At 34.0% G+C, this 144179-nt stretch overlaps 2 protein-coding genes across 4 annotated transcripts; both read left to right on the top strand.

Moving 5' to 3' along the window:
- The first annotated feature begins 42194 nt into the window (after window positions 1-42194).
- Window positions 42195-68276, top strand: LOC121419102 (inositol-trisphosphate 3-kinase B-like). Its single transcript, XM_041613413.1, has 8 exons — window positions 42195-42592; window positions 44969-45068; window positions 56774-56914; window positions 57750-57822; window positions 58746-58800; window positions 62899-63048; window positions 64624-64797; window positions 66758-68276. The coding sequence occupies exons 1-8, from the start codon at window positions 42449-42451 to the stop codon at window positions 66971-66973; spliced, it is 1053 nt and encodes a 350-aa protein (XP_041469347.1). The 5' UTR covers window positions 42195-42448; the 3' UTR covers window positions 66974-68276.
- An 8571-nt stretch (window positions 68277-76847) lies between these two features.
- On the top strand, window positions 76848-104700 carry LOC121419103 (G-protein coupled receptor GRL101-like). Of its 3 annotated transcripts, none has more exons than XM_041613414.1 (5): window positions 76848-77162; window positions 77980-79410; window positions 83926-84143; window positions 86493-86728; window positions 100449-104700. In XM_041613414.1, the coding sequence occupies exons 2-5, from the start codon at window positions 78471-78473 to the stop codon at window positions 100687-100689; spliced, it is 1635 nt and encodes a 544-aa protein (XP_041469348.1). In that variant the 5' UTR covers window positions 76848-77162; window positions 77980-78470; the 3' UTR covers window positions 100690-104700. The 3 variants fall into 3 exon arrangements, with proteins under 3 accessions (XP_041469348.1, XP_041469350.1, XP_041469349.1); XM_041613415.1 differs by having other exon boundaries at window positions 76851-76931; XM_041613416.1 differs by lacking the exon at window positions 100449-104700 and having other exon boundaries at window positions 86493-87358.
- Window positions 104701-144179: the final 39479 nt, after the last annotated feature.

The following is a 144179-nucleotide window of genomic DNA, read 5'->3' on the forward strand; positions in this document are numbered from 1 at the left end:
TTTTTTAAATCATGTCAGTGAGCGGAAATTAAAAGCAATGAGGGAATTGTAATTTTTTGGATATTTTAAAAAAATTACTCTTGAATTATGATAAAGAGTTATTAATTTGATACTTTGTCATGTTGGTGGATTGCCTTATGCCTTTGCTGACACTTTTTAGTTATTTTATGGTTCATATGAGATTAGGTTTTAGATTTCAACAGTATTCCCATTCAGAAATTTTGTAAGAATTTGTGTTATTTATGTTTGCTCATTCATGTATAACTTGATGATATTTTTCACATTTTCTCACAGAAGTTTGTCAATGAGTTTTAGAGTTTTGATCAAAGTATTGATAATTAATGGTCATTGAAAAATGGTGTATTACTTGCTAGAAAGATATGAGTCATCAGATCTTATAATTGGATTAGTTTTTGTCCCCCTCACTCTCTTTCTCTCTGTAGAATAATGATAAATTGAACAAACTCAAGAAATTTCGAAATGACGAAAAAATAGACACAAAAATATTCATTTTAATTTGGAAATTCGAACAAGCCAGAATACTCTGTCTTAGCATGTTCATTTGATCTGGCAAACTTGTATGAAATGTTATGCTGCCCTCTGCTGACATGGTCTGTAACACTCTCTCTCACACACACTGCTATATGAGTAGGAATGCACAGTATCAAGGAAGGTGAGAAGTCAGAAAAATGGAGGAAAGAGAGAAAAAGAGAACAAAAGAAATAAAGAACGCGAGGATGGGGAGGGGGCATGGGGCTCAAACTTCTCACATCAATTAGCAGGTTTGAAGAGAAAAACAGTTTCAACAAAGCTCTACATAGTACATGCCCTCATGATACAAGTGCACAGTCATTTATTATACAACACCCTACATGTATACCTTGAAAATTATTCCCTGGGAAAGGGACTTAGAAATGGAGGTTGAACGTGCACTGTACACTGCAGTGATATCTTTGAAAGTGTTTTTTTTTTAATAATTGTAGCTTTTCATTCAAAGAAACTTGTAAATAACAAGGTACATGTACATGTACCGTATGTTTTAATAGCATTCTAATTGAGATAATTTGTAAAATTAAAACTCCATAATAAAAACTTAGCAACTTAAAAAAAACTCCAACATGTTCACAATTTATTACATTAAGCATTAACCACTATGTACAACCAGTCATAAAATTATTTTACAATCAATCACTAATAAATTATCAAAATTGGTTTTTAAATGGGCTCTAAGAGCCTCCTTAACCCTGCCACACTCATCTGTACACCCTCGTCATGAAGACAGTGAGATGTGGCCATCAAGGTAACTTCAAGGTAATAAAAAAGCCCCTGTTTCACTATTCTGATTCAGCTACGATTTGACAAACCTTCAGATCGGAGAAGGATAAGGGAAAATAAGCCACTATCGGGAGTGGCAACACCATGGAAGTCTACATGTGGGACTACAATATTTACCGAGTGTAAATTCAAATCAGAGTCAGGAAAGAGATGAATGTTCTTCATTTTTCTGATAGTTTTCAACTAAAACTAATTTCAAGGAATTATGGAAAATAGATGGCCATTTCATGGATTTAAAGATGTAAAATGTGAAATTTTAGCAATTTTTTTGTACAGTATTTTTTATTTTTTATTGTTTTAAGCAGGAGTGCGATATTTTGTAAACGTGTTGACCTAGGACTAGTTTCACCACAGATTAATTAATAGCTACACAGCTATTGCGTATACGATGTTAAGAAAAATCTACAATTAATCATACATGGCTATTGTATTGAATTGATTTGAGCTCCTCTAGGAGAGCGATTCTGAGGAGCTCAATTGAGCTCCTCAAAAAAATGAGAGCGATTTATTAAGCTCCACGAAATTATAAACGTGAAGGACTTACATGTATGTGAGTGCATGCACGATGGTACAAGTTTTGCTCCTTTTCAGCTCCCATACTGTAAGCATCTCAAGGTTTCCATGGTGAAGAAGAATAGTGTAGTAGGTTTCACGGTACACCATCCTTCTTTGGCAAGTTTTGATCCTGAAAAGGACCACCCAATCTCGACGTTTTGACAAGAGTGTTCTTGTCGTCTTCATGAGAATGAAGACGACAAGAAAACACTTGTCGAAACATCGATATTGGGTGGTATTTTTCAGGACCAACACATGCCCAAGAAAGAAACCAACTACACTACTCCCATAAGCACATGTGTACAACAAGCTGAGAAGATGTTCACGAGAGACATATGGGCCCGTATTCTGAAGTCAGGTTTAACTTAGACCATGGTCTAACTCAGTGCTAAAATTATGGGAAGCCAAAAGTGTCAAAATTCTTATTGAGTTGTATGTTTCTTATGTTTTTTGTGCTCTTTCCTGATTCATCGATGGTGAAGACAATCATCTATTTATACTACCTAGACAATTATGAATGATTTGAGAGCCAAATGAGTTGAAATATGATATATCTACCGGTAGTGATTTATGTAACAATTGGCCGTCCATACTTAAACCACAACTTTAAACCTGAGTTTAAGTTAAACCCGACTTCAGAATACAGGCCATAGTATGTAAAAGCGAATAAGAGATGTAGCAGTTGTGCATCCTGTGTGATCACATTACATGGAAACATTGACTTAAAGAGAAATTCCAGTAGTTGCAGTAAACACTGATTTCATGAGAAAGTCTGTAAAACAAGGCTTAATTGTCAGTATATCATCGAGGATCTAGATCTGGTACAGTTACATTAACTGAACTTTGTGAAATCTGGAAATCTATGCTGAAAATTTTTCACACCGAAGATCCCCAACACAGATAAGCGCACGTGGGACAATGTATAATTATTGCTTAGAGCGTCAGGCCCGACGCTTCACCCGAATCCTGAGCTTATTTGCTGATTTCTCAGCAATTACACAATTTCTTCCAGAATCCTTTGGCACATGCATTTATTTATACAAACAGACACTTGTGGTCATTTCATTGGATTCTGTACGAACTCATTTTTATATCGGTACCAAAACTAGCATTTACCTTTAATTGCATCTTTTAGTGAGTTTTAAATTGGCTTGCTGCATGTATGTCAATCAGCTTTACAAGATGAGAAAGGAATCAACTCTGAATCTACCCCCCTCCCCCCAAAAAAATGATCATGAACTTATACCAAGCCAAAAACAGATGATATGAAGTTGTTTGAATCAGTTGAAATTCTAACTGCAAGGATGCAATATCCTCATCTCCTTTCACTTCCTTTTTTGGCCACAATGACCTTTGCATCAGAGAGAAATATCTGATATTAGTGTTGCTAGCTCTAATTTGCCTTCCGCATCTCCTCCTCGATGTTTGATTTTTGAATTGGTTATATATGAATTCTGGAACATGTCATTAGAGAAGTCTGTATTTTTGTTGTTGACCTAAATCTGATGTTTCATAAGCAGAATTTATAGCTGTAGACATTATTATGATCATGATGGGGATGAGAAATGTGACATTTAGGCGAATGGTGACAATATCTCTTATAAATGATAAGTAGAAGTTCATGGTTCCCTGTGGCAAATTAATTTTCCGCTTATACTGGTATCCAGATTAGTTGATGCCTGAATTTTAGTTTTTATTAAATGGATGACACTTTTCCTTTCAAAAATATTTTAAAGGAATTGTCACATCTGAGAAAAGAATGTTCATAGTTGCCTTTATTTTCATCAGTTGACACCACTATCATCTTTTATCACCATTATGTTCATTATCATCATTGTCGCTGTCATCATCGTCATCATCATTATCAATACTACCACCATTACCATTATCACTATTTATCACCACCATTGCCACCACTAGATCATTATCATCTTGATCTTTGTCACCATCATCACCACCATCAACAATATAGTCACCCATACTATTGTTATCGTTGTCATTCATATCATCACTTTTATCACCATAATTACCTTCACCATCTTCTTCGTCATAATCTATGTCATCATCTTCATCATCATCATCTTCATCATTGTCATCATCTTCATGACTATAAGCAATATTATCGCCATCATAATTGTGATTTAGGATCATCGCCAACATACTTATACCGCCACTCTAATCATCAGTGGCTGCAACTGCTGTGACTGTTTCCATTGCAACAGACACAACCACTTGTGTTGTAGTAATAATAGGGTAGTAGAGTGTTAGTAGGAGTTGAAATGGTAGCAAGGTAGTTGTAAGGATTCTCAGTGCAACTAGAACTTATAACAACAATAAAATCATGTACAAGATCAACTTACCCCAGCATTTGTGCTAATTTTAGGCCTGCAATACATACATGACTATATTTTGAAGTTGCAACTGTCTTCCCCCAGAATTTATCTGGCTGGCCATACATAGATAACTATATTTGCATTTCTCTCTTCCCCCAGAATTGTGCCAATTTCAGGCTGGCCATACATAGATAAATATATTTGTGGTCACAACTGCCTTTTCTTAGAATTTGTGCTAACTTCAGGCCGGGCATTCATAAAATATTATAATTGCAGAACTTTTTATGTGTCCTCCCCTAGAATTTGTGCTATTTCCAGACCAGCCATACATAGATTACATGTACTATATATGCAGTGTCTTTACTTTGTTTTCTAGAATTAGCTGCTTCTGGAACTGAAGAGTTGATCAGGCATAGATCAGTTATTTCCACGGTGCAATCACATTTAATCATATGAAAGGTTTGTTGTCCAGGGGGGGGGGGACCTCAAAGGTCTGTATTGACTTCACTTCAGAGAAAAGCAAATTGAGATTGAAACTGTAGTTAGAGTACACTTTATGTTTTTAACACACTTCAAATTCATATTGATGCTCTTTCTTGGTAGTGAGCTGTTAACAAATTAAAGTGCTGATTAAGTGTTTTAAGGTGTTTTTTTTTTGGAATTGTTCAGTGGAATGCTACTCTACGAGTGTAATATACCAATAGCAGCTTTATGTACTGCTTTTTACAGTCATTGAAAAAAATTAGCAAACTTATTTGGAAACTAGGCCCATTATAACATTCTGACCAGGTATAAAAAAATATCAGAGCCATTGGCTTGGCCACATTATCTTAAGACATAAGGATAATCTACCCCCCCCCCAAAAAAAAACACTGTCCTGATACCATGTCAAAGGTAAATATATGTACATGTATATCTGTTTTGTTTTTTGTCAGGAGTTCATGTACCCAATGATATTTACAATACACTCCACATAGCAGACATGATTTTTATGACTGTACAGCTGTTGGAGTCAAGTTGGTTGTATTTTTCAGCTTGAAAATACTGATCAATCAACTGACACAAAATAAAGATTCATACTTATGATATATAATGTATACCTATTCTTTTTTTTGGGGGGGGCAAAATTAAGTGACTAAGAGGACAAGTCCACCCCAACAAAAACTTGATTTGAATAAAAAGAGAAAAATTCAGCGAGCATAACACTGAAAATTTCATCAAAATCGGATGTAAAATAAGAAAGATATGGCATTTTAAAGTTTCGCTTCATTTACATCTCGGTCGGTATGCAAATGAGGAACTGATGACATCACTCACTATTTCTTTTGAATTTTATTATATGAAATATGATATATTTTTATTTTCTCGTCATTGTCATGTGAAATGAAGTTTCATTCCTCCCTGAACACGTGGAATTCCATTATTTCAACATTTTGTGCTTCAGGCAAGGAGGTCCTAATCGTCAAATTCATAAAAATTGAAATATTGTATAATTCAAACAATAAAAAACAAGAAATAGTGAGTGAGTGACATCATTGACTCTCTCATTTAGATGTTACTGGCTCGTTCATATAACTATTTTGTTAAAAATAAGCGAAACTTTGAAATGTCATAACTTTCTTATTTTACATCCGATTTTGATGAAATTTCAGCATTGTGCTTGTCTGATTTTTCTCTATTGATTCAAATCAACATTTTTCTGATGTGGACTTGACCTTCAAGTGAAACAAGGTAGCTAGCTAGCATTTGAACTTGTTGGCAAAAAAAAAAAATCTGTTGAAATCCCTTCTGTGGCCAAACCTCAGTGTTCTCTTGAGGTTAATTGATGACAGAGATCTCCCAGGGTGCATGGAGTTTTTTACTATTAGTCCCCAATTTGATGACTTTGCCACAAAATTAACAGTGACTTAATAGTTGTCCGGGGGGGGGGGGGGGGGGTCAAATGTATTGCTGTACACACGCGTGGCCAAATTATTTCCAAACACCCCCTAAACAAGTTTTTCTCTGTGTGCAAAATAACCCCCTAAACAATTTTTTTACTGGCTTTATTTACACATTTTGTCGACAGAATATGACCCCGGGGAAAAAGCTTGGAGAAAAAAACCTACCCTTAACACGTTTGGCTAGTCTTAAAAAAAAGCTTTGGAAAAAACATACCCTCAATACATTTGACCCTGCGATTGACCATTGACCAGTCTTTCAGAACTACTCCTTTTTTAAATTGGTGTTTTTGATACCCTTAACGAGTGCACGCATGGCCCCCATCCAAAACTGAAAAAACACCCCTTTCAACATGATTTTTTGGTGACGCATGTGTACAGCAATATATTTGACTGCCCCCCCTCCATAAATGTACATGTGAAGAAGTACTTCCTGATTTGAATTGTATTGATTGACCCCTGGATATAAGCCCTCTGTTGTCCTGTAACTGTTAAGATAATGATACTTTTCATTCTTACCACTCCCACTCACCTTTAATCTCCTTGATCAATAGACACTCAAACACTAGAATATATAGGCCTCGCTCACAAAAGAGAAGTTTACCCCTTACATCGGGTCGTTTTCTCTGATGTCAGCTTTCCCCATTTTGTTACTTACAAGTCAGTGTCATGGGCTTTTGAATTGGTGTTTCGAACTTTTATCCCTCAGTATTCCGTATTTGGGGAAAATCATCCCTCCTTCCTAGCCAACTTGATAGCCTGGAATAAAAAGTAACCCGCCCTTTCACACAGTATAAAAAATCGTAATCTGAATGAGGATAATTATGAATCTTTAGCACATGTGAAATAAAACTAGAACATGATTAGAATCATGAATGCTAATCACAATCATGATTACAATAGCATTCATTATGATGATGACTCAAGATTCACGTGTGAAAAGGCCCTTAGTAATGAGTCGTCCAGGATCTTGAGAACTTTCTTCTGTCTCCCTTGTCAATACTTGATATAGGATTACACCCCTATTTATGTGGTAATCCTTTTATCCTGATGCATAGGTAATGCTGAGCTCTGTATTTATTTCTTTACAAGTAGGAAGTTTTTTAAAGGATGTCCACCCGAGTTGGATTTCTCATACCCCTTTCATAGTGAGAGCCGAAGTAGAGTTAGTGCGGAGTCCGGGAGGAGTTATTCCACTTTGGACGGCAATACGAAAATTCTGAGATTAGTTCGATCTGGATTCAAAGCGGAGTACTCAACCCACTTCGAGAAGAGGGTTACAAACGGAGTTACTCCGCACCCGAAATGCAGTATGCGCTTATCGCTTTGATCTCCGTAGTTGTAAGTCTAACGAATCGTCAATGTCCCACATTTTTAACCATGTTCTTGCGGCCAGTTCAATCATCATCACAATCGTCAGAAGTAAGAACTGACTCAAAAGTAACATTGTGATATGGAAGCGAACAGATTACGATATCATATAGCCAACGATTATCTAGCCAGTATAATAGAGTATCTAGTACCGGACGCTCGCGCTGCACACATCGCTATCTAGCGCAGCTGCATTTGCAAAACAATTTCGGCGCGAATCGCTCGTTGGGGAATTCGGCCACACGTATGGCGCGAACTCGCTTGGAAACCATGGCAACGACTGCAGATACACCGCCGCGGTGCTTGCCAATATGAAAGGGGGTTTAAAGTTGGTCCGCAGTACAAGCGGATCAACTCAACTTGGAGTTACTCCGGAGTAACTCCACTTCGCCTTCACTATGAAAGGGGTATTAAAGGAAGATAAACACTGGCCAGTGTAGTAAGAATGAATGAAATTAGATCCTAAACATTAACTCTTTAAATGCCAAATTCAAATATTTGGACTGCTTTAATAGTACATATCACATACATAAAGATATCTATTGAATAATCAAATATAAGCTATTAAGACTAGTATTATTTTTTTAGGTTCTTCTAACCAGTTCTGTTGGTACACCCCACTCTAATTAGGCCTATATGGTAAGTTTGAACCCGCGTAGTCTAATTTCACTTTATATACAAACGAACCCCTATAAAACCTGAAAACTTACTAACTTTTGTTTGACCCCCCCATGAAAAAACAACACTTAATGTGGCTAAAGTCCCTGGTAACAACTCTCGTCATAAATAAGACCAAGTTTCAGTGAGAAAAAAAATCAATTGTAGGCCGAAAGGAACCTTTAGCCGATATGATGGAAGCCCATCTGAGAATTAGACCAAGACAACAGCACATAGAGCAAAAGGTTGAGCTACAGGTGGGGAGACAACAAGAGAAAATAAAAGCATGGAGCTACTTGTAGCTCCATGATGAGAGTATGCTCTCCATAGAGAGCATGTGAAATAGAGCAGGTTAGAGATTAGGAGAGAGAGTGAAAGAAATGAATTTATAGAGATCAAACAAATGGGAAAGAAATCAATATCCCTTTGAAGAGTAAACATTGGACCTTGTGTATAAGGTGAAGTATGGATTGCACCCCAAACTCTAGGGTTTGACGTCAGCGTAGACCCCAGGGGGGCAACTCGGTGACCCTTGGTTGCTAACTATATCACAATCCTTTGCTTTATTGCAAGTCGACTTGCAATTTGTCTGTGCTTCTTTAATCTCTTTCTGCTACTGCTGGATTAAGCGCTCATGCTGCTTCGTTTTCCAAAACATTCAGGAGAAGAGATACATGTAGCTTGGAGATGAGCCAGAAGGACATTGTGCCAGATTAAGCATATTATCTTCATGTTCTTGTGTATTAGCTATGGTGAACCCCTAGTGTTCTATTCATAACTTCCAAGACATTAATAAGGAGTCACACTGCTCTCTGATATTATCTGTGTCAATATAAAACCTGGTAGACTGTGAACTATCACTCTATGGACAAGGAATAACAGCTTGATAATAGCACACACTCTTTACGATTTGTGTATAATTCGTGTGTGTCCTCTGTGCATTACAGTACTGGGCATATGGACAAATATATCGCGTGCATTGTGGTCTCGGGGATAAATAACTCTGTTAATATCTGGCCGTGTTGGTAATTACTATGTTTGGTATCAATGCTAGGCAAATCACTGGCTGGCTTATTATGAAGGAGAGATCGGTACGAAAAGGACTGGAAGTTTAGTTTTTCCGATATAGCCTAGGTATGATGTTTTGCTTTTTTACTCATCTAGATGTGGACCGGAGAAATGATTTCATAATCTGCATCAATTTTCAGCTGCATGCCTAACGACTTGCATGCTCGTCGTATTGTTAACACCCCTCATAGTTAGTAGCAAGGTGATGTGATAAGTGCGATATGAACAGTGATCATCGTTATCAAGGTAGACTATGATCGATGAGATAGGCATCTGATTAGCAGCTGCAAACCTGCTGTCCATTTAAACTTTCCACCTGCCTTTTTAAGATGCATGCCTTTATTTTCTTGCCTTGTACTCTTGAGTTGAAATTTTATCAATATCTTTCTCTAAGACGAGACTTGTGCATCCGGATGCAACACCTCACCTTGACTTGCATCTTTTGTATCTGCTTTATGAATCAAATAGTGAAGAAATCATAAAAATCTAAGCTATTGATAACACATCAGCTTAAATGTGTTATAGTGTCAAGCTCTTGAAATTATCTTGTTGGTGTGATAGTGTTAAAAGTCTCCTCTTTTTGTGGTGAGGTTTCCATGACAACGATTCTTGAGGGAGGGACAGCTGCCATTTTGAGAGCCCTGGGATTGTAGATGCGGTTAAGCTGAAGAGGATCCAGAACCGAGAAGTATATATACAAGGACAACACCTCTTGTAAATGTGGATATACCCAGGCATGCTTATGACGCAAGCAACCAGATCAGATAACACTGAGCTGCTGTGAGGTCACAACGACTGGAGCCCTCATCTGTTTATCGTCATTGGTAGCATAGGCCTGATCTACCTTGCCAGCGATTCCCTTTTGCTGGTACTGACTTCACGTTGAACAGCTATCAGGTTACAGTTGAACATCTCTTGAGACTTGCATGTTTGCGAGAGTTAATACTGTCCTTTGCATGTCAGGGACTGTCTGGTGGTCTTCTTTTTTGCTACAAACATTCAGTTTCACTACTGTGGGGAGGAAAAGGCAACCAAGAATACTTGTTAGGAACTGCTGACTTAGACTCTATTGGATACTTCTCGGTATCCTCAGACGTGCCGTTAGCTTCTTTGAGATTTTTCCTTGAACTATCATGAAGGATAACACTAGCAACGGATCTCTCACCATGATGGAAGTGTCCAATAATTCAGATGGGTTGCTAACAGAATCAGACAGTGATGATTCGTTATTGGACGAATGTTCAAGGATCTGTATGTGTGACAAATGTGTTCCTAAACTACCAACGAGAGGACCGGTAAGCATGAAGACCCCCACTCTATTAACAATAAGTTTTGTTTGTTTGTTATGGGTTTTTTGTGCTTGAATTGCTTATAAGGGATGCAACTGACAAACCAAGAACCAAAAATATTAGAATGGCATCTTTAGATGTTGCCTTCTGTAATCTGTTGATCTATGCATAAAGCCTTTATTCACAAGTCATTGTTGTTATCCCAGTTTTTTTTTTTTTTAAATCAAATTTTTTCTATAAAAAAAAATCAAAGGGGTGTCCCTTTGATAATTATATCAATATCATTTAGTACTATTGTGGTAGATCTGTGACTATGATTACTGCACCATCAGTCCATTTATTTCAGTCACCTAGTGAAGTAGAACAGTCATACCAAACTAACAGAGGGGAAGGAAACGTAATTCGAATTGAGGTGGTAGGTATTTAAAAAAAAATCTCCCACTAGCTAATTACTCAAGTGAGATAAAAAAATACAGCAGCTTAGGATTGAAGATATATTCATTGTAGAAATATTTACCAGCTATCAGGTTACAGTTGAACAATGTATGCCTATTTTAAAGATAGAAAGAACCAACTTACTCTGGCAGAAAACAAGCTTGCATAAGCTATCTTCATTCTGATTTAAACTATGTAATTATCAAGTCTGACTGATTTATAGATGGTGTAAGCTCAATATTGAAATCATACCGATTGATAAAAAACAATGTTTGTTTTTTACTCTGAATTTTTTAATCAAAATATTGAGCCTGATATATATTTTTTTACAATTGAAACTACATGTAACTGGTGTTTCGTTTTTTAAATATCTTTCCAAGCTTACTTAATTTCATTGTACACTCTATATTCCAAGGATTTATAATAAATCCAAATCGGCTGTGGATAGTGACCTGCCGAATGTTGGATTTATTCTAAATCTAGGATTAACTTTCAAATCTCAAAAGATTGATTAAATTCAAATGTTTTAGATTTATATTTAAATCTACAAGGGTTAAACCGAAATCTAATACTTGGCTGGTCACTATTCACAGCCGATCTTGATTTATTTTAAATCCTTGGAATTTACCAACAGAGTGCATATTCAACTGCCTTATTCCTGAGTAATTCTAACTTATCTGGGCTGAATTGCCCATTAAAAAACTTTTTTTTTAATTTTTTGTTAATTCCTGCCATTGCCACAATTCATAAAATCTAAATTCTGGAAAGAAAAAATAATATTGTGGAAAGTCCCTTTTGGAACCCTGTATTCCCTTTTCATTCACTCCAGCACTTATTTGCTTTCAACGTAACAATTGGCCATGTGTATAAAATGTTGAATTGATTTTTGATTGGCTGTAGTTTATAATCTGTGATCTCCATCATTGATATTAATTCAGTGAGTTCGCTGTATGCTTGCTCTGAAATTGTCTTCATGAATGTGAAGTTAAAAGAGGAAGTTTCTATAGCCATTTTTAGCCAGGACTGGTTCAGGGGCTTGTTTATGCTTCCACTTTTCAGGCCAGAATCAGTGTTTTCATACATGATATATTTACTTGCCGTCCATGTACATGTATTATACTACACAGTACGCTCTAAATTCCAAGGATTTAAAATAAATCCAGATCAGCTGTGAAAAGTGACCGGCTAAATATTAGATTAAGATTAGGATTCAAAAATAAAGCTAAAAGATATAAATTTAAATCATTTGAGATTTAAAAGCTAATCCTAAAGATTTGAAGTAAATCAAAAATTTGGCTGGTCAGTGGTCACCATTCACAGCCGATCAGGATTTATCTTAAATCCCTGGAATTTAGAGTGTAGCGCAAATTTACTTTTGAAGTGATTTTCAATACATTATTTTGTACATATTTTTTTGTACATAACCATCTTTTAATCAGTTTTGGGTACATTGCACCATATGGTGCATGTAAATTTGTCATATTATGTAGCCTATATTTGAATGGAGAGAAAGAACTACCTGTAACTTATACCTTTATCATACTACATGTGCTCATTTTCACAATATCTGTTCATATACACCTCGGTACACTGCAATATAACAAAACATTGTATAGTATTTTGACGGAGGTGCACAAATAGTGGTCAGCCTAAAACGTTATATCTGCACCTGTAGACAATATACTACATCTATCCAAAGCAGACCATTATTCCTCTCTGTCAGAAAGGAAATTGTTCTGTATCGAAAGAATGATCATTCACGTAAAGTTAGTGGATATAACATTTTATTCATGCTATGAAAAATATTTTTGGCAAAAAATTAGGCAAAATGCAGAGACTCCATCTTCCGCCGAAAGCCCATGTTCTCTCGCTTGAGATTTAATGTCTCCTGCCCAGGTCCTGTGTCTCCCGCTTATGATGTGTTTTCTCCTGCTTAGAATTATCTTTCTACCGCCCAAACACCTTTTAAAATAACTGGAATCAAAATTTCATATCCAAGCCGATATTCAAGTTAAACTTAATAGAGCATCAACGCTCCACGCGATCTCATAGATTTAGCGAGTGCGAGCTAGCATCATTCCTCCTATGGCCTGCGTGTATGATTTGATACCATCTTAAGGCGTACAAAAAAAATCATAACCAAGAAAAAAAAAAGGAAAGAGAGGGGTGAAATACATCTTTTTTTTAATATGATGTCAAAACTATCACAAAATTGGATTTTTGTAATAAAAATGTCTAAATTTGTGCTTGCTCGCTTTGCTTGCAACTTTTTATCAATTTTACGCGATACACCATATCTGTAGTCTCCTCAAACTTTTTGGATCATTACGCTATTGGTGCCTTCATATATTGAAAAATTAGCCTGAGAGAGCGTCTAAAACCCTAGACCTTCCTGGGCCCTTTTAGCGGGCCCTGGACCCCTGCCACAAGGGACTTTGCGCTCGTGATGTGCACGAATCCAGGTGGGAGAATCTCCAGATCAGAAGGTGCTGGGATTGGAGTCTATGAAAATATGAGTTTGTATATTGTGGTAATATTGCACTATTTTTTCCATCTAGGGTTCTACTTGTATTAGCAAAATAAACTTTGTGTAAAAAAGGAGGATGCATAAATTCCAGTAAATTCACAGACTCTCATTTGTGTACACTAAGGATTTTAGTTTGTATGAATTTAGGTTCTGGAATTAGTGAAATTACAAATGAGAGCAATTCTAAATTTTAATTATTACATATGAATATTTGAATGTATATCAGAGCAAAACTAATGAAAATCATATAGGTTGAAAATAGAACTTGTTTAAGCAATCCAGTGGAGGTGGATTCATTGAACATTATTGTTTTAAATTGATGATGCAAAAATTGCACTATTATACAATGAAAGCTGTTGCAATCCCTAAATACCCTGGGGCCGATTGCACGAAAGGGTCTTTCCAAGGACCGTCTTTCGTGTCGCCCATCTTTTATGATACGCTATAAGCGGGGTGTTTCTGAAATTTATGATAAAGAAATAAGATTCGTTAGCTTGCTTTTAAATCAAATTTTATACAATTTCATTATGTATCATATCATTTTATAAATAAACATTTTGTTTATTTTAACAGACGAATAAAATATGTTTTCAGATGATTTATTTAAAATTTGTTTCACATAGCGCATCATAAAAAATGGGCGACACGAAAGACGGTCCTTGCAAAGATCCTTTCGTGCAATCGGCCCCTGGTTGGAATGTTTGAGCATAGGAGGAAAATTTAGCAAGCATAATGGTATGTTCCAGCTAACTCCTATTCTTTGTTATTAAAAGAAGGATGTATTTTGATAAGATCTCATTCTAAACATGCTTTAATTTCACTTGAATATCTGACAATGGTCAGTTGAAAAGTGGTCAATGAGAAGGTTGTTTCCTCATTGAACTTTCCTATCAGTTCTTTACGAGGTCGGAATCTAAATCAGATAGTTTGGTTTTGAATTAACATCAGATATTCAATTGAATGTTTTTGTTCATTTACTGTGTATTATAGAGAAAAGGAAGAAAGGAAACCTTAGATTAATAGGTATGATACCTAGTTGCCAACTGAATTATTGAATTGCAGCATAGGCTTGATAGAGGGACACCCTATATTAGTTAGGGTAAACTTTCAAAACTTTTATTCCAGGGTAAATTGTGTAGTGGGGTCTGTGAATAGTCTACCATACACACACACATACCCAGCCATTTCGGTCATGCATTATTACACACGTTGTTTATTGAAGTTTATGAGCTGCAGTCATAACAATAGAGTAAGTTGAATTGTGTCTGCCTTTTCAACCAAAATGATATCCACATCCATAGTATACTCACAACTCCAACCTCTTAAAACACAGTAGGTCCTAGTACCATTGTGTGGAAAGGAGTCGATTTGCACGTGTAAGTATGTGTTTTCTTTGCTAACTTGTATTGCGTGTTACCTCCTTTTGTTAACGTCACACTGGATGTTTTGTGACATCATCATACTTGCAAGCCTTGGGTTTGTGTATGTTTTTCCTTGGATGATAGAATGAGTTGGCATTGTTGTATTTTTTCTCCCCGATGCACACTTCCTGAATTGAGTTTTGATGGCCTGTTTCCTTCTGTGGTATTATGCTATCAATTATTCCCATTTGGGTTTTACTGCTCATAGGCCTACATCATGTAAGCCTGAAAATAAATGTTTTACCTAACCCAGAGAATCTGTTTTAGGGGCTGCAGAATAGTTGTGAATGTGTGTGTGTTTGGGGGTGGGGGTGGTCATGCAAATACTGAGTAAACCTAATCGAATGGTAATTTTCATGCTTTTGTGCAGTATGTATGTTCATTTAAAACAAGTGAGGGTGGTCAGGACAGAAGCCCCTCCACCCCCTCCATTCCACAGCCCCTCCCCCTTCCACAGTCCTTTTATTGTATATAGAGAGAGAGAACCAGCATTGATCGAATAATGCCCTTTAGCCACTCTATCTCCTTTCATCCTTTTAAGGGAATCCTGTGACCATGGACTGGTCCATGCTCTGACTGCATACTGTTCATGTATTAGGTCACAGATATCATTTTCAGACCATCATGTTTTTATTTCATTCATTACACTGTTTTTAAACTTTGTTATTGTTGTTGTGCTCTTTGTTATGGATAAAGTAATTAGCATAAGTCTGCTAAATGATCTTTTTGGTTGCTTCCTCGCAAGGTATATTGTTATGAAATATGTTTGTACTTCATACATTCATAGTTTTAAAGCATTGCCTGAGATTACTGTAAAGTTATGGTATATCTACATGTACATCAATGTGCATCAAGGAACAAAAATATCTTGTGTAAATGACCTGTGGTATAGCACATTTTTATGTAAAGTTTAGAAAAAAACTGAAGGCAGGATGAGAAATTTTTCATTCTCACCGTGTATGATTAGTCGTTCAGTAAACATTTCAGGGCCTGTCTTGAACGTCTTGAAAACCTTTCTTAATATTTATTTTGAATGCTTTACTTTGCCATTGCTGACTTGGTTATCAATTTGAGTTACTTGATATCTAGAAATTCCCCCTGGTCTGAATGTACTCTGTCTCATACTTCCCTAACCAATTAGATGATTAGGGTATCTGGAAGTATACATGGCTATGTTTTTTCTGAATTACCTTGGCTTGGCAAGGATAGTTTTCCAATCAATATAGATGTCGTCATGTCAAAGTTTCTGCTATTTTTGTAAATTTTCTTTATTCTAGACTTTTGTTATGGATGTACGAGGTGCATGTCATGATCTTCGTGTTTGTGTTTTGTAATTTCAGAGGAATTAGACATGATTAATCAGGAAATGTAACAATTTTTTTTTTATATTGTTTGCCGTGACATATACTGTCGTCTAGCGATACCGTCTGCCTCCTAAGGACTTTCGTTAGACAGCATTCAATTTTATTGAACATGTCCAAAGTTTAAGCATATGTCCTTAAGTCATCTTAAGGACTGTTTTTAAAAAGTCAAATAAACATTCTTACATGTACCCATTTCTATGAGAGTATCATAAAATCTCAGTATGTTTCCACTCTTGACTTGTGCATTATTATTCAGGTATTTTCATGCTGTTGTTTGAAATTCATGCAAATTACAGTAATCCTACTTCGGCAAGAAAAAAAAGATTTTTTTTTACATCAAAGAATCTCTGTAGATTTTGAGTGAGATGTAAAGAATTAAGATGCCATAATTCTTTCTCCACCTTTTTTTGGTTGGCAAATAATTCAACCCTAGCAAACTGTACCATATTATCATTATTATGCTATGCTAAATACAGTGTTGGTATCAAATACTTTGTTTCTTGGCGCATTATGCATTATCTTTTTCTTCGTTGAGATATCTAGTTTGAAGTTTGGACTATAGTTGTGTAGCTATAACTTTCTTGACGAGCAGATTGCTTATTTATTTTTTTAAAGTTGGGAATATCTTGCTTGTGTTTGCCCCCCCCCCTGCCAGGTCGATTTTGGTTCATACACTAATTGCAAAAAGCATGAAATTCTTAATTTGATCAATTCTAATAGTGTTCATAGTTTGTAGATCTCAATTTTCCTCTGTCCTTGGCAAATGCGTGGAATCGATAACCTTGTATCAATGCTGTACTTGGGTATCCAATATCGACAGGTTTGCCTAGAAAAATAAATATTTATCTACCTCTCAAGAAATATGTATTTCCTCCCTCTTGGAGTCTTGATCATATTTTTTCATTGTCGTGGATTCCACAAGCTCCTGTTGAAAATGAAATCCCTTGAGCAAATAGAAAATTCCCTCTTGTGATTTATTTCTGATGGAAGTTTTTTGTTGTTGAAATAATGAAGAATTTACAGAGGATGACAGTTTTTCTGTAAATATTTGCTGCTTGAGATTTCTCACACGCAAAAAAATTCATAAAATAACCCTCTTGTTTCTGACAAGATTTGTTGTATTTTGTTTTTATTGCCTTTTTAAAATTGAAGATTATGATATAAAACATGGAAAGTAATTCAAAACCTGGTAGATAAATAGTTTACCGTTAGAGGTGAGAAAATATTTCAATGCCATCATACCCATGGTTGCTCTTCCTTTCTCTAAAAAATGTATTGAATAGTTGAAATTCTTACTTTCTATGATGAAATAGACCTGAAATTCAATGAATTTTATACATGCATGAGCAGGATTTTCACACTAAATAAATAAACAGATTAGATTATATTATCTGGTTCTATGAAATTTATGTGGGCCTACTGATCATTTATCAGTGAGATATTTAAAAAAACTAATGATTTTATTTCTACCGCCCAATTTCTTTCCATTTTGTTTTCACACAAATCAACAATTCTGATCGTAAACATGTACTTTGTAATGTGAAAGAAATTGAGTATATTTTTGTTGTTGTTGTTTTTATTCTACAATATACTAGTATTTTCAATACTGTTGCCTGATTTATGTTTACTCATACACTGACAAAGCAACACTCTCAGTTCATTTCCTCTCTATAATGATAATACTTTGATTTAAATACTATTCACATTTGTATCATAGCACTTTACCAAAGGTTACATTGAATCAATAATAGATAAATATTGACATAATTATAGACTATACAAAAAATAAATCATGCATTAAAGAGATAGGAATTAAGGTGCTTATTGAAAGTAGGGGTGCTGGTAATTTCATAGACATAACAAATGAATTCTCTCAGTTATAGCCATATTTTAAACTGAAATACAGCATACACTAACGCAAGCTTTTAACACTGACTTGAAATCATCCTTTATGCTCGTCTGCCCCTTTAAACACCTCTATGCATTTACCTAAATGATTGCCAGCGTGACATCAGTTAAAAAACTAATACTCTCCAAAACCGATTTAAAAATTTCGTCTTACTGAATAAGGAACAGTATAAATAGCATGATAATGCATAATGCACAGAACAAAACTGCAATAATTTGAGGTTGTTTACCTTCACGTATAACAGGAAATGCAACCTCACAGATCTTATGATTTGAACAGATTAAGAAAAATCAGACAAATAAACACTGAAAATCTGATCAAAATCGGACAAGGAATTAAAACAGTTATGACATTTTTAAGATTCGCATTCTTCCGGTGAACAGTTCTAGGCACATCTTCATGAATACTCAATGAGCAAACTGGTGATGTCATATCCCCACTTGTTTTTTTGTATTTTATTGTATGAAATTAGGTTTATTCACAATTTTTTCCTTTAAGAAAATTTCCAAAAATGTTGGAATAACAACTGATTATTAGATATTCATTGCTGCAACTTATTACATTAAAAGGAGATATGTCATTCACACATATATGAAAAAATGAAACAATTATGATTTAATGTAATAACATAAGAAAAAGGAAAGTGGGATGTGACATCATCAGCCCATCTAATGAATATTCATGACGTGCATATAACTGTTTTTCACAATATATTGCTAGATTTAAAAATTAAAAAAACTTTGCTATTTGTTATCAGATTTTAAAGATGTTTTCAGCATATTGCTCTGTGAATTTTATGTTGTTTATTTAAATATAGATATTTTCAGCCTGGAGGATCCCTTTAAATTGTGTCTTTGGTTTATAATTTATGCCCTGAAATAGATTAGTTTGAATAAGTTGAGTTAAAATTATTTTCTTTTAAATCGCATAGAGAATTAAGTAATAGTTATTATGTGCTTATATTATTTTTTATAGATTTTTATTTGTGGCACTCTGTTTCAGAGACGTAAATGCCCATACTTGTTTGCAGACATTTTCAGAGCAATGCATGAAATTTTGTTTGGTAGTAAAATGTTAGACAGTAGACACATATTGTACAAAAAAAATATCAGGGGCCTGTCTTATGAAGAATAATGATTTTTATGATGGCATTGATCTTTTTTTTATTGAACTGAAAGTTTCAGTTACTTATTACTGAACTGGGTAAGTGTGAGGACTGTTGAACATCAGTATTTTGACCAATATATGGCACTGTTTTAAATATGAACCAATCTCCTTTTTCGTAAGACGTCTCTCGAAGAGAAAAATGTGTTTTTGAAAATTTCTTTTATTAACAGCAGGGGAGAAGACCATCTTGTTTCATATGTCTCAAAGTCACATTGGTGAATGAGCAAGGACAAGTATGACGTGAATGTCTTGAAAAAAAAATGCATTCAAGATCAAATAACTAAATTGCTGTATTGAATTTATGTAATGTTTCAGAGACTTTGGTGTTTTTGAAGGTCGTGTAACAGGTGATTGTCAGTGGATAGTCAGTGAAGATACATATTGTCTGCCAGAAGAGTCTCCTTGGCTCTTTTATGCTAAGAGGAGCAATGGAGAAATTGTTATTCCCCTTTTTATTGTATGTGAAGAAACAAAGGGTTAGATCCATCAGAAGTGATTAAATCATTGATATAGATTATTTTGCTGAAGACTACATCACCTACATGTACCTGTTCAAGATCGAAATTCACTAGTAATATTTCTCTTGATTATGTACAGAGCTGATATGATCAGAGATTTTCTTTTCCTAAATATCCTTACTTTGAGTTTTTTTTTTTTTCTTTTATTGTGGAGACACAATTTGCATTATTGCAAGAAAGATTGCCTGTAAACCCATTTTTGTGTGTGCATGGCCTGCCCATTAGTGGTGCATTGATCACAATAACTCACTTAGCACCAAACTGAAGTGAGAAAATGATATTCAATAGATCAAATACATTTTCTTGTCTTATCTTAATTTAGAATACATTGCCTATATATTCAGGTGTGTCAATTTCTGTACAAAGTGGTTCTCACCTAAGACAAATTTCACTTGAGAAAGAATTTAAAGTTATATTTTCGAAACACTTTGCTGCTGTCTGGACATTCAGTTATTGTCCATGCATGAAAGTTGTATTGAGATGTATTTATACATATATGTACATGTAACTTGCATTGTTCTTAATGATGGTTTTGCGAAGCTATTTATTTCTTTTTGTTGGCGAAATGTAGTTGGCAAATATTTAATTAATTCCAATAACTTGGAATCATTATAAAATGTGCATGTACTTTTTGCTATTTCAGGCAATCCTATAAGAAATTTTATTTAATTGTCAAGAACTTTTTTTTTCGGAGTATTTATTTGATTAACCTCTAATTTAATAGTTTTTGTGTGTAATACTTAGTGGAAAAAAGGATATGATGCAATATGACCTTTGTAATTTAAATATCATATCAAGGGGATTAGATGTCATAAAACAGAAATACCATGACAAAGTTGGTCCAGGGTCCATAGAATTCATTACACCTAAAGGTTTATTGGCGACGTTGTAATAAATTGAATATAGATTACTTGTAAAATTTTAATGAGATTCTGATGGATCACTAACAACTGAACAAAATTTGTTCATGTTCTTTTCGCCACAAATTAGCCGACCGTGAAAAACTAATTTAATCCTTTTTTTAAATATCATTCTTCTCGTTGATGAACAAAGCCAGATGAAATTAGGTCACTTATTGCGACACAAAAGTTAGAAATTCATCCATTGCTACAGTGTTTTATACTTTTATTACTTCTCATAATTGTTGATCACATTATTCAATCATAGTGACTGCCAGCTTTGTAATTACATTGTCTATTTATTTCAAATTGCTGTAATTTGCTTTCACCAACCATAATGAACAAGGATGTTGACCTTGATCTATCCATCAATGTAGCATGGTGAATATGTGATTAATACATGGCATTATATAAACAATCATTATTATATACAAGCGTTGCAGATGGGTCATTCTGAATAGCTGGTTTCAAACCGCCTCGATCATAAGAATCCCCGTTAAATTACGAGAACTTTTTTAGGCTAAAAATACCCATTGATTATTTCTGCATTCACACATATCCAACATATCCTATAGGGATAAGTTCTTGAAGTTACGAGCATGTGAAGTATGGTCTGATAAGCAGGTAAATAAGGCGCGAGAATCAAAATCACTAGCCCAGCAGCCACCCACCACGCCCAACGACATGCTGGGCTAAAAGTTCTCGTAAATTGCTTTTACATTGCCAAATTACCTGCGACCTTGGAAAAATCCCCGCGAAAGTTCTCGTTATTTCGCCAAGTACCTAATATTTAGCGGTTATTTTCTTTCGGGGAAATTACACATAGTTTTCTTTCACATTACCAAAATACCTGGTATTTTCTGATTGGGGTAAATTTCCCGATCAGAGAATACCTGGAACTGACAAACTTTGAGGCGGTCTGAAACCACCTAATGATTACTTCCAAATCTTATTTTGACTTGGTAATATTCCTTACTTTTTATTGTTTTTTTTCTCTGGTTTCTTTCTTCCATCCATCCTTCCTTCCCTGGTTCTTTCCTTCCTTCTTTGGTTCCTTCCTTCATTCATATTATTGATTAGCGATTGTTATATAAAGCTTTATGATTTCAGAGATTTTAGACAGATACACAAGTTTTACTGTTTCACCTTGACCTCATAAATATTGAAAATGAAGCTCAAATCATTTTTCCAAGGTTATTGAAATAATACATAATATTCTCTTAATAATTCAGCTGATTTGAAATATAAGAAGTTATTTACAACTTATAAATTCAATTACTGAACCTTTTACATTTACCAAGGTCAATTATATGATCTTGGAATGTTGTTATGTTCCAATTTGTTTAATTATTGTTACTGCAATGTGAGATTGATCATGCCGACATATAAATTCCCCTGGAGTGGAACCTTTTTAATGAGTGGTATCTGTATCTGCCTATCCCATTTTGCTTCCTTTCTGAAGAAAGGCCTTCTCGTCAATTTTATCTTTCTTTCTATTTTGTGCTGTTCCCTCTAATGGTTTTTTTTATTAGTTGTTCAATAACGAAATACATTTTTGCCTGCAGAGCAGAGCAAGACTATTAGTGCCTCTTTTCAACGGCGATGGTGTTGTCAACATTGAAATCTTAACCAAGGTTAAGTTTTTGAAATGTCATAACTTAAAAAGTAAATGAACCTAGTTCATGAAACTTGGACATTATGGTATTCAAGTATTACTAAACACCCTGCCTTAGTTTTTGGTCTCATGACAAAGGTCAAAGGTCACTTAGGGTCAACAAACTTTGGCCATGTTGGGGGTATTTGTGGAATTGTCATAACTTACAAATTTTATAAGAGCAACCATGTATCCTGAAAGATCCTGTGAGTGTTTCAGGTAACATGACCACGATCAAAGGTCATTTAAGGTCAATGAACTTTGGCCATGTTAGCAGTATTTGTTGAATTGGCATCATAACTTAAAAAGTTTATGGATCTAGTTCATGAAACATAGGCATTAGGGTAATCAAGTATGAATGATTGTTTTGCACACACATGATCATGGTCATAGGTCTTTTTGGTCAATGGACATTGTATTTTATTATTATGAAAGTTTCCTTTTGTGAATAATTATTCGATTAGCTGTTTTGAAAGTCAGTACTGCTGCTATATCGGATAGCATAATGCAGACGAGACTGCCAGAGGGGCTCCAGTTGTTTTGAAAATTACACTTAAATACACAAATAATATTTATTGCTTACATATGGATACATTTCTCATTTAAAAATCAATTTTAGAAACAGATTAGATTTAGTAAATTTACACTGCATGGGTTTACAGTTGTCAATATGCAGGTCACTGATCATCAAACCAAGAAGAAATATTTAACAAATTTACAGAATTATTTTCATGTAGGCCTTGCTTCTGCCACAAAATTAATCTTGTAGGATTTCATATTTCCTCTATAACAATATTCAAAGAGATTTTCTCATCAGTGGATGCTGAGGTCAAACCCATCTTGAATGCTAGTGAGATTGAGATGTGGGTTTCAGATTAGAATTTATCTTTAAGACTATAAGAGGATGAAGAATGATGACATCACATCTTATAGAGCATTAACAAAAGTTCAGATTTCTGTGCATCTTGCATCTATTCATCTGATTTCTCCAGTTTTTCTCAGCATGAATGAAAAATTGTCTGCATTCAAACATGCATGATCTGACTGGCATCTTACCAGCATCTTCTTGTCACCATGGCAATAGATCATCCTGTGTGTAGTTTTTGTGTGTGTGTGTGTGTTTGATATAGAATCTTTGGTTGGACTCTTTATAGCACACTTTACAGTATTATACATGTGTGTATACTGATGCATTTGATGGTGGTTCATATCTTCAGATTTTAGCATTATATTTGTGATTAATTTTTTTTTTAGTCAAGCCATAAAAGTAAAATCATGGAACTATCACAGAAGAGTGCAAAAATATGCATTTTTTTGTAACTTTGAAGGTTTCCATGGAAAAAAAGAGATAGTTATTTCACGGTACACCATATTTGCCCATGAAAGAATACATGGTGTATTATAGGTGTAATATAGGAGCGCCTTGAGCAACTAACAAGGTGGATATGTGCCCAATATAAATGCCCTATATTATTATTATTACCGAGAAACCGCTACACTCCTAATTTTTCAATAAATTCATTTTCAGTTTATTTGATGATGATAGTTGATAATAGGCCTACCAGACAGTAAACTTTTCTCTTGCTTTTATAGCATGCCTTTGCATGTTTTATATGGAATTTCACATATTTTAGATTTCATGGGTCTCATAATGGAGAAGTTCCTTTTTTTATTTAAAAAAAAAAAACAACCTGTACACAGATTGTGATTGTACATGTTGTCCTACATGCTCCTGAGGAGAAGATCCATGAACTTCACTGAAGTAAATAATGAAATTTCATAAGTTAGAAAATAAATTATGATACTTTTTGATCAGTTTACTCATAATACATACCACTTAGGTTTTGTAGGTATTTGGAACAATTCAGATGCAAGTATCAAATAGATTTTTTTAAAGAGTTAAAATATACTCCATGTTTTCAGGCAGATGGGAGCCATCTCATGATTCTCATCTCTTCAGTTTGAATAGAAAACTATATATAGACATAAATTCTAAATCTTAAAGTAACAAAATATATATTTAAAAAGTTTTACTATTTCTGTTTGCGGTCATAACACTGCTCATGTTTAATACTGTAAATATACCCATAGACCATCATGCAAAATAGAGAATCTTGGTCTGTGAGAGAAAGAAGCCACTACTGTGAATTGACATAAAAGATTGACTAAAGGTAAAATCCCAAGTAAAGAAAATCTCAGTCAAGTTAACAATGAAATTTCCCAGTGAATAGTTGCTTATCCTGGCCAGCTTCATGGTGGGTGATATGTTGTACGATTGCCTCTTATTAACGTCAGTATATCCTAGGATACCCAAAAAAGTTTCACTGGAAGTCAATTGGGTGTGGTTTAAAAAAAAAGTGTATTGCTGTTGTATATTAAAGTCTGGGCTCAATTCGGTAAGAATATTTTAAAACTCTTATAAGACCATATAAGTTAATAGTTGCTATAAAACATTTAATTTCATAGTCATTGAAGTTTTACAGGTGCAGGCGGTTGTTGGTTACAGGTACATGGTGCCTGTACATGTGTAGTCTGGAAGAAAAGTATAGGCAGGGAAGACTTCCCTGGTATAGGTCCCCTGATCAAGGAGGTGCTGGTTAGAACCAAGCCTATATTATGAGCAAAGGCTTCAACTGTTTTCTTTGCTGTTCCAAGTCTTATGTTGTTACACAGTGCAATACTTCTGATTGCATAATGAAATACTTCTTATTTTTTTTCCGCTTTATTTACTTAAACATGGTTTGAAAGTACTCACTTTCAGTTTGTCAATGAATTTCAGCTCGCACTTCACACTTGCATCATGAAAATTCATGAACAGGCCATGTCCACCTTTACTGTCATAAGCAGTAGAGTTGGCAGATATGTCAGACACATTGATTACAGCAAATGGTGAAATGATAGGGCCTCTATATTACAATATGGTTTGCACAGCAACCTATTTGTATGCAAATAATACTTTCCTAGAAAGAACCTGTTCATTATTTTAAAAGTTGCTGACATTATTTTGCTACTTTTTTTTTCTTTTTAGAATTTATGTACCTAGGCCTCCATGTATCTTTAATGGGTTTGGATGTCTAGCTTATATATTCCGTAAAGGCAATTGTGTGATAATGCTTACATGTACATTGATTCATCCTGGTACATTCTAAAGGTCAAAAATACTTGTTTGTGCAGATAAATCATAGTATGAAATTTTGTTTACAGTTATATGCAGGATAACCTTTCCATCAGCTAATTAGCAGATTGATCCTTCTCTATTCCACCTTTGATATTCACACTTATAAAGATAAAGTTAAGTTTCTTTGTAATTCTATCAAGGTCTGTTTTCCTGGTATTCAGCTTTCCTTTTTAATGATTATTTTTTGTAGTATAATCACTATAAATAAAAAAAATCAGAGACAATGCATGCTGGCGTAGAAAAAAAATGGATTAATGTTTGAAATTATACATTCTGGTGTTGAAGTGATATTTTCTTTTTATTATGATCTTTTAAATGTATATGGTGTCAATTTTAACTCATTTTATCCTGATCAAATGTGTGTAGGTACTATACAAATTACAATATGAATTTTTCTTTCAATTATATAGTAAACAAACACTTCAATTATTTAGAATTAATTAATATGTGACTGAATCGATAAAGTAAAGGAAATAATCATTTTCAAGAAGGCTTCATACAGAATACCAATTAAGTTTGGATTTGATTGATTCTCCTGTATTGTCCGGCAATGTTTGTAGATGACTTGTGACAGTGAGTTCTAATGGGCAGCATGAATATAATTGAACAGCTTTCCTTTAATAAGGAAGCATGAAATAAACTACAGCTGCTTTATTTCCTTTGATGTTAGTTATTCTATTCCAAACCCGCCAGGTTCATGGAATCACGAATAAGTGATTTCCTGAATTATTAGATGTTTGTTAATATTTCTTTTTTGTTTGATGTGAACAAATTTTGTTACTCATTTTGATTTATGACTTCAGGTAGCAAGCTACCTTTGTATGTTGTATAATATAAAACTCAATAAGTTTCAACTTCTAAGTGGTGTTCATGAATATTGATGGTTAAAAAAAAATATATATTTGTTGAAATTGATATTTTGGGGAATTTGTATCACATGACACATATACATGTATGGAGATGCTTGTCACATACATGTGCTATTAAAAATTGAAAATTAAGTTATCCTCTGGATTTTTTATTTTCGGTTCTATCAAACCATTTTGAAGTGGAGATGAAACCTCTTTAAATTACTGTGTTTGGACAACTATTATTATAATGCTCATATCATTCAGTTTTGTGACATACATGAAAATAGTAATGCACTGGTATTATCAGTTTCTGAACGTCACACATATTTGTATTTGAGCTATTACTAATCCATTAAGTAGAATATGACGTGTTAAAATGTGATAAACCTGTTTTATTTGATATATACAGCAAAAGTTACATGTACATGAACAATTTCATAACTTGATACTGTGCTGTAGTAGTACCAGTACAATTATGCAACACAATTCTACATTAAACTGATTAAAGGCGGACTATTTAAGTTTTTATAGGGAATATGGACATAAATCACCATTTGGATATAAATCACCCAGGGTAGATTGAGATGGATGACCAGCAGACATTATGCAATTTGAAATTGCCTTCTGTGGTAAACTCCTTATCTCATACATGAAAATAGTAATGCTTTGGTATTACTCATTTCTGAACGTCATACATGTTTGTATTTCAGCTATCACTAATCCATGTCAAATAGAAGCTGGTTGACATGACATTTGCTCCGGTCTTAATATCTCTGAGGGCATAGGGTTCTATTCTATGGAACTTAGAGTTATGATTGTCATATGCCCTTTTTACACAGGATTTTCTTAACCCCGGACTATCGCTAACCCCGTACTATCCTTAACCCCGTACTATTTTTTTTCCTTTTCACACATGCCAAATTGTTATTGCTAATCCCGGATAAGGAATGCTTGCTTTTTACACACGAAACTCGCTAACCCCGGACTAGTGGTTTTTGTCGATCATTCGTAGTACAAGTGCTTCACTCGCAATTTCCTTAACCCCGTACTATTTAAGCTTAGCCCACTTTCGTTTTACACATGCGATCTTAACCCCGTACTATTGCTCTTAGCACCGCAATTGGTGGGATAACCCTGCTTTTTTGCAGGGCCAAATAATCCCGTACTATAGGTGGGGTTAGCCCACTTTGCAAAAACGCTGTGTAAAACGAAAGTGGGCTAAGCTAAACCCCGTACTATAGGTGGGGCTAAATTGCCATTTAGCCCCACCAATAGTACGGGGTTAAGGAAATTTTAGCCTGTCTAAAAAGGGTAATAGAGATTTGGTTTGGAATTATCTAAAAATAAGGATTAGGATTTAATTCGTATTATAGAATAATTTCATGTTTGGCTTAACATGCAGATTTCTTATTAGAGTAATTGTCGCTTGAGCAAATGTCATAGAGCCAGCAGATGATGTATTAAATGCATGTTTGAATAAAATTGTTGCATTTGATATAGGCCTACAGCATATGTTCCTTCGTTTTTATTATGCTTTAGGCCTACCAGTACAACTATGAAACATAAATCTACATTTATGTTAGGCTCCCCATTCAACAGAGGGGAGACCTTTGAAAGACCAAAAAAATGGCTATGTCTTACAGCAGTCTCCAAGATCACTGAAATTTGTTATCTCTGGAATTGCTCAGAAGACCCCTCAAAGAACTCTTAAATACTGCTGAAACACCACCATTCTATCTAGAGTCGCCACAAGAACTGTTACAAAAAATATTAAAGTTAATTAGAAAGTCATTATTCAAACTATTGCAGGATAATGATACTTGGTTTTACCGGTACTGCATATTTACTTGTTACCCCTAAAAAGTAGCCCTTAAATTAAAGAAAAATAGCCCCCAAATTTCTGCAATTGCAAGTTTGGAGAAAATGTCAGCCCCTGAAAAAAAATTATTTCCTATCTTTGTGTGAAAGCATTGTGGTGTTGTGGTTCTGACTCTTGTCTTGTAATCAGAAGGTCATGTGTTCAAATCTCACTGTGTGGCATGAGACTGCATTTGGCAGGACACTAATCTACACTTAAGGAGTTGCTGCACCAGCTCGAGATTCGAGAAACCTCATATTTACCAGTGCAAGAAGAGCGATTCGTGCTTGAGTGAGGCACCATGCCCAATATTTCAAGCATGTGCACTTCAGGATCTTTAGAGTTTCAACAGCATGAGCTTGTGAATAACTTCCAGATTCGCCGAAATCATACGTTCAGTCTTCTAACTTCAGCAAGTTAGTGATGTATTCTTTGTTAAATATGATGCATCTAATCTTAGCCTACGTACTGGTAAATAAAAAGCCCTTAACAGGTCGACTCAAGCGTTTATGTTTCGGAAGACAAAGGCGGAAGTAAGAAGCGAATTGCATTATGGTCTTATGCCATGAATGAATAATCCTGAGTCAAATTTCGAGTGGGTTTGCGCCTGCGAATTAATGGTATAATGAGTTGAATAGCGCGCTATTTTGCAAATAATCCTAAGTTGACATTTCATGATTTTTCCAGCGAACTATTGCGATGATTACGTCTCCATTACAAATAATCTCAAGATTGTTCAGATCGGGATAATTTGCCGAATCAGAAATGGCGTGATTATTTGAAAACTTGGGCTGGCACAGACGGTCCTTTTGTCTCTGACCACCCTGGTATTAAAATGGGTACCCTTTAGGATGTGCTTACCATTATTGTTGGCGTAGGAATTGTTGCTGCAATACTCCCCATGGAGTGGATATTGTGCATATATTGTTTGCAAACAAGTCATATTCCAATGATGAGGGTAAACCCTATACAGGCTTGGATCCAGAGTCGGACATTAGCGGGTTGCTGATTTGTCCAAAAAGTGGACAAGCAAAAAAAAATCAGTCTAAAATTTGAATAAAGGATATATATGCTACATGATGTACCATTATGTTTTCAAAAATGTGCCTTGTGCGCCCACATTTCTGCCACCCTCCTGGATCCTAACTTATGATACTGTCGTTTATCTAAAAATTTCCTAGACATGCCATTTCCATATAAGAACTATATGAATTTAGGGGTAGCATATTATTCCAATTAAATTGGTAATTTGGAATTCAAGCATAGTCTAGTTCCATTATATTTATTTCTTTTAAGTGCATGCATTCCTACTACATAATATTAGATCTTCCCCAGTAAATTTTGGGGCATACTACCAAAGAGGAAAATGCTTTTGCTAGGATCAGTAAACGTCGTTAGAATCTATCCATGAAAAAAAATAGCAATGAAAATAATATGGGTTGAATTTTATCCGCAAGTGTAAGAAGACACCGAGATTTCAGAGTTGCATAAATGTCAATGCTTTTGTGTGACGCAAGTAGAATTTCCTTGAATTTCAAACCGGATGATGGTATCACATACGGGTGATAGTGAACATCATCAACATTATTGGCATAATGTTTTATTTCATGTTTCCAGTTCATTACAATAATGATTCCTGTCAATTGGTAGCTGGCTCAATGCCTATTGACAAGCTCAAGTTCTCTTAATTTCTTGCATTTTCTGATACATCCATATAGAGATAGTAAAATATTAAACTGTCAGTTTGTTAGCAGAGGAATTCATCGTTGTGGTTTTGTATCACTTTGAAATCATGTCCATGGAAAGTTCCTTTTAATAGGAAAACTTTCTCTGTTGATTTATTTAAAGGGAAGTTCACCCTGAAGAAAAGTTTGTTATAAAATTAGCAGAAAAATATTTAAATATATCCATCTAAGATTAAGAAAGTTATTAGAATTTTAAGTTTAGGATTTGTGACGTCAACAAGCAGCTGCTTTCATGTTTTATGTAATATAAAATGCATAAATTTCAATTTTGTTATAGTTTGTGATTAAAACTGTTCTCCCAGAATAAATGACATTTCATTGATTTGTTACCGTACAATATGTAGGAAAGCTGCTTGCATATGACGTCATAAATCAAATTAGTAAAATTCTAATAACTTTTTTATTCTTTGATGGATTTTTCTCAAACCTTTGGCAATATTTTAATCATTTTTCTGCAATTTTCACAATATACTTTTGTCAGGTTGAACTTCCCCTTTAACAACATTTTTTTTAAGGTAGAACTTGTAATAATGATAAATTTAGTTTTTTTTTCCTCCATCCGAGAATTATCTTATCCGATGATATTCAATGCATGAGCATTGTCAGTAATTCATCATTTTTTCCATTTAGATTTAATAATTGTGGTAGTTGTTAACCATTAATATTAATATTTCCATAGAGAATGCATAATGATTATGTATTCTCTTTTTTAGATGAAAAGAAATGGGGTCTGGTTTGAGTAAATATCAATAAAGAAAATACATATTATGGTCAAGGAAAACTTACATAAGGGCTCAGGCTGATTTTGCCCCCGAAATGACCAAAAGAGCCCTGGAAATTGTGGAAAAAAAGGGGGGGGCTCTGGAAAATCCACAATCATTGCAATGTTAAAGCTTATCCAATGATGTAGATAGATTTAGGCAGTAAGTTGTAAAAAGTATCCCCCTAACAAAAAAAATATTGCATGATTCTGGCATCTGAACAAGTTATCATAAATTCACAGGGATAGTGGCGATCAAGAGGGCTTGAAATAATCTTTGTTAGAATGCACCATAAGATATCTTGCATCAGATTGTTCCACTACCTTTCTAGTGGCATATCATGAGCATCAATCCTATACCCATGTCTAACATAAGGGTTCATTTCTCTCTTATCGATGAGGTTCATGATATATACTAACCTGTATTTGCCTATTGCTCTGTCAATATGTGTCTTTTGATAAAAACCCCACTAATGCAATGTATGCAAACTGATTTTTCAACCATTCATTCAGAATGGTTTTGTACTAATAGTGCTCGTATAATTATTGAAGGAGAGACCTATTGACGTCATGTATTGTTTACTCTAGATTTCACATTGTGTACTCTGGTTAAATGCTTGCCACCTTTAAATAAAAAAAAGGAAAAATAAAAACAGTTACTTTCTTATTAAAGGGAGTGAACACCAATGAATTTTTAGGGAATATTGTGAGGCTATTCAGTTTTATATTCACTACAAGATGAAGGGGAAAAAAACCAACCTTGATACAAAATAAAATTTGAATGAAGTGTGTTTGATGGTTACAGACAGAGATTCTTGGTAAATAGGCCTACTTTCTCACCAAGGGAAATATTCAAAAGGCCCATGACAAGAGCCTGGGCCCGTATTCATAAAACCAGAATAATAGATTTAATTTAGTAATTCAGTAATTTAGAAAATAACATACACAGGCACAGTCCATGCACAATTGATGAATTGTGTGCCATTTTAATGAATCTGTGAATATAAGAAGTAGAACTCGAGAGGGCAGCAATTTGTTTGATTTTAATTTCTCAAAAGATTTTTACATGATTGGATTCAACAGTCACAACAGAAGATGCAAGATCTTATTTGAATATTTCTTAACATGTGTGTATTGAGACATTTGATGGTAAAACAGACAAAAAATCATTTGGTTCATTTCTGAATAAATAAAATGTTTCCAATAAGATGTATGTATAATAGGGTTATGTTGAAGTCCATTCTTGTGTGTATTTGTTTCTTGATAAAGTTGTTTGTCTCATATGATTTTGAAATTACTTTGAATAAAATTGAATTGAAATAGTAATGTGGACTTGTTTGTGCAGATATGGAACAGGATATTCTGTAATAACTATAATATTGAAATTCAAATTCAAATTCAAATTTATTTTCATTCTTCAAAATGATACAAATAAGTACAAAATAGATTGATTCAATTTAAATAAACAATAGCATGAACAAAATTCAATATTGGAAGAAAAAAAAATACATATTTGAAAGTAATCTAAATATAAATTAACATACATGTCAAATTAAATCAATATAATCAATATCATTAGATATAATTGAATCAACGCAATTATATATCATAAGAAGAATGGAGGGGTCCACTGAAAAGCAAAGCTTGTATAATGTGGACCCCTCAAAAAATAGAGACAAGGAATATAGAAATATACGTAAAGTAATACATGAAGATAACGAAAAGGCAAGTAATAATAGTAAATAACACGAAACAACACAACACATGAACATGAGGTGGACAATAGTACGATAACAACTGCCTAGAATATAGAAAGAAAATAGAGATAGGGAGAGGGATGCAAAGCTAATTTGCTGCATATAATTATATTATGTCTACACATACATACACATCAATACACGCACACACACACACACATATATATATATACATATATACACACATACACACAAATACATACATGCATACATATACACATTACACATAAACATACACACACCCCACCATACACACATACAAATACACCATTACACACGCACACACACACACACACATACAATAAAAAAGGTACAATATAATGTATAGACAAGATATAACTTTCAAATTTTATGTCTAACTGGAAAAAAAAATAATAATAAGGCTTTATGTTCTGTATAAACATAGATTAGCAAAAAATGATACAAAATTTTAGTTTAAACAGTGAATATAATTCATTAGGAAATAAGGAGCATAAATTTTAATTTGTTTTTAAAGGACAGTAAAGAACGGGCATCTTTAATCTCATCGCCAAGGGAGTTCCAAAATCTTGGACCTGTATATAAATAAGTATTTTGTGCTAGATGCGTTCTGAGGAGGGGCAAGTGATATTCATTTGACTGCCTGGTGGGATAGTTATGGAGGGATTGGTTTTGGTGAAACATAGAGTCAAATATGCGTGGCAACGAATTATTTTTGTATCTATACATGAATTGACCTAGTTGAAATAAATATAAATTTTTTATTTTCATGATTTTATGTTCCAGGAACAATTGATCTGTATGAGAACGAACTGGTGCATTACTTATAATTCGGAGTGTTTTCTTTTGTAAAATTAATATTTTGTCCAATAAAGAATTATGGGTATTTCCCCATGCTAATATTCCATAATTAAGGTACGGTAAAATTAAGGAGGAATATAACATGAGTAATGTGACCTGAGGAAAATAGTGTTTTAACTTATTAATTATACCAATATTACGAGATAATATTTTGCTCACATGAAGAACGTGGGGTTTCCAAGAAAGTTTATTATCAACTATAATTCCTAAAAATTTAATTTGGGAAACACATTGTAAAGGTGTATCATCAAAGATAATGTCAGAAGGTAAAGATTCAATAGAATTACTAAATATCATATATTTGGTTTTGTTTAAATTAAGAGATAGTTTATTGGCGCGTATCCATTGAGTCAAATTTAGCAGTTCTAAATTCATGATCTGAACTAGAGTTTGAGGGTTTTTGTGAGCAAAAATACATTGGAATCATCTGCAAAAAGAATGAAAGAAAGAATGTCAGATGATCTATGAAAATCGTTAATGTAAATAATGAATAAAAGAGGCCCTAATATACTACCTTGTGGGACACCACAATTAATGTCATGTTGATCAGAGATGTGATTATTTAAATAAACATATTGTTTTCTATTTTTAAGGTAATTCCTGAACCACTCCAAGGCAATTCCACGTATTCCATAATGAGAAAGCTTGTAAAGTAAAATGTCGTGGTTAATAGTGTCAAATGCCTTGGAGAAGTCCAGGAATATACCAATTAGATGCGAATGATCATCTAAAGAATGGGCTACTTTATGCACAAAATTTAAAAGAGCGTGGATAGTGCTATGTTTTTGTCTAAAACCAAATTGGAAGTTAGTGAATATATTATTGATTTTAAGAAATTTAGTTGTTCTAATAAAAATTAATCTCTCTAAAATCTTAGAAAGAGAAGAGAGTAAGGATATAGGACGGTAATTACCAGCATCAAGCTCGTCTCCCTTTTTAAATAAGGGAATAACTTTCGCAATTTTCATTTGTTTAGGAAAAATACCACTTAATATAGATTTATTTAATATATGTGTCAAGGGCTCAACAATAGACGATACGGTTCCTTTTAATATAAAATTACTTATGTCATCATGACCAGCACTGTGTTTATTATTTAAGGAGGAAACAATATCGGTCACTTCATAAATAGTAGTCGGATAGAAGAAAATGGAATTGGCATTAGGTTGTCCCAGGAATTTAGAAAAATGCTTATTGGATTGTGGAATTTTTTGTGCCAAATTTTCCCCTATCGTAGAAAAGTAAGAATTCAAAACATTGGCGATTTCTGTGGGATCTTCTATATTCCGATTATTAAATCTTATTTTAGTAATATTTGATTTCTTTTTTGAAATATTCAAAGCTTGCTTAATAACTTTCCATGTGTTTTTCATATCATGTTTATATTGTTCTAATTGAATCGAGTAATATTTCTTTTTTTCTGCACGCAAGACTTTTATTAATGTATTTTTATAAGAAGTATACTTAATTTTTGAATGTTCATTCTTCTTCAATTTGAATTTATAGTACAGTCGGTTTTTTTTATTAATTGAGCGCAAGAGGGAGTTAGAAATCCAGGGAAGTCTGGGTGATGTTTTATAATTAACTCGATTATCATTCTTTTTAGGAATATGATCATCTAGATGTTTTTTAAATATACTTAAAAAATTGCCTAAAGATAAATCAACATCGTCAGTGTTATAAACGCTAGACCAGTCAACTCTATCTAAACTGACACCAAGACTAGCTAATTTTTCTGGGGTGGCCCTACGTCTAGCTGGTAGGGGATATACTTTATTTAAGGAACATTTAAGATTGAAAAATGACATAATTGGATAATGATCAGTAATATCAGAAAGGACTATTAAGGATTCTGGGGGTGGTAATGAGTTACATAAAATATTGTCAAGGAGAGTGGCTGAGTGATTACTAACACGCGTAGGTTTAGAAATTAATGGCAAGAACGAGGCTGAGTAAAGTGTTTCAAGAAACTCATGTGAGAAATTGTTGTTAGCATGTTTTAATAGATCGATATTAAAATCGCCCATTACAAATACATCTTTGTTGACAAAATTCGCATTACTCAGAATAGATGTTATAAATTGAAAGAAATCATTATTATTTGAATTTGGGGGTCTATAAATAATTCCAACTATTATATTTTTGCTATGAGGAATAGAAATTTCAATAAATAGTGACTCAATAAACTCATTCATAAAATTAAGTTCGTTTAGGACAGTGAATTCAAAATTAATGGAAAGATAAAGTGCTACGCCCCCACCCAACTTTTTTGATCTGTTATTAACAATGAAGTCATATCCATCTATTGCATAAGGTAAATTTGTGTCAGTGGAAAGCCAAGTTTCGGTCAAGCCAATAACTGAAAAAGAATGTTTATTTTGGTTGTCTAAAAGAATCTGAAGTTCTTCAAAATGTTTACTTATGCTTCTGATATTCATATGCAGTAAGGAAAATGAGTTTTTAGAAAATGTTTTTGTTACTTCTTTTAATTGTAATTGAGTAATATATTTCGAGGAGGGAATTGGAAGTGAACATTGATTAGAATCATTGGCATAATTTAACTCCTCAGATGATATATTAAGGTTATCTGCAAAATTATTATCATATGAGGCAGAAGAGGTATCAATGTCACTGGATTCTCTATCAGATGAATCATTATCATAAAAATTGACAGATGAGTTATTTGTATCAGCCATTTAAAAATTTATCAAAACAGGAGAAGCATAAAACATGAATAAATTGTGAAGATGGAATAATCCAGCACTTAAGCAGCATCTCAGCAAGCATCTGAAGAAAGGAAAAATGGAGATAGTCAGGCAAGAAGACAGATACAAACACAACACTGAACAAACATGAAATACTCTCATTTAGAAAAAAGTAACAAACGAAAACAGAAATAGTATCTCTCATCTTTAGAGGTGTATCATGCGGTGCTCCAGCTTGAAAATAAATGAACTGAATTACGCTTACATGGAATAAAATAATAAGCAATTAACATCTACTAAAAAATAGAAAAAGGATCCGAGTTTGTCAAAAAGAGAAAAGGTGAAAAATGAACAACAAAATGGGAAAGCAAGCATGTACAAATACGAATAATACAAGCGAATACAGAACAAAGGCGAATATCTGCAATATATATAAAGATATGCGATAGAATATCAATTATGAAATTAACATGCAATGGGAAGCTATGCAAGAAAATATAAGCATATGCAGTAAATGAATAGGGGATACAACATCATTAGACAAATAGCAAGTGAATATTAAAGCGTATACCGAATGAAACAAGCAAAAAATAGGTTAAAAATAAATAAATAATAATAAATAAGCAAAATATATATGTATATAATAAAGAAAAATAAGAAACGTAGATTGGGGAAAACATGCAAATTATTGTAACGGATCAAGCATTAAAAGAAATACAGTGGGAATAACAGTGAAGATTGGGGTTAATCGGTAGCAAGATAATTAACTGAGCAGGCATGCATAAAGTAGAATACAGCAAAATGGAAAAGATAAGCATGCATGAATAAACAAGACTCTTATTCACTGATAAACAACTAACATAACACCTTACCTCAAGGTCTTGTTAAGGAATCCCTGTCAAGAAGGGGTTTTTGTACTAGTACAAAATAATCTATTGATTCCCATCAGAATAAAAAGGGGAAAAGACATACACTGTAAGCATTCATTAGTAGCAAACAGAATTTAAACAATATATTCAGGAATGCAAGTAATGGAGAACAAAAATAGGGGATGTGTGTATCGATCAGAATATATGTACAGAAACTTGGCGCCAAAATTATAATCACGGGTAAAATGACTGATTATCTTCTTATCTCCACTGACAATGATTCCTGGAGATAGAGAACTACAAGAGAGCATGTTGGCTATAATGAATACTTGAGTTTGAATAGTGGAAGGTTGAGCAACTTATAAGATCAGGGAAACAATGCAGTATAATGTTAAGTACAGAAGGGGAAAGCATTTGGGTAATGAAGTTGTTTTGATAGTAAGATCAATAGATCACGAATACAAAGAATACTATAAGGTTTTGTTTAATAGCTGAATTCCAATAATACAGTGAAGCAAGACACTGAAGGATGGGTAAAACGATGAAGCCAATGAACTAAACATATATTTCAGGAATTTGTTGAACTTAAACAATAATATCCTGTAATGAAAACCATGATTTGCGACGTATGGCGCGAAAGCAAGATAGGGGAAAGACATGGTCCTCTTAAAACTCGAGTAAGGATACAAACAGTAATTAAATTATGGAAATAAACATCGGAAGGGAGGGGGAGGAAGGATTATCAATTAAATGCTCAGAGAAATAGGGATAAGTGGTCAAAATCATTTATCTTATCAGATAATGGGTTATTTTAGCATAATAGGTAAATTGAAATAAACAGAAATTTAAGTATAAAAATATAAGTTTTCAGCTATATATAACAACAATTTTCTGCTTTTTAATTTATTAAAAATTCTGTGAATAAGATATTCTGAAATAATAATATTGGACCTCTACATCCATTCTATTCCTCAATTGCTGATATCAAAGATCATTACTTTTGTAATCATTAAATGACAAATTTGTATTAACGCTTAAAATGTTTGTTATAAGAAAACTTGTTCATTGGCCATGATATTATTCATGTATTAAAAGGAGAGTAATTGAAGAATACAATTTGCTGTTCATAAAAACAGTTGATAATAATACAGGGATTTCCCCTTGCATACTTATGGTTATTGGTTAGTGACTTAGTGGAAGTTGAAAAATAATTGGATTTATATTGAGACTATTCCATGTGAATTATTGCTTGACGTACATTGATCTCTGAGTATCTCTCTTTATATTGCATATGAAGAGGTAAGGGTCATGAGAACTTTCACACAAGAGGATGAATAATAGTGAAATTACAATCATTTACACTTGTTACAGTGTGACGATGGTGGCATGTTGCCGGTTGTACATGTATACGCAAATGTAAAAGGGGTCGAGAGGGGTGGGGGGAAGGGGGCTGATATATTTGATTCCTGTATTGGTTAGATTTTTAACATGAAATTGAAAATGGACCATATTGAGTAAGAATGCAATAGCCATTCAGAATTATTGATGGTTACATGTTCAAACGACTGACCAATCACCAATCAGAATTGCTTGTAAACCTCCTCTGCTTTCTGTAGTAAATTAGTCTGTGCACTAAATAATTCACAAGATGAATTTCAGATTAGACTGCATTTATAGCAATATTCAAGCTTGATAATTTTCGTAATGTTCATATTTTTTTTTACAAATTCATGGACATATATAATATATAACTCTGAGTTTGAACTTTCACATCCCAGTCATTCTTTACAATCTTGCTTAAATCTTATGAACAGTTTTATGAAACTGTTCCCTGATTTCAATATGCCTCATATTTTTTTTTGAAGTGTGCATGCTCTATAATTCAAACAGTCATTACTTCATTCATATAAAATCATTTAAACAGTACTGAAACATTCATTAAAATAGAACATAATTATTTCCATATATGGCCAATATTTATTTGTAAAATGGCATCAAGCCAAGTGATGTGAACCATTATGGCCATAAGTGGAAGAAAAGAAAAGGGATTACCCTTCTCATATCACGTAATAAAGTTACAGAATTTCATCTCAGCTCATTTCTTTACCAGTCCATCTTTATCTTTTATTTCAAGCTCAGTTTGTTTAAGTTTTGCAAAACAAATTTGAAACTTGATATGTTTTCTCATTTTTCTCTGATATGAAACTCAGGGTCATACAATGGGATCTTGTAGGTGGTTAATGGACGTAGATAATACAGTTTTCCAAGACAATAATTCAGGGAAGATAATGCAGATATTAATTTGAAATATTATTTGTGTATCACTGATAACATTCTGGAAGTTTTTTCTTTATTTGATGATCTTGGTTTTCATTTTTTTCACATGGAGGGTGCTTTAAGAAAGTCTGCAAAACACTCATCGGGATGCACAGTGAATAAGGAGATCTTACAAAATAAACTGGTATCACGATGTTGCCAATATCTTTTCTTTATAACTTTAGAAGAATTCTTTTGAAGTATTTTTTTTTATTTCCTATCAGAGTGTGACCAAGTGGTCCCATATATAGAAAGACAGTACATGTATTTAATGAGTTTGTAAGTTATGATTTATACAGGTCACTTAAATCTCCCTTGAAGGCATTTAAACCCTTTTAATTTCTATCCGAATGTTTTCCTAATTTGATTTTCAGTTGTTACCTTAGCATATTCCCTGTGCTTCATCGTGATGAGACATTTCTTCTTACTCCTTGGTCCTTTTCTCCTTCCCGATGCCACTGCCATGGCAACCCTGTTGCTAGGCAACACTTACCTTCTTACATAGATATTACTATGGCAACCATCTTCTTTATTGTTTGCAATTGGAATCTCTGAGCTTTAGGGAAGATGGATACAGTAGATGTCCGGAATTTTCATTAATTTTCTCTTAGTCATTGTGGTTTTGTGAAGAGTATTCATGCCATAAATGCACAGATTTTCTATAGTCATTTCACTTTGTAATAATTTCTTTGGAATGATGAAAGGAGAAGTATGATTTTGAAAAATGATGTATCATTTTGCTAATTTTTTTCTTGAGATTTCCCATCATGATTCATTTTAGAATTATTCCTTTTGAATTATGAAAGGAGAAATATGATATTGGAATAAAGTTGTATCATTTTGCTCTAGAAAATTCTTAAATGTAACTTGAACTAGATTTTTTACATATTGTTTTGGTTGAGGATTTTCTATTCGTAGCCATACATTTCTTGAAATTAATAAATTTCATTTACTTTACTAAAAAAAAAAACCCTAACCTGAATATGAGAATGGTAATAATGATGGAAGTGAAATCTTGACATCCATATGGAAAAAACAGTTCTTACCATTATGATGAGAAATTTGTCGGCATTCATTTTCTCTGAAATGGGTTTGCACCGTCATATCACACATACATGTAAAATGGTTTCAGAGAAAATTGATATCAAAGTTTACTATAATTTTCACACTTAGTTCTCCAGCCTTACAACATATTAATTGCTAGAAAAATACATGGTTGAAAGACCAAGACAATTGCTTGACATTGGTATCCTTATTTTTACACAAAACCCAGGATCGATGAAAATATCACAAAAGAGCTATATGCTTGTATTTTCGGTTTTAGCGGTTTGGATTTTCCCTGTACAAAAATGCCATCTATAGGAGATACAACAACCCTGACTGCGTTTTCACGTGATCAGTCAAAACGTATCGCATTTTCACGTGCAAAGTCAATGCACTGCCGGTTCGACGGTTTGGCTTTAAGTGCACGTTGTTGTTTGCTTTGCTACAGTACTCGTTTCCAATGGGATTTGCGCATTGTACCAATAATTTGTATGGCATCGCCGTGGAAATCCCCTCATATCTCAGAAAAATAAAATAAGTTGGTACCTAGAAATGTAGTTATGAACAGAAGAGGACTTGTAATTTCATTTACTGCAAAAATCTCAAAATAATTATTAAAAAAAAAAAAATTGACTGATACTACAATTCAGATGAACACCGATGAATTGTCAGTGATACTACTACGGCTGCTACTGCTGCTGCTGCTGCTGCTGCTATTACTGCTCCTTCTACTGCTGCTTCTGCTGCTGGTACTACTACTACTACTATACTACTACTACTACTACTACTACTACTACTACTACTGCTACTCTTCTACTTCTACTACTATACTACTTCTACTACTACTACTACTACTACTACTACTACTACTACTACTACTACTACTACTTCTATCACTACTACTACTACTACTTCTACTACTTCAACTTCTTCTTGTACTACTTCTACTGTTGCAACTACTTCCACTGCTTGACAAGAAATATAGATAAAAACTTTTAATGGTAAATGATATATATATATTTTTTTACTGAAATCAGCTTTTTGTGATGTAAAACAAATTTGGCGAGTTCAAGACTCATATTGTTTGCTGCATCAATAGATTGTAACAATTTAAAAGATTTCTTCCATTCATTGAAAATTAGTGTGGTATAGGATTTATCATTATGTCTCAGAAGATGGTAAATGATCGAAAGGGATTTCTTAAATTATTTTTTCCCCTAAAACAAGGAAAGTGGTTTGAATTGGCATTACATAAATGTGTTTTGGATCCATCTTTTTAATGGAGTAGTACCATAAATGCTGAAGCATTATTTTACTAATTGGTTCTATATAGACATGCAATTTCATCTTTGGAAAGATTACACTTCAATCAACATGAAAAGTATTTTCTTTGAACAATTGTATTTCCAGTGAATGAACTGTAAGGCAGCAAACTGTAGAGGGTGTAGTTCATATTTTCTCAGATAGCTTGATTGCTTTCCTTGCCTTGCATTTGCTTGGCTTCACCAACAGAATCCAGGTATTTTTTTTTTCTGGTGTATAAGTGAAAACTTCCTCTCTTCCTCACTCATCGAGGCACACATGCTTGCTCTGTGCACAAAGCTAAGCTCAAGAAACACCGTTTCATCAAGCGGAGATACAGAACCCGAGTGTGAATGGCCAGTTGGAAGTGACAGACGTCACTTAGCAACGCTTAGCAACCCAGTGCAAGAGATTTCCTTCCCCCTGATGATGTCGTCAGAGCCAAGAGCTAGAAAGTGCCTGCCGAATCATTGATAGCCCTGACTCGCTGAAAGTTTGCCCACATTACTCTACAACTTGACAGAGAGTAGCTTCATTGGTTGTTGTACTTCAAAACCTTAAAGTTTCTCTGCATTTATCACTCTTCCATCCATTGCTGCAGTCTATCCATCTCATTGATTGAGCACCTGTCTTACTTTCCACCACTTGTCAGAGACTTCCAGTTCAGTTAACTGCATTGTTCCATCAGAGAATTGAACAACATACCCATGCAAGGTTGACCTATAGGGGTGCCTTTGGGTTTGAAGATTAGCTCTTGTGTTTCTCTTGGTAACTCTTCATTATGCCATCCAGGACTTTCACTGGACCTGAAACAGTCCCTCCTTCATCTACCTCATTCATTTCTAATGTGGCAGCCATGAAAAGTCTCTCATTCTCCTCAGAAGTTTATGTTGAGATACTTGTTGGATGTGTTGTCTTCATACTGGTAGGTTATTATATTTTAAAGAAATATTCAGTGTTTTCTTCAGTTCTTGGACTGTATGAACAATACATTGAAGTTGGACACAAAGTAGAGTTGTCAACATATTTATTTTATGCACTTTTATTAGTTTTTATGATTTATTTTGTCTTTTTGAAAGATTTCCAAGATTTTGACATGTTTGATATTTAGAGTGATGATTTGTTTTATTTTGGTTGTACATTGATTACAATGTTTGAGAGACTACTGGTATTAAGTAGCAAATATGGTTTAGTTTTGAGCCATCTAACAAATTGTCATTGTGTGTTTTTTAAAGCTAAAATCTTTATAAAGATTATGTGAAAGGAAGATGTCTTCTGACATAGCAGTATGCCAGACTACTGCATAATACCCCATCCCCCTCCTCACACACAGCTGACCCCCTGGCTGACACAGGTTGCACACTTCAAGCGGCTTCCATTGGACATAATAAAATTTGTTCAATCATGTCAAATTTCATTTCCATTTTAGTATTCAAACTTCATGTGGATCTCAATACAGTTTTTTCTTTGCCCGAAGCATTTTCATGAGATTGTTATTTTGCATGACATGATAAAATTGATATTTACCTTTTTATTCCATTGATGTAACTTCCTGTGCATGTCATTGAGCCAAGGATATGTATTCATGTCAAACTTCCATTTCCTATCTTTGTTCAATAATGAGAAAGAAATGTTGAAAATAGCTGCAAGCTCACTAAAAATTGTACTTTGATTTATTTTTTCCCCCGTTTGGATACAGTCGAGGGACAAAAGGATATCGATTTAAGCGTGTGTGTCAGTCACATATTTCAGTCCCAAATTCATATTCCCGAATAGTGAAATATGGATGCATGATAAGGACCAGTCGTAACATATGGAACAGGGGAAAGTCACCCCAAAATGATAATTAGAAAAAAAAAATGATCCCTCAAGTTGCCATTGTACATCGGTTTAAACTGTTTCAATGCAAATTGAAATTATGTTTGAAGTTATTTGAAGTAAACTAGCCTCTTTACAAAGTTCCCCCCCCCCCCCCGTTAAGAACCACTTCCTCTACAAATCATGCTAGTGGAATGCTTAATAAGGGCAAATTTCAGTTTTCGTAATTGGTCTTCCTAATTATTTCATACTGGGTTTCAGTGTCTTCCGTTGTTGGGGAGGAAGTCCAGCCCCAACTCTCATTAACACATCAAACTTCTTTGTCTGTAATTTTCTTGAAGCTATAGAGTTGATTATTTTTTGGGTCCATGTGGCTTTTCTAGCATTTGAAACCTGTCTACTACATCCTGGGCCTGTCGCAAAAAGATTTGCTTCAAGACATCACTTAAGATATAAATCACAAGTCCAAAATACATTGCTTAATACAGTGATTGCTTAATAAAAATCATTTGATTTTTACAGTTCTTGATAGAGGTAAAGGAAACTACTCTTCAGCAATATTCTCGATTTCATTTCCCACCATTTGTGTATGGGATGAGAATAGATTGAAATGGTTTTACCAGGGTCGTATTATTTACCACCGTTAAATGATACTGAATATTAATTCATCATGTACACATAATTGAAAAAAATACTCTTACAAGTGAAACTAACTTTGCATGAAACTGAGTTAGTTTATGTCCTGGATTGAGGGTTAATGGCCGGAAGTATAAAAATCTTCCTGGGGGCGACTAGTTTTGGTTTTCTTTGCGTAGGCTTGCTAGTTTTAATATTGTTTGTGTTTTGATTCCAAAAACATATGTAGAATATAGACAGTAATGTAAGCTTTCAAATATTTTTTTTTTTGAGGAGTTCAATTGACTTGTCATTAAATATATATGATAACCATGTAGTAGCAACATCTGTTTCATTAGCCATTGTAACCATAGCATTTATCTGAAAAACGGACCTCTTGGTTAGCTCTGATTTCATTTTGATTTCCTTGCAGATTTATCTTCTTGTTTATACACATAACATTCAATCTCATGCATTGATCTTAAGTTGTCTTGATCACGAATGTTTGATTCTCACTAAAGTTTGAATGGTTTATATTTGTGGAAATGAGGCTTCAAATTTTCATTGCACTGAAGGAAAATGGTGCTTGCCAAATTCATTGAAGCAGATTTTTCTATCACAGTTCTACAGGATTTGTTATTATCAGCAGATTAATGGATGTCATTCAGGTTGATAACATTTATTGCCTTTTTTTCTGTTTTAAAGTACCAAGATATTTTTAGCTTCCGTATTTTCCCCTTCAGGTCATTATATTGATATTATGTGGACTGAGGTGATTGTAGGATATCATTAAAATTAATGAAATCAATGGTTAATATTTATTTGGTATCTTGACGTGTACTTCTCTTGTTTTTATTTGTTCTTACAGGCAAGTTCTTGGAGAAAAATCCGCAACATGGTTCACTGGTCACCCTTTGTCCAATCCTTCAAGAAGAAATATCCCTGGGTTCAATTAGCGGGTCATCAAGGTAAGTTCTCATTACAATGTAGCTGTCTAAGTATATGTTCATAATTTAAAATTGGGCCACAATAAGTAAGCATTTTGAATGTTTTCTGAAAACATGGTTTCTTGGGAAGCATTAGCACATTACTAAACTCGACTTCATGTAAAGAAAAATAAAGAACACGTTACAGCTTAGGTTAACAAAAAATAATGAGAAAACCACCATCCAATTCATATTGTTGTATGTAATCATGACTTCTTTTTTGGCAATGTGGAAGTATTTTACTACCAGACCAAAACATATATATCCTCTCTTCCTGTATCTGGAGTATATAACACAAAGGTTTGCGATGGATGGGTTGCAAATATGAAAGAACCCTTCTGATTGGTTTCTGGTCAGTGCTGTGAACAAAATTTGCATGTAACAATGATCTTAATTGGTCATTACCTTTTATCGATTTATTGCTCTTCTGCAATCGTAGACCATATATTTGACACTTTAACCAATAACTTGTCTACTTTGAAGACTAGATGCCAAAGGCTCTGTCTGTGAGAGACAGCTAGAGCACATAGAGAATCTAGTCTTACTACTTCAGACTCCGCTTTATCCATTTTGCGAATTATGAGAACCAAGGGTATGTGCCAGCTGACTAATATATTGCAAACTTTGTGTTTTGAACCCCTGGTTTAAGACTTTCAATATGTATTGACTGCTCCAAAACTGTTTGTATTCAAATATTTGGCTGTAGACTAGAGGTCTTCTATGATTTGATTTGAGGGAAAATGATTGAAAAGAGGAGCAATATTGCAGTAGAATTCAGTATTCAGTGGGTTAACTGTTGTATCCTACAGGGAGTTAGTTTGAACTATCGTACACCCCCCAAGAGGTAAATGGTGAGCTATTTCTAATGTAATGAAAAAGCTAGAGCTATTTGTAATCTGCATAATCATGAGTGGGCTAATCAAATGTTCCAAAACCGAAAACAAGTTGGTCATTCTGAAAACACGACTTGATAAAAAAGGGTTATTGAGGAGGCGGGAAGGGAGATGCGAAAGAAGTGAAATCAGAGCTTTTTCATGATCCTGTTTAAATGTCAAAACTGTAAACTTTATGGCTGCTTATTTCAAAATAAGAAATATACCTCTTGTGTTTTTGTACTTCTACAGGGTTATTAAAAAAATAGTGATAAATGATGATACTCATTAGTGTGCTAAGAATTACAATTGGAACTAAACAAAACAAGAAAATAGGTTGCTCTGTGAAAAATAAGTCTTACATAATCAACATTCTTTTCTTTTTAATTTTCATCTAGTTTTTTTGAAAGCTGACACATTCCGTACCTTAATGAGTACCAAAATTAATGACATCTCACATTTTTTTATTTGAATGTCCTTGTTCTTGTTTGTTAATTTGGAAAAAGATGACTTATAGCTTAAAGTTAATGGTCTTGATAATCATGCAATTTTCAACCCTGTTTTGTTTTGGTTTTATTTGTTGTTATGAGGGGACGGACTAAGGTTTCAAGTTATTTTCTTTCATAATGACGTAGACAAGCAGTCCCCTTTTCCTGTAAAATCGTATCATTTTTCGTTTGAAAAAATCTTCCTCATGCAGCTGTTGCGTTGCTGTGATATAGGAAACAAGTGACCGCAATGTGCCAAAAGTTAGCAAGGAAACTCTTGGCCCCTGCGGGCTTAGACCTCAAGATAAATGAATGATGTATAAATATATCCCTATGACATAGATCCTGATATAGGTAAGCTATTTTGAGAGGGTGACCTACTGAAAAGTGCTTTTCTTGAGGATAGTATTCAAGGCATACTTGGACTCAACACTACACAATAAAACTGGTGTTAATCCGTGTGCATAGAGGGCCAACATCCACACAGTAGTCGGTTTACACATAATTAATGGTGTAAGTTCAACACACTTGTGTAATATTAAAACCTTCTTACACTCTTGATGTTGTGTTTAAACTCTATTTGTAATTATTGCACCATAGGGTATAGTTCTCTACAAACACCAACTGGTGTCATTTTCAACACCTCAGATTTTGCAGTGTTTGACCCATGCATAAGTGCCGATATACTGGGAATGATAGCTGATGAAATATTATGACTTTAAAAAATAGATTTAAATACATGTTCAATGCTTACCTTATTCTCAAAGAATTAAAGGAGAAGTTCACCCTGACAAAAAAAGTTTATTGTACAAAAAGCAGAAAAAGGATTAAAATATTGCAGGTTTGAGAAAATCCATCAGAGAAAAAAAAAGATATTAGAATAGTGATTATTTGATTTGTGACATTGTATGCGAGCAGCATTCCTTCGTAGCGAATGATAAAAAAATCAATGAAATGTAATTTTCTCAGAAAATAGAAAATGGTTTTTACTGTACCTTATCAATAGACAAATCATTTCACATCTGATCATGAAAACAAAATAAAAATAAAGTCATCAGGAACCATTAAAAATAATGAAATTCATGTATTTTATTACATCTTCATTTGGGGCAGCTGCTCATTTATGACATCACAAATCCAAAATTTAAAATTCTAATAACTTTCTTAATCTTGAATGGATTTTCCTCAAACCTTCACCAATATCTTAATTATTTTCTGCTATTTTTACAACAAACTTTTCTTCAGGGTGAACTTCCCCTTTAAAGATTTGATTTTAAGTAGTAAATAATTTTCCTGCTGATGCCAATGATTATAATGATAAAATATACTTAATATCAATTATAAGGATAACAAGAATATTGGTAATAGTGACAATGGTAATGATGATTATGATATTATTGATAATTGGATAAAACCAACAAGAATAAGTATTGATATATCTTGTTTTTGTGGGATAGCTTCATTCTATTTTTCTCCCAGCATGACCTTTAATGATAAACTTGAAATTTAAGAGGAATAAGCATCTTAAAAATCTCTTTAAAATATACCCAAGTTTAAACAAGGTACATACACTGATATTATGCCAGCCAATTAAAAATGAGCAAGGTCAAAATTTGAGGTAAAAAGTAGAAACAAATAATTTAGAAGGTATATTGATGCATGTCAGGAGCAAAACAGAAAATAGTGTCCCCAATAAAGCATTATGTGCAAGGTACATCTATAAAATTAGCAGAATCTAAATATATATTATTTTGTTCAAATTATTTTTTTGTAGGATATCTGCATTTTTTAAGACTTGTTACAATTATTTTCATCGGAATGACAATATATCAAAAGTATTTACCCAATATTGTTACATGTACCTGATGAGGGGCCCTAGTCTTCAATCAGGGCCATTTCCTAAGAACTGCAACAAAACAAGTCTCCTCTAACAAACCAATTAATTACATCTTCCCTCTATCTCTCTCCATCATTGACATCTTGACTGCTATTCTGAGAGTAACCATGCACACTTATACCCCTTTCATAAACCCAATTATGCGGCTAATAGCAGCATAATTTGGTCTTAAAATTGGAGGAGGACCAGAGTTATCCGCATTATTTTGATGCTGCTATTATCCGCATAATAGCAGCATCGGAACAAGATTTTGAGTTTATTAACGCTTTTTCCAAATAATTTGGATAATTGCCATGGTCACAAGGTCACCCTTTTCCAACACAGCCGCATCGGAGGGGGCATGTCCAGTTGTCATGACGATTATCCACCTTTTTCAGGACGGGTGCTCGTAAAAATAATGCGGCTTATTTTCAGAGTTTGTGAACGCAATTTTTATTGAATTATCCACATTACTCTTAGGCGGCTAATTGGTGGATAGGCTTATGAAAAGGGTATTACTTGATTAGCTTATTGTTTCCCTAGCCCTCTGTTCAGACTAACATATTTTATATCTAGCGATGTATAGCTATTTACTGGATATTCAAAATGCATCTGAACTCTGAGTAGTGAAATGTAATATAACAAAGCTAGTGACGGAGTATTACTTTGCCTTATATATGAATCAATAGCAAATTACCTTTCTGTGCATCTGAACATATTTTGGCAATAGGTACAACTGGGCATACATTAGTGTCAGTATTCATGCTTTAGCATCACACTACGGACCATGGGGCGACTGTGGGTGCAACATTTGTACTCTTGCGCAACCCCCCCCCCAAAAAAAAAAAAAAAGAAATAGAACATCAATAACCTAGATTGAATAAGTAGTGTCTGAAAACAGGACACACTAAATGTAATGGAAAAGCTGGTAACAAACAGTAATTTGCAGTTTACCAGCCCTGCTGAATCAATGAAACTCAAACGTTGATGCGTTTTCATTCATTTTTGCTAAGCTTGGATGACGTCATCATGTACGAACTAGCGCTTGTTTGAGCACTATGACACTGGACGTCAAAACCCTCAAATACGAGTCACAGATTTGGGCAGTGAACGAGAAGGCTCGTCACAGATTACTTCGCGCATGTGCAGTGCTCCCAAAGTTCCTTAATCTCGTACGTCCACATGGCTGGTCACAGAAAACGAAAGGTCTCTATTGGTTACTATTACAGCCCTCAGACTTCTCATTAAGAGACAATGATGCTCATTGGATACTATGGTGAGCGGGGATAGCTTCACAATGATTGGCTTATTGATTAAACAGGTCATATTTTGTCTGAATTTAATGATTACATACTCACAAACATCATTTGACATAACATAACTCATGTAATAGATGTTTTGGTAAAATTATTCAAATGTCACTACATATCAACAAGCACAGTCTACATGCAGGTACAATATATTCAGATAGACAATAACATTAAAATTGGTTAGATGTTATATTATATATATATATATATATATATATTATATAATTGACATTTTGTTTCATTTACCAAAATGAGAAAACCCCTCTGTAAACAAATTTTGCTTGCAGATGAGCCTTACATGCAGCAACACAATGAAATAATTCATTCATTTTCATAAGTGCCCATCTCCATAACCCCTCCTCCAAATTAACATTTGAAAAGAACCAGGCTGTTAAAATGTTATTTGTGTAATTGGGAAACAGGATAAAGATTATTTATTTATATCAGTGATTAAACTTTAATTTGTTTACAACCTTTTTAAGGAAACCAGTACAGCTGTCCCTCTGAGTGAATGAAAATGTGTTTCCTATTTATCTAATTAATGAAAATTCTTTCATCAGAGCGAAACTTCATCTGTTAAGAGTTAGACTTGATTCATGATTTGCGTAAATTTGGTAAATGAGAACTTTAACCAGAAAATACATCAGTAAAACCCTAAACTCTTGCGAGAATGCTAATGTTTTCTCATTAAACTGTGTATCCAAGCTTTCATCATGCATATAGTATGTCAGCATTGTAACATTGAATAAACATAGATACAGTAATGTTCAACACCTGTAATTTTTGTTTTGATGTCTTGTCATATCATGTTCCTAAGATAGTTGATTGATGTTGATCCAGTATGATCATGGAAGCAGGGTTGTGTTAGGGTTACAGAACAGACAGACAGGGGCACACATGAGTCAGGACAAACTTCACAGTGGTTATTCACACCATTGCATATTTTTGTGTAAGTTTGCTTTCAAAATTTAATTCACAAATTTCAATTTGCTCAAAAATCTTTTTTCTTACAATTTTTATATATTCTTTTTAAAAGACAATTTCACACAACACTGTAAAAACATTGTTCAAAATTTTAAGCACATTGATTAATCCTGTCACTCCAACTATTATGTTTAACTTTTTAAACCTTGAAACAAGTTGTTTATAAAAGTTTAAACAGCATTAGTTAATCATCATGTCTTTTTCTTGTGAAGAATATCAAACGAATTATGAGAAATGATATATTTCATTTAAGAAATTAGATCTCCCTGTTGAGTGGAATGTATTTTCCCTTTCCAGAAGCTGTTGTAATATCCTTTTTTTAATAACTCAAATAGTTATGAGATTTAAGGAGAAAGCATTCGGATGATACCATTTTCAATTTTACTTTAGTTTAAGGGAATTTTTTAAATTTGATTTGTAGAATAGTTCAAAAGATGTCAAAGATGTTTTTTATATTCCAATTTTACATATCAAGGAATAGATATCAAAATTGTCTCTTTCTACAATGCAGGATGTTATCGATCCTGACAATATGACTAGATATTAAGGAAAGTTAAATGTCATCATTATGACGCATTCACACTTGGGCTTCCTGCCTGCCCTTTGGAAAAGTTTTCATTGACATTAGAACCACCCTAATAGGGTGTGTCCACTCTTTTCAATAGTTTGAAAGTTATGCACTGATTTCAAAAGTTCAAGATGTTATGAAGATTTTGATGAAATAGAAACTGACAGCTCTTGAAAATGTGGGTATAGTATCAATCTTTAAATTGCAGAAGGTATTTTGAAACTCCTTGCATTAACTATTTTAGTTTTCAAAAACTATAAGTGCTAAGTTATTTGGGGAAAAGAAGCCTGTCGGATGTGACATTTCTTCCAAACGGAAGTTGCCTTTCCTACCCGAGCTTTTGAGCCTCAGTGATCCATAACATTTTAAACGGTTACAGAATGCATTAGTAACTTTATGTTTATAGATACCCTTTAAGAAATTTTAGGTCATAGAATTTAAAAAAATCTAAATTAAATATGTTTTAATGTTTATGAAGGAAAGGATTTTCTCTGGATCTTTGTTTGTTTTACTTGAGGTGATTTTTTTAATATGAAAAGAGAAGCAGTAAAGGTTTGTGGAGTTTTTGAAATTTACTTTGAACCATCATCAAACACCATTTGACAATTCATTTAATGACTAAGATTCTATTAGGATCCATGGTTGGAACTGGAAATATTGTAGAACCAAGAATTTCTTCCATGTTATACCGGTCAAGTGAATGATATTAAATATCTTTTAAACTTTGCATTATTATGTACATTGAATTGAAACTTTATTTACCACAATCTTCATAAAAAACATACAAATCAAGAAGTATAAACATTTCAAACTCACGTAGAGTTAATAAAAATTATCAACAAATGAGAAAAATTATTTGGATTTTTAAACATGTTTGTATACAGATTTGTAAAATGACAGAACTTTTTAGAGTTACATATATCCGGAGACATAGCTCACTCTTTCCTCTGATCTTTTGAAGACTTGTTGACATGCTCTTTAAGTATGAGTCAAAAGAGAATTGTTATATGACCTTCTATCCCATCCCTGGTGTCTTGACGTCATTTTCACAGCAGCTATGGGGGCTGCTGCAAATCCGAAACAGATCAGAGTTCAAGAGTTTGGAAAAGGACACAATCAATATGGCATCTAGAACTCTGATCGTGTTTGTCTGCTAAAGTTGGTGCTTTTATTCTTGTGGTTTGTAATCTTTACATTAGTAATAGTTATCGCTGTCAGAATGTGTTATGATTCTAAAAGTTAAGAGCAGTGAACACAACGTAAATTGACATGAAGAAGCCATGACATAGTACTGTTCTGAAATGATAGTTAAAGAATAACAAATCAACATTGCATCATGATACAATAAAAACTGCAGCAATGATTAACGGTAATAATGAGGTTATTAATGAGGTAATTATTACTACATTAATAACGGCAAACAGAAATAACAAATGGAGGAAAACAGGAAAAAAACATAGGCACATACTGTAGCGTATTAATGAACAGAATTACTGGTAAACCTTTATATTAGCTCATGATGCTCATCTTTCACCAACATTATTAATAACCCTTGTTTTTATTCTTGTAAGTATCGGGTTGAAAGGCCAGAGGTCCCATGCTTAGTGTTTGGTGTAACTGTAAGTTCGTCAGCAATTGAATCTAGGACCCACTGTTTATGAGGTGTTAGAACCACTAAACCATGGGTATGCCTGGGTTTAATAGTAAAAAAAAGCATATTTCAAACTGCAATGAGAATGGGCATATGCGCTATTTGCACACGCCAATTCAATATGGACCTCTCAAATATCATGTTTCAAGAAAAAAATTCAGTTGCCACATGAGAGAAATGAGTCTTGAAACATATTGAGCCTCTACACCAAAGGTTATTTTAGACCTTTTAAAGCAGTATGATATTGATGAAATAGACACTGAATTCCCACAAGAATTTGGAAAGAGTGCTTTCTGCCATTTCAATATCTTCCATGCAATTTGTTCAGTGTGTTGGAAATAATTCCTTCCTCAAATTGCAAGCTTCATTGTCACTCTGAGTTAGTGGACGCAAAGACAAAGCATGACGATAAATGTTTTATGACTTGCTGACGTAAGGAATGGATTAAAACGTAGAAAAGGCGACGAGAATCTTGTCTTTGACGGTAATAGTTTGTAGCTCAAAAAAAAAAAGATATTTTGATCTTGTGCCTGAATATGTATCCATCCCAGCAGGGATGAAATTTATACTTTCTTAAAACAAGTCAAGCAGTTACCATTGAAGCTATTTTGATATAAAAATAAGATTCTGGCATAAATAGGCCAAGTTGATGATTGTAAAAAAAGGAAATGAAAGACTTACTACCTTTGTTTTGCCTCTTTTAGGTGTTTTATTATTATTATTAAATAATCAAGAAAAGATTACTTGATGGAAGTTTTGAAAAATCAGAATGTATTTCTTCATATCTTATCCACAACAATGTTTTAATGACTACTCGCTTATGCTTTACTTTTAATAAACCAGTCTCTAATTAATAACTCAGTCAAGTAACAAGCAATATCCTTTAGTACTGTGTGAACATGGCTCTTTGATAAAGGTACCACTTATTTGCACCAAACTTTATGGATCTTTTGGGGGATATTGTAGTTTTCCACTCAAAAAGACAAATAGTGAGAATGAATTATCACTCTCATAGACCTACTTTATTTGTCTGTACTATATTGACTATCTTTGAACATTCAAATTGCAACTACTATAAACGTTTGTTGTATTAAATTGAATAGTAATTCTCTTTGTCATTTAATATTTGTGTGGTTTACCTTATTTCCCTCAGTGGTGTGAATGGGGTTATTGTTAGCCACCTGTCACACATGAAGGGGTGCACTGCTCGCTGTGGTGACGTTACTGCTGTCATCGCCCTGTAAGCTTTGACGTCATCCTGGACCCGCAAGTGAACACTAAACCCGGAGGTCCTGGCCCAGCGATTAAGTCCCTTAAAATAGCGAGTTATCATCCAATCCTAATAGGCCTAACCACATACAAGCCAAAATTAGGGACATTACTAAAATTACTAGCCGAATGATGGCAATAATTCTACAAAGACAATTATCTTTAATTGATTTGAGTGAAACAGCATATTCTCTTTTTATTTGCATTCTCTGTCACATTTTGTTTCATCAGTTTTTAGCTAATTTCAGTTGGAAAAGTAGTGGTAGCTGAATTGTTATTTTTAGTAATTATATATATTTTTTTATGATTTCTACACATACAAACTTCTGAGTAAGCACAAGAGTCATTCAAATTTGGTTAATATTGTTAGCTTGACAGACCTTAATGCAAATGTAAATGCATTTTTCCCTTTTCCTCCATATTTAATTATTCAGTGGTTTTTCAAACTTTTCTACTTGTAAGATTTTCCCTTTATTCTCAAGCAAGTTTGTTGATTTTTTTTATTATTATTCTTTCAAAACATATCCTTGCCTGAAGGAAATATGCATTAAAAACCTCAAACATGGCAGAAAATTGCTTGATAGAGACATCAAAACTGCCATTATAGAAAGCCATTAGAAAGTGTATTCACACCGGCTTGATCTTTAAAAATATCTGTAAATTACAAGTTTTTAACAGACCTCAAAATAATGTTCCTGATAATTATTTTGCACATCGACACCTGCCCATACGAGAATCATATTTCTATAAAGAATTATGTTCATTCTGCCTCATCTCTCTGATGGGATAAAAGTTCTTGAAATTTGTTTTTGCAAAGTTTATGACCTGGGTCCCGTAACACAAAGGTTTGCGATTGATCGCTAATTTCAAAGAATAGTTCTGATTGGTTCATAGTCAGTCTACTTAGCAAATTGCGCATGCAACGAGGATCTTGATTGGTCATTTCATTTAGCGATTAATCGCTAACCTTTGTGTTACGGCGCCCAGGTGCCCTTAAAAAAATCATGTGAAAATTCACTTATTTTGGAAAGTTCCTACTGTAAGGCAAGTATTTTCTTGGAGATATTACAAGTACTTACTTTTCAAGTAGGCTAAATATATGCATTGACAGTTTGTAAAATGTATTCATGATAAAAAAAAATTATCAGGTATATTTCTTGATAGGGATGGTGTAAATTCCTCCATCCTGCCTGCTTCAATTTTCCCTGCTCTTTTTGCTTCCCTTTTGGCGAGGATATTAAGGTGGTTTATTTCCATTACGGGTGGGATGTAAAATATCATTACGAAGACTCATTAGATCCATCGTAATCTTCGCTTTGAGAAAAGAACTCAAAGAAGATACAGAGAAATATAGACAGCTTCGTAATTGCTTTCTCAAGGCAATGATCATCTGCTGTATTGTCATGTACTATGCTTGATGGTAATTGCAGTCCCTGAAGCAGATTTATTCTTTCCCTTCCAAATCCATGCCACTATCTTTGCAGTTTACCTGGAAAAATATTCTGTAGAATTATATTACCACCCTTGGAATTTTTTGTGAGAAATTCACTGATATTATCATGAACCAAGTTTGTTTTTAGATGAATAAATCAGTGAGCAGTGTACTTAATTAGAGCAATGTGGACTGGAATTACATAATTATCTTCTTTGTAAATGATTGACATTTTCCAGAGCAATATTGCTGATACTGAATGCTCTGTATATCACTATCAGTCTGTTTATGATATGACAGTATAATGTATCCAAGCAACCCTTTTTCAATGCCAGTTAACGTAAATCCCTAGTACTGTATTCAGATAATTCTGTTCCTTTTCCAATTTTCTGAAAGATTTGTGCATTCATGTATCCTTGTATTCCAAACTCAATTATTTTCTGACATTTTTGCTGATTAGGAAGCATTAGTGTATCTATCCATTATAATGACTGCTCAGAGAGCCTATTATCATAATTGCAAGGTGCAATTTATTATTCAATGTCTGTTCCAGAGCCAAAATGGTCTGAAGAAGTGTGATATCAATTACTATTGCCCTTTAAGTGAAATAGTAAATGCTAAGCTCTTTTGGCTCTTTTCAGCCAAGGCAAAGTGTATGGACCTTTTTCAATCTGTTAGGTGTTTTTTCTGATATTCTTTTTCAATAAAAGTTTGTGATTGAAAACACTGAAAACTTCTCTTGAAATTTGATTAGATTTATTTGATTTAATATATCCAAATTTATCTATTACATACCAAACTCAGGACATGATGTATGAAAAAAAAGTGTTAGGTGATTTTAACAAAGACAGATAATTTACTGAAATAGCAAAATTAACATTAAGGATCCAAGTGTATATTTAATCTTACAAATTGTAATGTTTATAGTTCCCTATGAAGAGAAATCATAAAAGTGAATATCTTGGTAATATAGGAGCGCCTTGAGCACATAGCAAGGGTGATATATGCTGCTGTACAAATGCTATATTATTTATTATTATTATTTATACTGGGTCAGTATTCTTAAGATCTTAATATGCTAGTTAGAACATTGTCCAAGGTACAAGCTGCAGACCCAGCCTTGTAAGGGTTTAGGAATAAAACCCTAGACATTTCCCTGAAATTATTTCTTACAGGCCTGGATGTATTCATCAGAGATCTTAACTCATTTTCTTCTATTTTCTTAATCATTCTGCAGGTAACTTTAAAGCTGGTGAATATGGTACAATCCTCAAGAAATACTGCCCTAAGGAACAGACTGCGTTGAGTTCATTAATGTCAGACGTTCTAAGACCGTATATACCAGAATACAAAGGAATTGTAGAGAGGAATTCAGAAAGTATCCTTTTATGTCAAAATTGAGAAGTGTGCATTTTCAAGTGATTGATTTCAAGTCAAATCCTGTTAAAAACAACAGTCACTAATTTTAATCGTACAGAAATTTAATGATAACCATGTACTGTTTTCTGATTTGATTTTCTTTCTACATTGTACTTCGCTTCACAAAATGTATGAAATAATTTGTTTAACTGTATACATGGATTAGATCTTGATTTCAGTAACTTGCTTTTATTACTTCATGTTAAATTTTGGTCATGCGGACAAAAGTTTATTTGTAATCTATTTGAATTATTCCGTATTATATTTCTTTGCAATTTTGGCATCAAACATTGCAACCTCATCTTTCATACAAGAACCCTGCAATCATCTATTCATAATAATAATAATAATATGCAACATTTATATAGCGCTTAATACAAATGTTTCTAAGTGCTGCGTACTATTACCCCAGCGTAAGCACTGCTATTCTAATTGGACGCTCGAGCATTCAAGGAATTCCTTCTTTCGGGTACCCATTTACTACACCTGGGTGGAGAATGGCAAATGTAGAAAATGTCTTGCCAAAGGACACGAGTGCTGCGATAGGATTTGAACCCCAGTCCTTGTGGTTCAAAGTATGGAGACTTCATTGCTCATCCTCACATTTCATCATCAACAAAACAAAACAATGAACAATACAGGAAAGCTTAGCTGCTGTGAAAAAAAAACACAGAACACCTTAAAAGCAAGATTCCTGCTCAAAAGCGTGGTATTTAAAGGTGCACGTATGAGATGAAATAAATTCTGCCAAATGTTTATGCAGATATTTTCCTTAACCATCTTGTTATTATCAGAATATGTTCAAATGCAAGATCTTCTAGGAGAATTTGACAACCCCTCTGTCATGGACTGCAAGATGGGAACGAGGTGAGTGGCCAATGCAAACTGGCCTATATATTGACCATCGCATGTAACTGGGTTAAACGTTGGGTGTTTCCATTATACTATTGTCAATTCAATATTATTCTTTAAACAGGTGTAATGAACAGAGTATATGTAAAACAATTTTTGAAAATATGATTTGACCTTTATTATTCGTTCTTTTTCTTCCTCTTTTAACCTCAACCCTCTTTATTATCTCTTCTCATTTCTATGTTTATTGATCTCTCTTTTGCCTACCCCTGCTCTTTTTGTGTTCTGTCTTTCTGTCACTCTTATTATTTTCTGTTTCTGTTGTTTATGTTATGTGTGATGATATCAAACTAAAAAGCACTGTTCTTTTTCTCAAAAAATTCAAATGCCTTTATCTCGCAATCGTTAGTGCTAGATGAAATATTGTTTGTTTAAAACAAATAAAAAGTGAAAGGATGATAAGGAAATTAGACCAATCATTGTCCATTTCCTTGATGTAAGTAGACAAAAGCCAAAGTCGCCAAACTCTCGCTATCTAAACGGTTTCATTCAGAACATTGCATTGATAACCTACGTCAGCAAAACAAAACCTCATCTCAGCAGCTTTGGTTTCATGTTTAAGTATCTTGTTTACAAGGGGCTACTTATTCATGCAGGCTCAAGCACTGAGTCTGTAATTTATGAGATTACCATGATCTGATAATCCCAAAATGATGATGAAAAGATAAGTGTATCCCTAGGTTTTCTAAAATAACATGAATATTCATACCTCTGATTGCAATCTCTCTTTTATTTTGCTGGTTGGTTAATTCTTGCTTTCAACTTTCACAGTGACTTTAACAGTAATCAGGACAGATAAGTGAATGATGTAATGAAGGGTAAGCTACAATATTGCTAAATGCTTATGTATTTTTCTTTTCATTTTTGTGTTTTGATAGAACATATCTGGAAGAAGAACTCATGAAAGCAAGGGAAAAGCCAAAACTCAGAAAGGTTTGTATTTTTTATGTGGTGGAGGTATCTTCTAGTTTTCTCTATAAAGATGTTGATAAAAGCAAGGTGATACTTATATGAAAATTTAGATGAAAATTTAATGTCTAACATGGCAATTTGATTTTTTCTTAAGGTATTATGGAAGGACAAAATACAAATGCTTTCTCAAAAAGATATATATTTCTGAGATATTGAGCCACAAAGGGTGTGTGTATGTAGAGGAGGGGGGTATTCACATACTTCACAATAGTACACATAGGGACAGTGATTTTCCGTTTCTAAAAATTGCCTTTTCCGTTTCAGAAAATCTCAAATTCCGTTTCAGCATGTCTGGAAACGGAAATTCCGTTTCCCCATAGACTTTGTGTACAAGAAAAATTGACAATTCCGTTTACATAGAAAACCAATACGCAACGAGTAGCGATGTCAAAATGCTAGCGCTGCTCAAAATTTGCATCTACCAATGTACTAACTTCGCTTTAAAATCCATTTTAATCGAAGAGATTCGAGCTCAAAAATAAATTAGGGAAACATAATCAACATTAATATATTCTCACCTTTCATATTATTAGCATTATTTTATTGTTAAATGGGATTTTATTGCTGATTTGGGGACTTTTCGGACATCGTTTTGAGCAGTCGACGACTTCCGAATATCCGCCATTTTGGATTTGATGAATCACCGTGATCATTATATTATGACCGAACGCAGAGGGCAGCAACACACGGCCGGATTCTGCCTTCTATGCGGACGTAAGTGTAAACTACAAATTGGATACGATCGAGTGATGGAGAGGCTCGAGTGTAGTTACGATGTGTTAATTGTCATGAATGTTGTTGCAAAGTGAGATCGTGTTTTTTCAGTTGATATTAGTATTTTGTTGAGGATTTGGGATTAATTTCTGTTGCTTTTTTGTGCATTTTGAGAAAAAACGTGTTTTCCGTGATTTTCCGTTTGAAAAGCCACTTTCCGTTTCAAACAGCCGATTCCGTGAATTCCGTCCGTTTTCCGCGATCGCGGAAAATCACTGTCCCTATACACACGTAACAGTGTATGCAGGAATGTGCAGCTAGAGAGTTGTGACGTTTTTATCCTGAAGTCTCTTAACTCAGGATAAGGCTTGAATGATTACCTATCCATGGGGTATAATTGTGACTCTTTTTGTTACTCTTCTTCATGCTTATTATTCCAAAAGTGCTTATACAGAGGAATTTCTTGATAAAATAAAAGTATTTTTATTTTGAAATGATCCTTAAAAATTGGTATGATATGCAACTTCACAGCAGTACACCTCTGCTGAACTAAACAAAAGTAATCTCAAAGTTACTGCTTCAAGTAGAAAAGTATGATACAAGGTACCCGTTCCTTAAAGTTTGCTTGAGAATGGCAAATATCCCTGCTCCTCGTATCTTTCAACGTCTAAAATCAACTATACCCATGGAGAATACACTTTAAAACTCCCTACTGTGAGAATATCAAATACTCCATCCTAAAATGGCAATCTATATTTTATGTCCTTGATACGTTTTCTTCACTGCAAGAAATTGCATTTTGGACAGTAGATCAAGGAGAATTTTAGGTGAAAAAAAATTAATATATTTCACTGAAGTATAAAATTACAAATGGAATACCGAGAACTGCTTCCCTATTCGAGCATCTTAAACTATTTATGATTTACCAAATATAAACATTTTTCATTTATCTTTCTGTGTAAATCGATTGTCTTATTTCTCCTTTTTTCATCACTTTCTTATTTCAAAGTGTGAAAGTGATATTTTTAGCCGATTTTAAAGAAATTAGTTTCTTTGGTTCGTAACACTCAATTTATGAGTTTTTGAAATAAGAACATATTTTCATATCACTATTTGCAGTCAAGTTAAATCTGATCAAGAATCATGTTATTTTTGTCCTATTATTACGTAATCACAAAACATGGTCATTTGTGACCATTAATGTAATTGTATATGTGTAAGCTGGGTAATTAATATTCTTGTAACTTTCATCATTTCAATCATGAGTTAATCTATGTATTAAGATGGAATCAATTCAACAAAAATATCTTGTATAAGCACTGGAAACATCCCATTTTGAAATGGTAAAAAAATATGAGCCAGTCTGTCACCGATTTCTTAATTAAATATGCAAGATTTTATCTGCTCTAAATCTAAATTTGACCTTTGTAATGCAAGATTGCATACATGTAGAGGGGTGAATTTTCATTCCAGGAAAGCTTTCATGTTCTCTCCTAAAGACGTATTTGATTATTTCTTAAATATATTATTTTTAAAAAGGAATCATAGCTCTGTTAAACAAAAAAAATAAAAAGCTCTAGAGAAAGTTTGCATTAGGGTCAATATTTGACGTATTAATATATATTTTACACATCACTCCCTATGTATTTGTTTTGGGTGGGCAAGGGGTATGTGCCCGGGCCTTTCATTCAGGGGGCACAAAATACAAAGTGGAAAGAAAACTTTATTTCAGGACTTGCGCCAGACACTTTTTTTCCATAAAGTAAACCATTTGATCTCACATGACCATATTACACAGGTGAAAATATTTGCACGTTTCGTAACATGTTTTTGAGTGCTATACACCTAATGCAATGAATAATGCAAACACTTTTTTATCACTTTGAATGCACATAATTCATACAAATGCGTTCCAATGTCAGCTGGGAAAAATAATGCTGTATATCATCAGTATATTGCAAGAGATCATGAATTGATAACATCAAAAGGAATACATAGAATATGTTGCGGTAATGAAAATGGACAATCCATGCATTACCTGTCACTCTCGTTTTAATGGAGGCAGCAATCCCCATTGTTCACACATCCAAAGCTTTTAGTTTGGTTGCCATGGTAACAAGTTGAATAGGGGATGCATCAAGATTTTGCAATATGGAGAGCAATTTCTTTGCGGCCTATTGCATTATTTCTTTTTCTGCTAAGGGAAGGTTCGTCTTGCAATATTTAATGTAATATATCAAAGTAAGTACTGGCTTTGGTTCGTTAGAAATGCCATACGTTTGGAGTCATTTGGGAATTTATTTTTATGCAGTAATATGAACATCAGTGATGAATACCAGAAAAAAATGCATATTTAGAGATAAGAAATTCCAAATAGATTAAATGCATTTCAGTATTTTATTTGGTGAGTGTAAAGTAAAAAGATGGCGCATCATGTACGTTAACCCCAGCATTAATTCTCTTTTGACACATGTCTGACAATAGAACATGTAGAAATGGTTGAAACTATAGTGTTCCTTTCAATTTCAATTTATTTCATTAAAAACTAAATAAAAAACAATTACAATGTAAAAATATATATACAATAAAATAGAATGTGGAGACAGCTTGAAAGAACATTGAAGTCTTATGAAATGCTGCCACCAATAATACAAACAATTAAAACCAAGTAATATACAAAAAAAAACATAAAAAGAGAGCATATTTCAAATGTATAACAAGATGAGACATATAAAATAAATTAAGCATTAACAAAACCATACAACCCTAAACAAACATAACAAAAGACACAAATATAAAAGTGAGCCTGATAATTTACATGTAATTTGCATGACTTTTCATGACGACTAAATATGATACAAAATCTATCTTTCTGAATTGTACTGAACATGTTGACATTGACTTATTACATCATTCAATTAATGTTCAGCATTTATTTGTCTTATCAAATGAAATATGAAATGAAATTGTATGAAAGGAAATTAATAAATGGATAACGTCTTTTCACTGCTTTGTCATAGAACAGTTCATTCTGATGAAGTTAATGTTAAAGGCAGTGTATCACAACCACATTGAACAGCATTTCCTAGAGTCCTGAACTGCCCAAATAGTTCCTGTTTCATTACCCAGAATGCAACAGTTTGATGATGTATTCGCAATGATATCCCTGATAGAATTATAAAATTTATTAACTGAGTTAAACTCTACTGTATAACAACATTCATGCATTCACTTCATCTATTAGAGGACTCTCACTATGCAAATTACATCATTGACTGACAGACCCCTTTAAGAATAATGAGGTTTAATTATGTATTTTTTAAAATTTTTCTTCAATCTCTTTAGGACATGTACCAGAAGATGATTGAGATTGATCCTAATGAGCCAACAGAAGAAGAGAACAATAGACAAGCCGTCATCAAACCCCGTTACATGCAATGGAGGGAGTATGTCAGCTCTTCAGCAACTCTAGGCTTTAGGATAGAAGGCATAAAGGTAATTAAACTTTTTTTTTAGTGGGGATTATAAAGATAGGGGGGGGGTCGTATACATTTTATCACTTTGATAACAATCTTTCACAATGTTAAGCTAATGCAAATTGATCGGGTACTTATCATGAGGAAGGTACATTTTAATTTCAATTTTGAATCAAATCAGATGACTTCGTTTGAATTATGTCATGCTTTTTTATGTATTTGTGGATTGTTAAATTTGTTTTTGCTTTGGCAGCATTGAACAGTGCATCATTACTTGGCAGGAGGGGTTTTTATTTTTCCCTTTTTTTTGGGGGGGGTGAGGTATTCTGTAGGAAAGAGGTGTGATGATCTCCATATGAACATCACATGTGGCTTCTAAACCCTAATCTATAGATGAACGAAACTCTTTGAGAAAATCAGATTTACAAACTGTCATACATCAAGTAGTTTGTTTTATGACATCTTTTGTAAGAGCTGACAGCTCTGGTTTAGTATTAGTGTGGAGAGCATCATCACTTGACGTTCCTTTCAATTTAAATGAGGAGTCATTCAATAGATCAAAACCTGTCAAATTAGATCTATGAAGTCATGGAAATAATAGCTTTCAGTAGAATCTGTTCATTTCATCTATTGAAAATAAAATAAATAATAAAAATGATTACTTAACCCATCCTCTCCCCTGTCTTGCATTACTTCTCACTCTCATTGTATTCTATATATTCTTCCCTTTTCTCTACTTTCTCCCACTTCATTTCTCTTTTCTTTATTAAGTTTTTTTCTCCTTTTTATCTTTTCTTTTTCCTCCCTTTTCCCCTCTTTTTTCTGAAAAACATGGATTTCCCTTTTTAGCAGATATAATTTCTTTTTTTTAATTCAATCATATCTGTATTTATCCATTGAACAGTAGTTGACATAAATGAAATACATATTTTTCCTAAACCCCAATAAAGCTTAGTAGATTAATAAAACTCGAGTTTTTGAAAAATTTAAAGTGCTTACATTTGAAAAGGCAAACAAGAAGATGAAAGTGAATTAGGAAGAAAAGTAGAAACTCTGTCTCATCAAATTTATAAGTCAGGTCGAGAAGTCCCAGACCCGACCTTCAAAGAGAGAGAAAAAACAAATCCAGATTCCTGTCTTCATCAAGACAAGTTGATGCAGTCTGAGCTATTTAGCCCAAAGGAATGAAATCAATGGCTAAAGGGCAATAACCAATCAAGATCATTGTTGCATGTGTATTTTGGTCACGCTAGTGACCAGGACCCAATCAAAATTGTTCTTTCATATTTGAAATCCACACCAAATCTTTATAATACAGGGCCCTGATTTTTTGACAAAGTTGGCTTAGCAAAGCTCAGGAGTTTTGTCTTTTATTTCATTCTGATTTATTGCTTGATGCAGTTCACATAGTTCATGAATTATCTTTCCCGCTTTTACTTTTTAAAGACATTTTCTTTTATTCTCAGTGTGAATTTGAATTTTCCTGTTACTCTCATGTACATTTATGCTCTGTATAAAATAGAATATAATCTTACAGAATACTGACTTACACATATTTCAACCTTAACTGAATTATAATTTATATCCACTGCAGAAAGGCGATGGTCACTCCAGTCGAGACTTCAAGACAACAAAGACGAGAGATCAGATTAGTGAGAGCTTCAACTTCTTCTTAGACGGTGATTCAGAAGTCCAAGCTAGATATATCAGAAGACTCAAGGCAATCCGAGCAACGTTAGAAGCATCACCATTCTTTAGCAATCATGAGGTGCGTCAAATTATTTATGCCTATTTTAAGTTATGGTCATCCCTGCTCCTCCCCCCCCAAAAAAAAAAAAAGAAAGAAGATAAATAGGTAAATAAAAATATAAGAAAAAAAATCATATTACTTTTCCAATGCATCACTAGGTTGTGTATGCTTGTAGACAGCTATTATGTTAAGGATATGATATAAAAATGTGTTTATTGGATGAATTTTGTGATTGGACATGAAAAGTTTATTGATAGGATACCTGATGAAAACAAAATATCTGCATTTTTTTAGTTAATTTATTTTTAGTCAAACCACTTTTTCAAGCAAGCAATGTTCAGGATATAATCTTTGTCTAAATTTCTGATATTCAATCATGAGATATTTAAGACAAGGGCTTAAATAACCCTTTTTGGAGAAAAATCGAAACATTCCAGAGAGTGTTCTATATAGATATGAACAAAAATCAGACCTGAAATTTTCGCAAAGAATCAACTGGAACAAAAAAAATGCCACTACACTTCCGTAAGATCAAAATGATACTTGAATCACATCTGAAAAGAATAGTAATATTAACCAAGGTTTTATTAATAGGATAAGTACATCAACCATAGCACTTATAGTTACATCTGTCGTAAAGCCAAAAGCAGAGTACTTTCTTGTAAATGACATAGCAAATATTTTTAGTCTTTGGTCAAAGAAAGTGTTGTTGAAATTCAATTTCTAGTTGATGTGATATAGTTAGATTGTAACGTACTTCAATTAGTCTGGTTAAAAAAAATCATTTAAAAAATAAAAATTAAAAAATGTATAATAAGTGACAGTTGGTAGATCAACTTCTGAATTATGTGAAAGTTAATATCAACTAAAAGGGGTTCAGATTTTTTAAAGAAAATAATTAGAAACAGAATGAACCTGCAAAAATATTTTTATCATTCATTGACTCTTAAAATATATACAGATTGACTTGTGATATTTTAATGTTTTCTAAAAATTCTAGCACTTGTGACATTTGTGGAAGACTTTTACTATTGTTTTCACATGTTTTCTATGTATTCATTCAGATAAATATTTATTTTCTTTAATTCTCACAAAGTTTTCTCTTTTCAACGTAAATTCATACAAAATCAGTTTGAAGTAAAAATTATATGAGAAATTTCATTTGAGGTCAAAAATTTAAATGATACAAAAAATAAAATTAATAAATGCATGTTTAGAAAGTGAATCAGTAGATAATGAGTTTTGATCACAATGGAGTTGATTTTTACCATAATTCATATCTGTGATGCAACAGCGTATGTTGTAGCATTTGCAGTTCAATCTGAAAGAAATTATCATATATATTATCATTTTATATAATCCAGACTTCCTAACACGCAAATAACAGCAACAGATAATTTCTTCTTTTAAGATATAATTTGAGGATAGACCTTGGGATTCAACCTTACTTTTGCCTTAAAACCGGAAACTAAAGTAGAGTACTAAAAAAAGACCAATTTCATAATTTCATTCCGTTGTTGCAGTTGGTAGTTAGAGCCTACAAACTAATTATAGCCTAGAGCAATTAGAGTAATCATGTGTTTGTTTCTTTTTCCTGTGAAAGAAATATGCATTTCAAAACAAAAATAAGAAATGTGTGGGCATCACCATAGTTATTGGGCTGCTATATATATATTTATTATATATCATATATATATTTTTCAACACTAATTGCTTGTTTATTTTTTGTGATCTAGTTTTGAATTTTCTTATCTTTTTAAAGGAAATGTGCCCTTAGTGGCTTCCATGTTGTGGGCAGCTCAATGCCCAATGTTTTACGTGTTTATTCCTGGCTTTGGGTTAATGAGGAAATTGAAATTGGACTATTTTATGGAAAATATGACCATTTAGACAATGAAAGCAAAATTAGGTCAAAATGATCTTTCAATTGATCATCATTTATTTGTACTTTTATTCTTATCTTTTATTTCTCTTGCAGGTCATAGGCAGTTCCCTCCTGTTTGTTCACGATAGGACGGGCAAAGCGTGCGTTTGGATGATCGACTTCGGAAAGACCACACCCCTCCCTGACAACTGCACGAACGACCACCGGACGCCATGGGTGGAGGGCAATCATGAGGATGGTTATCTCTATGGTCTTGATCAGATGATCCAAGTCTGGACTGATTTACAACCCACTAAACCAGCGTCATAGTCCATGCTGCCCTCTATAGTTGTAGTGTGGTGTAATGTTGAACTGATTACAGTCAGCTGAAGAAAGAAAGAGAGAAAGAGAGAGAGGATAGCGATGGATGCGATCCTTGCTCTGCTCAACATCATATAAATTCATTCCATGAGAAGATGATAGAGCTGGCATCGAAGGAGATTAAATCATCCACTTCATTGCAGACAGCATTCAGCATTATGGGATGTTGACAAAAATGTGAACGACATGGAATTTGAGTTTCTTCTTCATCATTAGTTAAGTGTCAAACTGAATCTCAGGATTAGAGATGGCGAAGAGGAATTAAGTTTCTCCTTTTTTTTATTTGCCAAGAGTCATATGCAGGAATATATATCTAACCATTTCCCAAAGGCTTTGTACAGAGATTGCCCCAAAAAAATCATATGCATATCCTGCAACTTAATCTCACCTGTATTACTTTTCTTACGAGTGTTCGCAATTATATCACAAGTCCTGCTTCGGTAACTTCAAAGGGTTTCTTGATCAAATCTTTTTAATTAACAGTTAAAGATGACCTCCTATTTAATGAAATAAATTCAACCACAGGGCTGTTCAACACTAACATATTAAACCAATATTTGTAATCAAATGTAATTTATGGTACATGGTTTTCCAAAGACTTATAAATTACATGTTATAAAGCCAAGAAGTGATTAATCAAAGTTTGAATGCAGATAGTTTCAGTAACTTTATAGTAACATTTATTTTATTTATTTGACTGATGCCATTTGTATTACACGAGATCACATTCATTTTGTTTAGATGGAATTTTTTATTGAGCCCTTTGATATGCCTATAATGGGATTCATTTGCCAAAAATACTTCAGTGGCCTTTGAATGTAAAGTGGCCTTTCCAATTCAGAATAAAACATGAGCTCATTTTTTTTTGTTGGGGGCCTGTGTTTCACAAAGATAAAATCTTTACTAAAATCATACTTACATTCCCATTCGCATTGGCCAGATCACTTTATGGAATGTGCTCTACTGTGTAATAATCAATGGAATTATACTCAATGGACTTTTAGACAAACTTTACCTTTTGTGAAACGTGGCTAAGTCATTCTGATTCAATTGCAGTCCTTCATACTACATGTGGTGTATTCCCTCTTTCAAATCTTGTTGTCTTTACTGTTTTGCAACTATGCAAGAACCAAGTTCAGGATTAATGATTTTTTCCTTCTAAATTTGGAAGTCTTTATACATGGATGCTAAAGAGGGAGAGATTGACGTCATCACTCCTTTGATAAGTCAACTTGATTGATTTGAATATTGTTAACTGGTAAAAAAAAAAATCCCTTTACAATTCAATTGATGGAAAAGAACAATATAGTCACTTTACCCTGATTGGGAGAGTTTCACAAAAGATGGCAGATATTAGTGGTGTAAAATTGCCCTTCAATTCCTGGGAATGTGAGATATATAATACATCACTGCATTAGTCATATCGTTCTCAGGTGACCCATGCTACTCTGTATACATCAGTGTGAATACTCATCAAATGTAATATATCCCAATTGTCTCACACTGGTGGTGACAGGTTTATTGTTTACTAATTCATTCCAGTTTAATCTTGCAAACCTAGTGGTAAGGTATTATATTGTTACTACTTGTAAATGAACTTGGGCATCCACTAAGATTTACTACTTTATTAAACCAGTATATTCAAAGCTTATTTCATTTTTTAGGGATTTGATACAAATTCAATATTCATTTTTTTTTATTATTTAAAGATGGACAAACGAAAGAGATCAGTTGTGTATCACCTTTCTAAAAGATCTCTGTTTAATATATAACATGGGTAGCTCAGAACAGTAATGTAATGTCTTATCGTGCTATTCTTTGGTACCAAATTTTTTATGTTGAATTTTTTTTCTTAGTCAATGCCTTATTTATAAAACTTGGATATTTTTTTACCTTTCAATGTAAATTGACATCAGAGGCTTCTTTATGATCTTTACCTGAAAAAAGGGAGTTATTTTGCCTGATTTGAATATGTACCGAACCTTCAGGCGCCTTTGCTGCAATTCATGTTCTTATTATATGTTTACGTGAATCACACTTCAAATTCTCCCCCTTCCTCCCCTCTCTCTCTCTCTCTCTATCTCTCTGACCATTCATAATTTTTAAGTAATAAAAATCTCAGTGTAATTATTTGATTGTTTATTAATTAAATTTGTATATAATGATATTGCTCTCATCAGCATTGTGGTAAATTATAGAATGTACATTTTCACTGTTACCATAGCAACTTTATTAATAGATATTTACTCAAGGAATAATATGGGTTTGTAGACGTCTGCAAAATGCAGTACAATAAGACTTGGCATGACCATAGAATCTTTTAATATCAAACGATGTATTGTAGACAGTTAAACATTCTACATAATCTTTTGCTGCACTTAAAGTGATAGCTTTGGCAAATGCAGTTTTAAATCTTTTGATGTTTAGTTATATATATATATATTTTTTAAGCTAATGCCGTATGTATTATGACTGTGCACAGTTCTTGTGCTTAATATTGATGTATTAATATAGTTTCAAGTTTTTTTTTTTTTTTAATCTTGCAGAGCAATGCAACTCATTTCAGTTCCCAATTATACTGTTTTATATCATATTTTGATTTTTATGTTCTAGCTTCTGATATTATTAACATATTTTTGAAGTTGTAGTTTTTTCTTAGACTTCCATCAGAACTTTGAATAAGACAAGAACAACAGTTTTCAAATCAACTTAGAAGCAATGCCACCACCCTTGCAATGCATTGCTCTCATACCTGACATCATTAAAAAAAATTGATATTCCTTTTCCTCATCATCATGTCCTATTGCCCTAAACAAAGCCAAGGTTAGTGATTGGTTGCACAGTTGATTTGTAAGATTAATTGCACATGTGGATCACTGCAATCAATTGTGAAAGATATACCACAAACAATTGGCAAGTTTTTTTGTTATGGGACTGTACCTATATATTCAAGTGCATGGAATAACCATTTAAAATGGGACAGAGGAATAACCTGCTATTTATGGAAACCATAATCTTGTGGGAAGTGGTATAATTCTGTTTATTCTTCAGCTGCATAATGTATTGTTGGAAGAGAACAAATTTTCACCATTTTATTACTTAAAACAGAGCTTATGTGGCTATTTAAATTAATTTTAGTGTCTCATGTCAATTTATGAATATGCAAAAACCTGAGGAAACATTGAGCATTTGATTTATATTTCATGAGGAGAAAAAAACTGCCATTTTTTTTTTATAGATTTGTCTGTGGTGTATATCAGAACACATGCTCATAATTTTCATTTTTAAATCTTGGCAAAATTGTCCAAAAAGTGATTTTGATAGGTCCTCCATCATTTTGCTATCATAACCATATGTCATACCAATTCTTTATTTTGAATTTATTTCTTGCTGTGATTATGATAATGTAATTGTATGACATAAAATTTATCCCCAAATATGGTACTACTTTAAGAAAAACAATGTAGAGTCTATAACCTTGGTTTTGTTTAAATATGCAGCATGTACTCGCTAGAGGGTATTCATTTGTCTCGCAATCTACTATGGTCAACAAGGATGTAGTTTACACTAAACTTTGTAAAGTCTGATTAATTTTTTTTTCTTCAAAATAAACCTATAACAAAAGATCAGTTTACACATTGCAAGATTAAAAGCTACAAACTACACTAAATTTGTTAACTTTGACATCATCACCAAAATTCAATGATGAATGTTGTCATATTCCATACCAGGCATCCATATCTTTCATATATCATGTGTATTTCCATTCCTACATTCCCCTAATCCTCAACATTCTTATCACATCTTATGATTTTTTAAAGTCTTTCAAGATTTTTTTGGGTAATATTTGAATGCCAGTTGACTGAATGAGACTTTTGTCTACATTGACAATGTTTACTTGCAGGCATTCCATTTGTAAATGTCTGTTTGAAGATACCATGCATTTTTACCCTCTCAGACATATCAGCCAAACAAAAAATATGTTAGATTAGCATCCTAACCCTTAAAACAAGAAAATTACAGCTACTTATTGATTTTATAACAGTCAATAAGAAGTATTTTAGAATGTGGAATATTCCAAGTGATGTGAGAGTAGACATAGGCAATATGGCCTTGCTTAGATATTCTTCAAAATTCAATACATAATTTTTTCTTATAGCTTGAAAAGCCTTGTCAGTGCCCTATGCTCTTTCTATATAGTTATGCTGTAATTATTAATGGTCTCAAAATAGCCTAAGCCTACGTGCCTCTTAGGTTGAATATCCAATATATGAAAGAATTATCAAGGTTGATCTTGGTGTCTTATTCATGCTGCTATCATATTTCTGTCTGTGTTACAAATTTGGTTACATGGCAAGATGCAGTGTTCATCATTTGGTACAAAAAAAAATGCATTGAACCTTGGATAAATTAGGCTTTCATATCAAGGTTTTAGTTTATTTGATTTCCCACTCTTTCTCTTTGTATCTCTCTGTCTCCTCTTTTGTCTCTCCCTTTTCTTTCTCTCTGTCTGTCCCTTATCTTTTCTCCTTCTGTCTCTTATCTTTTCTCCTTCTGTCTCTTTCAACAGGGCTGGATGAGAAATCATATATGGTCTGTTTTTGCAATCACTCTTAATTTTGCATGGTTTTGCCAGTAGGAAGGTATATGATTGTATGAATCATGAATGCATAATGCTGCAACATGCATCTCTTTTTATCCAGCAACAATTCATGATATGCAGAATAACTGTTTTTCACCTATGTGCCAAAATCAGATATAAAACTTTATTTTCTTCATATTTTGAGTTGTAAATTTTGGCCACCTGTGACGTGAAATATTTGTTTTTGAAGTGAACTCCAAAGTTAAGCAAAACTAAGATAACAAATTAAAAATGAAAAGTGTAATTGCTGTCATTTGTTATGTTGGAGAACAAATAACTTTGAATTCAATTATATGTCATTCAAAATGGCTAAATCAAATAAAACAGTAGATAATCCACATATAATAACAAATTTTGCTTGTCTCTTTAAATATCAGAAGTTTGAGGTTTTAAGACATCTCATTGAAGTGTATGTCCCTTGGCGAGTATGCATGCAGTTTCTTTTATTGTAAACTTCTTAATCAGATTTTGAGGAACAAATTCAGAAAGTTGATTTATCTTTACTCTGATATAGATAATGCATTCCTTTTCCCTCAAAATCAGTGGCATTTCTGATGAAATAAAAAGTTCATTTATCTACTATATTTCATGGAGTGAAAGATTGATAGATCTGGGGGTTATACAGTAATCTATAATGTATTATATCATTCTTTTATTCTTATTTATTAGACAGATATTTTCTAGAATGCTCATTAATGCACAGAATCATTTGTTTGTGTGTGTACCAAGCGAAATAATGCTTTCTATAGCATCTCTTTGAAGTAGTGTCTTTTATATCAAACATGCCTTATCACTCACTTGCTGTTCTTAGTGTAGTTTTTATATAGAAAAGTTAATTTTTGTTCAACACATCAACAGCAAGGGAAGTGTCACATAGGAAATGATTTTCATGTGTATTTATCATGTTTATATCGAAATATATATATATATAGTTATGGAGATATGTTACACTATTATTATCACACATTGTAAAAAAGAAGAAAATGATGCCTTGTTTCACAAAGTGTTCTAATTGATTTAAGTATGTATATTTCTTTCCATCACTTTGTTTTCTTGGTATTCCTTTTATTTTCTTTTGATAATATTAATATTGGTTCTGAAATGGGAATTCAAATGTGTTTTTGTATCCATAACCACAAACAATGGTCATGCCAATAAAGAATACATTTAAAAAAAGAAGGAAAAACATGCAAATAACAATTTTATGATTCTGTTTTTTATTATTACCAGTCTCTGCTTGATAATCGACTTATTGTACATGTTGATGGAAGACATAGATTATGAATTCAATATGATTCAATATAACAGATCTAGGTAATCTCTTTAGGGAGGGACAATGAGGAGTGATAAACAAAGTCTGAGAGTTCAAGTTACCAGAAAAAAATCCTTATGCTAAAAGTCTCCTTTTCTTTCAATGATGAACCAAAAATGAGTGGTGGAATCTGTCTTCTTCAAATGGGAGAGGGTGATGGGCGGGGCCCAAAGTCTGGATCCATGCACAAGATTTGAAGCCTCCTCATCTTTGAGTGATGAATAGAAGTGGAAAGATGTGGACGCCTGAGTGAAATTCTAGATGACTACAAAGAATAGTCTCAAGACACCTCTAAATCTGCCATCAATATCAATATTTGGCTACTCCCCCCCCCCCCACCTTCTTCTACAAGAAAGCAAATTTTAAAGGGATCAAAAGGAAAAATGGATATAGTGATAGAATGGGAGGAGAGTTTGAGAGGGAACAATTTGCACTAGGACAAGAGAAGGGTAGAAAGAATGGAAGAGAAACAGAAAGTAAGAGATTGAAGGAGAACTACACACAGAGAGAGTGGGCGAAGAAGAGAGTGAAATCAGACACCAGAATGGAGATTGGAAGATGACAGAGTGAAAGATGAAGAAAGATGGGGAAAGGACAAAAAAATCTGCAAATAGTTAAACAGTATTAGCCACAAGTATAGTGTCATGGGCAGGGGGGCAATGGTCCCACTTTCCTATAATATTATAGTGACAAAATAATTTAAAAGAAGCGGGTTTGGAAAGAGAGGAATCTGAAACAGAAAGGGCTCCAAAATGAGGTTGGAAAAGGTGGCTATTAGAAGAGGGAGAAAGGGGGGGGGGGGTGACGTGGAAATGTAGGCAACATGACACTTTAAGTACGGAGTATTATACACCATGATATGGGGGTGAATATCCCCCTTTCTTATTATTTGCCAGTGACCCCCAACAAAAAAATTCAAAGGGGAAAATAGGTAGTGTTAAAGGAAAGAGAGAAAGCAGGACCTATTACAGATAAGTCCACAGTTGGGAGAGAAGATATCGTTTATCATATTTTTGTTTTTATTATTTCTAAACTTTATCTTAAAAGCTGGATATAATCAAGCAATATTATAAAGTTCTTTAAGTTTCATAATGTACAAATACAATTTGTTAAATGATTTTTCACTGGAATAACATTTTACAAAAAAATACGGTATAAATCGTCATACAAGCTTCTATACAGTTTGCCATTTAAACAGTTTGAATGGACTAAAACGCAAGTTGATTATTTTGGAGGGTGGCTACGCCAGAAAATGGTATATTTCTTTTATATTCTTGCATAACTCATAATGCGATTTCAGAAAAGAAAGAGATATCACCAGAATGCGCATTTAATTCTAACATATATTTTCGGTCCTAAAACATAGTTCACATCGACCGAGTGCCAAACATTCTAATTGTATAATTGGTGATGTGTGGTGCTAATGACATGAATGACGTCACAACATTCCGGAATTAGATCACTTTGCCTCAATTTCACAGACAAGGAAACAGATTAAATTAGAAAATATTGTGCTGCTTTACATAACGGGGGTAAAATGAATTTCATACAAATCAAAATAAAGGGGGTGGGGGTAGACATTTCGATCAAAAATGAGATTAAAGAAAAAATTAATACACGGGAACTGAGAAAGCTCCCCCCCCCCATTGGCGGAGGGAAAAAAAGGAAAAAAAAGGAAAGAAAAACAGAAAATGAGGAAAGAGAGGAGGAGAAAAAGAAGATGAAAAATAAGAAGAGGAATCCGAGTGAATAAAATAAGATGAGGGGAAGACTATGGGGAAAAAAATCATGTTACTATATAAAATTTTTGCTCGCGCTTCGCCCTCGCATTATTGTTTTCCATGATTTAGTTTTATATGTTTTTTCAGATTGTTTTGCAAAGTGCACATACGTAGTTATTACTATTATTATTACGAACTTAATTTGTTTTATTTGTGTGCAAATTAGGTAATGAAAGTAAGTTTAGGGGCTTGCCTTTTTAATACAAGCTTTTTTCGGCAAGCCCCTCCGTTTTAATCGTAAAAAATAATCTGAGGCAGCGCTTTTTTTGGTGTGTGTTTATAAGCGTAAATATGTTATACATGATAATAATGTCTTATGATACTCTATATTTTGTTATGTTATGTTACTTTGTTATTATTAATGTAGGACTTATATGAAAATACCCAAATGACCCATCCTTTTCAAGATTTACAAAACATATACCTATACCGTTCATAATTACTAAAAGTGCTTCGAAAGTCATTTTTTAAGGTCTGGATGTCTAAACCTTTTAGCTCACGCTAATAGCGCTCGCGTTATTTCATTATTGTAATATATATCGTCTTCATGGCTAACTGCAAACAGTCCTTCACATGTTCTTTTTTTGATCAGGCCAGAACGTACATTAAAAATTTCTGCTCGCGCTTTGAGCTTGCTGTGTTCATACACATCTTGTTCAGGATCACAAACACTGCCCATAATGTTCATTTTTTAAGACAAAATACATAAATTTTTCAAAAACCTTAGCTCGCGCAAGCAATATAAAAAAAAGGCTTATCGATTAATATATGTACATATTTATGCCGTTTTAAAGGAAAATATGAAGTAACTGTTGGGACTACCCTTGTAAAAGAAAAAGAAAAAAAAAAACTATGAGCGGCCGATCGGGGAAAATATGTGGAAAAATTCAGCCCCCCTCCTATTGGCGAAAACTGGATCAGCCCCTGGAAAGGTTGAAAAAAGGAGTCACAAGATCCAATAGGGAGGAAGGGAAGAGGGGAAAAGGAAAAAAAGAATAATCGAGTATATGTTGTAGTTGTGGTAGTTGAAATAAAACATAATTTAAAAAGAGTTTCAGATGGAAGCGCTATAAAAGTGAGAAAAAGAAAAAAAAATGATAATGAAGAAGAAGAATAAGAGGAAGAAGAAAGGGGGGGGGGGGTTAAAGAATAAATATAGTCGTAGAATTAGAACTATTATTATTATTATTATTATTGTTAATATTATTATTAGTATCATTATTATTCTTATTATTGATATTATTATTAGTAGGAGTAGTAGGAGTAACGGTAGGGTTACAGGTCTTGTACTTAAGATCTATGTGAACTTTTCTATACTTAGGTATATCGCCCTCTGTCGATGCACTATGAAACGGCTTGTCAATATCACGGCCGTAGCAGACGACGACGAAAAAAAAGGAAGGAGGAATGGTGGTTGTGATTTGGCTAGACTATATGAAATATTTAATGTGCATTGAATTCCATAAATTATTCAAAACCATCATGGGACTTGTGATAATTTGTATATGATGACAATTATAAGTAGGCATAATCATGATTTTATATCATTTATCTCAAGTAAAAATATTAAAGGAGCACTTGAATATAAAGAATAGTCTACAAATAGAAAGATGCAATTATGCCGTGGAATCAAATTAGAATAAGAATGTATTTGTGAAGAATGGTGTGGGAAATGAATTGGAGAAGTGGAGGAGGAATCCAACATATCTAATTAATGCTCTGTTAAAATTTTGTTGAAGAAAATGAATCCTTTTTGTAAAAAAATGATGAAGTTAATTGCTTTAATAGTTATCACAGTGTCATACATTTTACACATAGATAGGTCGCTATAGTGAAATATTGAAGAAATACCTACCAAGTATAAAAGGCTACACAATACACATGTCTGTTTGTATGTTTACTTTCTGTTCTGGGCAAGAATACATGTATTGTTGTGAATTACACACACGTGCGATTCGCGTGTGACGTATTATGATGAATCCCCACGCGAAGACGTTCCGTAGACACCGTGCACACAATGCTCATTCATGAATGAATGGGCTTCATAGAAATTGAGAACACATAGTTAATCAGCTGGCCGATCCGATCGAACGAGCGTGTGCCGCTAGCTGAGCTCGGCCGAGGAGGCGTAACCATTCGCATTTTTGCTGGAATTCATCATCACTGTTACATGTAAGTGTTAAAATAACAATTAAGTTCATTCTGCGGCAAGTATTGATTCACAATTACCGAAATCTGTTCACTGTTGGTTACTAAAACAGACGTGGACTGGATATATATTTTGTATCATCAAGAGAGCTACCGGCTACCAGTTTTGTTGAAAACCACTTGCAAAGTTGCATTGATTCGCATCGCCCAGCACGTCTAAGAAATGTCCCCCGGTACCTTCGGGGAGTTTATTAGGTGAGTGTGGTATAACTTTTTCATCCCAAAGAACATCCATCCTTGGCCTTTCTTGCTACATGATCATCGCGGGATACATACATACATGTATGTGATTTGATTTTAATAATATGTTTGGCAATTTGTCTTTTTTTCCACTTCTTATATCTTCAGTGATGGAACAATATTTTCTTTCTGGCATGCATAATTTTGTCTTTCGCTTAGAAGAAGCGGTAAAGCAGTTCTTCATAAGAAACTTTTGCTGGTTATTATCAAACTTCAGTCAGTTCATTGACACTGTTCATTGTAATTTTGAATTTAGAGTTTTGATATTTCTATTATTATGTTAATGCAATAATTTGATTTACATAGTGTTTGTTTGGTGCTATGATTGAGAAAGGAATATAATATGATGGTACCTCAAAGGTCAGTGATTATTTTTAACTGCAGTTTAGGGAAAGGCTTATGTCATAAAAGTTAATACCATTTATATACCGGTATATACTTTCATGCTGCCTTTCTGAGCATATAAACAATGTGATATTTTTTTCATGTATCCTCAATTTGTAAGGTATTATTGGCTACAGCCAGAAAAAAAAGGATCAGTGTAATGAAAGTTATTTTAATGTGATACATGTACACATTATAATGGCAAAATATATTTTTGATGTTGTTTGTTTGAACGAATATTTCTTACAACTGTGAATTAGTGTTGTTTTTAGACTTGGTCTTTTGAAACCATAAATCTGTAAATTGTTGAAATTGATTTGTATGATATACAATGTAAATGGTTTATTTTTTTATTGCATTTATGTTCTTTCTCCTTTTATCCCCCTAGGATCTTGCTTGGTAAATTTTTTGGATTTAGCTGGATTGTTTTATCTGAAATTTAACCTGATGCAAACTAAAATATAGATGGTTGAGGAGAGAACCAAAGAGTAACCATGGAATGAAACCCTCTCAGGAAGTTCTAATGTGAATGGATTCACAAAGAAGAGGCACAGATTTTGAAATGGATTTACTCTGGTTTAAATGAGCTGTGGAGAGTACATGTATTTGTATAAAGAGGGAAGATTGCACGTACAAGGTTATGTGTGCTGCCGATATTGTGATATTACTGTGAAGAAAGCAACTGCATCAAACATTGACATGGGATGGTAGCTGTTTCATTAAAGGAGACCTTGAGGCTCCAGCATATTGGATTGAAGGATTTAGAAACAATGTTAATCATGAACCAAATTTAACTAGACAGTACTCCTGTTCTTGAAGAACATCATAGTGTAGAGTGTTATTATTTTTCTCAATTATAGTAGTATTAAAAGGATAACCATGGAAGAACCTCAAGAGGAAATCAATTCTTTGACCCAAGATGAGGTCCTTCCCTTTGTCATGTGGACAGTGGCAACAGCTGTACTTATAGTCAACATCATTATCCTCATCTTGGGTGTGGTCAGGAAGCGAGAGATACCTGTAGATGCTTTCCTAATTCACAATTTACTCTTCTGTTACCTCCTTCTCTGCCTCCATCCTTATGTTATCCTCACCACAAACATTGTCCTAAGCCATCATCAAGATGAAACTGTCATCAAGGCTCTATGTAGCTTTGCAAGCTTCGTAGGTGTGGCCACGTCCACCATGTGCATGTGGACCATGGTGACCCTAGCCAGTAGCTTCCTTCTCCGTCTCCTGTTGCCAAGGCGATTCAAGAACCTTAAGTCATACCTCAATGCCTTGAGGATTGTTCTTATTGCAGAGTGGGTGTTGGTTGGTCTCTTCGCTGTAGTGCCTCTGATACCATTCCCTGTGTTTGCTGAAGCCCAACAGACATCCAAGGTTTATCTCTGTCTCCCGCTTCATACCATGCTAGAGCAACAACCAATGTGGATCTACACATTAGTCCTGGCTTCTATGGATGGTCTGTCTATCATCATCCTGCTCATGCTCATCGTCGTCACCGCCTGCCAGCTCCACAAGCAACAGCGCAACACTGTAGGGGTAACACCCATGGAAGCAAGAGTCATCCAGAAGAATGCAGCTCTGGTCAAACGTGTTGGCCTCATGATGCTCAGCACTGTTGCCTTCCGCTTCCCTGGAGTGGTAGCCATCTTTGGTGCTAATCTCAATGTGAGTATCCCAACGGTGGTTTTCCAGTGGGTTTTCGGGATAGTGCTTCCTTTCAGTGGGATCATTGGACCGGTCATCTACATCTTCTATGCTGGTCTGGAGGACACCACTCTTGAAGCCTGTTGGCATACCTGCAGGAAGAAAGGTGAGCTAATATTTGTGATGGATTTTATGAATGGTTTAGTGTAAATATAAACCCTATTTTTTATTATTGTGGATTTCAGTTCTTAAGGTCCATTCTGTATGATTTTAATTATTTATGATATATCATGGAAGAGTGAAGGCCCATTTTAGCTGTGATCTATGCCGATTTGTTTTACAAACATGCCTTGTAGATCACAGTACATTGAAAATTCTTGCCATCTTGCTCTGTTCATGCTAAAAGTTGGCAAAACCTACAGTAACATCCTTGTTATTCCATACATGTACATGATAGGTAAATGTATTTGTATGAAGTAGAGAGTAGGTGTATTTCCAGTTCATTAGTTACAGAATACTGAAATTGATGTTCACTCAATTTGTCTACAAGAACCTTGGTTTTGACAAGTGAACCCCTTACAAATATCTTGCAGATGCTTGTTTACAATTTGATATCATAGACAATTTGATATGAGAGTCTTCAATTTGTTGTGGACAGAAGGCAACTCAGACTTTTTTTTTGATATAGTATAATGTAGAAATTTTACATCCGAATGTAGAAATGTGAAACACAGTTCTCCCTAAAAAATCATATTTTAAGCCCTTAGTTGATAACCAACATTTTGACTTCAAACTTCAGATTAGACTTTTGATAGTTCTTCAATAGAGATGAATTGTAAATCATTAGCACAATAAGAAGCTAAGAATTTTCTACCAGTATATATTGCATTACATCATTTGGTAGACACTGACTGTTTGTCCTTCAAAGTATCTATTTCATTGCCCAACCAGTATCTAGATGATCAGGTCCATAATATGCATGGCCATGGAAAAAAGGGTATCCAGGGTTTGCTTTGCTAAAAGTCACATGAACCACCATGTGCTTTGGTCAAAGAAGAAGATTTGAGGCCTTCAGCTGATCTTACAGGATTGAGAGCTCTTTCACATGGTCTTCATTCTGATATCTTTCAGTAATTGTTGAAATTACTTGTGTGAAATGGAGCTTATCCACCATTGATCCTTGCAAAACTTTATTTAAAATTTCATTATGTTCCTGTATCATTAAGTGTGTATTCCCTATAAATTTTACTGTTTAGTATAGTAGATTTTGAATCTCATGTGCATTTGTTAAGAGTGTGACAGTGATATCAGGGAGTACCATATAATCAAGACCTATCTTTTTTCATTGTTGTAGTGTAATATAGTTTAATATAGTTTTATTCAATATGTTCAGTACCAAATTAATACCATGTAATGTTATATGTAAATTTAATGTTTATTACAATGTAGCACAATACTTAGTTTAATGTAGAATAATATTTTATTTTTTAATGAAAACCATATTAGTAATTTGATCTCTTATGTAATAGATAATTTATTTGTTAAGCGCATAGAGATTACCAATATTATGCGCTATATAAGTACAATATTATTATTATTATTACCATATACCTGGTAAATACTGCCTTTAATTGGCCTACTGGGTGCCCTTTGTAAAGAAAGAAAGGTACATGTAGACAAGAACGATGTAGTTTCAAGATCTGTTGCAGTCATTACCAAAGATACTGTAGCATACCCCCGGAGGGGCCACTTACATTGACGAGTGGATACCATGCGCGACCAAAAAAACACGTAAAAAGGATGTCTTTTTCACGATAGGGCACGTTACGTACGTAACGTGATAAGGGTGTCAAAAACACAAAAATAATGAAAAAAGGGTATCTATTTCGCTAGGAAAATTACGTGTTTAGGGTCGAATTTGCGGGGATGATAAAATAAAATTCAAATGTTTTATAAAGGATGTCCTTTTTGCCCCAACACTTCGTGTTTAGAGTCCGATTTGCGCGAGGTGTAGAAGATGGGGTCGTACTATAAACCAAATAAGGTAAAGCCGACGACCGAAGGACCCGTAACAATAAAACATTCCTGTACTTGTTTAGGGGTTAATATCAGGGAATATTTGCCAAGAGTATATCGTTTTGTTTCCAATACTTGTTAAGGGTAGGGTTTCACACGCCAATACTTGTTAAGGGGTGCATTTTCAGAATATGGAAATTACGTGTTTAGGGTGCTTTTCGAGACCCCATGGTCGCGCATGGTATCCACTTGTGAATGGAAGTGGCCCCCCCGGGAGCATACCTGTACATGTATGCTGTTTGACTACGAAAATGCACTGTACATGTAGGATTACTAAAATATGAATTTTATTTTTATTATCAACCTTGTGCCCCAGAACAACAAAGTTGTCAAACTGTAGACCCAAAATGTTTCCAACCAGATCAATGAAGGAACTTTATTATGACCTCCTTAAAATTAAAGATCCTTATTTGGATCCATCATAACCAATTGTCTCAGAGGTGAATGTCACTGTGTTATGAATGAAGAGACATATCTTCTTCATTCATTCCTAAGGTTGGAACAACTCCCTGATCCCACACTTAGCCTCAAGTTAACAGGCACTTGAGACTTCAAGAAGGGTGCCCCTTCACATCTAGGTTTATGTGATAGCTTCTTGGTTATGTCATAGCATGATGGTTGACCGCAAATACCTGTATAATTTTGAACATTACACAGGAAGTTGTCGATAATGACACACAACTTATAAATCAGGGGGAAACTATTGATGAGAGAAGATGAATGCATACTTTGATGATCTAGACTTGGAGTGTGACTCATGAAATATTCTGCTTGTCTGTAGATTCCACGGACCTGACTGAGTAATCTACAGGTTTTTGTGGTTTTTCTGTTAGTCAATGGGCCTATTGTCTTTCTATAATCAAATACTCAGGTTGCTGACACCTGCCCTGCTGTTTTAAAGTGACCATAATGCTATATTGGGACATATTGCAGACCCATATAAATGTGGAAAATAAAAATTGGGAATGTTGGTAAATAGACTATGACATCACCCTGCACAGGCTAGACTACACACTTGTGGATACTACATTGTAATCATTTAGAGAAAACAGATCAGTTGGCATACCAAAATAACCAATCTTTAGAATTGCTTTGAAACATGAATAAAACCCGTAGAAATGTTTCATGTATGGATATTTTATTAATTCTATGTACAGTAAATACTCCACAAAGCAAATTGAACTACATGTACATTAGTGGCACCACAAAGTGGGTTTGTTAAGGGGGGGGGGGGGGTTGACTGCCTCTATTACCCTTTTCATAAACCTATTCTCCAATTAGCCGCCTAAGAGTAATGCGGATAATTCAATAAAAATTGCGTTTATAAACTCCGAAAATAAGCCGCATTATTTTTACGAGCGCCCGTCCTGAAAAAGGGGGATAATCGCCATGACAACTGGACACGCCCCCTCCGATGCGGTTGTGTTGGAAAAGGGTGACCTTGTGACCGCACCATGGCAATTATCCGCATAATTTGGAAATGCATTCATAAACTCAAAATCTTGTCCCGATGCTGCTATTATGCGGATAATAGCAGCATCAGAGTAATGCGGATAACTCTTGTCCTCCTCCAATTTTACGACCAAATTATGCTGCTATTAGCCGCCTAATTCATTTTAATGGGGTTTATGAAAGGGGTATATGATTTTCAAGAGTGCATTAAACTGGGGAATCATGAATGAGAAGACAAATAATTGAAAATTATAGGAAGGGTTGTAGAACTATAGGCTTACTCCCTATACTTTCAGGTTATGCACCCTCCCCACTCTAAAAAAAACAACTCTGGCACCATCTCTGGAACTATATAATATAGGCTTAATTTATATCATAAATTAAAAAAAAATAAAAAAGTCATTTAAAAAATAGTTTCAAAGATAATCAGGAGCAGACCTGTACATGTTTATGAAAGATAATCTAAAAATCTAAAAATCATGTCTTTTTTGAAAGATGTTCACTGTTATGAAAAATGAATGACCATACAGTACATTTTATGTATTTTAACTTCATGTACATTGTAAACAGCCTGTGCTTGTTCTTTACATGTATGCCCCTATATGATTTTCATGGGATTGAAATATTATTGTAACTTATATCAGACATGTTGTAGGAATGGAAACCAAAGTGTAAATGATCCCCAAAGAGTTTTTCAAGAATGAAAGAAAAAGTGGAACAACATCAAAATTTGATGGGGTGGTTGAATGACCTAAAGGTCTTGGAATGTTCTCACTGTCAACTCTGAATGGAAAGCCTTTTGACCTCAAAAGGGATTTCATAGTTTCACAGGTTAAATTTCAAAAGATTTAAGCTGAAAGATGACTGTTTTCGTTTCAAAATCTGAAATGAATTTTAGGATCGTGTTCCTTTTGAATCATGAACTTGTGTTGCACAAAACTGAGTTTGACTGATGGAATTTAAGGCCTGTATTTAGTTTAGATCTGAAATTAGATGAAAGTTTTGAGAAAATCCCTTTATGATTTCCTATTTGTAAAGTCCTCATGAAAATAGTTAATGATATTTTGAATAATTTTGTATTACACTTCACCAGCGCTCATCAGTTTTCACAAATTTCAGCTCATTTTCACTTACTAATCTTTTTTATTTTCAGCTGTGAAAGGTGGCAGTGCTTTACGTGTTGGGCTTGGTCAGCTTGCTCGTACGGTCCCACCCTCTAGAGCTTCTGGCCATGGAAAGGGAACAGACTTAGAGGGAGCCCTAGCCAACGGGATGGGGCCGCATACTCATGATACCTTGCCGAGGGGTAGCAACCGCGCCCCGGGTGAAGCATCGTGGGTAGAACATGTCCTCATGCAAGCAAGACCAGAGGTAAGGAATTTTTTCTCATTTAAAAAAAAAACTAGGAGGAGCAGTCTGATGCTTTGGCATCCATGTGTAGGGCGGTTATTTTGTCCTTTTCCTATTTTGTTTATTTCCTTTGACTTGTGTTTTCTTCATCTGTTTTACATTTCTGTTCCGTCTAGACTTGAGTTAATTTGCATTGCTTTTCAGCACTGCCCTTGCAGTCTGAACTTAGGTAATTTGAGTTTAATGATATTCAGTTGTCATTCATTCATTCATTCTACTCTGAATGCCTTTCCTCTGATTCTTTTTTGTCATCTTCATTCCTTCTCTCTTCAGGTGTTCCACTCATTCCATCCCTCATCCGACTCCTTAGTTTTTACTTCCATTATTACATAATCACCAGACGTCTTTGTCATCTTCATCTCATTCCTATATTGGTTTATCTTATGAATTGGGTTCCTATATTTTAGTTCGATCCTTCCATTATCTTTAGTTTGATTGGTTGTTATTTCTAATTCAAACATTTATGTAAATTATACTATCATTCTGAGTTTACCTGAGGCAAAGTAGCCCAGAGATTAAAACAGGGCACTACCAGACTTCTGTGGTTTCTGTTTGATTCATTTTCTTCTTCCGTTGAGTACAGTACTCTTTAAAGAGTATAGTCGTACTTGCGTCTCAGATAGTTTCACTTATTTCCCATTTGGTTTAATGATCGATTTGAGTTGTTTCTTTGAACTATATTATTTTTACACACCTGAACTCACTTTTGTCCACCTTACACATGTATGCTAGAAAAATAGAATAATGACTGAAATTTCAATAACTTAAGAGTCAGATATTTTGATAGTTGGAAATTGTATTCATGATGAGTTTCGAATCGACTTTATCCATGTTGAAAATGACATATTTTAAAACTCCTTCTCTTACATGTACATGTATTTGTTCTTCTGATCATCCTTTCTGCCAATTTAATTAAAACCACAAACAAATACTTTCCTGAAAATTACATAGCTGGCTTTGGGACCTTTTGAGGATAATGATATATACAAGTATATCCCTTTATTGTTTTAAGTGTTCATGTACATTGTAATGTTTAGCAAAATGTACTTTGGTTAGATGTACATTATGTGTGCATTATGTTTTATGTACAGTAAGTCATCAGTACTGATAATTGATTGGGTTAATTGGTTTAATAATGATTGCATAATACATGCACATCAAGTATAGGTCAGACAACTTGATGATCATGAGAGCCCTAGGAGTAATAATGTTTGATATTAGTCTGACCTTTTTTCTTTATTCAAAAGACTACTTTATTTACAGGAATACAATTATATTTGTTCTGTTTCTTTTCTTTGATTTCCTTATATTTCTCTTTTAATTTGCTTCCTTTCTCAATTTTAACCACAATGTGATAATATTCTTGTAGTTTGTCAGTTTGCTTGGAGGACTGATTTCCGAGCAGTTCTTCAACAATTTCTCTCTGTTTCTGTCATTTTTCAAATGAATTCTATGTTTATGTTATCATGTTATTAGTAATATTGAAGAAGGAATTATCTCACAGTAAACCAATTTGCTGGGTCCTGAGTTCTCCTGATTGCTCCTGATTTTCTTTAGTTAATTCTTTCAACAGTGATAATTCTCTGTATCTAGGTTTCCTGCAGGATGTTGCTGCATGATTTGCCAACAATTTTCCTTTTTCCTGTTGTCAAGGACAACAAGTGGGTTGCTAAGGTAGATTTACATCTGTTTTGTGATTACCCAGTGGAAGTAAAACTAGACCATGTTCCTATTACATGCAGGAATTAGGTTTCACTTTCTTAAACCCTAGTATCTTTTGTTGCATGTCAGCGTACATGTAAGTCATTCCCCCAGCCTTCTTTTTTCTACTTATTTCTCTTAAAATTCAGATGATTCTAGTTCTTGCCTTTATTGTCCTAATTTGTTCTTCTCTTTTCCCCTTTTCCTTATTCTCATCTCCTTTTTCTCTTTCACCACCATCATCATCAACATCATCATCATCATCATCATTGTCATCAACGTCATCATCATCATCATCACCATCACCGTCATCATCGTCATCGTCATCATCATCATCAACATCATCATCATCATCATTATCATTATTGTCATCATCATCATCAACATCATTATTATTGTATTGTAATCCTCCTCATCATTATCATCAACATTTTGTTCCTCTTGCTCCTCTTTTTTCATATTCTTTTCATTCTCCTTGGTCTCTCCCTAGCCTCTTCTCCTCAGTCTTCCCTCTGCTTCCACCATTGTCAGTATGACATATATATTTGTTATCTTGCTGCTTGTTTCTATTCATCCTAGCTGAATATTTACAATTTTGTTTGTTTTTAGAACTTTGGCATCGTGGAATGGCAGACCAGTAACGGATCCCCTCGCAGAGGTCTCCTGCAGACGTTCCACCCGGACCACTACCAGCAGTGGAAGACCGAGGCCCTGACTCTCTCACGGCTTCAGTCTAAACGCTTTCACCCGCACATCATAGAATGCCTGTGGCACTCCAATAGTTCCAAGACCCGCTTGGATCGGGGAACAGGCAAAGATGCAGCAAGGCCAGTCTACTTGGAAAGGTAAGACCATTGGTATCTCTGACACTCAAATTAAAAAAAATACAAAATTAGGCCTACATGTAGCATTTCTTGCTCTAATGCAATCTTTATTCTTTCACTGGTCCAAGTGTCTTTGACCTAGTCCTCTTCAATTTCAAAGGCTTTCTTGGACAAGGGTCACATACTCTGCTGATAAGAATGCTGCAAGTCCATCTGACTTATTTTCAATATATAGTAATTTTGATTGGACCAGTACTTAAGAATTCTTCCAACCATGTCATGGACTACCATAACTCCAAGATCCAATCAGATAGGTACATAGGCAAGACCTTTACATTCTTACCTGTACTCCTGTAGGTCCTGGCTTTAGTATAAAAATTTTGCTACATGTACTTTAAAGCCTTGGATACCTCTGGTATTGTTGGATTTAGGAATAGGCAAATTCAAATAAAAAAAGATTAGTGAACTTTCTCTATGTATAAACTTGAAGTTAAGCATTCTTTCCTTCTTTTTTTCATAACATACATGTAGTTGGTCCTCACCATTTTATTTTGTAATGGTATTGGGTCAGACTTTGTCATAGAGTGGCAACCCCTGCAACATTTCAAATATTTTTGTTATAGAAAATACAACGTTCACATTTTTTATTCATTGTCAAATAGTTTGTTATGTATTATGTATTTTTTTGTTACTTTGTATAATTTATATAAAGTTGCAGAAACAATAAATGAAATGGAAAAAAAAAAGTGAAAGTTAGGAAAAAAAAGAAGTGAAAGTCCTTGTAGCATTGTCAAGAGTATGACACAAATCTGGATGAATTACCGACCAACCACCATTGCACTCTGCAAGGTGCTAAATGACATAATTTAAAACTAAGTTGTCATGTAATACAGATGACATATATGAATTATCTAGATGAAAGGTGTGACATGTGATAGAAAACATGAAAGTGAAACCATAACTCTAAAGTCATTAATACTATTATTTCATGTGTCTTTTTCTAACCACATCCTATACCATCCATTATGCTTGTAATTTATATAATCAACACACTTGACAAAACAATTACTTAAAGGTATTGTTTAACTTTGTGAGCAGCCAATTTAAAAAATTCTCAAACCAAGATGAAACATGTGTACAAGTGCATGTATTAGAACTAATAAACCCTGAAAATAACCATTATTGTGAATGAAAAGCTAAAGCTACAAGGCAAACCCTGATTTTGTAAATAGGCGTCTTATAGACACCTAAATTAAAGTGTATGGGATGAAATTAAGATGGTGTTTCCGGTCACTTTATATTTCAATTTTTGAAGCACTAAGTAATTATTTTTTAACGCAATTTTTTCTGGGCTTCATTTTTGTAACATATCACAGACACAGGTGACAAGTGTGACCTTCTAGCTCAGATTTTTTAAAGGTCAAACCAATACCAGTTGTGGAAACAATCTTAAAATGAGTTTGAACAGAATCCAAGAAAATTAGTCCCATGTGTTTGTATGTATAAATAAAGAATATGTGCCACATGGCTCTGAAAGAAAATGTGTAATTGCTGAGAAATGTGCTAAATAAGCATGTAATTCCATCAAATGTGGGACAGTGTATTAATATTTCCAAGCAATATTAATACACTGTCCCACATATGCTTTTTGGGTTAGAGTTCATCAACATTATCATGATTTCACAAAGGTAAGTTTACATTAAGATCATGTTCATGTAAGTATGAAATATAGCAGCTCAAGTTGTGAGGACTTCTTTGAGTTTTAAAATAAAGATAGCTGTTTAATTTAGAACCCTCTCAATGATTTCTTCTTTCACATTTGACTAATGAAGTCATCTGTTAAAAATATCAAGAGGTTGAACTCTCAGTTTCAGCAGCGAACTCAAAAAGTTTTTGTGTGGGCACTAAGCAGTGGTAATCAGGTAACCCAATTGTAAACCTCTAGTATGATTTAAGTTTCATATCAGTTAGTTTTGATGTAAATAAATCTCATCTCCTCACATGCAGACTGGAAAGAAAATCAGTTATTTGCCACCATCCATCTGTCCTCCCATCTGCCTCTCTGCATGTTATGTGAGCTACGTAGCCGACGAGCCATGAAACTCTTTTTCTCTGTAGGTGATGATGAGATAGATATTTGTCATGTTTGTTGTCCTCTTCGTAATTGAATTTGATAGTACAGAAAAGAAAAATGGGAGGGCGAGAGATAGAGATAGGGATAGAATATGAGATAGAGATCTACTATACAGTGCATCCCAGAAAAAACAAAACCAAGATTTATCGATGATTTATCATAACTTAATCACAAATACAATAGACAAGTGGCCTACCATTGGGAAGCTTAGAATCTCCTCTTTCATTGATCTGAAATTACTTAGATTATTTCTCATTCAAGCATAAGTGAGCAAAAACAATTTGGAGACGGGATACCAAAAAGTCACTTGGCGGGCTGTATCTTGGTCTCAAAAAGAAAACCACATCTTTAGAAAATTCAATATCTGATTTTTAATTTGATACCTCAATTATAGAAAATGGTCAAGAAAAATAACGTTCTGGCTATTTGAAATTAAGCTTGATTTTCAATAATTTCATAAAATTAAGAGGCTTTACGGGCTAGCGTTCGGAGTCACTCAACACTGTTGACGATCAGCCATGCATTAAGTCTTGTTAACTGTGCGATAGCTTCTGTGGGAAACTGGTGAAAACATGTTCATTTAATTAAATTATTGAAATGCAAGCATTGTTTTTTGAGGGAACAGAACTTTTTTACTTCTTGACCATTTTCTTTGATTAAGGTATCAAATAAATGATCAGATATTGAACTTTTTAGGAATGTGATTTTCTTTTTGAAATTCAGATACCCCCGCCAAATGAGTTTTTGGTATCCTTCAAATTGTTTTGCTCACTTATGCGTGAATGAGGAATAATCTAAGTAATTTCAGGTGAAAGAGGAGATTCTAAGCTTTACAATGGTAGGTCACTTGTCTATTGTATTTGTGATTAAGTTATGGTAAATCATCGATAAATCTCGGTTTTGTTTTTTCTGGGACGCACTGTAGGTAAGGATGGTAGGCAGTCTTGATATGAGAGGGGGGGGCTGTAAGTAAGAGAGAGAGAGTGAAGGGGGGGGGGGGTTGGAGGAGGGAAGGAAGTAAAGATGGAGAGGGGTAGAGATAGGCAGATAGATAGAGAAATATAATAGAGAGAGAGAGAGGGGGGGGGGGAGGAGGAAGAGAGGAAGGAAGATGGAGACAGAAAAACAAAGCATGTGACAAATATCTGTAAACGATAAGATAAAGATAGCACTGATGAGTAAGAATAACAGAAACAAATGAATTTCATTTTCAAATGAGTTAGTTGTCACCAAAACAATTTATCCCATCTCTAGACTCCAGTTCTGACTATCCACCATTCATTCAGCCAAACAGGCAATCATTTTCCCCCCACAACCAAGCCATCGTTTGACCGACCGACCGTCAGTCCAACCGAAACCTCAAGTGTGTGGGAATCCAATCACGTATTATGATCTGAAAATTAAATCATCTGTCCCGGGCATTAGACAAAAATACACGACGGTAAACTAATCATATTTGCAAATGTGGTGCCGAGCAGGGAGCAGAGTTTAAGTACAACAATGGCCCCTAGGCTAGGAGGTTGCAATGATTGGGTGTGCTTGAATTCCTTATTAGCCTTGCTTCTAAGATTATAACATTTTTCTTTTTCTTTTCCACCAATAATACTGCACTCAGAGTTGATACACACAATCCACATAAATATTCAACCCAAATCTATATTTTTCTGTTTGTCTCTTTGGAAAGGAATAACGTTGCTTGAAATAAGGACAAAACTGAAAATGAATAAAGGATGGATCAGGGCTAGCATGTCTGTAGATGCTGTAGGGAGGAGGATGGTGTTTTAATTTGCTTGAAAGAGGTCACTTAATAGTCTATATTTGAACTTGACTGGGAGGCCTAAGTAAGGTGGAGGTAATTTGTTAGAAGAGTTCTGGTGGAAGTGAGTCTGTTGGAGTAATCAAAAGCGGTGAGGTAAAGATACTCCCTCCAAACATAATCAATCTTCCACAAAATGGCTGAATTTTCTTATAATTGATTCACGCAAGGAATCTTGTTGAAGGTGCACTTTACATCTATGATGTAAACAGAGTGCAAATATCATATCCTCATATAAAGCATGGAGCGTTGTGGCCCAGTGGATAAGTCTTCTGACTTTGAAACAGGATCATGAGTTCGAATCCCAGCCATGGCGTAATTTCCTTCAGTAAGAAATTTATCCACATTATGCTGCACTCAATCCAGGTGAGGTAAATGGGTACCCGGCAGGATTAATTTCTTGAGTGCATGAGCGCTGAAAGGAAGTTCAAGCTAATAATAACAATGTGGCTTTGAATAGAAAGTTTCTAGATAGATGATGCTATATAAATGACTATTATTATTGTTAAAGGCAAGAAGAAAGATAGCTAGAATACTCCATTGTTACTTGAAAATTTAAATTCATTCAGAATCTATTTTTCAAATAGAATCAGTCAATAATATAAATCATTTTGAACATATGAAAGTTTAAAGAGAAAGTAAAAATACTTCACACATTGCATATTATTGATTTTGTTAACCAACATTTACAATGTAGAACAGGGTTTAACATTTGTGTGTGAATGTTCTTCATTTTTTTCTATGATATATGTTTAGATTTGAAAAAAAAAATTATATGAGATACTAGCCCATGTAAATTTATTACTTTTATTCAAAGATACAGTCTGTATCATCCTTTGTCTGATATAACTGTATTATAAATGATTTTTTTTTAAATCTCCTCCTCAAGATACTTTTTTTTGTTATATTTTGTCTGACCAATTTGTATTTTGATTTAATGGGAGTTATCCATGTGGCAACTTGCCATATGGCTTGGAGATTCCAGTTTGAGAAAAACTGTCTCAAGTAAGAGGATCATTGCTTATCCTTTTTAATCCATTTGATATTACAAGAAATCCAGTTATTATCGGTTAATGAAGTAATCTCTGATTAGTTATCTCAGTAGCCATATGTCTGGTTCTTATATATTGAGAAGACTTCATCATTTTATTTCAATGTCATATGATAGCTCATTCATGAATGAGCAATTATATTTCTTTATTAAATATTGGATTATCTGAGGATGAATTCTATACAGTCCGTGCAGTCTGTTCTGTGTATTTAAAAATATATTTTTTTGACAGAATGTCTGAATTTGGAGAAGCTCAATTCGTTATTTAAAATTTATATAATTTAAGTCTATTTATGAGCTCATACATGTAGCTTTATACTCTTAATTTCAAATCTGCTTTAGCCTAGATTATTGGGATGATTAATATTTGGAAAGTCAAACTCTATATCATTTTGCTGTCCTTTATACCCAGCCTTCATATCACTATGAGGTGAATAAACATTTTTTAAAGTCAATATTTAAGTTCTTGTTTGAACTCTAGGTACTTGTCAGTGTACCCTCGACTTTCTTTGGAAAAAATGTATACTTTCCAGACACCAAAGCACTATGCAAACACTTTCTGAGCAAGCTCTTGAACTATCATCAATCAAGCCAACAGAATAGAGGTGACAAGAGGTTGGATGCTACACTTACCCCTGAGATGTTCATAATGAACCTTTTCACACGAGTGTTTTAGGGTGTGTAACGACTTATCCTTGGGTGCGTTTCATAAAGATGTTTGTAAGTTAAGAGCGACTTTAAGAATGGCTGGTGATCCTGTCTTACATGCTAAACCATCGCCAATGAACATATTGGTATGTGCCATTACCGCAAGAAAGGATCACCAGTCGTTCTTAAAGTCGCTCTTAACTTACGAACAACTTTATGAAATACCCACCTGCATTGATATGATGTACATGTATAGGTGTATGGCAGATTGACAGCAACCATTTATATGCAAATGCATATCTTGCAACGATTTGCATTCAGATGAAACATTTTCAAATCATCTGTAAACAAAATATTTCATGTCCTACATTGAAGGATTTAAATGACTGACTGACTGACTGAATGAATGAAATATTATAACATGGACTCTCTTGTCTTGGGGTAAAAAGCTTTAAAAAAAAATAATTTGACAGCATTAGATCAAAGTCATTGGACATCAGCATTGTGAAAACATACTATAACAATGAATTGACAATAGGAAGTGATGTTCTAGAGGTATTTTCTAGTTCATACAACTTTCTGATTATGCCACAGGATCTTTGTGAAAAATATTAAATAATGATGTATCATCTTCTTTGATGGAGCCTTTTGCAACTACTACAATATACTTGTACATTCCACTGATTAAGTATCAGCACTCATATTTTTTTTAATTTGTATTGACTTTTTTCTTAGTTCAATATTTGAACATGTACATGTAGGACACTCAGTGGCAGACAGAAGCCATTCGGCATCAGATTAAATCTAATTCTCTGCATCAGAATTAGGCTAAGCATATTCATGTGAAAGCTCTGAGCACTGTCTTCCTTTTGTCATCATGCTCACTGGGAGTCAAAGCAAAGCATATATATCATCTTGTAGAGAAATAAAAACAAATGTCATCATCATACTCTCATACAATCAGATTTTAAAAGTTGGGTCATCAGTTTGAAGATGACAGGATTTGATTTATTTTGGAAAGGTTAAAGCTCCTTATGTGTGCTTATTAGAGTCAGGCCCTGATTTCTTAAGGAGTCTATCATCATGGTTTATATACATGTACATGGAGAAACATGTGTTATAGAATTGGAAATGGTTCTGTGTGGTTTGTTAAAGGACAAGTCCACCCCAACAAAAAGTTGATTTGAATAAAAAGAGAAAATTCAAATGAGCATAACACTGAAAGTTTCATCAAAATCGAATGTGAAATTTTTACGACATTTTCAAGTTTTGCTTCATTTCACAAAACAGTTATATGCACATCCTTGTTGGTATGCAAATGAGGAGACTGATGATGTCATCCACTCACTATTTCTTTTGTCTTTTACTATATAAGATATGAAATATTCAATTTTTTCCTCATTGTCAAGTAAAACAGCAATTAATTCCTCCCTGAACATGTGTAATTTGCATTGTTTGATACTATATGGTTCAGTCAAGTTGGTCCTTGTCAAATATGAAAAAATGAAATATTGTATAATTCAAACAATAAAAAACAAAAGAAATAGTGAGCGAAGGACATCATCGACTGTCTCATTTGCATGTTACTGAATTGTGCTTATCACTGTTTTGTGAAAAATAAGCGAAACTTTAAAATTTCCTTAACTTTCTTATTTTACATCTAATTTTGATGAAATTTTTAACGTTACATGTATGTTAGTTTGAATTTTCTATATTTAGTCAAATCAGTATTTTCTGGGGTGGACTCGACTTTTAAACAGGCCCTGAACCACACCATTTTGGTTTTATAACTTTGAAAAGTTAATATTTTGATTGCTGAGAAGTGAATACAATGTAACCTTTTTAAAAATATTTATATACTGTATATAATTGAACTTTAATTTTGATCAATGATGTATGAATATATCATATTACAAATACAATAGCAATAGTAAAAGAAATATTGCTTGAAAAACTATATTATATATATTTTAAATAATATATGCACCAAAAAGTTTTATTACCAATTATCTTCAGTGTGCTGGGACGACAAGTGTAAATTATGCACAGTTAAGCTTTTCTTTTTTTTTTCATTTTCTGTTTTTCTTTAGCATTGGAAAAATTTACTCTTTATAAAACTGTATTGACTAGCTTTTGCAATTTTATTTTTTATCTCTTTATTTTAATTATTTGCTGCTGTGATCTATTTTGAAAAAAAAAAGCCCTGGGTCATTTAAGTCTGTGCATTAATCAAGTCAATCATGTTTCCATTTTGATAGTCATCTTATTGCAACTATCTATAATTTTCCACTTTATTATGGTCATAAGGATGGTTGACTGATCAGAAATCTTTTTACTTGCCTCTGTTTTTCATTTTCTTTGAAGGCATTCTTTTAGAGGAAGTCTTTAAGTCCCAAGGAATAACATTACTTGTACATGAAGCTATACATGTTCAAACTCAAATTCAAGGTGACCATGAATGTTCAAGGTGGCCATGAATGTGGTTTCACCTGCATATCCTATCCTTGTAATAATGTTATTGTTTTGAAGCCATAACACAACAGGATTTTGATGTTCACACTTGGGTCAACTGAGTATCCTGTAAAGGCCTGGTCACACCGCCCGAGGATCGGTCGTGGAGCGAAAGGGAGAGAGGGTCGAATTTCGCTCACAAAATTGGGGAAAAAAATTGAAATCGAAAATGGTGAACGGTAGCGAGCGGTGATGATTTTTTCTCTCCGCTCCACAACCGCTCCAACAACGCTCCGGCGGTGTGACCTGGGGGTGTTTCACAAAGATTTAAGTATGACTTAGAGTCGCACTTAAGTGCCTAGTTGCGCGAGGTGTAAAAGGCTTGACCGCATTGGTCAGATCATGCAAAGAGGACGTGCACTACTGCGTATTGATAAATAAGATTGCGGGTTGCATTTCAGATACGCGTGCGTCGGCATTTAAGTGCGACCTAAGTCATACTTAAATCTTTGTGAAACACCCCCAGGCCTTAAGGAGCTAAATGTTTTGTTGTCTGTTGCTATGTCTTTGAAGGCCCTGTTCACACTCACAGTCACACTCTTAGACTGACCCAAGCAGGAGTGTTTCAATTTGGATTGATTCGATTTTATAGAATTAAGACTTTGAACTGATCTAAATGATTTAAGGATCAAAATGGAATAATTCCCTGAATATACCTCTATGAACTTGATGATCGTGCATGAAATCTTGGTATTCTTCATGGAGGTATTAAACAGAAAGGTTATTAGTTTCTTGCTGTCTTACCTCCTTTTGTATATAGGCCTACTTTAAAAAAATGGAGATAGTATGAACGAGCCTTGATTGTCCTCATCTATCACAATGCATTGTCTGCCACCTCAGTCGTGTCTAAGGATTAGCGTTTTGCTTCCTGTCAGAAACGTAACAGTTACTCAGGAACTTCTAGTATAGTTTCCTCTGCAGAGGAAGAAGGAAATTATTGGGAAAACATGAACCATGTTTTATCCGTTCACACCTTCGTCTGTCAAAGGTGCGGGCTTAAGACATGGTTGATGTCTTCAAGTCCTTCAGAAGTGCTGAACGATGTGCAAGTCACCAAGATTGATGAAATATTGCAATGTGTAATCTTATATTTTTAGATAACAGAACTTGGTGATGTCTGCATTCAATATGCAACAACCAGTTGCTCTGGAACACATGTTGAGAATTTGATATTTTTTAGAACGTATGTCAGTGACCGTGTAAAGAAACTGAGCTGATTATTAGGACAGCTTATGCACATTTGAATTGAAACATAAGAATCTGAAGTACATACACATTGACAATTTTTAATGAATTGCATATGGGATGGATGAATTATAAAAAGTGATTTAATCTTTATAGAGGTGATGTAATTTATGATTCAACTATATTCATATCTCCTGTATATCTACATGAAATGTAGATAGACTTGTTGGGACAGAGGCTAAAGGGTGTAAACATTATAACTTTTTGAAGAAAAGGTGTTTCCTGCAGCCTGGTATTTCAAGAGCAAAGAAATATTCAAATACTGTATAACAGATTTAATAGAAAATTTTATTGTAGGAGGTATCATGTATGTGCAGAAAAGGGCCATTACATAAAAAAGGAAAAAATAGTTTGTGCTTTGAAGGTCACATTGGCATTCAAGTGAGAATTTTTTTTTTACCTTGGTTGTGAGAGATTGGAATTTTTTATGAGTATTTCTTGAACTGTTACATTAATCTTGATGAGGACTGATGCGACCTAAAATTTTGAGATTCAGCGAATTCAGGCTATTGAAGAACCACCACTTGGTGCCAGAAAGACCTAAAATAGCAGTAAAGTCCTCTCGGCCTCCATACGAAGTGTTGAGTGATGTATAATATGTGAGATAAGATCATTGGCCCAGATGTGTGAAGTGCAATATGCAATATTGCAAATTTGTGTACAATGTGTATTCAGCAGAACTGTGGAATATTTCATATTATTGCCTGAATATTTTGAAGTGATGAGTGATGTACCTGGTTATAAAAGCAATTATTGAATATGATTGAATGGCAATGCGGAGTACATCTTATTGAAAATCCATGAATAGTAGGAAAACCTTGCTCTTTACCAGGTCAATTTCAGCCTCTTACAAAATTGTACTTCACCTTTGAAAAAGCTTGGATGCAGATTTAGGATTAGTTTCTGATGTAAAAAAGGCTGCTCGTCTACATGATTGGATCACTCACAGTTCTGATTCTGGAGGGGGGAAAAGCAATCCCTTCCGAGACTGAGCGGCAAATATGGAAATAGAGGGTTATAGCACAATCAGTTTGTTTATAGTATTATGAAGGAAATATTTTGAAGTTTTATTGCTATAAAGCATAAAACAAGCATTTAAGAAAAAGAATGGGCTGTGTGATATGTTTAAAAACACTCCTTATGATTCAAATAACCAAAGTGGTATACCTTTCCTTGGTAGCAGCAGATGAGGCTGCAGTAAACGTTGATAAATTGCAAACCAGGAAAGCTGATATTGATCTGTCGCTAACAGGAACATCTGCAAGTCATGGAGGAAATCTAACTTTCATATGAAGTGCTTGGTAGAATTGGAGAAGTGGAGTAATGTTTACGTTGGAAATGTTCATTCATCGCCAAGGAAAACATCCCTGAATGGCTGCAGAGATATAGGATGTCACACACTTGAAGTAAAAATAGAAAGAAGGCGTGTATAAATTTTGGGAAGAGGAGAAATTGAAATAAGAAAAACCACCAAATGAAGCAATGGAAGTTAAACGAATCACAAAGAAATATAACTGAATGAAAAGCGTAATGTACTTTAAGGATGATAAGGAATATTTAGATCTATTTTTAGATATATCTAAATAAAAAAGATTGGAAGGTAGATACACAGATCTATTACTAGAAAGAAAGAGAGACTTACATAAAGAAAGGAAATTAATACAGATAGATAGATAGAATGAAAGAGAAGGAGAGGGAGAGAGAGTGACCAAAAATTAGAAGAGAGAACTAAAAATGGAAGGAATAGACATGATAAGAAAAAAGTCCGCAATGAAAAAAAAACTGATGCTTCAAAATGTGAACAATATTATTGACAAAAAGAAAATGGAAAAAACGCAATAATTGCTCACTTGTTATTTAGGAGCAAAAATATGGAGTTTGACCCAATGACATACAATGAAAAAGCAAGCTTTGAACTGCGTGATCCTAGCTTCACTGAAAAGCAATCTGAATTAAAGTGAAATTGGTGAGAAAGAATTTCATAATTTAGAGTGTATAGAGATGCATCGCTATGAAATGAATCCAATCTTTGTTCTGAATATACCCTGGGGAAACAAGGCAATATGGGTCAGGATCGAGATTAAAGGCATATTGGAATATTCATCAGAATTGGCAAAATATAAGTCATATTCGTGTCGACATCCAGGCACTAATCATTGCTTCGGAGAGAAGATGAAAGTATGTGGTGTGATTAGAATTTACTGCCTTGGATCACAATTTATTCTAATTAGAGAAAAGAGATTAGTGATTATTGTGTTTGTGTAATAATGTACATATATATTTTTTCACCTGTATTATTTGGTGTTGAAATCCTTTTCATATGAAAACACAGTAAAAAAATCTCTGTTTTTAGAAGTGCATTAATCAGGAGAAATCAATATCTATTTTATTGTGTAATTGCTTTTCTTTTAACATGTACCAATCATCCAATTAAACAGGCAATCATGAAATCTTTGGACTATTTCTTTCTGAGTTTTTTTTATATAGCTATAAGTTCATCAAAATACTTGGAAAAACTGTGAATATGAATAAAATTCAGAATTTCAAAATGAATCTCCAACCCCAAAACACAGCACCTAAAAACCCTGAAAAGGTCCTGAATGAAATTTTTTATATAAAGAAAAGAGCAAGAGGGATGACCTCATGATATTTTGTGCAACAGGGAATTTATCATGTGAACACATACATTTATAACTGCCCCTTTAAAACTTTCATTTCTATATTACATAGCAGTCAACTGAGAAAGAATAAACTGAAGAATAAACAGATTACTCAGTTGCTAGATAAACAACCCCTGGCCGGATGAAAACAAAATGGAGACTCGCAAGTGGATTTAATGTTTATTTTTGTCTTTTTTTCCATTTTCTTTGACAATTGTACCAATTTTTGGTGAAGAAATGTTTGAAAAGGTTGTGTTCTTGAAAAGGCGATAAATGATTTTTGTTGTTAGAAGCCAGAAGGCAATTCTTGCTGCCCCTTTTACATTATTTTACTTTGCCTAGCATACAAAATTTTCCCATTAACTCTGTTTATTTTGATGCGATTTTGAAAATATTTTTTGAAAAGATAGCTTCCTGATATACCACACCTGACATTTATATGAATGTTTGGTCAAATATAAAATGATTTAATATACACGGAAGGTAAGTTATAGGACTTTTACTTTAAAAAAATTTTATGTTAAACTGCAACCATTCTATCTGCATTAAATTTAATTTTTCATGAAATATGTTTGATATAAATTTGAGATGAGTAAAATCCAGCAAATTAAAGTTGTATTTATGCACTGGTTGATATTAGGATAAAATAATTGAGTTGACTAATATTTATAGAACTTCTTAAAGTGTGCTAGATCATGCAGTTTAAATTGATATGGATGTTAGTACTTTCAAGTTGTCATGGTCTGTGTGATGCAATGAAGCGTATTTGATTTTGACAGAAGGCAACTCTTAGTTGGGGGTTGTTTAATATTATTTTGCATCTTAAGATAGATTTACTATTTTCACATCTTCTTTAGATAGATGAGGGAAGATCTTGAGGTAAATTATCCTTTGCTTGGATTGAAGTTGTAACAATTGTTTAACTGTGATTTATTAGACTATTATTTGCACATCATCACCACCACCATAGTCATGAACATCCTTCTCATCATCCTCCCCATGATAATCATCCCCATCTTCATCATCACCATCATCATCAATATAAACATCATTATCAACATTACTAAGGTCATCATTATCTTTATCATTTTCACCAGCTCCTTAAGGCTTGGTCCCACTGCACTTACCGATGCAGAGAGGATGTAAAATGGAAAAGAATCTTGCCATCTATAGAAAAAACATTATGTATCCATTTTGTGCACTTTGCATCCATGTTTCATATGCTCTATATCCATCAAGCATCCATCTACTGAATTTATGGTTTGCCCATTTTGTCCATTGTCTGGAGCGGATGAAAACGGATGGAGCCACTCCGAAATTTCACTTGTCCGCTGTATCCGTTATAGGTTTTGTGTCCGTTGGCCAGTAGGGACCAGGCCTTTAATCTAATCAGCAACATAATTCATCATTGCATCAGTATGATTATCATCACCCACACCACCACCACCACCATTGTTGCCGACATCATCCTCATCATCTCCACCAAACTATCATTATCACCACCAAAATATCAATATCATCATAATCATGATGATTGTCATCAATATTATTCACCACCACCACAACCGCCATCACTATCTTCATTTATAATACTCTACATTACTTCATCACAAGTGTCCTCTTCCTCTTCCACCTCATATCTAACAGTATATTTTATTTGTCTACATCTCTCTCAGATACATCTGCACCACGTACTACCAGCATGGCTGCCTGCAGCAGTTCCTTCCAAAGTTCCTGGACAAGTTCAGTGAGTCCATACTGCACTCCCTATCCTGTCAGATATCACAGGGTCTGGCCTTTCTCCATGAGAACAACGTGGTCCACACCAGGCTAGAGTCTACCAATATCATGGTCGGAGGCAATCCAGAGGTGAGGACATTTGTGTGTTTGTATTTGTGTGTGTGTTTGTATGTGTAAAGCTAAAGTGAGGACGGTGGACTTTGAACAATGATCGTTTGGTATCAGGGTAGTCAACAGATGTCTAACTACTGCATAGTGTGGACAGAGTTACATGTAGCATTGTCAGAAGGATCATGTGAAGACATATGATTGGATGTTTGTAGTGAACACCTAAGAACTTCCAAACCTGCCTTACATGTATTTTCAGTGGCTGAGTATACAGCTTGTGCTTCTTCTGAAGCCAGAAAAAAATCATCAGAGGTGATTAAAGTTTACCTTTAGGACAAATTTTACAGGGGACTGACCAACTTGAGGGCGGAAGCGTTCACACTCGAAAGAGTCGCAATATGTAGCTTGACATCCGATGCCAGTAGGTTCCCAATGTAAATTTAGTAAATAAGATGGGTAAAGTACCCCTGACTACCATTGGCTAAACCATATCGTCTGAGTTATATGCCTTTTATTTGTAGTCTCATACATTGTTTGCTTGTTTGCAAATATTTAAATTTGCATTGACAAATTGCTTTTACATTTTTTTTTCAATTTAGAAGTGAGTCTTTGGCTGTAATATCATTTTGTTTGCACTTTATAAGAGGAAGTGCGTGTTCAGATAATGCTACATGCATGTATAATTTGATGTGCTGTCCATAGGGAGTCTTATTACAGTCACTCACGCAAGTGTAAATTTGAACATAATGCATTTAAAATCAGAAGGCATTGACAATATGTCTGTCAAAGACAGCCAAGATTGTAATATGTGACTGAAGAAAGTGCATTGTTTTTTTTTTTTGTAAAAGAAGAGACATTTTATTTCAATACATGCACAAGGAGAAGTAATGTGTCAGACATGGTTCTGAAAAAATGCCAGATATATGATAATGATGAAATAACTGGATTTATACTATCCATTTTTCAGAGAATGCGAGTTGAAATTACAATGCCAACTATATAATTCAACATTGTAAAACTATGTTTCAAAGTTATTTTTTGATAGGACAGTTGAGGTATGGTGGTATAATTTTGGGGCATTAGTTCCAAAGACATGATGGATTGATGTTATCTTTTCAAATTAGAATTGCTATTAAATACTTGCAGCTTTTAACCATGTATGATAAATTGTTAAGGATCCAACCAAAGTTAGAAAATAAGGTTACTCAGACAAACTTACATGATATTTTTTGTTAATGTAAGGATGAGAACAGACATATAAAAGTAATTCTTGTCACAAGGCATTTTGAAATAAAGAATACAGGGCCCCAAATGATTTTTTTTTTTTTACCTTTTTTAGATAATTATAAATTTTCCATTTCATGCCAATGCTGCTCTCAGCTGTTTGATGATTTGGGTCTCTAAGTCTTGTTTTCATCATCATCCACCAACAATGATCTTCCTTACATCTGCTATATTAATTCCCAGGCACTTGTTTTGTCTGTTCAAATCTGGGTGTTTTTTCTGTAAAATGAGAAAATTTGGAGGTTTTTCCAGTCACGGAAGGGTTGTCATGCATTTGGTAACCAGCATGTGATCGGCTATTAACCATCTGGAACTCAGCGTGCTCGTTTACTAGCCAAATTGGCAATGGTAACGCTCCAAATCTTTCAATTGCTCCTGTCGTCCTTGTGATTTGTCACGTGTTCATGAGAGGAATAAAAAAATGTTGCTCATATCTCATTTTCTCATGGATGCAAGTTCACTATTTATGTGTTTACTTTATATGTTATTTATTTCAAAATGTGAACACTAGCTAACATTACCATATGTGTTACAAAGATATGAGAAAATGCCTCACTCGAAACTAGAGGGGGGGGGGGTTGCTTATACATGTAGATGTTTCTAGAAAGTAATCTTAAATGTGTGTTTGATCTATCAATTGTAGCTGGAAAATCAATCAAGAAGTAGACTGGCAGTCAGTTTTGAACAATGTGATTGCTTGCAGGATTCATTATTAATAGTTTTGCCAGAAATTGACCTGCATTATTGTAAAATCATGCAGGCTGGGTATCAAACTCACGTCCCTCAGACTGAAAGATGAGAGTCATTACCACTAGACCACTATTCCCCCCCTCTCACCTTACATTGCAAGGCTCCCTAGTAATGATCACAAGTTAGGTCTTACAAGCAAACAATAATCAACAAGAAAAAATTCAGATATAAAATCAATTATGTATCTGGTGTGGATATTTGCTAAATTAATCATGGAGTTGGGGGAGGTGGTGAGAAAACAAGCTTAGTAATAGAGCTCTGTAATTTTTTATATTTTTTATAAGTGTATTCGGTTGGGATTACACCCCTGCATGCTTTGCATGTTTTCAAGTATAATTGTTATTTCATTTAAGATATATATTTCAGGTCTCATAAAATGTAGAATTGAATATAAGATATGGTAATCTTAATTGAGAATTGTACTATTCCTAACAATTTACAATAATTAAGAAAATAATGTACTTTACATTATGAAACTTTTCATTTAATATGATTTTTCTTTTTTTCCATTTGTATTATTTTACTTCACACTCCACTGAAAAATATGGTTTCTTATATATTTCATGCAAAATCCTCCCTATTTTTTCATCATAGAGAATTAGGATTGTAACTGTAAGGAATGGATACATAATAATTGAATTATTATTCACAGTGATTTCAAAGTAATCCTGTTTATTTTCTTACAAGAGATTAGGGAACTACTTCAACTACATGTACACAGCTTTCCAGAAATAAAAAATTCACATTTATTCTTTGCTGATGTTTGTGGGACTTATGATATAAATACTTTTGTAAATAGGTATATTTAACAATTGTTTTTCCCAAGGATAAAAACATCTTTTACTTCTTATAAATTTTCTTTGTATTGTAGAATAAGAACTTTGCTATTGGCCTGTAAATTGATGAATTATGGAAACTTCTGCAGAAGTATGTGGTGATGGGAATGTTGTTCAAACATTGTCATGAGCTCTGAAAAGAACTAATGGGGATGTGAAACAGCAACGATTCAACCTCCCTGACAGGGTAGCGGGAGTTTGGTTTCCATCAGGGAATATTCAATGTTGCACCGGGATCACGAAGAAACGTGATACCGCTTTCCCCTAGAAACACGAGCGCCTGAATTCCGCTGCTGAGATATCGGCAATATGCACTGTCACATTATCTGTCAGTGTGGGAATACTATTCAAGGAGGAACCCCAAGTTGTTTTGTGTTCTACTAAGACGGGGCTTGCTCTAGAGACCCAAGTGTTGTTTATCCGGTTGTTGATATCAAAGCAGTTGAAAGTCTTTAAGTGTTTGCTGTGTCAGAGATACATGGCAACAAGTCTAAAGTTTGTTTGAATGTTGTTGTATGATAACAAGTCTGTCTTTGGGATATGTTTAAGATGTTGCGTAGTGATCTGCTTGAAATGGATAGTTTAGCTGAAGGTATTAGTAATTGAAAGTTATATTCCGGTGATAACTTGGTATACTTGTAATGATATGGGATGCAAATTTGGGGTATGTTTGAAATGCATTGTATGTATGTATGCATGCATATCAATGTACTATGGATGATAGTGAGAATGATGATGATATAGATGGTCAAAGTTATAGATAGACAGATTCAAGAATATGAAGGATGGATGTGATAGAATATTGGAAGGAGATTTAATGAATGTAGAAGTAGAAGAAAGAAAGGTCAGGGAATGAATGAAGAGGAAAAGAAATGAATTAAAACGAAATTGATGATCATGAGAAAGAGAGGGATTTGAGATTGATGATTTGAAAATTGGAATATAGGGGAAAGAGATTGGAAGACTTAGGAAATGTATGAAAAAGGACAAAAGTGTGAATACAAAGGATGGAATTCTACTGTATAAGGAAAAAGTGAATAGAAAGAAACAAAGTTGAAATTGAACCCAAAAGATTTAAAAGGAAATTGAAGAATACAATTGAGCTGAAAAGACTGAAGAGAAAATAAATGGTCAAAGAAATATTGAAAGAAAGGATGGAAAATGAGAGTTGGGAGGAGGGAGAAGAAATTTCTTGAGGATAGTGAGTTCCAAGAAACAGTAGTTCATAAGAGGAAAGACAAAATTAAAAACAAGTAATTTATTGGAAGATGAAATAAAGATTCAATATCAATATTTGGTATTGAAATTGTGTTCTGATTGCACGTCATAACAAAATACTTCGAAATTTCTCTTATAAAAAATTAAAGAATGATGTGAAAATGATTTGGATTGGAACATTACTCTTTTTCAAAAGCACCGAAAGCACTTTGTTTACAAGAATGCTGCAAAAGTGATCTTCAACTCTTCAAAAAGTGAAGATCTTTTGATACTGAGGGAGACTGAAGAAGAATTTCACCTCCAAATACATCCTCAACAATTTGTTGAAAGCATCTATATTCAATGCACATATCATGTTCATCACCTCAGATGAAATAGAAGACTAGAATTCAAGTATCATCCATCATGTTTGGCCATGTAAATTTACACTCCGCCACAATTTACTGGAAAGCTGAGCTGCTGATCCCGATCATGCTTTTGCATCAAATCAGCATCTTTTGAGGCAAAAGAGAGAAAGAATAAGAGGGAGAATAAAAGGGAACTAAGGGAGAAATGGTGTGGTTTGGTAGCTTGTTTCTTTCTTCAATCGTCAGGAAACAATGATACAAAGAAAAGATATTGTCTTTCTTCTGCGCCCAGTTTACAAGTGCTTAGAAAAGACCATTTGCATTAAGGTCTCCAAGTAACACTGTATGTTATTCAATATATGGGTCATTAAAGCATTATTTTAGCTGAAATCATCGGCTTCTTGCCAAAAGGCTCTTTGTTGCCAAGAGCAAACTGCCTTTCTTGCAGTGAAGCCCACTTCTTATGCCTCTCTGCAGTATCTTTGAGATTAGTTCTTGACGAAACCATTTACGTCATGCTGAAACTTATAAAAGTATAATGAAATCATGCCAGATATCTTGCTGAGTTCAAAAGTTAAAAATTGTATAATTTTATTGAGATCAGGAGTAGCAAAGGCTGTCTCTCTCTCTCCAACAATCCCTATAATTCTACACCCTTTAACCTCTCACTCTTAGAATCAAGTATTCCATTTGTGATCTTAGATTTGTAATTTACTTGAGAAGATGGCTTATTATGGATTAATTTCTTCTGACGAGTGTGAATTACTACTTACAGTTGATCAAAAGATGGCTCTCTCTATCATGCCCTTCCTCGTCTCTTAATGAAGTTATTTAAATTGCTCTGTAGGCATGGATAGTGGATATCGCTGAGACCTTGTGCGACCCACTTTCCAAAGCTCTTCTCTCACTTTTGCCATCTTGGAACACCTTGATTACCTTCCACAGATAAAGGCCATATAAAATGACACTGACAAGGAGCCTCCATAAGCTGCTCCTGTTTTTTACTTTCCTTTGCTCACAGTAGATGGTACCCTGCAGTGTTAATCTCAGATATCTTGTCTTCAGCATGTTCTTTCTCTCATTCTGTGATATTGTCTCAGGTAACGTCCTCCTTAATGCAAGAGAAGATTTCAATGATAGTGAGCTCCTAGGGGTGGGGGGATGGCAACTTGATTTGGAGTGTGTTCGAGCAGTGAATTGAGCTGTCAGCCATCTTTTGAATTAGTGAGGAATATGGCTTTATGGAACAGATGAACATTAATGAGGGCGGAAATACTTTGTAGAATTCTGAGCGTGACTGATAAGAAGGAAATGTGGATTGCCTGAAAAAGGAACATCGTACATATACATGTATGTTTGTGGTGGTTTTGTTATGTTTCATTTGATATCATATGATTTACTTTTCTCTTTTAAATGATATTCCACAGATTAATTTGGCAATATAATTATTCTTGTTGGTATTCTTATTCATTACTGCATACATTTTCGAATCCACAAATAATTAAAGGATGGAAATTGTATTGAAATTCTTTTAAATTATAGGATTTGTTGGTCTGAACGCAAGTTAAGATTGGCCTTTGACTGGGCCTCTATTAAACTTGGATGCTTATCTGAGGATGATGCCCTTCCTAGGCCAAAATACCTTCATGTAAATTCATGAGCTGGAGGAGGTTGGTGGTCATGGAGCAACATCCATGCAACCTCAATGGGGGCCTTAACGTGGTCTCCTTTAACATGCTTAGTCAAGCAGCATTCTGTATGAAGCAGGGAAGAGATTTTGCCTAAACCCTTGAGAGGTGTTTTATACCTTTTTTTCAAAAGTAAAGTAGCCCAGCACTGTGCATGGAAATTGTTGTTTTTAGAATTTTTTTTCAATTGCATGGTCTTCCTTTCATTTTTGTTGATGGAATTTTTCAGGATTTGTATTTAAGTGCTTGAACGTATACTTTTAAGTAATTCATTCTCAGTTTCTCGCACCCGTCACCAGGTGCTCAGATTTGAATATTTCTACTTGATGTAAAAGGGGGCAGAGAGAGGTGTAGAGTATCACATTGAACGTTCTTCAGCTTGTATTTCACTCATGCATAGTTGTACATTTCATGGCTAGGTATCTAGATTCTAATCTGAAGACAAGAGACCCGAAGTGAGATTGTGCATTTATACATTCCTTCAGTCTCATGATATGTCTTTGAGGAAAAAGAAGTGCAGTTTAATTCTGTAAACTTCAAGATGAGTACTTATTCTTTTAAACTTATGTATTTCTCCTATATTTTGTTTTAATGTCCTAAACTTGATTTCACTGGTACATTTCCTTCACAAATTTAAAATAAAGTTCTTCCTACACCTAAGTTTCTTGCCCCTGAACTATAATTTTTTTACTTCACACATGTTACTTGAAGTTCTGTTACTCTTTTAAAACTTATATAGCTTGTCTTAGCCCCAGATTATTCGTTATTGATATTGCCTATTGTCTTTGCTGGCTTCTGGCTCTTTCTGGTAATTCCTTTCCAAACTGACACACTTAGCACTGTGATTGTTATGGTAAAATCTTTACCCTTTCCAAAGTCAAATATATATATTATGAAAATTGTGGGGGTTGACTGGTTGACCCACTTTGGTATTAAAAGGTAAAATGTGTAGGTGATGGCTAAACTTAATCCTGCTTAATACTCCCCCGTTTCATTAATTTCCAAGTTAAGGTTAATTTGCTAGTGAGTGTGGAATGCATTTTAATTACCTGCATGAGCTTGGTAAATATTCGGGTGTGAACAGGTCTCTATGTATGATCAGGTGATGGAAATTAACTTCGGGACATATTGAAGTGCGCATGCCATGAGAAAGTGAATGTAGAAGGGTTGTTTATATATATTCATCATACATTTTCATCATGTAGGCTCTCTGTTCCAAGGCAATGCCCTTCTTTGCCTGTCACAGAGGCTGTGTTCAAGCAAGAATATCCCAGAATCACAGTTTTTCAAAGATGTTTAGTTGAAAGTGCTGTTGTGCAGCAAAACAGTATGATGTGATCCTGCAAGCCATGATAATATGAATGTAATTCATAATATTTCATTTATGTTAACACATCATTACAGCAAAGTAACCTTCTTCTTGGTAGAACTTGAATTGTGTCAAGTTGTCATTCCTGAGTAAAAATTGTGTGTAACTTGCAGAGTGAAGAATTGTTAAAAATGAAGAGTTGTTAAAATGCTTTTCCTTTTTTGTAATTGGTATTTGATGCATATTTGTGATGTTGGCTTTGGGAAGTAGGTTGAATGCACCCATAGAAAAATCAATAATGCAGAGCTACATGCTCAAAATTTTGATCAGATAATAATTCTGTGATGGAAAAATAGATTGACTAGTGTGTGACTTTCAGCCAAGGGGCACATGTGTTTAACATGAGCCAAGAATAGTGGGCAAGGACCTGGATGCACTGAATCATCTCTAATAGGCTGGGAGGAAAAATTGGTATCGTTACTACATCTGATAACTTAAGATTTATGAACTATTTAAGGACAATTGCAAGCTATATTATCCATGCATGTCGCATCAGATATATAGCTGTGGTTTCATTCTTTTGTACTTTGCTTTTTGTGTTTCAATATAACATTTTGAGATTATAGGCTTACATGTATATTATGTCTAAAATTTGTAGAAAAAAATCAGATTGAATATTTCCTTGGTGAAACGATATAACTTAACTTATTTCTGGGGATGAGTCTGTAGTAGTTTTAAACTAATTTTTAAGAAACTGTAAACCAATTATATTTTATAAACTTAATTCTGTCTCAATAAAGGTTGATTTTGTTCAGGTTTCAACCCATAATGAAGGGAAGTATTATACCACTCACATCTTAGAAAAATTTGAGTTTAAATTTGATTAATGACCTAGGGCCACTTGTAGAAAGAGTTGACAATCAAGCGCAAGTAAAAAAAATATTTTAATTTACCTTAGTTGCGATTGATATCATTGATTGGTAGAAGAGTAGAAATTGTTTAATCATATTAAATGTAAGAAGAATATGGGATCAGTCAAGAGTATGCCTCGTGAGGGAACATCTACTCTGAACCCCATTTTCATTTCCTAATCAAGACATCAATAATTCACTACTTTTTCAAACTTGCATCAGATAACCTTTTTAGGAGAACCGTAGATAGGTTCAGCAAAAGGCGAAGTCTATCCCACTATCGAGTTGATTTGAATTGGTAGAGACGAAGTAGAGTAATCATAAATTTGAAAAATTTTCATCAATATGTCATTAAAAATAAACATGTATAATGGATCAATATTAACATTCATTTTCATGAATGACCGTCCACGTACCAATTATTCCAAAGTTTATCTTGATGAGGTTTAATCAGAATGTTGGATAGATGGAGGTTGTAAACACCTATGAAAAAAAACAAGTTTGAAAAATGCCATATTGTATTATATTCTGAAATTAAAGATATAAACTTCATTATCATATTGCCAATTAAAGTATGGAATGAAGATGTTCAGGTAACACCTGATCCCGAAATTCACAAGATAATATGATGCTCAAAACCAGTCAAGAATATTACCATGTGGCGGTAAGAAAGGGACTGATATTCACTCAGCAGATGTAGTGGGGACGTGTAATTATGCTCATGTACTGGATTTTTTAGCATAAATACATATATTTTCATGAAACAGTGGAAACAGTAATGTTAAGTTTGGGATAAATTATGATAGTACTTTGATCTTTATCAGAAAATGGTAATGTGTGGAATTTTAAAAGGGTACTTTAATACTTTTGTTTCTTGTAACATAGTAGATGTTGAAAATTATAATTGCTAATTATTCAGGTGATAAATCAAAAGAATTAAATGTTCCTTTTTTGGGTACGCAAGCAGGGAGAATTTGATATTCCAGGAATTTAAATTGTTATCAAAACTTGCTGTCGCACTTTGCCTTGAAAACTTTTTTCTCTCTTTTTATTGCATTAAATTTGCTTACCCTATTATCAAGAAAAGAAACCAAAACTTTAATGAATATTGCCAATTTGAGGAATGTTACTTAAGATTGATTATTTTCTTGAATAAATCCTGTCCTGAATCAGTTAACTCTCCTCTGTAAACAACACCTGTCTGCCTGGCAGCATGAATTACCATCTATGATCTAAATGGCATATTGATTTTACTAGGAGTGATTGGATTACATACTTCCGAGCGTGTGTCTATAGAGGATACTAACTGGTTAGATTAGGTTAAAAGGTTATGTAATCATGTCTACTCTCTAATATGAGTGTATTGATTTTCCATTATTAAAACCAGCCATGGTTGGTGGTATGTGATAAGGCAGCATATTGTCATAAAAAATGTTTTACCAAATCAATTCATATCTGGCTATATATCTTTGTCAAGTTCATGAATTTTATTTATTAATCTTGTTTTTCTGTTCATTTTCTTATATCTTTTAAGTTTATCTTTTTCTTTGTGAATATTTTATTTTTCATCTCCTCCCCTCTTTTTCTTCCTATCCTTTTACTTCTCCTTCTTTCCTCTTCTTTTCTATCATCCCCCTTTACTATTTAAAATAAAAATTTATATTCACCCTTCCCTTTTGTTTTTGAAAAGAATCCTTTCAATTGTCAGATGGTTATACATGTTTAATTTTGAGTTACCCCAGCATGCTACTCAAAGCTGTTATCAGATTGCTTTAAGTGGTTGGTTTAAGACAAAGTGATGCCCCCTCCATCTCCTTCCCCTCTCTCCCTCCCCATCACCTTCCTGACGTCGATATCGACCAAGGACCCCATTGGGTGGTTGCATGTGGGTTAGGCTTCGCAGGCTCTCAAGAGGGCCTTCATGCATCTGCAATTTCACAAGATTTGTTGTGAATAATTGGCAAATCCCTTCCATTAACTCTCTACATGCCAAAGATACAGTGCCTTTATGGTATTTATGTGTCTTAAAGGTGGAAGATAATAACTTGCCATGTTACCCTAGCCCATTGTGTAAGATTGCTGTCTTACATGGAAAGAGAAAGCGACAATGATAGAGCAAGAAGCCATGGTATAATTGAAAAAAAAGATAGTGAATCAGAGTAAAAGAAGATAGAAGATGAAGTAGTAGAAAGTGGAGGTGGAGAAGGGGGGGGGGGAAGAAATGAGAGAGAGAGAGAAAAAGAAATGGAGTGAGAGAAATATATGATTTGACAAAGATGGTTATTAAACAGGAGAGAATCAAAACCAGCATTTCAAATAAAAGAGAGACAGACAAGGAAATATATGACAATAATGGTATTAAGACAGGTAGTAAAGGGGAGAAAGATACATAGAAAAAGGTGACTGAATGTAGATGAATGAAATCGAAATTAGAAGGGAGGAGAGAGAGAGAGAATGTATGTAGGTGTTAGATTATCATTGCGCCACAGGGCAAAAGATCTGAAGAGCTTTACGACAACCATTCTCTGTTAAGCTTGCTATTTCTCAGGAGGTTTCACCAAACATCAGGTAACGTAACATCTCTATGTCATTGGATACATGTTTTCGCACAATATTCGACACTACCGTAAACATTATCACGAACCAACCACTTGCATCAAGTTCAAATGTTTCGAGATAAGCGAGTAGGAAATCTGACACGACCGGAAAAAACAAAAGTTGCTTCCAGACATCTAAATTTACATTGAAGTTCAGTTCTTCCGAAAAGTTTTGTCCATCGTATGATGTCATTCTGAACCGAAGCACAAACCAATCTCTTTAACATTAAATTCTCCCTTAGAGGTATTTTATACAAGTGGAATAACAACTCTCCAGAAAATATGAACTTCAGACTTTGTTCAAAGTTGCATTTAAAATAAAAATTGTTTTTGTTGTTGAAAAGAATTTGACAAACAGTTGTGAATATGAAACTAATATATTCAAAATTTTTAATATATATATTTCACTTCTGGTTATTATTTGTTCTAAAAAAAAGAAATGAGCTCAGTTCAAAATACTTTGTTTTGAAGTTAAATATTTGTCTTGCATTGAAAAAGCATTATTATAAATGCCTAATGATAACCATCTTTATGAGACACTAAGCGATTAGAGGAAAATAACTATATGCCTACTTCCAAGGTATGATAATACAACCCACCTAATCCATGGAGTATACTTCTGAACTCCTCCCACAATCTTGATGAAGGAAAATAATAAACATTTTCACCAAGCTATAAAGCTCAGATTCATTTCAAAGAAGAGGAGGGGAAGAAAATTGGATAAGGGGGGGGGGGGGGTGGGAGAATGGTTGATACAGATTCTAAACAAGAGTAAGTATGATTAGAACAAGAGTGTCATGCTTGATAAGTACTTATTACAGATGATGTAGAGTAAGAAAAGGAGAGATAGAGATGAAAAAAAGGAAGAGTAAGAAAGAGAAAAGAGAGAAAGAAAAAAAGAGGCAAAGAAAAGAGAGATTTGTCAACCAACCTAGAAACTTGAACCTCAATACTGAATAATTTGCATGGTGTGTGGCCAAAAAATGAGGCCAGTTCAGTAGATTGAAAGGTTGGTATCCCTGAAGCTTGACCACAGAGTGACCAAGGATGGATCCATGAAATTTTATGTCATAAGACTCAATCCTAGATTCCCCTTATTTACCTCCAGAAGAAAAAATGGTTGTGTAACTATAAGAATGTATATTCTTCAATTTAATGCCATTTTATTATATCCACTGATGTCTTTAAAAAACTTCAACATCATATTGTAAAAGCGGAAATTTTCACGGATTTCACAGCAAGAACGGCCTGGGCAAATGTAAAAACACAAATTTATGAGCATTAAATGCAAGTTTTGAATGCACTTCAATTGCGTGTATCGTTTTGGCAAAGAGACTGCATAATTCTAGCAAGGTCCATGATTGTAGCAAGTAAGCTTGAGCTCCAAAATCATATGCATCACAATAATTTTTTTTCCAATGCGATCACATAACTTGAATACTGATCTGTGACAGTTGGTCACAGATCGGTATTTAAATTATGATTTTACTTGAAATATGAGTTGCTTTTCTTGTTTGATTGGTTTAGATGTGTTTAGTTTTTAAGATTGTCGATTTGCCCAAGTTTGTTGATTGATCCCATGCACTTTGAATAGCCATAATCCCCCGGTCCTTACCTGGTGCTTGGCTTTTCAACCAGGCCAGCAGCGTCTCCGTTTTACCTTCTCCGATGTCCGCCTCACAAAGAAAAGTTGCGCTAAATGTCACAAAAGCTCATGATTGGTTCAAAGCAATGCTGAATTACGCTGCTTTAGAGCAATAATTATTATCAGAAAATACAATTTTGTTGCTTAAATGTTAATTAAATCCATTCACAGATGGGGAAGAAGGAAGTGACTTTGTGATTATAAAGTATGCAGCGCGAATTCAAGAACCTGCAATTATGTTTTTAAGCCGCCAAGCACGATGAATTAATCCCGGAAAATAACAGCATTTACAGTATTAGAATATTAATCAGTATATCAGAAACACAGCATTAGGGTCCTGTTTACCCTCCCCCTCCACCAAGCAAATAATAAAATAACATGGGGAATAAAGTTTCTTGATTAAACTATTTGTCACTGTTTCAAACTCCTGAGACCTTGCCATAATTTTCAGTGAATAACAACCCTTTTCATTAAAAAAAATTAAATCATCTATCGAATAGGAATCTGATCTCTTTATCATAAGGTGTTTGAGCATTTTCCTCCCTCCTGCAAAAAGAAATAAATCACAAAAAAGAATGATAAACGGATCATAAGGATTATTTGCACAATCTAATGTAGATATGAAAATATTGAAAGAATAACTGTAGGTTCGAAAATAAAATGTAATGTATTTGTCTCTCATTCTAGCTCAATTATTCTGAACCAGATTCAAAACATTTCTTGAAACATAATTGATTTTGTGTCTACCGAGATCCTTTGTATATGGATTTGATAAGTTTGAATATTCATATGACATGTTCTTTCAAATTACTCAAAATTGGGAACATATTCTCCCTTGGTTTGCTGATGATGCACCTTAGCGATTGATTATTTTTGCTGAATCGATGTGAAAGCCAGAGGAAACCCGCCCAACATGCCATTTTCTTGAAATTCCCACAGATGATACAAAGGAAGAGATCATTTACCTTAAATCAGGATCAAGGAGAGGATTCAAGGCCAACCATTTTAATCTGAAATGCCATTGGTATTTTCTATTTTGATGATTAAAGTGGGCTATCTTAGCACCATCACAATGCTTTCTATTAAACAATCCCAAAGGACATTCGCAGGTATCACTCACAAAGCTGTGGTGAGGAACATTGCAATATACAAAGATATTTTCAGTGTTTTCTAGCGCTTCTAAATGTTGAAGGCAATGATCTGTCTTACTGTCGTAGCTTACTCTGTGACTTGAATATCTTAAGGTGGCTTATTTGTTGTTTTCTTTATTGAGATGAAAATAGAGAGGTAAACATGTTTGTGAAATTAGATCCTTTTTTTGAAGGATTATACCCCTTTCTAAATGTTACTATGCAGTATATCATGTATCACTGTTGTCCCCCTAAGAATAGGAACTTATTTCAGCTTTTCATGCTTTAGTTAAAAAAACAGTTTCATGTAGCTCATATTTACAAAAACAACCTTAAGCCAGTGTTTCTGGTTGATGCAAAAGAAGATGGAAAATTAGAGATGGGAACTTGAGTATAGGGAAAAAGATGGAAGTGAGGGCAAAATAATATGTGAGAGCAGGAAAGGGAGAATGAGAAGGAAAAAATTGGAATAACTAGTAGCCACATCAAGCTTTGACCGGGGCTCCGTAACACAAAGGTTTGCGATGGATTGCAAATATGAAAGAACCGCACTGATTGGTCCTTGGTCAGTATTTCTAACCAAATGCGCATATATCATTGATATTGACTGGTCAGTTCATTTAGCTATTGATCGCTATTCTTTGTGTTACGGAGCCCTGTTCATAATTTAAAATATATATTTGTAAATATTTTTAAAGGACAAGTCCACCCCAACAAAAACTTGATTTGAATAAAAAGAGAAAAATTCAACAAGCATAACACTGAAAATTTCATCAAAATCGGATGTAAAATATAGTCTAGGAGCCAGGGGGCTTTATTCAGAATTTTTGGTGGGGAAGGTTTGACAAGCTTATCCGGGGTAAAATTGTGCACTGATTCCAAAAATGCCACTCTTATTGACCGTACTCACGCCATTTTTGTCATTTTGGCCAAATTTTGGCCAAAAATAACCATTTTGACCACTCTTTGAAAAATGGTCCCTTAGCAGACTGCTTTTGTAGCCACATGCAATTAAAAGGGTCTATCTTAAGTAAAAATTCACACAGATTCCAGATAAAGTGCTTTCATTTGCCAAATCACAATAGCAGTGGTCATTTTGGCCATAATTTGGCCAAAAATGACAATTTTCATGATTTTTTGGCCGAAATGTGTTACAAATATTGATCAGAGCTTCGACTGGATGTTTTTAGAAATCCACATTTATTTTCAAAATGTGCGCTGGATCATAACCATCAACCTCATGTAATTTATTCCGTCAGTTTTGACCTATGAGGGTCATTTTGGGTACTTTAGACATAAATGACCATTCGCGCAATTTGCATTATTAACTGTTCAAATAGGCAGGAAATTGAGGTCTTCAGCATGTTTTTTCTTCTTCCCTCATAAAATGAGAAGGCATTTAAATGTCCTTCAAGTGTAAAATTTTATGCTGATTCCAAATATATCATTCATAATAACCCTATTTAATAGCTTGTGGTAATTTTGACCACTTATGACCCTCAAAATGGCCAATGACATAGCTTCATTTTACCCCCAAATACTTCGAACGTTACCAGAACCATTACAAGGTGTGCTGCGACACCTAACATTGGTGTGTTAATCCTTTAAATTGAACATCTCACAAAGTATTTTGACCTTATGTAATTTATTCCATCAGTTTTGACCTATGAGGGTCATTTGGGGTACTTTATACATAACTGACCCTTTACGAAGTTTTGCATAATAAAGTGCACATATACATGTAGGCAGGAATTTGAGGTCTCATAGCGTGTTTTATCTTCTTCCCAATATAAAATGCAAATGCGTTCAAAAATCCATCCTGTGTAGAATTTTATGCAGATTCCAAATATATCAGTCTTATTGGCCCTATTCAATAGCTTATGGTTATTTTGGCCACTTATGGCCCTTAAAATGACCAATGACATCAGATCATTTTACCCCCAAATACTTCGAACGTTACCAGAATCGTTACAAGGGCATACTGTGACAAATAACATTGGTGTATTAATCCTTGAAATTGAACATCTCAAAAGTATTTTGACCTCATGCAATTTATTCCATCAGTTTTGACCTATGAGGGTTACTTGGCGTACTTTAGCCACAACTGACCATTCACGCAGTTTTGCATATAATAAACTGCACATAGACAGGAATTTCAGGTCTTCAGCGTGTTTTATCTTCTTCCCATATAAAATGGAAATGCATTCAAAAGTTCATCTTATGTAAAATGTGATGCTTGCTGATTCCAAATATATCACCCTATTTAACAGATTTAGATTATTTTGGCCACTTATGGCCCTTAAAATGGCCAATAACATCAGTTCAATTTATCCAGAAATACTTCGAATGTTACCAGAATCTTAACAAGGGTGTGCTGTAATACCCAACACTGGTGAATGAATCCTTAAAATTGAGCATCCCCAAAGTTGACTACCTTGGTCATTTTGGCCACCTTGACCCCCCCCCCCCCGGCCAGCCCTGCTCATTGTGCATGTTAATTCAGGTGATATCGAACATGGTGAGGAGAAATTTTGGATTGCGTTAATATTAGCATCAATTATTGTTAAATGGGGAAGTTTGAAAGCTTCTTGGTGGAAATCAATGAAATTATTCCACACAGACCATAACTATTGGACCCTGTGGTCATTTTGACCACGTTTCCCTCAATATTGACCAGTGACCATGGACCCTAGGAATCTCCAATTAGTGGAGAGATCAGCTAAGAGAGAGACCTTGCATGCTTTGATGAGTCAAAAAGGGCTCAAATGCTGGTCAGTATCATTATCAGCATGAGCTACCAATAATCGGTGAAGAGTGTCGATAATTGTGATAAAATCCTTTACATCGTGCATACATAAGGTTGTTTGACCATGGCACTGTGGTCATTTACATGATTTTAGCCACCTTGACCACACAGTAAATGTTTATGGAAACCTCACATAATATGGGGCAGTAAATTCAGGAATGAGACACTTTAGCATCATTTACATGTTATTTTAAGACACTTTTCTAGATTAATGTAGATTAATGATTCCAAATATATTAGTCTTAATGACCATTTATGAGCTAGTGGTCATTTTGGTTGCTTTTGGTCCCGAAAATGACCAATCACATTTGCATGTATCAAAGAGGATTCAAATGTTGTTGTCGCTCCGTATTGTTAATAAGATGTATTATATCAATTATTGATTTCAATATGATATGACTAATAGCACATTATCAAAATTTTGAAACCAATTTGGCCATTTTGACTATCTATCGCATGTATGACTTTTGTAAATAAACATGACAGGAGCAATTGTGGAAATGCGTTCAATCCCTTTCGATTGGAAATATTAAAAGCTCACCTTGAGTAAAAAAATTGTGCCAAATACCTCACCATTTGGTTATTGAGTAGCCATAACATCATTCCCTCCTTTTTTATTTAAATTATACAGATAACTATATTCTAGAGGAAGGCACTAATCCTGAACTCAAAGGTGCGTCATTACAAAGCTATTGGTCAAAGTGGATTTCACGAATAGATTTAACCATGGTGCATTTTTATTACCTTTGCCATTTTGTGTAATGTTTCACAAACCTCACATTGGCATGATTGGTAAAGTTGAAAGTGGAAAACTTGCCCTAAATTGTTAAAGAGTGACCAAAATTCGGCACAGAGAATAATTTCATATGGAGAATGTATTTTATTACCCAGTACGTCTTCAAAAGAATTAAGGGTAAGTTTGCTGCTCACCAATCATGCCAATGTGAGCTTTGTGAATCACTGTACAAGAAAAAACAAAGATTGTAAAAATGAATGATAGTCAAAGCTCTTTGTGAACTTCACTGTGACCTATTTTGCTTTGTAATGATTCTCAGTACAATTTAACTTTAAAGAAGGAAAATAATTCTGGCTATTTAGGAACATACAGTGATCAAAGGGGCCACAGTAGACAGTCACATGATATCTGGCACAATTTTTACTCAAGGTGAGCCTTTAATATTTCCCATGAAAAGGGATTACGCATTTCATCATGTTCATAGACCTACAATTGCTGCTAAGTCATGTTTATTTCAAAATTCACACATTGGATAAACGGTCAAAGTGGCCAAAGTGGTCACATTTTGATTATGTACTAGTAGTAATATCATATTGAATTAAATAATTTGTCATTGATTATGATTGATACAACAAATCTTACAAAAATGTAGAGCAAGAACATTGGAATACTTTTGATACATGTAATTGTCATTGCTAATTGTAGGGACCAAAATGACCACTAAGTAGTCATTAAGACTGATATATTCTAAATCATTGTATTAATCTGGTGCAGAAAGTTTTTGTAATGTGTCTTATCTAACATCATTCTTGAATTCGTTTCCATGAATTACAAAATGGTTAATGTGCCTAAAATCATGAAAATGACCAAAGTGCATGGTCAAACAACCTTATGTGTACTTGATGTAAAGGTTTATTGGTGTAGTAGCTCAAGCTGAAAATAATATTAAGCAACATTTGAGCCCTTTTTAAATCAAATAATGTGTGGTCACGAGAAATTATTGAGGAAAGGTGATCAAAATTACCACAAAGTCCAATAGTTCGGCCAATAACACTGATTTATATGGAATCATTGCATTGATTATCACCCCAAAGCTTTCAAACTTTTCCAATTTAACAATAATTGATGCTAATATTAACACAATCCTGAATTGTCTCCTCACTATGTTCACTATATTTGGGGCCAAAAAGTGGCCAAAATGACCATAATCTGTTAAATGGGGTCATTAAGACTGACATATTGGGAATCAGCTTGAAATTCTACACAAGAACGACATATGCATCATTCCCATTTTATAAAGGAGGAAGATAAAGCACACTGAAGACCTCAAATTCCTGCCGATTTGCACAGTTATTATGCAAAATTGCACGAATGGTCAGTTACCCAAAATGGTCAAAAGTCAAAACTAATGATATAAATTACATGAGGTCAAAATACTTTTGAAATGTTCATTTTAAAGGATTAATACACCAATGTTCGATGTCACAGCACATCCTGGTAACGATTCTGGTAACATTGAGGTATTTTGGATAAATTGAACTGATGTTATTGGTCATTTTTATGGCCATAAGTGGCCAAAATGACCATTAGGTGTTCAATAGGGTCATTAAGACTGATATATTTAGAATCAGCATAATATTCTATACAAAAGGGACATTTAAATGTATTCCCATTTTATAAGGGAAGAAGATAAAACACACTAAAGACCTCAAATTCCTGCCTATGTGCGAATGGTCAGTCATGTCTAAAGTACCCAAAATGACCCTCATAGGTCAAAACTGATGGAATGAGGTCAAAATAATTTTGAGATGTTCAATTTAAAGGATTAACACACCCCAATGTTAGGTGTCGCAACACACCCTTGTAACGATTCTGGTAACGTTCGAAGTATTTGGGGGTAAAATGATCTGATGTCATTGGTCATTTTAAGGGCCATAAGTGGCCAAAATAACCATAAGCTATTTACTGGGGCCAATAAGACTGATATATTTGGAATCTGCATAAAATTCTACACAGGATGGATTTTTGAAGGCATTTGCATTTTATATTGGGAAGAAGATAAAACACGCTATGAGACCTCAAATTCCTGCCTACATGTATATGTGCACTTTATTATGCAAAACTTCGTAAAGGGTCAGTTATGTATAAAGTACCCCAAATGACCCTCATAGGTCAAAACTGATGGAATAAATTACATAAGGTCAAAATACTTTGTGAGATATTCAATTTAATGGATTAACACACCAATGTTAGGTGTCGCAGCACACCTTGTAATGGTTCTGGTAACGTTCGAAGTATTTGGGGGTAAAATGAACCTATGTCATTGGCCATTTTGAGGGTCATAAGTGGTCAAAATTACCACAAGCTATTAAATAGGGTTATTGTGAATGATATATTTGGAATCAGCATAAAATTTTACATTTGAAGGACATTTAAATGCCTTCTCATTTTATGAGGGAAGAAGAAAAAACATGCTGAAGACCTCAATTTCCTGCCTATTTGAACAGTTAATAATGCAAATTGCGCGAATGGTCATTTATGTCTAAAGTACCCAAAATGACCCTCATAGGTCAAAACTGACGGAATAAATTACATGAGGTTGATGGTTATGATCCAGCGCACATTTTGAAAATAAATGTGGATTTCTAAAAACATCCAGTCGTAGCTCTGATCAATATTTGTAACACATTTCGGCCAAAAAATCATGAAAATTGTCATTTTTGGCCAAATTATGGCCAAAATGACCACTGCTATTGTGATTTGGCAAATGAAAGCACTTTATCTGGAATCTGTGTGAATTTTTACTTAAGATAGACCCTTTTAATTGCATGTGGCTACAAAAGCAGTCTGTTAAGGGACCATTTTGCAAAGAGTGGTCAAAATGGTCATTTTTGGCCAAAATTTGGCCAAAATGACCAAAATGGCGTGAGTACGGTCAATAAGAGTGGCATTTTTGGAATCAGCGCACAATTTTACCCCGGATAAGCTTGTCAAACCTTCCCCACCAAAAATTCTGAATAAAGCCCCCTGGCTCCTAGACTAATAAGAAAGTTATGGCATTTCTAAGTTTCGCTTATTTTCAACAAAATAGTTATATGAACGAGCCAGTTACATCCAAATGAGAGAGTTGATGACATCACTCACTCACTATTTCTTTTGTATTTTATTATATGAAATATGAAATATTGTTATTTTCTCGTCATTGTCATGTGAAATGAAGTTTCATTCCTCCCTGAACACGTGGAATTCCATTATTTTAACATTTTGTGCTTCAGTCAAGGAGGTCCTAATCATCAAATTTGTAAAAAATTGAGTTATTGTATAATTCAAACAATAAAAAACAAGAAATAGTGAGTGACATCATCAACTCTCTCATTTGGATGTAACTGACTCGTTCATATAACTATTTTGTAGAAAATAAGCGAAACTTTGAAATGTCATAACTTTCTTATTTTACATCCGATTTTGATGAAATTTTCAGCATTGTGCTTGTCTGATTTTTCTCTATTGATTCAAATCAACATTTTTCTGAGGTGGACTTGACCTTTAAAGGAGCTCAATGTTCATTTCTAAAATTCTAGCATTATTTGTAATAGAATAATTATTTCAACAATGTTCTAAAAGAATGAATGGATTTGATACAAAAAGAAGAAAATTGCAATTGATTTTATATAAAGTGATTTTTTTTTATCTAAGGTAGATGTGAATATTGTATACTTTTAAAACAAAGCCTGCTGTTGTTTAAGGGCTGCCAACTATTAAGAACAATTCAATATGTCACATTATTGCAGTGACCCCCTTAACCTTAATCATTTTTTCATTTAGAACTTGATTTCTTGATTCACACCCTTATAATTGATAATAATAGATTGTGTTTTGCTTTGTATTCTGTCAGTATACAATATGCACTATATATAAAAAAGTAATAAAAATTGGTGCACTTATATGTTATTAAAAATTAAAGACCACTTAATAAAAGATGTATTTTTATAACATTCTGTAAAAGGATCGTTATAGTGCCAGGAGTCTTATCATGCGGTTAAAAGATGAAATTCTATGCATGGTTGTGGAGAAAAAAAAAAGATGTGCTGGACACGAGTGGCTTGTTTAGCACACATCCTGCCCGCAAGTGCTAATTTAGTCTAGTTTTTGGATCCAGTGGTCTGTGTTCGTTTAAGGCTCCATTGGGATGTAAAGTGAGACGAGAAGGAAACTGTGTTACTACTACTCTTCCAGTGCCTGTTATAAACCTATATCATTCTACCGTTCCACATATTTTACAACCTTTTATCTTTCCCCTTTGTTTCTCTTTTCCCTTTCCTGTTTTTTCTTCTGTTGCATTTGTCTGTTCCTTTCTCCTTTCTTATTAATTTTAATGAACTGTATTTTTAATCTCGAGTCTTGATATTCTTGTTTCCTTTTTTCTTTCATTTTTTAACAAAATGAAGTAGACTTTGGTTTGTTATTTCAAGATGAAACCAACAAATTAGCCTTCTAATTGCATTTTCATTAAACATCATCTTGCACGTGGCCTTATTGGGATGGTTCGTTGGCTGAGAAATGTTTGGATATTGTTAAAACTTCCAACTTGAGACAATGTGCTTGAATATATACCACAAAAATCATTGGATACTTCCCCTCTCACTGTTTCACATCTTATATGTAGAGAAAGAATGCTTGAAGGATGAAACTACTTCATCAGATTGAGTACATAATAGAATAGAAAAGAAAAGAGAGGAAAGGAAATGATAGAGAGAGAGAGGGGTTAGATGATAGAGGTATTGGTTTGGGTTGCACTGTTAATAACCTGAAAGTTGAGAAGAATACAATATTTCTTACCTCCTTCCTTCCCCTTACGTATATGGGAGGGTCAGAGGAAGGATATTATGGGTAAGATAAAACCCTTGTGGCTACTTCATCATAGTCTAATGAGAAAACACTCTCCATCTTCAACTTACAGGAGCTCAGTCAGACTGGTCAACAAATTCATCTAACGACCACTTTGGAGATCATTTTTTCTTTCATGAAGAAAAGTGTCATACTTGAACATGTAAAGAAATGAGTTTACATCTGTTGAAAACCTTATTGAAATTTTGTTGAATTATATTGATGAAACAGAGGGAGAGAGTCTATAGTTGTAATTTACACATCCCTGGCATAATATGGGCAAATAGGATGAGCTATAAATAAATTTAGTGGGATGTTTATAATGAATGGTGTTGTTACCAAGGCCATTATAATTACCCTTAATATAAGGACACTCTCACCATATTGGATCGGGTGTGTTGGGCATACAGTAATTGGTGTCATGTCCAGTGTTAAGCTGACCAACATCATCGTTGGCTCTAGACCCATCTGCCTAGTAACCACCCTGGCAACCAGCCCTTGTAACTTAAAAATTATCACCGAGATGGGAAATACATGAAAATGTAATTCTTACATGATAGAATAAAACCCCAAACAAATTGTGAACCATTTTGCAAAATATCTACATGTCTAAAGATATTGCGATATTGAATATCTTACTCACTTTATGGCAATATATGCCCTTTAATACATGAAAAAGAATGTAATATACAATTATAACAAGTAATTTGGTCATGACAGTGCTTTGCACAATAACTGAAATATATTTGTACAGTCCCATTTTGTATATTATTATGTGAATTTAGTTAAGTAGGTCTAGGACCTTTATGATTAAATTGTAGATATATAAATTCCACAATGATTTGAACTATTTTATATGATAGATAACAGTATTAGCTGTTTCCATTCATTTCATAGACGTGTTTCTTTCACCCAACAATATTCAAAGAGAACACATATCTACATTCAAGCAGTTGTCATTAAAGGGGAATTCACCCTCAAGAAAAGTTTGTTATAAAAATAGCAGAAAAAATAATAGATAATATTGCGGAAGGTTTGAGGAAAATCCATTTAGCATTAAGAAAGTTATTAGAATTTTAAGTGTTTGGATTTGTGACATCATAAATGAGCAGTTGCCCCATATGTTTTGTAATATAAAATGCATAATTTTCAAGTTTGTAATTGTTCTCGATGACTTAAATTTCTATTTTTAATGTGTCGTGATGACTTTTTTTTATTTTCTTTTTAGGAACGGGTGTGAAATTATTTGTCTATAGATATATTGAAGTTACATTTTAACTATTTTACAATTTTCTAGAAAATGACATTTCATTGATTTCTTACCATATGATATATGTAGGTAAGCTGCTCGCATATAACATCACAAATCAAATAATTCAAATTCTGATAACTTTTTCATTCTTTGATGGTTTTTTCTCAAACCTTTGGCAATATTTTGAATTATTTTCTGCTATTTTTACCACAAACTTTTTGTCAGGGTGAACTTCCCCTTTAAGCTGTCCCTTGACTTTTATTTGATGATGCAGACATTTTCTTGCATCACTATCCTAAATTCCTTTTTATTTCCATGAAATAACCCATCTGTGCATAAAACGAAGACCGGTAATGCCAACAGTACGAAATATCTTCGAAGGGCATGAAAATGACGACCTCAAGGAACACTCGTCTGAAGTTGGAGCTTATTAAGTTGTATCTTCCAATTAACATCTCCTCTCAGGGATAAAGGTAATCAAATTTGAACATCAGCTGCTGCCAATTTAAGGATTTATTAAAAGTTATGTAAAATGTTAGATGAGCAAATTGCGAAGCATTGTACAGCTAAGGTCACCCGATATGCAGTTTTCGACTCATTAATTAGATTTTGACGTCATTCCATTAATTATTATGAACCTGGCGTTCAAGCCTAATTGGATGTAGTAGTCAGTAAGCTGGAAATATAGTGCTAAATACTGTTTTATCATGAATGGATTTATTATTATTACTTTGGTTTTCAAAATACACTATCAGAATAAATCATCTACGGTTCTCACACTTTTTGATTCAAGATGTTAAATAATCCATGTCAAGCTGGTTAGGTAAATTCATAGGAGGAAATTATTATTATATCAGGACTTTTTTTAAGAGTTGCAACATTTCTGAAATAATTTGAGATAGAAAGAATCAGTCGTGCCAAGGATGGGTTGGTCTGATAAATTTCAGAACTCACTTGACCAGTTTCTAGAGTTAGGTATATATTGAATGGAATTGCAAATTAGTACAAAACTTAATTAGAGCCAAGTTTGACGTAAAACTTCACAAAAATCGTGTTCATCGATATTTACTGCTTTTACCACATGCAGTATTTTACATCCTGATCCTCATTGTTTTGTGTATGCTGAAATGGGAAGAAACAAATTGAGCTGACTTTGCGTTCATGGATTCCTGCTGAAATATAAAACCAGATGGCCCTCTCTAAATCCATTGGCCCATATTTTTTACTCAGGTTTAATTAAAACTCTTGTCTTAATTTGTTGTTTGATTATGAATTGCTAATTGTATCACAAATTTTCAATTGACTCAATTGACTTTCAAAACATAACTTTCTGAGAATGATAACTAAAATCATTTTCTATAAATCTATTATAAAACGCGATGAAAGAACACAGTAAACTTAAGAGACATGCAATGTTTACAAAATCTAGACATTTTTTGGCTTTCCATAATTTTAGAACAGAGTTAGATCATGGCCTCAGTTAAATTTGAGTCCAGAATATGGACCATTTACATTATATTTCTTCGGCCTATACAACAGGTTCAGAAGCTGACACGACTGCTATTCATTTACAAAAATTACAGTCCAGTAATACTACTTTTTTTCAATTGATGCTTGTAATCTCCCCTTCCTGATAAGTTTAGAACTTTCATTCATGTGGGGGCTGCAAATGCCTGGGGCAGGTTTTTTCTCTTTTTCTTGGTGGTCAGATTACGCTGGCCAGACCATTTGGGTGGCTGGCATTTACGCACTTCCTGTGAAGGAGGTCAACGCAAGATTTCTTGCCAATGGCTCATTACGTGACCAGGAGGTAAAAACTTGTTGAAATGCACTTTTGATGAGGACGGCATCCGCATGGGTCCTCCTTGATAGCCTCTGGCTAAAAATTATTCAAACCTTCCGCCTTTAAGGGGTGTCTCTGACGCCATTTATTTTCTCAGCTTTAGACATCATGAGGATCGTATGGGGATTTTTTTTTCTTTTAAAGAATAGAATGTTTGATGAAAGATTGCATTCAAGTAAAAGTTGTTTGATCCCTTTGTACTATTGACTTTATCATGCCCACACATCTCATGCCATGAGAATTGTTTTGGAAATGAATAATTGTATTATACTGGATGGCTCAGAATGGAATACCAGATATATTCCAAGAGTTAGGGCCAATACTTGATGAATCGCAGATGATTGGAATACCGGTATTGGCCCTAACAAGTGGAATATTTCTAATATTCCACAAAATAAAGCCATCAAATATAATTATCATTACAGTATCTATCTCACCCTCCTCCAAAAAAGGAAACATTTTGATTGAGCAAGTTATGTCACTTACCAAAATCAGTTAAATGGCTTTATAAGATCAAATTAGATCATAGAAATGCAACTTACATGTAACTCATTATGTTGTCATTAAGTTTCATTGGTATGCACTTTGTATTTTTTGCATATCCGCGCATGCCCACTAGTCTGTTCAATATAGTCTCATATTAAACACCAAGTTTTGTACAGTAGTCTATAGGATATTCATCAGATTTTGGTGCTTTGTTCAATATGCTCTCTTTTGAATAGGCAATCGATGCAAACCAAAATATGCATTTTTGATGGATCGCTGTAACACTTTTTTTTAATATGATAATTATGGATATTTAGCATGAGACTTTCAGATTGGTATTTTCAAACCACAGCATACATTACCTCAATCATTTATCTGAATGACCCCTTTTAAAGCAAAAAATGTTAACCGATTACTTTAAAGAAAGAGCTCGAACCATGATGCTCATCTTGAGGAGATGTGAAGTTGTCAAAATGGTAGATTTGATTTCCCTTTCCTCCGAACACATTCAAGGACCACCGGGCAGGAGACTAATTTCACAAGTCAGGGATGATTGGGAGTCGTTTCCATCACCTACATTGTGTGGCTGCTCTTCATTCATCAGCTCTTGCACTTTTCTGTGGTGCTCCTTCAACTTGGCCTAATTTTGACACTTTTTTTTACATTGCTTGCGGGGGGGGGGTAAGTTCTGATTTTCATATCTTTATGAATTTCATCATTGAATAATTTTGTGTGTGAATTTTTCATAAAAAATGTGCAGTTAAAAATGTGTAACCCTATATAATTGTGCACCATATCTAACCTTGTGTTCTATCCCAATGACAATGTAGATTTTAAATTCCAAGTGTTATAATCACCTATAACTTCTAAAAAAATGCATTTCATTTAGAAGTTAGGTTGACAGTTAAAACCTTTATTTACACATATATAAAACCAGTGTTTCTTTATTAAAAAGGCTTTGGAAATTTTGCTATTTCCATCAGCATCTAATAAGGGAGCTGTTAGAAAGTACATTATTCTTATTCTCATCTTGTTTGATATCAGCTTCAAATTGAAAGCAGGTAATGTATTCTCAACATCATCGTCATCAAACTACTCCATTCTTGGATGGTTTGACAAAGAAAACACATTTTCAGTGCATTTTGCCTAATTAAGTTACTTGCTGTTAGAGCTCCCTAGCTGAGAATTTCCTTTTGCATTTATCCACCTGCAATCATATAAATCTCGCCAAAATCTCTCTCAATCTCCAGGCTTTAGCTGGTGATTTACACTCTTTCTAACTACATCAAAATAGATAGGTGGGCTCATGGGAGATCAATGCAGCTTTTGGTTTCATTTAAAGAAAACATAAGCTGCTATAGTTTCAATGAGTTGTGTGGTGTGTTTTCTTCTTTGTAAAATTGCCTTTATTCCAATTCTATTTACATGTTTAAAAACTGCCTCCTCCAAACAAACCTTTACATTTGTGAATAATATGTTCTAACTTTATTTTATCTTTGAATATACCCAGAAGCTCCTTTTAAATAATAATGAAGTGTAGTTAACATAAATTTATGGTTGTACAATTTTAGATCCAAAATCACAAATGTATTTTACCCATCGTTGGTGGAATCAGATGGTCCCTGTACAAAACTGATTGGAATCACAAAATACAGTAGTCAATGGAGTAGGTGTTTCATTTTATTATCTTATCAGAAGTTTTAACATTGTGCTTGTGGACTTCACATTTTCTTCCGTGTTAAAGCCATATTTTGTTGAAAATCAGGGGGGCGTTTCATAAAGCTGTTCGACAGATAAGAGTGACTTTCAGAACGACTGGTAAACCTTTCTTACGCGCGAAACCATCGCCAATGAATATACCATTTTCCACAAGACAGGATACCAGTCGTTCTTAAAGTCGCTCTTAACTTACGAACAGCTTTATGAAACACCCACCTGGTGTATTTTGCTCAGAATATGTTTTGGGGGGCAATCAAGGGTTTATTTTCAAATGACATTTGATTTAAAAGCTAATGCTATCTGTGGTTGATACAGGACATTATAAATTTACTAGACGTTAATTGATATCAAATGTTACCATTATATGTTTGGACAAAAACTAAAATAAACTCTTTTTTCCCTAAATGGCTATGAGAGTATAAAACATTCAGAAACCCTTTAACATGTCTATTGAAAGGAAAATATAACCTCCATTTCATGAAAACACAGAAAAGGGTCCTGGGTGGATAATCTAATGTTTTTCAAATAGGCAAAAGAAGAGAGTCAGGTGTCTGTCCACATGTTTACCGATCCACTTGACACACTTCCGATGTCCCTTGCATTTGTTGATGCGGTGTGATAGAGATTGCGCTTTTCTTCTTGTAGTATGTTCACATCCTCCTGATCATGAAAAACCTAGAAATCAACAGAATTTGTTCATGCCTCAAAGCACTTGGTAATATAATTTGTCTAATTACTTTCGGCTGAACCTGATAAAGTTCTTGAAGTTGTATGCTACAAGACATGGCAAGGCAAAGGAAACTCATTCTTCTTGGATTATGTCAAAAGTTCTTTTAGTGTGCTTTCATGCTGCAAATATCACAGTGACCTTGGTGTAATCCCTGCAAAAATTCTGTTTGATTTTGAAAAAAGGTATGTACTTTTTTGTTTGTATTTTCTTTCAGAGGTGTTATGGGTATTTTGTTTTCACACTGGTCAGTTAGCAAAATACATGGTATATTTTTGTGATTCGGTGGGTGTTAAATCAAGATTACGCTTTCTTTCTCTTCCAAACTCCTTGACCACAAGAACCAGTTTTCTCACTTAAAAAAATCCCCTTATCCCTTGATGATGTAGATTGTGTTTTACTGGCACTGTGGAATTGTAATTATTTTGCTGTAAAATTGATAAAATCATTTTATTACATCTGTTCTATTTGTGTGACCCTACTAATAGCCAGGGAATGAAATTAATTCACTATCAGAGGATCTGTGTCAATGGAAATTTTTCCTATTTTTTCTGAAATAAAAATGACTTAGATATAAAAAACAATCAAGATTTCTAAGAAATAAAAACTGACATTTCATTAAATTTAGTATTTTAGTATTTAGGTATTTCCACTTTGTCTCCTTTTTAGTTGATTATTTCCATTTATCTGTTTAGTAGAAATTAGAGTGTGTGTTTTTTCTCCAAGTCGTTGAGTCATTGTCTAGGATAAAATGGTTTATGTAAGGTTATTGTAGCATGGATTATAACTTTGTATAAGTTAGGTAAAGGACACTCACGCCTACACACATTTTATGAATGATGTTCCCGAAGGTGTTGCTTGTGGCGCTATTTAATCAATAGAATATGACCTTGTGTGGACTCACTCAGCTACAAATGTACAGTATGTGTTTATACATGCATAATCATTACGTAGACATGGGGGTAGGTACACAAAACAGTAGTGGGTGTAATCAACATCATCATAAAATGATAGTAAAAGATAATAAAAACTAATTATCATTCATTGTTCACTTTAAACCTTTTGATCTGCTGAGGCATGTTGAAAATATGCTAGATGAAATATAATCTGTGGTAATGTTTTAACAAATTCCATCCTCAAATAAACCACATTCAACCAAAATGTGTAGGCAATGGTTTGGCTGTTTTTTCCCAAACAGATAAATTTCGTAATCAATTGATTTTAGTCATTGTAATATTAATAATTAGGTAAAATTGTGTAGGTAGTACTTGTAATATTGTTGAGAAACGCAAAAGAAACAAATACATGCAGGATTAACTATTTTCTGCACACTCTTTACATTAAGAATAATTTTATTTGAAAGGAATGTACTTTATTTATGTTGCTTGGCAGCTTTTGGCTTAATAACAAGTTTAACAACAATTTCACAACTGTACTTTTTTCTTTAATATCAATATGAGCAAATAATAAACATAACGTTCAGAAATTTCCATCTCTCAATGAACTAATGAAGGCAAGATATCACATATCAAATAAGGGCTACATCTGATAATTGCCACCAATAATATCTGCAGTTGCTGTCATTTGCGGTATGAGTCACCAGCTTTTCAAGATTAACAATGACAGCCGTCTTCGAGATATCTGTATGAATGCCTTTTCTTTACAATGGTTAGTCATATACCAACCTCCATTAGAGCTGAAAGATGATTAAGACTGATTCTCAACCAAAGTCATGGCTAACAAATCAGAGCTTTTTGATGGTATATGCTGTGTGAGGGATCCATTGTGATCCTTATATGATGTCAACTCCAGCAAGTGAGTGGGTATATAGGAGTAAGAGATTAATGATAGTAGTTTGAATTAGATACACAGGCATCTTATGGATTCCTCTTTCTCTTCCGAAGTGGTTTTCATTTCATCAGGCCATGTTGGTCATCAGATCGGAACATGAGTAGATTGTAGTTTAAATTAAACCTTGCCTGTCAGATTCATGGTAAATTTAGGGCTACTTAATTTGATTTTTGTTATGGATTGTGGTCCTTTTTTTACTTCGATGAATGCTGATGTATCTATTTACATTAAGTTCAGTAATGAAATTTCCAAATTGAATCAAAACAAAATCAAAAGGGAGTTTTAGATAAGCAGGAGAATTTAACTCTTTATAGCAAGGTCTTGAATACAAACCATCCACTTCTATTGTGATAAGTATCACAAGCTCCTAATTTCGTTTTCAGACTTGATAAAATATCAAAATAAATTGAATGGAAAATCAGAAAGGTATTAAAGGTCAAGTCCACCTCAGAAAAATTTTGATTTGAATCAATAGAGAAAAATCAGACAATAGAGAAATTTCATCAAAATCGGATGTAAAATAAGAAAGTTATGACATTTCAAAGTTTCACTTATTTTCAACAAAATAGTTATACGAACGAGCCAGTTACATTCAAATGAGAGAGTCGATGATGTCACTCACTCACTATTTCTTTTGTTTTTTATTGTTTGAATTATACAATATTTCAATTTTTATAAATTTGACAATTAGGACCTCCTTTCCTGAAGCACAAAATGTTAAAATAATGGAATTCCATGTGTTCAGGGAGGAATGAAACTTCATTTCACATGACAATGATGAGAAAATAAAAATATTTCATATAATAAAATACAAAAGAAATAGTGAGTGAGTGATGTCATCAACTCTCTCATTTGGATGTAACTGGCTCGTTCATATAACTATTTCGTTGAAAATAAGCGAAAATTTAAAATGCTATAACTTTTCTTATTTTACATCCGATTTTGATGAAATTTTCAGTGTTATGCTTGTTGAATTTTTCTCTTTTTATTCAAATCAAGTTTTTGTTGGGGTGGACTTGTCCTTTAAAGACTTCTTGAGGTAGATAATTATATAAAGTTTGAATATAGGGGAATTATGAATGTAACTCTAGATTTCCAGGACACACTTCTAGAAAATGTCAAAATGGCTAGATTGTATTGGTCAACGGAGCAACTAATACATTTCAATATTCTAATAAAATGCAACTTAAACAAATGTTCAACTGTAACTAGAATAACAGTTACAATTAGCTGATCCATTGATCCTATCATTTTTTATAATTTCTTTTCAGAATGTATATTGCAACTTTTGCTTAGAAATCAAATTTGCAATATTCTGGATGCACATGTAATATTTTTCTGTTTTTTTCAAGGTTGATTTGGGTTTAGTTCATTGAGAATAGTCTTAGAGCCAACAAAGATGAGGGAAAAATCATTTTTACAAGAGCAATTTTGATAAGTAGATTTTTATCTATGACTTCGCATCATTTGATATTTATCTCAAGATCAAGATGAATATTTTATTTCATGTTGATGGATTTGTTCCCTAGGGGCTACAATGTAAGTATACTGCAATGTGCATTATCAGAATCATTTTGTCATTTAAAACAGCCTTTTAAGCAAGGTGAACGGGGGAGCTTTTACATGATCTTGTATGCCAATATCAATAATTTCTTATTATGCAGCATTCATACCAGAGCAGAGCTTTCATGAAATATTCATCTTTTCTTTGGTACCATTACAATTTAATATGTGTCATGTTGACAGAGCCTTTCAAACCAGCTCTCTGGAAGCTAAACCATTTTATAAACAATTGCTTGCATTGAGAGTAAACTCTACCTATGCAGATTAATGGTATTACATGTTTTATGACATTTATGTTGTTAAATTTGTCATCACCATCATTGTTAACAATATTCAGACAAACAAAATATCATGATAATTGCTCTGCATATTTATTTTATGTTTATACTGTACATGACTACTCTACATTGTGTTTACCTAGTGTTGTGTCTGTTACTTGCATTATTTTAGGGCAGCTTTTTTGTCCCCATTTTGTCAAAGGAGAATTGGGATGATTAGAAAAGAAAAATTGCTGGGTAGTAATATTGCTGTAAAACAGGTTTGTTGCATTGCTTTTACCCTAATACTAAGCTGCTTCGTGTGAAAAGATCTTATGAATAGAGAAGATGAATTCATATATCTGAGAGAGATATCTGATATTGATGTTGGATGGTTTGTAGTTTTGATATTACTTGTTCCTTGTGGAATCTGTGGATGCTAGCTTGGATTGCAAGATGATAATCTTAGTTTTGAAGAATAATGTCTCCATGTTTTTGTTTTGGAGGCATCTTGTATCGGTATTGATTCAGTGTCGTAAGTTCCTCAAGCCAATATCATATTGCAAGCTATCACATTCTCATCATCGGAAAAGAGCAGGAAAGGGGTTAGGGGTTAGTTTCATAATGAGAAATCGTGAGGGTGGAGGCAGAAGGATATATCTCCACACAGAGTTTACATCATCATGTCACTCACTTGAATTTTTTTGCTCAGTTGAGTTCATTTTTTTTTACTTTTCAAATAATCTGAATAACAACCAAAATATACAAACAGTATATATAAGTGTGATCAATCTTGGCGATGTAGGCATACAGGTCTCCTTCATAATTATATTTGAGTATGGAGAGGGCCGTAGGAAGGTCAATACCAGTCTTCATCAAGCCTTCGGGCACATGCCCTTCATCAGGATCGTAACCAGTATATAAAATACACAATATAGGCCTACTAATAACAATGATAAATAAAATAAAATACAATGCAATTTATAATGGAGATAAGTAATTATAGTCTATAGATAATAACCAATTAAGGACTAATGAAAAAGCAGAGCTTGTATTGGTAAGCCAATACAAGCCTTACATTCGCACCAAAGGAACTGACTCAACAATCAAAGTTATTTCATTATTTAAACTGACATACACCATACTCTCTGCATACACTTTACCATGAACAGGAAGAAAGATTCTAGATTTTTTTTCATAATTCATAGAAAAATGGAGGCTATAGCTTCCATCTTCCTATGAGGGATAAAGATGAGACCTAGTGGTAGTTTCATAAAGCTGTTCATAAGTTAATACTTTAAGAATGACTGGTGAACCTTTCTTACGCACTTAACCATTGCGAATGAATATACCATTACCACAAGAAAGGATCGCCCGTCATTCTTAAAGTCACTCTTAACTTACGAACAGCTTTATGAAACACCCTCCAGAATTTCTAGATAAAATATATTTCACAGCTTCAGACCGGGTTGCATAGTTGCTATTAACCTGTTGCCCACTGGAACCTGATGATCCGTGTACAAAGCCTATGGGAATCACCAAATTCAGTATTCAACGGGTTAACACATTGTCAGATATGCAACATACAGTTTTGTGATTGATTACCTTTTCCACATGCCAAATTCATCTGGAGATTGATAGTAATTATTATCAAAGCTGTCATCTCGACACAAAGGGCTCTCTGGAGCGTAGTCATTGGTGGTGTGCCTTGATCAAACCAGGCCATCATCACCAGACAAAAATTTAGAATGATAATGATCAGTAATCAGTGTTACAGATGCTAATGATGTGATGATTACAGCTTCATATGTTGGCCAGCCCCAGGTACAGTGATGGGGAATTGGTAGGGGGACATTGATTTATTGTGTGTGAAGGGGGAGGGGGTAGGGGAGTGAGAGAGGGGGAGAGAGAAAAAGAGGAAAAAAGGAGAGGGGAGGGGGAGAAGGGGGAGGGGGTAGAGAGAACATAAAGAAGCAAGTAATAACAATTTAAGTCCAATGTTTTTTTTAATAATGAGCTAAAAAAGTTGGTACCAGCCCATTTCATGTCAATGATATTGAATGCCCCCCCCCCGGACAAAACCATAATCCCAAGTAGACAAACAAAACAATTTTTGTTTTGAGTGAAGGCACATTAAGTTCTGTTAACAATAATGATATTGAAAATGCACAAGTAACAATTTGTATACAAAATTGTAATGATTTTATGTGCATTATCTCCCTTAAATCCTAATGATAAGAGGACTGTAAAACTAATTAGAGTAAGAGATCCTCTGTAATTGACCGCTATGTAAGTGCGTTCACTCTAAATTTTCCGCAGATATCCTTTTTATCCTGGATAGCCACTTCCTGAAATAGCAGGGAATTGGTCGTTTTATACGCCGTCTTTTCTTGTTTACACTTTGACAATAAAAATACCCTGTTTTCATTTGTTTTTCTAGACTCTGGACCGACCCACTGAACCAGTCCAGGGTTATACTTTGTTTCCTTTCATGACAAAATCAAGCTTTATCACTCTTGTTGCTATTGGAACACTTTTATAAAAAGCACTTAATATACAATGAGGACAAATGTTTTTGTGAAATATTTAGACCTACATCATGACTATGTACCATTACACATACACATTCCCACATTACACACACATACTACCAGGTGGAAATCACCTGTTTGAACAATTTCTGTCATTACCGGTACATTCTGAACCGTTCTTTAAATTTAAGCGATCTAGGAGACCACATCACTAGATCATCTACGGGTTTTCTGGATTGCTCTGTGTGTTCATATTATCCCACTGGACTGGTCTAAGAAAGGGAATGTGAACAGGGTCCTAGTCATGATGAGTAAGATGTATACCAGACTGGAAATATCTCTTGAGCAACATTACTAGTTGTTAATGATTCTTGGTAGTGCAATTAACAAGTCTTATCACCATTCTTATCACAATTGACATTAAGCAAAAAGGTATGTTTTTATCAACATGATAATGGTCAAAATGCAAAAAAAAAAACAACTAATGATAAGGAAGGAAAACAGAAAGAAAATAGAATAATTAAACCTATTGTAATAAAACACTTTTTGTGTTGAATTATGAGTCTACATATCTTTCGAGTAATCACCATCAAATTTACAGATAAATGCACCAATAAAGCATTCATGTCTTTTATGAACTTAGTAACGAATTAGTTGCAACAGCGTACAGTAATTGCCACATGCAAACCTGTATTTTTTTATTGAACTGTTATTCCATATGTATATCCAGGGAATAATTACCTTTGTTTACAAATTCCATTTGGTAATTTGATTTTCCTTATAGATATTTCTTCAATAAAGGAAGTGGTGGCATTGCTTCCCCCCCCAAAAAAAAGTGATTCCGGGAAATGTGAGAGGAAACCGATGAAGATAGTTTGTAGTCCTATTGGCTATCTTTGAGCAAGACCTTTCCAAATTTTGATTTCTTCAGGGAAGAGTAACAAGCTTTCAGCAAAATGCGTAAGATGGTTCATGCAGAGATAGTGCATCTGCTCCAGAGAGTAACTACTAAAATATTCACTTATTTCTAACATAGAATACAAGGTATTGATTATCTATTTTTGAAATCTTACATGCAGGTTTAATGATAGGGAACCAAATGACTATATTGACTTTGCCAAAGAATATTATGATTATATTTGACCTTCTTCAATTTCTATAATATGGCTTAAAGTGAAATAGTAATTCTATTTTCTTGTCCATTTTGAAAAATGTCATCAACCTTGCAGAATGTGTTATGTGTGGATTTGTGTTTGTGGGTGTTATATGATCACCATTCCTTTTCTTTGTTATTGTGGGTTTTTTCTAAGAATAATAATCTCTTCCAACAACAAACATGGTGCATATCTTTCCTACCCTTTTTAGACAGGCTAAAATTTCCTTAACCCTGTACTATTGGTGGGGCTAAATGGCAATTTAGCCCCACCTATAGTACGGGGTTAAGCTTAGCCCACTTTCGTTTTACACAGCGTTTTTGCAAAGTGGGCTAACCCCACCTATAGTACGGGATTATTTGGCCCTGCAAAAAAGCAGGGTTATCCAAACAATTGCGGTGCTAAGAGCAATAGTACGGGGTTAAGATCGCATGTGTAATACAAAAGTGGGCGAAGCTTAACCCCGTACTATAGGTGGGGCTAAATGGCAATTTGGCCCCACCTATAGTACAGGGTTAAGGAAATTGCAGCGTGTGTAAAAAGTGTACGAGTGAAGTACTTGTACTACGAATGATCGACAAAAACCACATAGTCCGGGGTTAGCGAGTTTCGTGTGTGAAAAGCAAGCATTCCTTATCCGGGGTTAGCAATAACAATTTGGCATGTATGAAAAGGAAAAAAAATAGTACGGGGTTAAGGATAGTACGGGGTTAGCGATAGTCCGGGGTTAAGAAAATCCTGTGTAAAAAGGGCATTAGAAAAGCACATGTGCACACACATCCATGTTTACTGCGTGAATTAGAGATTTCTCTTCCCTGAAAAACTTATTATCTCTTAGAACATTACTTCTTGCTGTGAGCATTAATTAATTTGGTCAGGTTCTCCTTTTTAGTTTTGATTTTTGAAGGTTTATCTTTTTCTGCTAGTAAAATATGAAATGTTGGTCACCTATATAGCTGGCAATCGAAGAAATGATATTCAGTATTTTTTAAAGACATCTGATCATAAGCTCCTGACACTCTTTCATTGGCTATGATCAGTATTTCAGGGAAACCTGCCTAGAAGGTGCTTTATAAACATCCCCTGATGATTTTGTATCTGTCAGTTTGATAATGATTTGTAGCAGATAAGAATAGTACAGAAAGTTAGCAAATCACAGAAAATGATCCATCTAGAATCAGTGAACGATATTGTGTGTGTGAGGATCATGTGTTTCTTTTCCAACCCTTCAGTGCATAAAAAAAAATGTTACCACTCCTATTTTATCCTTTGATTGGTTAACATTGGTTTCCTTCCTGTCCTTCCTGTCTTACTTTGCATGATTTGTAAATTGACTTCCATTCTATTCCAGTGGTCATGTGACTATCTAATACCCTTTTTAGACAGGCTAAAATTTCCTTAACCCCGTACTATTGGTGGGGCTAAATGGCAATTTAGCCCCACCTATAGTACGGGGTTAAGCTTAGCCCACTTTCGTTTTACACAGCGTTTTTGCAAAGTGGGCTAACCCCACCTATAGTACGGGATTATTTGGCCCTGCAAAAAAGCAGGGTTATCCCACCAATTGCGATGCTAAGAGCAATAGTACGGGGTTAAGATCGCATGTGTAAAACAAAAGTGGGCTAAGCTTAACCCCGTACTATAGGTGGGGCTAAATGGCAATTTGGCCCCACCTATAGTACGGGGTTAAGGAAATTGTAGCGTGTGTAAAAAGTGTACGAGTGAAGCACTTGTACTACGAATGATCGACAAAAACCACTAGTCCGGGGTTAGCGAGTTTCGTGTGTAAAAAGCAAGCATTCCTTATACCATGGTCACATTTGTTCTACGGCGGCCGTACGGCGAGTCGAAAACAGCCGTTTTAACATTTTTGTACCAGCTACATATTGGTGGTTTGAATAAAAATGAATAAAACGGCTGTTATCGACTCGCCGTACGGCAGCCGTAGATCAAATGTGACCAAGGTATTATCCGGGGTTAGCAATAACAATTTGGCATGTGTGAAAAGGAAAAAAAAATAGTACGGGGTTAAGGATAGTACGGGGTTAGCGATAGTCCGGGGTTAAGAAAATCCTGTGTAAAAAGGGCACTAGAGTGCAGAAGATCCTTAATGTTGTCAAGGTCAGGTGGAAGATTTGCAGATTTTGATGAATGAATGGGCAAGTGGAAAGCAAGAATGGAGCCAATTCTCTAGAAATCTCAAGAAGCTAAATTCCCTCTTGCACGAAGCCGTTTAAATCTAGTTGGCCTTACTACCACTTCCACTCTGACTTGTAATGATTTCTCAATTGATTTCCGAATGAACTTCACTGTTCATGTGACTTCCCCAATACTGTATATCAATTATGACACAACTAGGTCAAGGTCAGGTTTGTGTGGTTGAATTTTGTTATTGTGGGCAAAAATGGATATTATTCTCTGGGAAACTCAACAAGCGCACTTCTGTTATTCCTACGTTTACCAAGCTAATTAATTCCAGTTCACTAAGTGGTATGTTAATTGAATAGACTACTTGTTCTTAATCTCAGTAAAAAAAAAAAATTAGAAGTTTTTAAATACTCTTGTCTTTCCCCAAAGCATTTGAACATGTATGAATTTGTACACTTCATTGTGTGATGGCTGTAAAGTAAATTGCAAAGGAATAGAATATGTCCAGTGTATAGATCACATAGTTGGTTAGTAGAAACCCAATTACCCATGGAAAGCCTGATGTTAATAACTTACAATGAGATAAAGTATCTCTGAAATATGGTGTAAGATTGATCAAGGCAACTCTTTACCTGCAAGGCATTGCATGGTTAGAAATCTAAACTAATTTGAAGGCTTTATCGGGATGCTCTGTTGTCTTATTAGCAGCGAAGCATGCATCTCACCTGTACCTAAAGAAGGATTGGGAGTCCCTCAGGCCTTTACAGCTTGGCAATCTGTTTAAAAATGGGCAAGAATCTCACGACTGGATTCAATAAAGCCTGTCAAAAGCCCACACGGTTGATTTTGCCTTCTTTTCCCCAGTGGTTGCAGCACCATGTTGGAACTTCAGAGTTGGAGCATGAAAAAACCCAACATATTACTATGAAATTCCTTTTAACATCTCCCTCAGGTGTGGATCGATTCTGATAGCATTTCTTGATGGCAATTCAATTGTTCTTTATTTTTAGAATGGTGTTGGGAATATTGGTTTGTTCTTGTGTAAAATCTGATTGATTGATGTTCTTAGGGCTTTTTTTTCACTTGTCACCTGAAGGGATGTATTGAAAAATACGTCGTCAATGGTCATCCGAACCGTCGTATCACACATACGACGGTGCAAACCCATTTCAGAGAAAATCGACTTCAAAGTTTACTATGAATTTCAAACTTAGTTCCCAAGCCTTACAACATATTCATCGCTAGAAAAATACATGATTAGAAAGACCAAGACAAATGCATGACATTGGTATCCTTATTTTTACACTAAACTCTGCTACAGTACACATTCCCAATTGCATTTTATTAAAAATTTGTTTGGCATTGCCGTAAAAATCTCCTTATATCTCAGAAACTAAAATAGATTGCTGCCTAGAAGTTTAGTTTTGAATAGAATAGGACTTGTACTTTCATTTTCTGAAATTGACTGATACGATGATTAGAATTATGGGAGTCAATAACAACATCGCAAGTCAAGTTCTTGTGACAAACCTTTTCTGTCTGGATATTATTCTGTTTGCCATTCTCTAATTAACTTGTCTTCTCTTTCTCATGATTATCACTATCTAGTATTATTAGGAGTATGAGCAGTAGTAAATCCAAAGGTTAAATCCAGTTTTGTTTCCTTGAACATGGTTGCAGCAGGGTTTATCCCCTCCTTCCACTTAACCTGGTTCAGTATATAATCTCTTATCTCATACCCCAATCCAAACCCCTGTACTTAAATTCAAGTATAATTCATGTAATTACTGTATGTTTTTTTTATGTTATTTTATATGCTATTTTTTATATATTATCTTGCCTTGCTCCCCCTCCAGTACTGTCAAGTTCTCAAGCCTTGCTTTTATCACCTCCCTTGCAACCATCTTATTTATTGTGTAACAGAAAATACCATTTAAATTGTTTATTTATGTATGACAATTCAATGATTTATATACCAAATTATTTGATTTTTATCTTGATGTCAAATTTCAGATATTTATTTTCTTGTCTAGAGTTTTGTTCTGAAAAATGTTGCAAAAATTAGTAAATGACAAAAAAAATTAAAATATCATTATAAGTCATTCATGTATGATTTATATGATGTCTATTTTTCTTCTTTGTTGCTTTTCGATTTTTGCTCTTTTATCCATCTCTTCTTCCACATGTTTCTTGGTTACTTTAAATATTTTTTCTTACTTCCATTTCTCTCTGTAATGCCAGAGCAATTAAGTTTTCCTTTTCTGCCAGCGCAATGCTAGAAGCCTGAAGATACACAATTCAAGTGCTGTTTTACATACTTGAAATCACTTAAAGAGGGCATAGGAGAAGGGGTTATGTTTGAAGATTCTAAAATTAGAATCGTTGAGGACGGGTCACTCATGGTTAATTCTTATTTAAAATACCTTAACCACTACTCATTCTTTTGAATAAGTCCATAGATTTCCATACCTTAAGGTTTACCCCTTTGAATGATGCCCAATGTTTTACAGTTAGTGTGTGATTTCACATAAATTTTGGTTCATTCTATAGTATCTTTTTTTCAGTAAACTAATGGAGAGATATTTTTTTATTACTTTACTGATAGGCCTTATGGCTAATAAGAAGTCTTCTTTAGATATGGCTTCCAAAAACAAATAATGCATTTTTTAACCCTTCTGGTATATTGGTCAAATGAATGTATTATATTTTTATATTTTCATCTATCCTGTCATAATGTGTTTATTTCTATTTGTCCTCAGTTGAGGCACTTTATTGTCTATAAAATTATTAAACAAATACAATGCTGGTTATTCACTGAAATAATAACACATCTTCTGCAATTCATTTTTGAATTATTTCTGATTATGCTTTAAAACTGATATAAAATCTTATTTCTGCTTTTTAAGTCTTTCAGGTTAACAAATATTGTACTTGTTTATATATTTTTTTTAATGATGAAATTAACAAGTTTTGTCATATAATAATGACCCTAACCCATTGATGTCAATATCAAGAAAAAAATATTTTGAATAAGACGGTCTAGTCATGTGAATATTAACATTTCCAGCTGATCTGTCCTTTATGAAGGAAATATGGATACCTACTTTTGGAATCACTTTCAACAGGTCATTAGAGTTTCTCTTATCAATCATTAAAAGCTGCAAAGCAGGTCGTAAACTGCCGCAAGATGAAAAATGATATAAACTACTGTACGTGCAAAGAGGCAACACATCTTCCCATTATTTTGTAACAGACTTCAGTTCGTGCAAACTACAGTATTTTTTTAATTTGAGTGAGAGATGATGAAACAATAGCCTTTTAGATATTTTTATGACCTCGTAATCTCTCGGTGAGAGAAGAGTGCGTGTGAGAGGTTTGTACAGTATGTATTGATTTTAGCGTAGTCGGGAGCAAAGAAGTTTATCAGCTGACTCATGTTAAGTGCGAATCGTATGCGTCTATGCTTCATTTGTAATGTGGAGATCAGGGCGAAAAGTGCTGTTTAATTATGCTTCCTTCATACCTTGCTCAGAGGCATGTACGTGTGATTAATGGGTGAAATTGTAGGAAATAATGTTGGAACAATCACATGAAAATAGATGTAATGAAGCATATGGTGTGTGTGAGTGTGCAAAGATGAAATATTATTGGTGTAAAAAAAGTGATTTCAGTGTCAATTTCATATTGAAAAATCAATACTTAAATTTGTTTCATTGATTTGATGGAGTATGATTTGGTGGTGAACCGTTTTGAATGGTTCTACTGGCAATGCAAGGTATGAGCAGAGAGAGAGTAGACAGATAGATACATAGATAGATAGATAGATAGAGATGAACAGGTAGATTAAAAAGAAAGACAGAGGGGGGGTGTAGAAGGTAAATGGAACATGATTTTCAGAGAATATGGGGTATTATTTCATCCATTTTCGTAATCTCATTGTGATGTTTTTATTTTCCAGCAACAAATAAAAAAATAATGATTGTTTTTCATACAGGCCTACTATGTACATATATATCAATGCAGTTTAATCTGATGTTGATACTTTTCTTTTCTACTTTAGAGAAAAGAAATACATCATTGCCATAGCAATATGGATGAGTCATTTCTAGGTGGAGAATGACAAAAATGCAATCTTTGGTATAATTGCTTGCTGTCCTTGAGTCAAAGATCATACCTCTCATTTCATGATCATATTGGGTAGTTAGGGAGATTGACTTTTTGTGTCATAATGTGCTTTCACACATGCACTATTTGGAGAAAAGCACCCAGTATTTTCTGCTTGGAGATTATACCCTGATAAGTGAATTCTAGGTATAAAAAGAAAGGGCTTGTATCGGTACTTTAAAAATTACAAGAATTTTAGTAGGAAATTCTTTAAGTTTTGCATGGATATTTAAAATTTTAGAGGCAGTTATGAGAACTTTTGATTCAATGGAAGAAACAACTTTCATCAAAACAAAAATGCATTTTTTTTAATAGCCAGATGTGAATATGAATTCTGTTCTGAAAGATCTTTCTTGCTAGCTCTCCTGAGTCATAATGAGGGTTTTTTTTAATAAGAAACTTTCATTGTATTTATTTTATGATAATGATTAATGTACTATGGACAATACCAACAGTAGTACTGCATGAAAATGTATAAATACTTTTTGTGTGTTGTTAGGGTTAGTGCAAATAATATTCATGATAGTATAAATGAATAATTGTAAATGAAAAATATCTACAAAGGTACTTGTACTTATTGTAGTAAAAAGTAAGCGTCCAAATTTAATGAGTAATGCTGTTTGAATGATTCATAATCTCTGGAAATACCTGAAAAGTGCAATTTGATTATTTTCTCACAGAAATAGGGCGATTCCTTCATTTGAGTGATTCATCTTCGTGCAGGCACACAAGTTTACTGATGCATGTAATCTTTGTATTGTAGTATCGGAAATTGTCATAATGTGGTTCTAGGTTTACAAAAGGGGGAATTATGACTTTTGAAGTTGCTTCGAATTGTGTATATTTGATATGAAATAATTATAGCAATGTGGTGTACTGAAGCTGGATATTTCAAGGAAATTTTTCAAATTATGCTCACTGAATATTCAGATTATGTTTTTTATGTAGTATATTTATCATCGCATGTCTGTGGTCATGGTGGTGTTTTTTTTTATTATGCTTTATCAAGAGTATTGCTTTCATTATGAAGAATATTGAATAGCATTATCTGATAGTCCGAGCAGCAGTAATGTAATTGCTCTAATTTTTTTCTTTCTGATCATATACATGTATTTAGAAATAGATATACGCTGTGGTTTCTGGTCTTTATTCATTACATTTATTTCATTTTTCAAATGAATTTGATTTGATTTTTATTTCAGAAGGTATACTATTACTTTAATTGAAATATTTTAGGTATAATGTTCACTAGCAGGGAAGTTTTTACTTTGAGGAATATCCTTGATAATTTATAGTCTCTGATAATAGGTGTCTTGTGAGTGGTGACGAGGGTTTGTAACCCTTTTTGATTAATTGGGTCTTATTGTTATTAGTATTAGTCTCTCGCTTACATACCTTGCAATTAATTAAAATCTGTCATGATTCCTGCAATCAATTGCCAGATGCTATTTAATGGTGGTCTGCTTCTTGCAACAAAAAAATAGGAATGGTTTCGTTTCAGTTCAAATCGACAAATACTACTATATTACAAACTTGTGATGGATATTTGAAATTGAATGTGATTATGTTTTCTTGGATTGTCCCTTAGAGTGAATTGACCAGAAGGAATCTTTATCACAGTGGAATATCATGTTGATGTTTGTTTTTATCTGATTCACACAAGAGACAAATGTTTCAAGTAAACCCCACAATAAATGTAATAAAGTTCATTCACATTAAA

The sequence above is a fragment of the Lytechinus variegatus genome, chromosome 7 (genome assembly GCF_018143015.1).
Source record: "Lytechinus variegatus isolate NC3 chromosome 7, Lvar_3.0, whole genome shotgun sequence".
Lineage (NCBI taxonomy): Eukaryota > Metazoa > Echinodermata > Echinoidea > Temnopleuroida > Toxopneustidae > Lytechinus > Lytechinus variegatus.

Coding starts and splice junctions, on each gene's coding strand:
- LOC121419102 (XM_041613413.1), top strand. CDS start 42,449: ATGCCATCCAGGACTTTCACTGGACCTGAAACAGTCCCTCCTTCATCT. Junction 42,593..44,968: donor GATGTGTTGTCTTCATACTG/GTAGGTTATTAT, acceptor TTGTTCTTACAG/GCAAGTTCTTGGAGAAAAAT. Junction 45,069..56,773: donor TCAATTAGCGGGTCATCAAG/GTAAGTTCTCAT, acceptor ATCATTCTGCAG/GTAACTTTAAAGCTGGTGAA.
- LOC121419103 (XM_041613414.1), top strand. CDS start 78,471: ATGGAAGAACCTCAAGAGGAAATCAATTCTTTGACCCAAGATGAGGTC. Junction 79,411..83,925: donor GCATACCTGCAGGAAGAAAG/GTGAGCTAATAT, acceptor TTTTATTTTCAG/CTGTGAAAGGTGGCAGTGCT. Junction 86,729..100,448: donor AGGCCAGTCTACTTGGAAAG/GTAAGACCATTG, acceptor CATCTCTCTCAG/ATACATCTGCACCACGTACT.